We start from the raw sequence: 129294 nt of genomic DNA on the forward strand, positions 1-129294 counted from the left end.
GTGGTGAATAAAGTATTAATTTACTCAAGTAAATGTATTAATACCACATTGTAAAAGTAATCCACTACGAGTAAAAGTCCTGCCGTCCAAACCTTTTGTAAGTAAGTGAGAACATTAATGTCTATATGGCATTTTACTGCTGTAAATGTAAAGGTTGAGCTCATTTTTAATACTATATATTCTGTTGGGTAGTTTAATGCATCATATTCTATAAGATCATCATGTTTGTTGCATCACTATGAGAACCACATATTTCCAACAAGTCAACCTTTCATGAACTCAGTAAAAAAAAAGCCTTGTTTTTAACCTGTGACAATGCATTTTTTAGCTAATCCAAGAGGGTTTTTAAATAGCTTGTGATCATTTTCTCAACTCGTAAAGGAACACTTTACATGTAAAGTAAAGTGAGTGCAGCATTCCAAATAGCAAGCAGGAGCCATGGATAGTATATTGAATAGGCTGAATCCCTTTTTAATATGTGATCTATATATCTCCTCCCCAGACTCAAAGTGCAGGCAGGTTGCCTTCAGGTTGCAGGAAGAGAAGCTACAGAAGCGCAAGACAGGTGCAACATGATAACTGGTCAATAACAAGCAACAAGGAGTCCTACACAGTATGTATTGTACAACAATAATGCTTATAACTATAATAACAGTTGTCTGTAAATGTAAAGTTAAGCCCGCTATCCAGAAAACAAAGTCTGCACTGAAAGTACACACTCTGAGTTCAGTGTATTCAGTATTAACATATTGCTCTATTTAAACATTATAAACATATACACCTTCTGCAAGATTATTAATGATTTCTTATGACTCAAAACAGACACTTACTAATTTGGCGAACATTTGGCATTAATTTGATATCTAATAAATGTGAAATGGGCAGACAAAAACAGACATTCCAGACCAGAATGGAAATTTCAAAGGAGAGCATGCTGGCTGTACCAATGTCGTTGGTGAAGCCAGTATTTCAACTTTGCATGTTTTCTTAATCTCTGATGACACATCAAGGTCATTTTATGATTTAGGACATTAGATATATTACAGAATTCTCCTTTAATGCTTCAGTTTATCAGAAAAAGTCAAAATAAACATCTCCAAATATGAAGATACATGATGTTCACTGGACAGGTGAGGTATGAAAAACTGTTATCTGAAAAGTTATTTGTAACTAAAGCTGGCAGACAAATGTAGTGTGAGTAAAAAAGTACAATATCTGCCTCTGAGATGTAGTGAAATATAAGTATAACGTTGCATAAAATAGAAATTACTGAAAGTACTTGAGTAAATGTACTCAGTGGTGCTTACACATAAAACAATCAAAGTATACAGCATGTTTGTGTGGTGGAAACACAATGTCAGTGAGCGAGCCAACTTCTTCTGAAAGCTGAAAACTGAGGAGATAATAAAACTGACAAGATCCCTTTGTGTTGCTGTTGAGTAATACAAATCTGCATTATATTTGCTGTCTGTGGCTGTGTTTCTTGTATTATTCTCCACTCAATGCTATTCTGCTCTTTCAAATGAGTGTCGCGTTGAATCTAACTCAACACAGCATTTTTAAATTCACATTTTAAGTTGGCGTAAATAGGAATACAAGAGAAGTATATCTATTCAAATCTAATATAATAGGGAGTGTATGGGCAGTTTGCTGTGTGAGTAAACACAGCAGCTGGTGGAAGGTTTTGAGTTTATTCGCTGGGATAAGGGAAGTGTTTTAATTGGCTCCTGTGGAGAACAACAACATTTTGTGAAAGCAGAGTGAGCAGGTTGAGTCAGAATATACAAATGAGATGGAGCAGACCTCTGTTCTCCTGGTTTGTTTATTACCATCACATACAGTCTGAGATAAAAGAGACGAGGAGCTGTCCATGGTGCTGCTGAAAATGGAATATTTGTTGGTTACATCCTGGCACCTCCCATTCTGTGAAAGAAGAATCATTACTTGGAAAAAGTAAGGGATCACTAGATAAACAGCATGAATTTCATGAATGCTAATTTGATTTGTTCTTTCAGTGAGAAATTCCTCGTCTATTTTCTTTATCAATATTGTGCCAGCTGCTCATTATAGGTTTTTCTGTAATTCGTTTATTAGTCCCACCACAGGCTGTTTATGTGGGCTCCTTACGTTCCTTTCATGCTGAAGGCGATGAACCAACGCTGAGTCTCTAAACAGACAAAACGATCAGCTGAGCAGCTGAGGTACAGTAAAAGGCAGCATTTACACCACATGTTTGTGCTAAATTAAGGCTTCTTTTTGGCACATAAAGGTTTTATTAAGAGAATATATATATATATTGTAAGCAATCCATGTTTTAAAAAAAAGTCTGCAATTCCTTCAGATAAAAAAAACATTCAGACAGATGCCAAACTGCACTGAAAATAACAGATGGGCGTCTGGAAATAGATTCTAAGTCTTGGCCTGCGCGTCAGAACTGATGAAAAACCTTCAGACATCCTCTAAACTCCAAAAAGGGATGAACTCATTTCATACAACAAGTTGTGAATTTCTCATATTACCAACAGTTACAAAAATAAAAGATTAAAAATAAGAGAACAATAACACAGAGAATAATAAAATAGCAGAACATATAATAGACAAAAAGATCAGAGAAAGGGCCGATAACAAAGGCCACTTAATCATAGCACTGCCCAAACGAAAAATGTGCTTCTTCAGCCTCCCAATGCATTTCATTGTTCTGAACAAAGGCTTGACGACACATCAACAGTGAATAAACAGCACAAAATTGGAATGTTGACATGCCTGACACATCAGCCACAATGCAATTTTGCAAATAAATTATTGAGCTTCTAAAAAAAATGTGCTATGGCAAAAAGATGGAATCAACATGAAGTGAACATGACCTGGGGCTCCTTTTACGTAATAAAAAAATACTAAATTTCATCCATTTTCATGGATACACATAATATTGAGAAAAAAGAGGAGAAACTTGGTGGGTTTCACTGAGCTGAAACTGTACCACAGCCCTTTCAGGAGGTACATCAGCACTGCTGCAACAGCTGGCACCAAGCTTGATGAAGCAGATTAGTGATTTCAGAAAGATGATTGACCCGGAGCAGCAGCTAGCTGTATGTCTGAGGTAACATATGTATTATGATTAATAAACACTTCCAGCTGTGCGCGTTTGGCTCATTTCAGATTCTTCCACCGGGTGAGGCTCGCCTGTAGTTTAGCTGAACGTTTTCTGTTGAAGCTTGATGTAAACATCACTGTCATACTCATTTGCTATTCCTTTCCACACTTCGTCTTTGAAATCATCGACTCTGTAGTTCTTTTCCTTTATATCATACAAAACAGAGTTCTGTGGAACAAGCGATCCACCACGTCGAATGTTTTTGAATGTGACATTGTCAGATGTGTTCATGTTGGAAGCAAAGCTCTGAAAAGACAAAAAAAAAAGATATACAATATCACTCAGCGAAATTCTATCATTGATATGAAAGCTTTCATTTTCTGAATACAGGTTTGAAATATATTATTAAAGTGCAAATTAATCACAGGGGAAAAAAAGCTGTACACACCTGATTAGTTTTAAGCCAAGCTAGCAGGACTGTGAGGCACTTAGAGATGCTTTCAGCTAAATTCTAATGTAAGTATGCTAACATGCTGATGCTAAACATCAGGAACAGTGTTTACCATGGTCACCATCTTATCTTGTGTCAGCTAAATGATGCTTAAGGAGAGTAATGGCCTGAAATTTGGACCTGATGATGGCACTCGATCATTAGAGGCCATCAGAGTCCTGGGATCAGCAATGAGATTACAATTTATCCTGTGAGATATTTCAGCGTGGACCAAAATGGACTGACGAACAGACCATCCACAGAGCCATTCCACCATGGTTAAAACTGAGCATTAATTAATTAAGTAAAATTCATCTTAACCAGAGGTGCAAATGTCCATTCAAGCTGGTTTGACATGTGCCACAAAAGATTTTTGATATCTGTATTTTTAAAATACTTTTTATGTTTGTTTTATTACTAATATGCTATGCTCACTTTATATTATGAGTGAAAAGCATTCTATTAATTATGTCACAGATCATACCTCAAAAAATCAAACATACCCTTTCCCTGTGGTGGACCTGTGTTATGTTATGTTATGTTATGTTATGTTATGTTATGTTATATTGTGCTGTGTTGTGTTGTGCTATGCTACGCTATGCTATGCTTTGTTGTTTTATGCTATGGTATTTTGCTATGCAGTGCTGTTATGTTATGCTAGGTTACGTTATGCTATGCTATGTTATGTTATGTTGCTATGCTATGCTATGTCTTAGCATTAGTGTTATGTCTTGTTACGTTACGTTACGTTACGTTACGTTACGTTACGTTACGTTACGTTACATAACGTAATGTAGATTTGCTTCCTTGTTCCAAAATACAGCTGTTACCATATTGGCAGGTTCTTTTAACCTATAGCTTTATTCTTTGTTCTTTAAATTAATTTTCATTGTGGATATAGGGCTCATCTTTTTAAATGAATCTAAGGCCCTTAACATGCTTTGAGTGAAGCAGAGAAGATTTAGCCTTTTTCAATAAAAGTGGCAGCAGGGTAAAGGTAAAGCTGTACATGAATATCATCCCTCCAACGTCTTTAAATATATGTCAAATTGCAGGAAATTGCATCATAATTTTGGCTTGTATGACGGCCCTGATCTCAACTTTCTCACTATGTCATCCTAAGTCAGTAGAAGATCATCAAAGATAAGCAAAGACAGATAGAAACCAGTAATGTCAGAAATCAATGAAGAGGTTATAAAGAATATGTTGAGATGACATTTCACATTCGCAGTCTGTTTCCAGAAAGCAAAGCCCTCTGGGTACTGAGACGCCCAGATGTCCAAAGTGATTCAAGAGATTTCTCCCACAGATCCGTCCTGTGGCGACAGGAGACAAGCAGCTCATCCCCTCTCATGATCTGATCAGCCAAACCACCCTTCAGTTTTGAAATGAAGAATCCCTGGACTGATTCCCATGGGGCTGCCTCCAGAGCTTTTTGACTGAATGTACCAGCCGCTCATAGAAATGTCATTTCATGGTGGGACTCATTTGCTTTTTGTCTGCCTAGCAGTGTCAGGAAATGAAGTCTCATTTTCACTTGTGGTTAATGAACCAGATTTTCTAGCATTAGTCTGCACTAAGCATCCACATTTACAGTAATTATTACTGAATATGGGGCACACTTCAATATTGTGCAATGGCATGCTAGATGAGCTGTAACCACATACTGTCAAACAAAGCTAAGATGTCATTCAGAGAGATACATCAGCAACAGACTGACACCGGAAATATTCAAGTTTTAGTTTATTCTTATTGAAAGCCCTCCTTCCTCTGGGCTGCCATGACTCAATATACTATATATGTAATTTAACATACTATATTTCACATTCATAATGTATCACTCACAGTTTTCAAACATTTGAACAAAAAGCGCATTTTCCTTAAGTACCTGAGATATAAGCAGTGTGTCTTTTTGATTAAATATATATGTATGTATGTAAATGTATAAGTATTGATTAGAGATTGCTTTTTGTTTCTTCGGGCCACTTCTCTATTACTTTCTATTACTTCAAGAGATACTGAACACTTAAACATATTTTTTTGATTAAACCTCATGCAGACTCCCGCACTCATTTTCAAATAACTGCTGATCAATACTGATAGTTCACAGGAGTTTACGTTACTTTCTGCTAACCACCCACTAAGTATTTTTCAATTTTGAGGCAATGGTTCAGATTTTTGCTTTTGTCGGCTATAGAAGTACTGACTGACTCTGTTTTCTTTGATGATGTATTCATAATAAACAGCAGGGCTATGAACTGACGCTACCCCACAGACACACACACACCAGAGAGCCTCAGCCTCTCTGAGCAGCTTGCTTGGCCACGAAAAAGACCCCACACTGAATTTAATTAGGCTAATGAGAGTGGTGAGACTGAACGAAAATACTTAAGTTGTGGGTCACAAAACCAAAATAATGGTCTGCAGGATGCTAAAATGCTCGGCAGATCTGAGAGAGACTGTAGCATCGAGTGAGCTTTAACACCTACAGTATCAAACAGTTGGATAACTCTCTACATTCTTTGACATTTTTTTCAAACGGAAACCCCCAGACAGCCGTTAGCAAAATGGAGAGACATACACTGGAGCGCTGATGTCCTTCCCTCCCTCAGTCTAAGGGATTTATGGGTAGCAACGTCCTCATACAGACACGTATATAGGTCATGTGGTAAAATGTTTTTAGAGGGGCTTGAGGGAAAAGTAGACATACACTATGTACTTGATTGTTTGGACTTGACTAGATAAGGACCACTACTGAGAAGGTACAGAATGATTAAAAAACTCAAAAGAACATGGGATAATGGACCCTCCCTTTAATAAAGAAAGACCATGGTTGGAGAGCGGCAGAGAAAAATATAGTGAATAACAAGGCAGTGTTCATACTCTACATCTACAGCGTGATACCTTTTGAAGGCAGTACTTCTCTGAATACTTTTCCTGCCTTGAAAAATGTATGTTTCCCAGCTCTTTGATTTTCTAGTTGCCAGAAGCAGAATCCTGAGGCCCCAGAGAAACAGAATTTCTCCTCGCTATAAGAGGAACCAGCAGCTGACTGCTGCAGCACAATGACAAACATGTATCATCTGAAATATACTTCAGATAAATTCAGCAGACCTCATTTTGTGACACATGGCCAATATCAATCAATAAAGTTTGCACTTTCTTTCCTCTGCCTCGGTGTCCTTCTTCCTGGGAAGCGTTACCTGAATGATATGTTTGGGTTACAGCAGAATTCACTGTGCACTTCTGCTGCACCTCAGAGCTGATAAGCCTACGTCTCTCCTTCCCACCAAGCTATTGGAAGTGCTGTGAGACTGAGACACTTCTGTGACAGCTCCAAGAAGGCAAAATGAATCAAGTTAGGAGACAGACAACCTTGTGAAGTCTGTTTTTTGTAGTTTTATTTTCATTTTGCAAGGCTGTTACAAGCTGGAGGTAGAGAACTGCAATGCATTATTGTTACGCTTTTTTTTCATGTTTTTTTTTTTTTTTTTTTTTGGTGGGGGGGCACTTATGCAAGAGAGAGGCAGGCAGGGAGATGAACACAAACTCCCAGTGCTCCGTAAATAACATATCAGCAGCCAGATTTACAAATTGCTTGAGGCATCTTTGAATTAACAAGAGGAACAGGCTGGACTGCCAAGAGAAGATGCCTGTTGCCTTGTCTAGACTCAGTAGAATCATTGTTTACTGTCTTATACCTCAGTGTAAAACAGAGTTGTGACCATCAGTTGTGGATAAGGCAGACGAAACTGAGTGAAGTACAGAGCTGGAAATCTACTAAGGACCAACCTCAAGATAGAATTCTGCATTATAACCTTGAATGAAGGCAGGAATTATTGCAGGGCTGCTGTATTAGACTGCATTTGTCTAGCAGCTGAATGGACATCCCTCCATTATTCATTTCTTTGAAATATTAGTGCTGGTGAGCAGGACACATTAATGTATAGTTAATGAAAAAGTAGCTGCAGCAGTGAGGGATATTACCACACTGTTTCATCATTTTTACATACTGTAGCTGTTCAGAAAGCATGACCTGTGCTCCGCTCTGTTGATATTGTTAAAACCCCTAGTGTGTGAATCTCATTAGCTAATTTTAAGTGTAGTATTTTCAAGTTATCTTAATTCTTTTGAGGAACAAAGGCATATTCATCTAAGAAGTAACAATGACTAAAACCACTATTTAAAGAAGCAGTATAAATGTTTTTGTTTTTGTATTTATTGGTATCAGAGGGCAGAGGAACACAACATATTAGCATCCATAAAGTGAATGCATGCAGGCAATGCACCAATCCTTCACCCAAACTTGTGGAGAGCAGATCCATAGTCAGGGGACCTTTGTCATCGTGGTAACAAAAGTAAACGTGGTCGACATTGTTATATACTTGCAGTTTTGTTAGCTTTAGGCAACAATACTACTTGGTTAGGTTAAGAGTAAGGGTACAGATCACATCACATTACAATTTGGGAGGGGGGCACTGGTTAAATCCAGCTGTGGTCTTAACTGCTTGGACTGTGGGGCATTTATTTTCAATTACATAATTTATTTAAAAAAAAAGAAAAAAAAAAAAGGAGGGGACGACTTTTGGAATTTTGGGTGGCCTTGTCCCAGACCGGACATTGGCATATGCCCTGACTAACAACTCATGTTATTTGTATGCTGATAGAAGAGAATGAAGCGGCTAAATGCTACACTCTGCTCACCAGCTAGTAGCTAACTATGTCTGCTGTTCTTTGGTGCTGGGCAGATAGCGTGCAATCAGTATATCAACAGTTGGCTGCTGCTACAAATGAGGTTGATGAGTTGCTGGCCACCAAACCAAAACAATTGGCTGGAAAAAAAAAAAGTCTGAAACGTTCCTAAGAGCTGACCAAAGTCAGTATTATACTTTCCACATTGGCGAGGGTCCATGTGACGTAAATTTAGTCATTAGAGGGTGTATGCAGAGGTCCTGTGCAGACATCCGAGTATCCCGAATTTGTGGCGGCCACATAGACTTGTCCATGCAGCCGCTATAGATGGTGATCTACTGCGCATGTGTGTAACGCATCTTCCAAGTAAGGATGTTTCTGATATATTTTTTTTTTTCAAGTATTGGACACCACTGCATTAAAAACAACTGTATACTACTAACCCCTGTATGTTATAATATTATTGTCTGATCATTGTTGTGTGGTCTGGCTCAGGTTTTAACTTTGAACAAATACATAAAGAGAGTGCCACAAAATATGAATTCACCATCCTGGGTTAATAAATTATGTGGTGCTGGATCAGTGCAAAGATGATCTACGTAACCTTCAAGTGGACTCCAAAAAGTAAGATAAACAAAACTAATCAGTATGTGTGGTGTCTGCAGCTGTCCCTGTACACATCCATTTGGTAGTATAATCCAGCCCTGAGAGTAAGGTGATGGTTTCTTTGTTATTTCTTCACTATAAGCAACCCTTTTCACAAACAAATAGTCATTGAGCTACTGTTATTAATAATACCAAATTATATAATTTATTAGTGTAGATTTAAATAATAAATAATAATACATTTTAAATATAAAGAATGATTTATTTAGGCTGCTAATCCTAGAACTGCAGACTAAGTTTGACTTTACCTTCCTAGTTTAACTACACTGCTGCTAGGATGGAAGTGTCCTTGTCCTTATACTATTACATTAAGTCTTTAAATCCTCAAATACTTTGTGGTCACTGTGTTACGGAGAATATAAAAATCTTAGAAATAGCATTTTTTAAAAGACAGAGCATTATACAGTGTATGTTCCCCTAAGAATAAAGCCAGATGAGTCATGGATCAAGCACATGCATTTAGACAAATCCTCTACAATTACCATAAGAATAACCATGGGTAAACCTTCTAAATAGCTAACAACAGTTGTCGTCTTTGCTTAAATCTGGTACAAAAGAGAAAGCGGCTGAAACCTAGATTAGGAGGAATGATGGGGGGGGGGTTCTTAGGTGGTTGTGGCTGCCAAGAGCCCATCTCCTCATCCCTGTGATGACTGACAGGAGGGTTTGTCCGTGGGAGATAAGAGGTGAGACTGTGTGAAGCAGGTGGAGTCGTGTGAAGAAGGTGTCGGTGGAGCTGGAACATTAAGTCCAACAGAGGCGACAGAGGCGACGCTGCCAACACAGCACCCAAAGGAGATGCAGCTGGAGTGTCTGTCTGTCCTGCTGTGCAGTTAAATAGGTGATGTTCATCACCAATTAATGTGAAACCATCTGGTGTCATCTGTAGATTAAAGTCAACGCCAGCTGACGTACTGTAAGAAAGGTTTGGTCCATGTGCCGGACCCACACGCGGAAGAAGATGAATTTTGTACAAGACACAGGAAGTCCATTATATTTGTATGCTGACCCTTCTTTTGGATTCTCTATTGTGATTTATATATTTGGACATTTCACCTTCTCTCATCCTGCCTCCTCCAGTTTGGCTGCTCTTCATGAATTTCACCCAGAATGCCCTTTAAAAAACACAAATGAACAGATATAAGCTTGTTGTGTTATATTAGTAACATACAGTCATAGTAAATTGGGCTTTTTTAGTTGTTTAAAATTCCACATTTTCTAAAAAATGAAATCCTGGCCTTCTGAGTTTCTGGTGCCTGAACTGTACCTGCCTCTAAAACAATGATTCATCCACACCTAGAAAGCCTAGAAAGAAGGTCTCTGATTGTTTAAGACAGACATCTGAAATTCAGTGCTTATGTTTAAGGTGGCTTTTTTTCTGTTGTCAGACTTAAGTGTACCTCAGACAGCACATCATCTACATTTGGCCAACTGCATGGCATGGTGAAAAAAAAACAACACGAAGCAACTGGCTTGATAATCACTGTCACCACTCTCTTTTTGGGAGGGGCCATTGACATCATTTTCAGTTAGACAGAGGCTGCTGTAGGAGCTGCCAGAACCAGTTAACATTTTTCATTGATCAAAGCGTTTTTCTTAACATTTTGATTCGAGAAATGTGTCAATTTAATTGCACGGCATGTAAGTTCTGTGAGTCTCTCACATCAAAACAATAACAAAAGACACAGTTTGAGTCATTGAGTAGGGATCATTGGAGTTGTCATTTTTATTGTTAAACAACCACAATTGCAGATGAAAATCTATCTGACATGACAGGCAGAAATCACATTCATGGATGAGGTAATGTATTAAAATTTTAGTCACGTCCACATAAACAGGACTGAATCACTGACTAGTCCCATTCTCTTAATACGCTGTTGTTTTATAGGTTGTTTTATAGTATTATTTTATAGGTTGCATAAATAGAGCAAAACATTGTGCAAGCTGTTAGGTCGCAGGAAGTCCCCGTAAATTATATTATGTAAGTTGTTCCATTTAAAATTGTAATCAGTACTGCAATTAGTTGCACATTACTCCTTAGGTTTACGAATAAAAACCTCTGTCCCTGTTTTTTATTTTTTGTTCCAATATGCTGAGTTTCGCCATCAGAGACACATGACGTGGCTGAAAAGAAGAGGTCCCAGCTGCGCTCCCTAAGTGACCATCTAGAAGACAACCATGAGACTCACACCCAGATCTGATCAACCTGGGTTGGGCCTGCCTCGACTGAGGGTGTCTTGTGAAAAAAAGGCCAAACCGCCCAATAACATCGAGGTCCACAACTGATGTGGCATACTGGAAGTTTCATATAGTGGTCACCTCCAACAACAACCCCACTCAAGTAAGTATAGTGGTGAATCTTTGGGGAGTGTAACACCCAGTCCTATTAATGAAACTCATTCTCATGTCATATCCAGTGTTTTCCCATAACTTATACTGTATCAACAGGCGACCATGTCCCACTACTTTGAATAAAATTGTAGATTTCTCTGGATTGAACGTGGATGAAAACATTCAGGATGAGTGCACAACAAAATATATCTATAATTTTTAGATGTTTAAATGGAGAGAAAGTACATATTATGCCTTCAACAGTTGTCGTGGCTGCAAGTCAGCTTGTAGAGCTGTGTTGATCTCATCCACGTTTGTTGATGTTGAAAGCAACTAGCTAACTAGCCAGTGATGTAGAAGATGACATCCCCATATTTAATCCTGCCTACTAAGATGTAATTGGTCAACACAGAAACTGCCATTAATGGGCACAATATCAGATCTGAATTACTGAAATCTCAGACGTGGACAGCAATTCAGAGGTCCACAATCAGACTACCAAGTAAATGGAGGGGCTGTCTGAAGCCTGAGACAAAATAACCCTAACATTGTAATGAGTGTAATATCTCAGCTCGAGCAACTACAACTTTATACCAGAAAGCCTCTGTTCCAACTGAGTGTTAAAAACAGGGGTATTTACCAGATATGGAAATGCTGTAATCTATTGAACTCAAAACTCAAAAATTACCTCTCACTCGGAAAAGTGCAGTGAAATGGTCATTCAAGTCAGAATTCCTAGTTGGAAACTCAGGCAAGATCCATCTGGAGTTCCAACATAAACACACATGATGTTACACTTATATGTTGGCTCACACAGTAGACAGTAAACAGAATTAGCTTTGCATCCATTTTTACTCTATGTAATGTTTCTATTGTGAAACATGCTGCAGCAACTAGACCATTTTCACTTCCATTCAGTTGATTTGGGCTTGATGTCAGTCTCAGCCAACATGTGATACTCACCTCCTCCTCCTGTTTGTTTTTAAGTATGTTAATCTATTCGTTCTGCTGCTGGAGATGTTTGTGAAGTTCAGAGACTTTATACAAGCACTTTATACAAGGACGTCTATGTTTTCCCGAGCAGATGCAATGGGACACATTTAGATTGGAATGTGAAAATACCAACTGGGACTTATCAGCTATTGACCAACTTGCAATGGATTGCAGCATAATAATGATTTATTGATATCATGGGGAGTGTAGGATCCAGTATTTTTGGAGTTTGACCCATACTGGGGACTAAAGGCCAGGATATCTCGGCCTTTGTTGCATTGATTTTGAATGTCCCTATTCCCTCAACTTTAATTTAGAATCAAATCTCTGGAATAAACTCCATAGCAACATGGACATCCCTCCAGACATTTGTGGACAGCTATATTAATCAAGTAGCGAGACAAAATATGGAGGCCTGGGTCTATTCGGAAGAAGCCACAGCTATTTTTACTGTACGCTGAATTATACTTATTCAGCTGGCAGGGGTTTGTTTTGCTGTCCTCCTCCACTGTCTTTGCTATGTTGTAATTATTATGCAAATTGCCATCGCAGGGATTGAGGAGCTTCAGGTTTTCATTAGTTTTTGAGATGAGTGCAAATTTTTTAAAGGGGTGGAAACCTCGTAAATCTAACCTTGTGAATAGATGGATCACAAATGTCTTTGTTTTGTTACACAGATGTGGGCTGGCACTGTTTCCTCCAAAGAGTAGAAAGAGCATCCACAATGTGTGTTATGTTCCTTTCTTTAAGCTTTGATGATGCAGCTGGCTGTTGCTGTGAGGTCAAAGGTCAACGCACCATCATTGTGGAGGAACATAATGCATTTTTTAAAGATGTTTGGTCATTGGCAGCACATTGTTTGACATCTCTATAAAGCCCGAGACACAGAGGAAACACATACACAGCGGGTTCCTTTGATAGGTCATCATCTTTATGTGTCTTTATCAGGCTGTCTGTCTCCATCCATCAGCTGTTTCCATGACTCCCACTGTCATCTCTTGCTCCTGCTGCATTAGCTGGCACCTATGCTTGAAAGACATTCTCTTTAATTACACTCTGTGTTTTGTGACTGTCTTCTCTCCCAGCGGACTTGTTGGAAAACTGTCAGAGTGAACCAGCTCCAGGCTTAATGATTCAAAACAAGCCTCAGTGTGTCTAAGTATTTGTTGATTTATATAGTGCTATTTATCACGTTCATATATCATTTTATTAGCTCTCCTTAAAGTCCCCTACAGTCATCTTCTTAATGAAGGAGCAAAATGAGTAATGAGTAAAAATTATATTTTTCCTTCACAGGTTTATTGCTCTGGATATGAAATTAGTGTTCAGTTATAGTTAATAAATCTACACTCTGGTGGAGTCTTTTTTTAACTGCACGACTACATTGTTGTACTCTGGACTTCAAGATACAAAATGTGAGAATTACCCAGCTGTCAACTTCATACTCCATACAGATAGGGGACAGCAAATAACGAGAGTAAGAGCTAAGTCCTGCTAACTGCTGTTGCTGTTAACTGATTAGTTCACTTAGCTCAGTTAATCAGCAGTTCCATTACTTACTATAACTTGAATTCAGAAGTTTTACGGTTGTATTTTTCACATAAAATAGGTGTAAGAATATTTCTTTTCTTGACATTTTGTGAGTTTATTTTGTTCACTGATGAGGAGAGTTAGCTTGTTAGCATTCAGTTATTAAGCTGGGACCAGTCCAGACTCTGAGACCAACAGAGGTCAGTTTGACAGCAGGGAACAAGCTACATTACCAACGTAGTGTTCTTTCTTGTTTGAGCTCCCTTCAGCCCTGGTCTAAGTCACTGTTTTCCAGGCTAGCAGCAGTTAGCTGAGGAAACCGAGCTAAAGTAAATTAGCTGACCACCGATAGCTCAGTTAGCCCCGGGGCTCTGGGAGCAAAAACCAGAAAGGACACCAGTACGACCTCAGTGCAGGGGAAACCAGAAAATATTCTCTTCATAAAATACAATCCAGTTTCAACCAAATCAGTGAATAAAACTACAAAGTGGGGCTTTGGTTCAGTGTGGCCTGCTACCAGCAAAGATGTCACTCCACTCATTCTGGTGAACAGATGTATTTGTCTTTCATGGTCCACTGCTTTATTAGCGAGGAAGCGTCTTATTGGACAAAACTTATGTAACACCCCCGAATGCAGTGTGAGTTCTTGCAGGAAAAGACAAATTATTAAGTATCATAAAAAATACCTGAGAATATCTATGAGAATACTTTGGTCCAGGTACTGGTATACAGCTGGCAAAGAAATCAATAAAGATGTTTTTTAAAAAAAACAAAAAAAACAATTAAACATCGATTTTGACTTCATGGCAACTTTAACATAATATCCAAACTGTTAAACATCTAAACATCCAAACTGTTATTTCTTAATACTGTGTTGGCCATTTTAGTTGACATTTTGAGTTTATTTTGTTTATTGACAGGCTGGAGCTAGCTGCTTAGCATGCTAAATTCAGTAGATATCTCTTCAGCACAATACAGAAACAACTGACAAAACATCAAAACTGTAATTTCTTCACATTATATTTTAGTTAATTTCTGAATATTTAAAACTGAAATTCTTACAGATCGCACCTTTAAAGAAACGAGTAAGAACTAAGACTTATGAACTCTTTTAGATTGTGATCATTTTGACTTTGGCCTGGATGAAATAACTCTATAAAGATCTCATCATGACAAATCAGCAGTAGAGATAGAGTTTATCTTCAGAAGTGTCTGGTGCAGCTGTCACACAGCATCCTGAACTGTGTGTGTCAGATACTGTGGACCTTTCATCAAGAAGAAAGTCCTCCAGAGCCATCACTGCGGTGTTCCAGGAAACCACTTCTGCAGTTTGTATGGGAGCATTATCATCTGAAGAATAACACCATCACGAGGGAACAGTGTTTGCACCCCGGGGTGCTACTGGCTGTGCGAAAATGGCATAATATTCTTTGGCTGATGTACAACTATGCAGTGTAATTATCAGACGTAATGACTCGCTAGATGGCGCCCGATATCATTACAGATCCACCGCCATGTTTAACAGTTGGCAACAGACATTGTGGGTTGAGGAGATCACTTGAAGTGTATGGACATAGGAACACACATCCACACACACACAACTAGTTGACATTCAACTTAATGACTGTCCTGCAATGAAGCACGTTGTTCTACTTAGTACCAAAATAATTAGGGATTGGCTCATGATAACTGATGATGACATAACATTGCAGATACTTAAAGGAATACTACAGCGTTTTGGAAAAGTTGCTTGCTTGCTGTCTCACTGACAGTAACATGAGAATATTAATATCAGTTTCATGTGTTGAGCCCAGCTTAGAAGAAAGAAGGAAACAGTTAGGGCCCTAAGCAAAATTCTGCTAAGAGGCTCCCCGAACTGACCAAAGAGCGACGTAAACCATTTGCCACAGTCACACCCCAGTGTTTCCACTACATTCCCTCCTTCTTTCAAACAGTTTACTCCATCTGCCAGTCATATATTAAGTAGATCTGCAGTAGAGTGCAAGCAGCATTTTAGGGGGCCTTGCACCCCCGCGCCCATCAAGGCCTGCTGCAACCAGAAACGTGTCACCAGATGCCAGCTGGTCTATGAGGTACTGAATTTTCACATGCTTCAGACACTGCAGGAAGAAATTCTGTGTCACTGCCTCTTTCCACTAGGTGGCGCTATGACTATGTTCTGATTTTCATATGTTCAGGGTGGTACTCTTATAAAACGTGATGTTTGCTGCACACTGCATCATTTAATACAATGTTATAGCAATTTTGTGTTCATGGCGAGGCAACAAAACTTTACGCAACGTTGCAGCCACACTGTTCAAGACTGACCAAATCCTTTAATAAGTTTTGTTCACAAAGAAGTCTAGGTGGCACAAACTGATTTTGAAGTCAATCAGATTATTTCTGTGGGAGGAGATCGTTGAAATATGATGTGTAAAATTGACCACGGAATTCAAAATGGCTAACTTCCTCTTCGGTTTAGTCTGTTTGTCCAAGACACTTTATTGTGCGTCTAGTCATAATAAATGTGTGTACTGATTTTCATTTATGTTGGTGAAACGTGCAAGCAGGGCTGCACTTTAAAGGGTGTAACCAAGCCATTTGGCCACTCCCATCAACAAAATTAATATCATCATATTACCACCTCATATAATCATTCATACGTTCAGACCTGGACTATGATTGAACTTGTTACGTTTCAGGCAGATTTGACCAAGTACATGGAAGTTACTTTAGGTCGGGCTTCTGTCAGATGGCAGCCGGGCACAGGAGGTGCCGGCCAAGCAATCTCATGTTTCATGGCAAACCATCAAAATTCGACGCCATGGCATGGCCACGCCCCCCAGAAATACATCATAGCAAAGATCAGGCACCTGTCAGACGCCAGCAGGACACAGGAGGCACCGGCCTGTGTGTGTGTGTGTGTGTGTGTGTGTGTGTGTGTGTGTGTGTGTGTGTGTGTTGTGAGCATGGCTCTGTCATCAGGCACCTGGTGGACTTCCACAGCTGCATGCAATCGCCTCGTCAGTGCTCAGCTCAAGTAACCAGCTCCCCAGCCATGCAGTGCCAGATTGTCCTGCCAGTTTAGTGGTACACTTCAGGCCGCTCACTTCTTTATATTGTAGAAGAGAGTCTAGTGTTTTCCCTTGTGTGCCTTTTGGCTAACGTCTCCTCTCCTGTGCCTTGGGATCCAGCTGACATCTCAACCACCAGCCGTCTTCAGTCACCGCAGCAGCTCATTCCACCACTCGTCCACCCAGCTTGTCTGCCTGCCTGCCCCCCATCTGTCCCCTGCCTTCGCCATCACCCCTGCCCTTGTTTGTTCCAATAAATCCCCTAATTGTGTTCAACTGCCTTTGGTATCTGAGTCTGCATTTGGGTCCAAAACAACAGCCGTAACAGAACTCATTATATCCTTTTCCACTTTTCTTAAACTCGCGCCAATCTCATTGTGTAGTTTTGCACCGAATCAGGCAGCTGTTTATTGAGAAAAAACTCTAAAAACCAACTGTACACTACCTGCTCAGCACCAAACAACAAAAATAATTAGAGGAAGTGAAAGTTGGAGTTACTTTTGCCAGGATAGAAAAATGTTTGTTAATATGTTCACTGTGTCAACTTAAAAAAGAATCAGTTGTTGCTGGTTTAAGTAAATTTCCAAAAATGTCCCAATAGCCCTTCACATAACCCTGTTTGTAACTCTACCTTGAGTTTCAAATTATCATGCTCCTCCTACATGGAACTTTTTTTTCTGTTCTAATTGTGTCATAGACCACATAAAATACACAATTGTGAATTGTATCTCCTGACCAGTTTAGCACTTGGTTTAGATGAGTTATTATAAGTGCCAAAATGTACATGCAAAAACACCATATTACAAAAGGTCTGCTGTATGACAAGGAGAAGCAATTCAATATAAATTTTGAATCTAATCGATACAAAACAGACATCAACCAAAAAGGAAAAGAACAGTTTCCGTCGGAAGACTTGACAAAGAACAACAAAAGGTGTTAAAGACAATTTGTGACAGAAATTCAAATTATTTGAAGGACTTGTTAGCACAACGTGGGAAAGAGAGGGCCTGTTGTGAATGCCTTATGTAATCGTCACCCAGCACTGCCACTCCACAGATGGTCCAGGAGAGGTGGGCAGTTGTATCGGCACATCTATTTCCACATAGCAGCAGTAAGAGCTCTTATCCTTCTCTGCAAGCCCAAACTCTGACAGCAAGCTGAGGCACTTGACGAGCAGCGGTGAGGCCAGATACCATGATTAAAAATGGATGCTGATGCGAGAGAGAATGTCAGCATGATGCTGCCATAACGCACTCATATTGAAAAAAAAAGCAGTCATATTGCTGTCTCTGGATGTGGCGCTCATTGGTGGGTTATTGATTATGGTGAGTGCGCAGAGTGCTAAGAGACAGGCTGGTCCCCGGAGAGGATTTGCATGATTGATGCTTTCTTTACGAGGCTCGTATCCTGAGCTTGTCAACTAGTCAGCTCAGCAGAAAAACAGACACATACTGTACCTGATGATAAATGGAGCTTGTTGAGATGCGATCTCTAAAATATTGAATACCAGTAGACCTACATACAGTGTATGGCAGCATGAACAGGGAATAGTTCCTCATTATCAAATTTTTGTGAGGTTTTAGGAGAGGACAGCTTTAGCTTCCAAGCGTGAGAAATACAGGCGGTGCATCCTGGATGTTTGTAAAAGCACATCTCACTCTAACACTCTTCTGATTAGAGGGAAAAACCTGAAAATGTGCTGCAATGCTGACAAACATTATACAGATTTCTAGAGATATTTAAGATTTACAGAACTGGTCTCAAACACAAACAAGACTGTGCCACAAACAACAGACAGAGACACATCCAGTGTTGTGGTGAAGAATTATTCAGACCCTCTTTTAAGTAAAATAGGAGCAATAGGATGCATTATGTTATTAAAAAAAAAAAAAAAAAAAAAAAAGCTGCTGAAAACTTGTGAAAAAACTGAACTCACATGTTCTATGTTCAGGATTTTATCTGCGGACCTCAAATGTGGCTGGAGTCATGGTCCCCCAAAACTATACGAGCCCCACAAACCAACGTGCGAATGATACCACCTCGCTCTCAGTAACAAACATTCCAGTTCCAACAACAGAAGAAAAAAAATACCATCCTGTCACCGTCCTCTGGCTCTGGTGGCAGGTTGTAGTGGTGTTTGACACTGAGACAGCGGAGTGGACACACCCTTAGTATTTCAGAGCAGAGAAAACTGCTCATTTTTTCATGATTTTGAGACCTAATTTTATATAGTTTGCAATTTTTTCATCATTAAAATTTGGCTGGGTGGCAAATAACACGTTTCTGTGATGTGACAAACTCAGAACACATGTTTTGCTTTATAGAAACTTTTACCAAAAGTACTAAAACATTGAGTAAAGGTAATATGCTTAAAAGAGCTTTAATTAATATTACAATATAACAATGTATGACATGACTACTGTAGCATGAAAGGGTTTGCTCATATGAAGCTGCAGAGAATTATCCCCACAGCTCTACAGAGATTCATACAGTGTTTTAACTCATTGCTTTTATGGCCCACAACTCTGTCCGTCTGCGGATGAATGGCAGACTCAAACCCAGAAGTACAACACAGAAGCAATGTAACAACTAAATTTGGAGTTACTGAGTTCAAGGCAGACAAGGGTGAAAACCAGAAGATCAAACAAACAGGCAAACAAATCCAACCAGAGGCAGGCAGGGGAAGAATCAGGCAAAACAGGAGTAAAAGCACTGGAAGGCTGGACAGTGCACATCAGACAATCAAAGCAAGCAAAGAATAAATGAAACTGGACTGGTATAAGCATAGACATATAACACGTAGGCATTACACTGACCACTGTGGCCCGTTGCTGCAATATAGTAAAGACTGTCCTGTGAACAAATACATGTGAACAAAAGAGCTGCCTTTTATGGATAAAAAACACTATAATGTTAACATTTCTCAACAGAGTTTCAGTGCCTCATGTTACATTCAAGGGACTATAATATACATGGAGTAGGAAAAACTTTTTATGTAAATCATGATTTCTTGAACATAAAAAAAACCTAATTGAAATCCCCCATTGACTTGTATGTTGAAGGCGTTCACAGGATAGTCCTGACCAGACCAAAATGGCAGCTACATTGACATACAACCCAAAGACCAATGCAGCATCTACGTATACGTCTATGGGTATAAGCACTGAGGGACTAATGATCCCCCCATGTCTCATACAGGCGCACAAAGTGACCTTAAGCAGCTATATCTGATGCTGCCAGAAAGCCTCTCTTTACACATGGTTAACATTGTGAAACAGCTGTACTTTGGTTAGGTTTAGGGACAAAAATTAATTGATATTAATTACGACTTCCTCCAGATGCAAACTACCTCTTTAAACTACATCAGAAGCCTGGTTTACCTTAAACAGCAGCTGATGGGATTTTGCTGAAGATGCTTGAAAGCGCAGTATCTCTCTTTCAGCCGCTGAAGGCACCATGAGTATCTTTATGAATATCAGAGAGGCAGTGACAAAACTTCAGTATGACAAGTTGGGGAAAATCAGGTGGGAGGACTGAGGTGATTGCAGGGCGAGTGGGAGTGGCAGGATCTGAAATGACAGGAAAGTAGTGATTTGGCGTGAGGACATGATAGATGAAGAAGTAAACCGGGAGTTGGCTGGAGTCGTGACACTGTTTTAGTTCCCTTTCACTGCTCTTGTGCTGCAGGCAGCTGCTTTCAGTGAAAAGCCCTAAAAACCCACTGTACCACACCACCTACTATTACAGCAGACAGACTGCTTACCATAATGTAGCAATTAGCTGCAAACAAGTCCCTCAGGAGTTGGTAGAAATCAAAACAGAGCCAAAAGGAGAGTGAAGTGTGTACTTGCACTCAGGAGGTGGACACAAACATAATTCTGATGAATGTCAGTGTTGCACTGTTGGTAATTGTTTTCTAACAAGTTTGATGTATCAACAACAACAACAATCTGTGGATACCTTTAAAAGCAGCTCAAATGTTCTATTTGCTTCTATTTTTACTTTTACTTGTATTTTATACTGTTTTCATTCTTGCTAAGTTGAGCGATCTCTTACATTGTCACACTGTTTTCATAATGTCATTTCATAGTGCATTGTTATTATAAAAATATCGAATAGCTGTATAGTATTTGAGTAAATATAGTTACTCCTCACTGCTGAAGATATCCCATACAATCAATTCCACGGTCTATATTTTGATGTACTGTGTTTTGAGATAATTTTGTCTAGCATATTTTGGGCGCATTTATGATGAGAAAAAATATATCCCAATTTCTGAGCTCCATCCCATCATCTTAAATAAGCCATTACCAAGAGGCTGAATCCCATCCAATAAACCTAAACCAGCCTAATAGCTTTACACATGCACCCTGCTGCCACTGATTAACTGCTATGATAATATGATTACTGGAGAAAATTGGGCTCTCTATCACATCATCAGTTTCCCTATAAGATAAAGGATGCAGGGCATAAAGAAGTGAAAGGAAAATTCCATCAAAGTAAGTAAAGAGGCACAATAGCTGAGAACTTCCATTACCAAGTGTGACAATTACACAGATGAGCCAAATATGTGCTCCCTCGCCTCCTATTGTGTTCTAGTGTTATCACCCTGTACACCCCTAGGCACAAATTAGTGACACGGATGTCCAAAAAGATGGGCTTATCATTAATTTTGCTATGTACTGGAGAAATACAATGCAGGACTCAAGGAATAGGACTCACACAAAGCCTGCCATAATTGAGCTCTGCCTTCAGCTGCCGGTACCAGACTATTGTCCCGCTGGAGGCTATTCTTGGTGACTCATTCCTGTATTGATGGTCAAACAAAGCACCTCTTAGCTGTTTAGGTTAGGAGAAAAAATGGTAAGATGGTGAATGACTAAATGTTCATCACAGGGAATATATCTGTTCAGCCTGATACTCAGCTCTCATACTTGTTGTTGTACTTGCTTTGCTGCTACCAGCCATAAGGAAGCAAAGCTTTCATGAGAAGAATACGGATGGATGGATGGATGGATGGATGGATGGATGGATGGATGGATGGATTCTGAATATAGCACTGTATCACATTATGACTGAGTTGCACCAACAAAAATGAATTTAATCTAAGATTAGTTCCAGTCAGAGTTTAGCTAAATTAAATACGTACATTGAGATTTAAAATTGAATAATCAAAACTAGAAGTAGATTATTTACCCAGAATGGAGGTGCTTGCCTAGACAAATTGAAATAAATAAATAAATAAGTAAAAATATACAATTTGAGTGCTCTGTATTCCTTAACATTACATTGTTTTCTAGCTAGCTGAAAGTTAACAAAACATGAGGCTACATAGTTTTCTAGTTATCTTCAGAAGTTACACTGCTAACCTGCTGAAATGTTAAAGCTACTATAAGGAGCTTTCATATTTTGTTGAAGCCCCTGTGGACAAACGTGGTAGTGTTTCTAACCACAAAAAATAATGTCAAAAATACATTTTTCCAAATAAAAATCTCCTTCTGCTTCTTTTTAACCTGCTGAAGTAACTTTGCCTGGGAAAATGTAAAGACAGGACATTATATTGTTGCTGGCTGGCTAAAAAGCTAGTTAGCGTACTCATGTGGCTAATTCATGGCTCATGTGGTTAATTCTTTGAGAGAAACTTGTTGGCCAAACTAATGGAGCAATATGGCCACATCACAGAAAATTAAAAAACAGACAACACGACGACAACACAGTAAGGAAAAAAGAGACAGCCTGGCACCAACTGGCAGACTGCATGTTTTAACAGTTCAGCAGAGTGAAAGAAAGAAGAGACGCATCATAAAACTTAATTAAGTTGAGTTTGTCCCTGAACTTTACTTAAGGAACTTGCTGTTTTGTTCAATCCATCCAAAAAGCAGTCATGTTAAAAGTTAAACCTCCTCCAGTGTAAGTTTAAAGATAATACTGGATCACATTTTAAAGGTAGAGTTGGTAGAATTTGTCCAAGCTTTTTGTAAAGGCATCAGATTTTGGGTTGGTGTCTACCAAGCACAGCAAAACAATGAGATAAAAAGAGGAAATACAGGCAGAAAGCAGTCTATTTTTCTATTTTTAGGAAAATGTTGCAAATTGTACCTTTACATTTTAGTGCAACACAAATAAATATACTCTAGGTATAGAGTAAAAACTAAAATGAGGTCAAATCAAAGGTTTGACTTTAAAAGACAACATAATTTAAAGTCAAACCATGATTTAATCAGGTTTAAAAATGAATCCTTGTTCGTGCAACCCAGTGTATATGTACAGCTAGAACCAAAGGGCATAATGATTCAGCACAGCCTAACTGCTAATGAAAAGGATGTGTTTTAGCATGTGTGGAAAGGTTGAACTTTCCTTGACTCTGGAGATGGATGTAATGAGGTAAACACTGGCAGGCAGAGAATGTGGTGAATTAGAGGTATAAATTTTGTGTAAGATTTCATTACCATGCGGGCTTGTTTTGGTACTTTTTGCCTAGAATGATAAGTTGTTTATCACTGATAACCTTGGCTTTTTTCTGTTTCTGGATAATAATAAGATCCCTCCTTTTCCTGTTCTGCCTCCAGGATAACACATATATGTAGATAAGACATGGTTGAATGCACTTATTGTAAGTTGCTTAAAGCATCAGCTAAATAAATGTAACGTAATGACAGCCAAATGAGATGAAAGGATAAGCCTGCCCGAAACCAAAATCAAGGTGGTCCAAGTATTGTTGGAAACAGAACTCTCTAAACGTCCTCTGCTTTGGGCAAGGTATCATTAATTCAATATGTTGCTGAGGCCTGTGATGTATTATGTGAAACCTTTTCTCAATATTTATTTGCTCAGGGAAGATTTTACTGTAGATGTTGTCTTTTCAGTTTGTTCCCTTGTGGTTCACTCCTTCAGTTTTCACACACTGCATACACAGGAACTGCTACAACTCCCATCAGCTTTGGTCTGCTAGGATTTCCCACTGAGCCCCTGCACTACAGAAATGATGGCGATGATAACCTTCTGAAGGACTACTTATTCCAACCTGACAGAGATGTGAGAAGTAACAAATTCTCCATTACTGTACTGAAGTACATTTCTCAGGTATCTTTACTTTAGTGTTTATTTTTTGGACAACATTTTAGTTTACTCCCAACATTTGAACAAAAAAGTCTGTCATTTATACTGCTTATGTTTTCAAAACAGGCTCGTGACTTTAGTTTTGATGTATATGAGGGAATTATTTGTTTCATTTATTTTGCATCACAGCGCACCAACTTCAAGACCAATGTCAGCCTAAATGGACGGGACAAGACACATAGAAAAGATGATTTCTTGGTGCATCCATCAGAGCAGATCAAGCACAACAGTTGTAACACGACACCGCAAGAGGAAAAATAATGTAGCAAGATGAAAAAGACAAAAAAGATGCAACAAGATGGATAACAACATAAAATATGTCAAGGACAAAAACTAATTAAAAGATATAACAACGTAAAAAAAAAGATGTAACAACTACAAAATGTAGCGATTCCAGCGAGCTGGTTCAGACGGTCAACTTGAGCTGCACACCTCACTCTCTGTAGTGCAAAACAAACACACCCTTCTAATCTGGCGGTCTATTCAAACTCCTAAAACCTCTCATCTCTTCCTCCGCCCATCAGCGCCATTGCTGCCCTTCATCAGCATCACTGCCTGCTCATTCAGCCCCACCACCACCCCAGCATCCATCTGCAGGCTGCGACAGGGCGTCCAAGATATACGTCCATCGCTCCTCAATATCTCTACTGTATGTAAACATAATGTGTGAGGAGCGATGAGGACGGAGCCTGGACGCAAAACTATGTTCGGCTGCTGCAATAAATATTCTAAAACATAAGTAAGAAGTAAGAAGACATAAGACAATGTAATGTGACGAAATAGATGTAACGACTAAAAATTATGTAATGTGATGAAAAAGACGTAAATAGGAGAAAAACTACGTAAAAGACGCAACAAAGTACACATAAGAAGAAAAATGACATAATAGAAGTAACAAGAAAAAAACTAACAAGTAAAACTAACAACATGAAAAACAAATAACACTAAGATGAAAACGGTATCAAAACAAAAAATATGTAACATGAAACAGACAAGAGAGGGAGGATCAACTGCAGAAAAGATGAGGCTCAGTTAGCTTTGCACAGTAACATACTTTTATACTTTGAACACATTTCAGAGCCTGTACTTTTCAACTGTTTTGTTCAGTATCTGTGCTTCTACTGGAGTACAGCATGTGTGGACTTTTGCCACCTCTGCATCCTAGGACAAAAACATATGCTAATACGCTTTATCCCCCTTTGACTATAGTTCAGTGTTAATGCGCTGCACTGAGCTCCACTTTATTAGGTTCACCTTGGCTGTACTCAGAAGCTATTTTGCCTCCAGAAAAGCCTGAATTATTTAAAACCTGGATTCAACAAGGGGCTAGAAACCTACCACAGGGATTTTCAGCCCATTCAAACGTGGTGATCTCACTCCTACTCCCAAAAGGGCTCTACAAGGTTGAGATGGGGATGATGAGATCTTGTATCTGTGTATAAACGCACAAATCACAACCCTTCATGTTACATATTCCTAAAGGCAATGTTTTGTTTGAAGGACAGCTGTAATGCCTGTTTGAATATTACATGAAGCCCTTAATGTAGAGGACGAGACTCTAATCAAAATCACATTCAATAAATGTTTTGTTTGGGGCAAATCAATTATTCAAGTATTATGCAATTTCACAAAACCTCATGTGTCATGCTTTGCTTTTACTATTTGCTGAACATTTCTGTAGACAGTGGTTTGGGTGGTGAGTAGACAATCTTCTTACATCTTTAGGAAACATTTTTAGATGCAATATTGCAGCTTGATTTGGAACTGCAGTCCACCTAAAACAGAGGAAATGAGAGGTCGAGTGCAGGTAGAATGAGCTTTACTGCCACCCGTCAAAACATCTACTGACTTGTTTATTCATTTGTGTTCAAATTCACTTCATTCATCGTGAACATCCTTTAATCTTACTTGCTTTTGTTTGCCCGCTGTTTCTCTCGCCATAATCTCCATTGACGTCGGGCTGGCCTTCGCTCCTGCTACCGTCTGAAAACACACCAATATGCATGACGTATACCTATTACTTCCTCAACCACCTGGTCCTCCGTGTTGATGAGTTTGGTAGCTCCGCCTCTTACGCTACATAGACAAGATGGAGACCGTTGAGGCCGAGAAGTGTCCATCATTCCATGCTCAACTTTTTTGCCAGTTTGGAGTACAACATCTGGGTACACGCATTGCACTTCGTTTAGTTGGAAATGTCAGTGTGAATGCACTTATGCACTCAAAACAGCAAGTGTAAGTACAGAAGTATGCAAATTGAGACACAGCAAGAGAGAACCCACCCCATCATGCCATTTATGAGAACTTGGTGATCAGACTGGCTCAGAAAAATCACCTTACAGTAATCTCCATCCACGAGCTGCCAAAACATGCCAGGTCTGCAAGACAAACCATGTGTCAATGCATTAAATGTTGCAGGTAATATTTACAATAATTTATGGATCATCATTGATGATTTATTTATCTTCTTTTTCTCTTGTAAATCCACTAGTTTTGTCTTCACTGAATTATTAGCACAGAGCATCCATTAACCTAGTATTTGCACCATGTTTCATCAATAATAAATTAGCTGAATAAAAGACTACAAGATATGTAAATAGCTGCCAGCCCTCATGCACAGCTGGAGTTTCCCTCCATGTTGTTCGATCATCTTCTTATGCAGTTTTATCAAAGTATGCTAATACAGCATCTCATTTCAGGTGAAGGCATCCCACAGGAAACAAGATCATAATGTGAATCCTTAATTACTAGAATTATGTCCATTCAAATTACCGTTAGGGCAACAAATTATTGTGATGTTTTTACTGCCAAAAGGCCGCTGTTCTTGGATTGCCATGTAACCACACCTCACCTGACAAAGAGCAGACTGACAGTAAAGAGTCCACAAAACAGCAGTGATGATGGCTGTACTGCAGGCCTGCAGAGCATCACCAGGGAAGACACCCGTGCATATGAGTCACAGACTTTAGACTTTTAAGGTAAGAAAAAACACAAGAATTCTTATTTTCAGGTGATTATACACAAAAGAAAACACACATAAATATTATATTCCATTTCTGCCATATTTTATCAATGGAGCTACCTAAATCTTTTTACACTGGATCTTTAATTTGTCCTATTAGTTCTGGTCTAACAATACTAAAGAGTCTACAGTCATGACAGAGCGGCTGCATAACCGTGTTTTTAGCTAAGTGCTAATGTCAACATGCTGAAATCCTCATACTGATCATGTTGACATGCTGATGTTTAGATTTTAGATTTTTATTTTTAATATTTTGTTGTTAGATTCATTTCAAGTTGTTTGGAGCTAGGCATTTGTAAGAATTTAAATACACATTGTACTATGTTTGATTCGATTTTTATCTGGCAATGTTTGCCATGTTCACTGTGTAAGTTTACCTGGTAAGCATGCAAATATCTTGACACTAAAGTTGATGATGACAGTAATGTCATTATTTTATTTTTAAATTTTGACCGGATGATTGTGCTAGATGATAAATGAGGAGATCACCAAAGTCATAAAAGTTTATTCTGAAGAGAACATGAACGTTTTTACCAAATTTCAATGCAATGCATTGAGATACTTAAAACATGCTCATAAGGTGGCACAAGATGGAAAGTAAGGGGGATCATCAAAGTCATTGTGCCTCATCCTCTGGGACCCATGGATATCTGTTGGATAAAGTACTTCAGTCTGAACCAAAGTGGTTGACCCACCACAACAAACTGTGGACTGACATTTCCTGACCTCAGTTCCTAAACCTGAAATCTGAATGTCAGCATGTCAACCTCTTTGTCATTGTCTCATTTCAAATGATTGTTTCCCTTCACTAGCATGTTCTGACTGCTTTACATCCATATACACATAACTAAGAGTGGATTATTTCCTGTTCTTGGTGCAACCAAAGGGTCAAAGTAATGTATCCAGTACACATTTGTCAGTCATTTCTGTATTCCAGGAGGACCTCTGACCACTTAAATGCACCGTTCACACTTCAGTGATTTAATACACTCTGCACTCTAGCACAGAGGTGTGAATGGACCTGAACGACTCTTCTCTTTGCTCTCCTGTTTACAATTTACTACTATCCAGGGACAACTGAGAAGCCTGCCACAGCTTGATAAAGATTAATGGGGGCAGGAAATCATTAATCCGCTGCTCCATTTTCGATCAGGACATAGCTGCATGTCCCACAACAAGTGCCTAAGTGTTGAGAAGTAGGGAGCAATTCAATCTTCTTTTAATTATTTTGATCTGTATTGAGAAAGAGGAGATAAGTCAAAAACTGCTGAAGAAGCTTGGCACATTTTCCCAAAGTATGATGTACACTTAGAGGCACTTGTAAAATGAATTGATGACCACTAGGAAGAGATGATTTACTTTACAGCAGACTGAATTTGCTGGTGTTTACATTTTTCTGTATCACATTCTGGCAGAGGTGGATGAAGTTTCCCCGGAATTATGTGGAGATAGAAAAGCCTTTCACACTTTTCTCACTAGTTTCTCCCCTCACCTTTTTCAAATCTATGCAAAGTCTCAGCAGAATAAAAAAAAGCAGTATGTCTTCACCTTCTGCTCTACCTCATGGGTGAAATAAGTCAGGCATGATGCTGTAAAATCAATAGCTTTTAACATCACTATATTTCAAGCTCAGGTACTGGACCGATATAAGCTTGACAGAGCACATCTCCTTTCTGCTGTCAACATAGGCTAGGGAGAAAAAAAAGTTTGATTTTTCTTCTCTCTGTAAAAAAAAAAAAAAAAAGACAAGAAGATGTGTAAATTATTAATGTCTTGTATTACAGATGCAGGCCTCAACTCTCCAGGGAGTGAAGTTCCTCCTCCTGATACAGAACTGACATCGACCTAGCAACAGTTTGCATTTTTCTCATCTGCTGCAGCTTGTGGGGCTCAGAGGCCTATAGGCTGCTGACGGCTGGCTCATATGTACACGGTTAGATTATAGGCAACACAGGCAGCATCACTGTTATTTTTTCTGCTTTATTGCTGAGACACGCTATCACCTATGCCACACACTTGTAGGCTTTGGAAAAGGAAGTGTGGGGTTTGGATTAAAGAGCAGCAGACCTTGAGATGATCAAGGCATATTTTTCCCACCTGGCCAGATCAGCTGGATGCACCGCCGCGGACCACCCCAGGAGGAGTGGAGGACAGTAGACATAAGAGTCATGTTAACACAGCTTGGATTTAAGGCTGCTCCTGGCTAGGGCAGGGAGTTGTTTAAAACATCACAATACCAGTACCTTTAAAGTGATGCTCTTATCAATAGAGTACTTCGATACCTTTTTCCAAAGGTTCTTCATTATGACAAATGCTTTTGGTGATTGAATGTGAGCAATATCATGTAAATAGTCTTTTTTTCTGGATCTGGGTACAAAAAGGATTGGTTGCAGGTATCATTTAACCAGAGGAATTTCTACACTATTTGGTTCTGGGTTATTTCAATCAGGCTTAGGTATTGAGTACTTATACCAAGCCTTATTCCTGGCTAATGTCCGGTCAGAAAAATGCACCCTATGTTGTATAATGATAAATAAACTTAACTTAATAAACTCCTGGAAGTTGCTTGCAACAAGGCTGTTGTTGCACTGATTCAGAACAAACAGGTCAATACTAAAGGTCAAGTGGAGTTTAATGGCTAAGAGGTTTCAGGGACGGACAAAAGAGAATGATGCTTTACGTATGACTTGATGATGATAACACTCAGCTGTACATATGACTAGTCCCTGATGAACCCAACATTAACAAGTTTGCAACTATTTGAAACTGAAAGATGTCGAAACTGAAACTATAGTTGTTGGTGTTGCTTCTGAAAGACACAACGTTCTACAAAGACTTAAAAATGTGGCAAAACCTGAAGTACAAAAAATGTGGGTGCATCATGATGATTTAAAACTTAGTAAGCATACTAACTGTGTTAGGACTTTATTTTCCTTTTGAAAAAATGCAAATTGCAAAAGTTGGACCAAATCTTACTCTTCCCGATGCAATGAAACTGATTTTTGGTCCTTTTTCACTTGGAGAAATGGTCTTTTAACCAGATTACACCACATAGAATCAGTGAATAGACTTTGTTTTACAAAATTCAGTTTCCAGCATTTTAACAAAATCATGTAAAAGAGACTTCACCCTACCTATTTGAGCATCTTTGCACTGGCATCCTGTCACTTTTAGAATTGATTTTTTAAATTCATTACTAGGTTACAGGGCTCTAAACCATTTAGTGCCCACACCAACTGTCTCCCCCTCTATACTCCACTGCCTTTGGTCATCAAACACCACAGCATTAAATGCACCAGCAGTTAAGATACCTTTTTAATGTGCTTATTTATGTAAATGTTTTTCACACAATTTGGTGTGAAGAGCCTTGCGTTGCATTGTATATATGGAAGGTGCTATAAAAATGAAGTGGCAATCATAAGAGGTGATATGCAACAATTAAATTTGAAAATAGTGCTCTAAACTATAAATTTGCTGCAACTTTGAGGTCCACTTCCTGAGACATAACCTCATTTATTATAATTTATGGTGTGAAGTGAATGAACACAGGAAATCTTCTCAGCACACAGTAGTCTAAGTAATAAATTGAAATATAACAGTAAGTGCTCAGAGCAGGGAGAGCTGGACGCACCAATTATGGTTGAACATGGTACAAAAATATTTTCCTCTTCATGTAAGCTTCTAACAGCCACTACAAAACCATTAAGCTCCAAACACTGTGCAGGTTTATAATGCTGAATGATTTTGGTGCAGCTCTCTATATTCACTTAATCGCCACGGTTGTGTTGGGGCTGAAAGTGCAAGGTTGCAAAATTTAACAGATTGCAACTTCTTCAGGGTCATTTTGTGGTGTGTTTATGGACCAATTGAAAAGAGAGCAGTGCTGAAATGTTATTCCACTATCCTAAAATATCTTTTTCTCACCATCTTACTCGTAATGTTACAGTGTGACTTTCCTGCAGAGGGTGGATGGATTCAGGATGAATTGTTAAAGATAGAAAGTGACTCTGAAAGTATTCAGCGCAGGTGTCAAGGGTCCATGAGGGTAATACGACTACAGTGTATGCAATGTACGCCTCTCTGAATGCAAATACTGAATGTGTCCAAAAAGGGTGACCAGATGTCCCAGTTTTACAAATCACTTATCGTTTTTTCAAGAAAGACCGGGAAGCAGAGCCTATCAGTTAATATCTCAGACGTGCTGTGCTTGTTTTCAGGAACAAAGTGGCTACTATAGCAGCTTCTTATCAGTTTTCTTCCTCTACTAACTTCTCTCCAGTGGTGGACAAAGTACTCAACCCTATTACTTGAGTCCAAGTATAGATGCGCCTGGTCAAATATTACTCAACTACAAGTGAAAGTTGCTCAGTCAAAATTTTACTTGAGTTAAAGTACTAGAGTTCTTGCTTTTAAAAATACTTAAGTATTCAAAAGTACATGTTTTTAAAAATACTTAAGTATTCAAAAGTACAAATTACAAAGTACATTTTCTAATATCAATACACGCTGTATTGTTTTCATGATGCATTTACAGAAGCTTGTAACTCTGAAACCATCTAATGATGCACTGATGCTTGTAGAACCACTCTGCTACACAAAGCCTATAGAAACACCTATAAAAACTTCAACATAGAAATACAATGAAAACTAAAAGGGACAGTTATTGTCATTTTCTGATGTAACTGTATTAAAATCACTGCATAACATTAGATTGAAGATAACTGTGAGGAGTTTAACAAGTCTGTTAAATAACAGATTTCTTTCTGTCTTCAGAGGCAGTATATATACATGAATTATGTGGTATTTTTCACCCCGATAAAAACAATCCAACTTTAAAAGCTACCTGGAATAATTAATAATTATAATAACATCTTGAGATTTAATTTTGTCTTTCTCCTGCCGTCACCATTACCGCTTTTTGTTTGAATGAAAGAGGCAGAGCTTGCTTGTTCTTGTTACAGAGAGCGCCTGGATGATGTATTTCCACTTTTACATCAATCCCATTTGAGAGGAGCTACTGTGATTGGTTTCCTTTTGTGAGGAACACAGCATGTGACCAACTGCATTTTAGAAAAGAAAAAAACACCAACAGCTGACTTCAAAGCTCAGTCGAAAAGTAACAACAACCTTCCTACAAATGTAGTGGAGTCAAAAGTACAATACTTGTCTTTGAAATGTAGTGGAGTGAAAGTAATAAGTTTCCAAAAAAAATACTCAAGTAAAGTACAGATACTCAAAAAATGTACTTAAGTACAGTACTCAAGTAAATGTATTTCACTACTGTCCACCACTGAGTCTCTCTCATGCTAGTTTTAGAGAAAACTGCAGTGGAAAACTCAGCTGGAAGCTTATTCCAAACAATGTATTTGGGATGATAGACAAAAATCAAGCGAGTAATAGGAATCTGTGAATAAAAGTATTTCAGCTTGTCTGTCTTCTTTGTCTTGTCATACAAATAGATAATTAAAGGAGAAGTTTGCTATATGTTTACTGTAATAAATCAGAAAATAAGCATGATATGTCATCAAACATTAAACATGTTGAGTTGAAATACTCGCTTATCTTACATGAAAGCTACATTCATGGTGTCCTTTGAAATTTCTATTATGGGCTTGAATAACTGCTTTGTTTGCCCATTTCAAGTTAATTAGAGTCCAAATTAATGCTGAGTGTTCACTGAATGATTAAGTGTCTGTTTATGAGTCTTAAGAAGGCAGAGAGACAGGTAGCCACTCAGAGTCCAGAGTGTATTTTTTTGTAACAGTGGGGTTTTCTTTTCAGGATATCGGGCTTGACTTTACATTATCATACAACTGACAGTTATAAAGAGCTGATCAGCTTACAGTTGAGGACAGGTTGTTACTTGCTGCTGTCAATTTACAATGTTGTGGGTGTCCTGCACTCCTGCAGTGTTCTTGCAGCCATAAATTAAATAGGATTTAAACCTATTTAATATACTGTCAGTGGCTCCAACTGGCTATTTGGACTGCAGTAATCATTTTTACATGCAAAATTGTTGCTCCATTAACTACACTGTATTGAACCATTATTCTTTTATGATTTACAATTTATGTTTATGATTTATTTATGAATGTTTCATTTTCTGACACATTTTACAAAGTTACTTAGTACCCTATTTTTTCAGTCAGATTGCACCATAGTTTATTTACAACCACTGTCAAAATACATTAACACATGCCCCCCTTTTTATTTCATAGATGATAATATTGGATATTTTCATGATATATTGACCGCAGAACTGAAAATGTTCCCGGTTTTCATTTCAGAAATCTGGTCATCTTATCCAAAAGATCTCAACTTCTGGTCATTTTAGCCATTTCCTGCTGCGTGGTGGCACATATGATGAGACTCTTGTTCCAATGGTTCCATAGGGTTTTTCACACGACTTCTTTTATACTAGATTCTACTGGAAGAGAATCTAAGAGCTCCCAGTTTGGCTCCAGCACTTGTGAGGGTCTGCCATCAACACATAGCAACGGAAATAATTAGCCTACGGCTTTCACAAAGTCTTGCTCAGATGGCCAATCTCACAGATTGCTTTCCCTCTCTCCAAACTTGACACAGCACTTGAGCGCTGGCTATTCATGTTCCCTCTGATGAGGCTGCCATATAATACATAACAGTATACGGACATAAATCACAAATACTCTCTGCATCATGACCAGCCACTCTCAGAAAAGAAATAGGTCCTAAATGGTTCTTCAAAAGGGTCTCTGGTTCTACAAAGAGTCATTATTTGGTGGGAGGCATGTGAGGCATGTGTTAAAGGAAAAGTCCATATACGAAGGCTAAGAGTCCTCAGCAGCAGCCATGGCTTTGGTTCCAGCCTGAGACCCTTTGCTGCATGTCTTCCCCACCCAGTCTCTCCTATGTCTTGTCTGTCTAAAGCTGTCCCAAAGGCTAAAAGTCCAAACAATAATCTCTAAAAAAAAGGTCTTAAAATCTTTTAACTTGGAACCCTGCAGAAACCTGGTTGCTGTAAAGCTTTCATGTTTTACACAGAATGTATAACAATGTATGACTATGAGTCTAGCTTGCAAATGTCTTCAGTGTTTCTTGATTTTAAATTTATCTTAATTTATTTCAAGGATTTAGGGCTTTTGACCGGTGTTGTTGGTAATACAAATACAAGGTAATACAATACATGCACCGTAAATGTCATGCTGATATGTAATTGGTCATGTTTTACACTAAAGCACCTTGAAATCATCCAAGCACAAGATAGCAAATGCACCTGGCCACGCCTTTGTTTTCCCTTCATTTTTAGAACAGGCCGAACAGACCAGGAACAAGTTCATTTGCTATCTTGCAGATGTGGCGCGAATGACAACTGTGCCAGTGTAAGATAGCGAATCCACCTGCACCACCAAAACAACAACTTTGCGCTGGGTGGAAAACCAGGCCTACTAAGTTCTTCAAGGGATGTTGAAATACTTGAAGAACTTTCATCACGAGTTTGTAAAGGCTTCTTTGTACCATAACATAAAAGGGTTCCCCCTGGGTGGGTTCTAGACGAAACCCTAGGAATATAAAAGTGTTTTCTATAGAACCCCTCATAGGGGTTCTGGGTGAAACCTTTCACTAGAGCCTTGATGGTTTTAGTTAACACCTTTATTTCTCACAGTGTAGGTTCAATACCGAATCCAACAGTATAACTGTACTCTGTATGACTGTTTATGTCACAATAAAGTTGACTTAAACCTTTACAAAGGAATTTAAATTAATGATGAGTAACGTGTATGTCTTCCAACCTTCCCATAATAACTGCATTTAAATTTTCAAAGGACCATTTATTTTGAAATATTTCTATTTACTGAACCAGTTACGTTCCACAAATAACTTTCATAAAATAGCTCCTTAAATAAACCATTTTTGCGGAAATTCTTTGCACCATTTTTTGATGGTTCCAATTTAAAGAACCTCTAAGTTCTTTGTGGAACTAAAAATGGTTCTTCTATGGCAACACTCTGATGAACCATTTGTGGTTCCAGTTAGCACCTTTATTTTTCTGTGTGCAGCATCAACCATCTTAAGTCTCTGCATTTGGTTTGAAGTCCTCATAAACAATCCCAACAGCAGAAGGGAAGGATAAACATTAAAAGGCCTACGGTGGGGGACCTGATGGTGAACCCGGCTCAGGGGAAAAGCTATGAACCTTGAGATGGTCACACAGCTGACAGCAGCACTCATCAGAGGTTCTGCACTTTTTATAGCCCTGATAATACAACAGGGAGCAAGAGACTTGGAGAGGAAAGGAAGGAGAGAAAGGGAGGGGATCATGGCTGTCTTAAAATCTTCTCTACTGTGGATCCTGTGGGCTCTGCCCTGCAAAATGCGGCCACACACACATACACACACACACATTTTGACAACATAAGCTGGGCTCACTCTCTGTCTATATCAAAGGCCCCACCACACGGGGATTGACTTTTGTTCTTGGCAGCATGAAAAAAGAGAAAACTTTATGATGTTTATTTCCCTCTGGTTTTATTTGACTCGGGTTTTGTTGTGGGGGAAGTGTGCTCGGTGTGTGTGACGTCTGTTTACAGCAAGGGAGTTGCTACTGTATGTTGGTGAGACGTTTGTTTGCTTTCTTTGCGAGATTGACAGATTGTTTGTCTATCGCTGGCTGTTCCTTCAGCTCATTTAATTGAAAATGCAGTCATTTTCTCCTGCCAAATGTCTGAAGACAGAACTAATGAAAGAGGAAGAAAGGAAGAAGACATGCCTGCTTAGTGTGTCGTGCTGTTCTGTTCTGCTTTTAATATCTTATGGTGCACCTACAGGTCTTATTGGATGCTTTTCAGAGATAGGAGGTCATTCATGTTGCTATGCTGCAAAAATGATGCACATACCTATTAAAAATGCTGCACCCATGTTGCTGGGAACATCTCCAGGAGTAGATCAATGTGGCAATGAACAGAATTTCTAACAGACTGCTGCCCTCTAGTGGAGAACTGCAACAAAAGTCAATTTACATGGCAGCCAAAAGGTAAAATATTTGACTGTGTGACATAAATCAACCGCAAATGGCAGAGTTTGCATAAATCCTCATATTTACTTACAGTCAACATCATGAGAACAAATCTATAAACAAATAAATATTTTAATTTATTACACTATCTCAAAGACATTGTGTCAGAGGTATGATCCAAAATACACAGAACAATCACTACACCGCAAAAGAATTAAAAGCAAATGTGGGAATGTCATATACCTGAACATATTTACACATGGGCTCTGCTGCTGTAACAGTACATTATGTTGAAGGTAGTACATGAAAGCAAATGTGCCAGTGAAGTGCATGGATTGTACTTGTTTGAACCACAGCCAGTAGAACAATTGGACAGAGCCGCTGGGTCTGAAAAGTGAAGATGTGCCTTAAACCTGCATTCTTTATAATGGCAAGCAGGGGGCGAGCCTGCTGGTTGCAAAAGAAGTCAGATTGAATGGAGTCTTATGAGAAAATTGTCCTTCTCTCACTCAGTTTATCACCTCAGTAAACAGTTTACTAATGAGTTTATAGTCTCAATTGATAGTTTTAAGTTTCTTCAATTCTGAATGATCTTCATTTTGAACATTATGGTCCTATTGTCCTATAGTGATAAAATATACAACATACCAGGGTATGCTTTATGGCGGGGCTACCATGTTATTGACAGGTGAGTCTTACGCAAAGGTCTCACTAAACCTAGATCAAAATGCCAAATTAGACAGTATTGATCAGGATTCTGTTACTACATTCTCTATTTCTCACTTAAAATGTTTAGATTATAGGATTATATAATAGTCTAGTGTTCTATGTGACAAGGCAGCCATCACTGTCTTTCATGTGGAGCCTTGCAAAATTCAGATGAAACTGTAAAACTAGGTCGTGCTGATCAAATATGGATCAAGATTCTTTTGTTACTACACTCCATATTTCTTGCTTTTCTTGCAGAACCATACTTTAGTGTAGTATTTATTGTGACCAGGCAGACCGCCATTATTTTCTGTTGCACAGATGAGCCAAACCATGCACCGCCCAAGATGCTGGTCTGAGGTTCCTTTCTTCACAAGATTAGGAGGCTGCCATTCTGCCTGCCAAGACTTCAGATCAAACTGTAAAACTAGGCAGTGCTGCTCAAATATGAATCAGGATTTTGTTACTAAATTGTCTATTTCTCACTTGTGTACTGTTTAGTTGTAATCAGAGAAAAACCATGACCAGGCAGGCTGCCATTATTTCCTGCTGAAGGGACGAGCCAAATCCAAACATCACCCAAGTTGCAGGAAGTTACCCAGCAGTTTCACACTCTCAAAATGGTAGTCTACTAACCAGTGGGTGACATCATGGTGCCTTTGTCCACTAATTCTTCTGTCTATGGTTTGAATCTGCTTTGTGTGACTCCTTTCGTCAATACTGTGGCCAACACTGTTAGACTGGAATGGAAAGGAAGAACCAACTTTGCATTTATAACGTCTACATAAATACCAGCTGGGCATAAATTACCCATATACCTGAAGTGTGGGAACAGGTTGGGCCAGCAATGAGTAAGATTCGGTTACCTATTAGCCCCAGCCTATGCCGTTATATTGTGCAATACTTGGGTATTTGAAACCCTTTACTTCACTTAATCTGAACAAACTCTGTTTTGTTTACCATTGTCAGCTAGCTAGCTAACCTCACTGCTGATTTAGCTAAGCAATATAATGCTAATTAGCTTCTAATGGATACATAATAAGTGTTAAAAACAAGACTTGTTTCATTTGGCTAGCTAACATGCTACAAAACCAATTAGATGTATCAGTGACATTGTTAGCAGAGAAAAATACCTCAGAAACTCGTGTCTGCTTGATACTTTTAAGATGACCAAGTTTGGAAGCTCACACTTTACTCAGTGGACCTCCAATATGGCTGCCCAAGGGTGTGCTATGCCAGCTACAAGCACCTTACTACCATGTCTGAGCATACAAACAGTGGGCAGTGTATCTGTTTCAGAGGCACTGTAGAGACCTGCTGGCAGAGGTTCATTGTGCTCTTGCTGTTAGTTCCGATACAAGTTTAAAGCTTAAAGTGGATCAGGAGGAGGAGACTGAGCCTGAGTCTTCAACATCTGTAGAGTCGTATTCATCAGCAGACTCTGTGAGGGCGGGGTAGGGCCGCGGCTGGTCCAGGTTGACGTAGGTGACGTTCAGACTGATGTAGTGTTCTCCCTCCAGGCCTGACAGGATGGTGGAGACAGCCGACACCAACGTGGCAAAGCTGGGCCTCAACTCTGGATCAGGGTCCCAGCACTGAAGCATAATGCTATACCTGGACAAAACATGGACAGAGCCGGTGTCCGGCATTTAAATAATTACTTTCATATTTAGTTATTATTTTACAAATTCCTGAAATTTCAAACTTGAATGCTTTATAAACAAAGTATTTTGGTTTCCTTCCAGCAGTGATGAGCAGAGAGTCATAAGTTTTTGTGCTGTTGATCTGTGTGAAGGCTACTGGATCTCAAAGACCCTCCACAGACACAGTCAACCCAAAAACAAGTGTTTTTACTTATTGTGTCTGATTAGACTTCTTTCTGAGGACTGTGTGGGCATGTGCAGACTATTAATTAGCATCTGTCTGACCCACCTCTTAGTTTTCTTGCACCAGAATGAGTAAAAACAACTCTGTGGGTGTACACGACCTTTAAAGCTGGGGTAGGAAGTTTATTTTTGGCATCACTGGGCTAAATTCCATGATGAACTTTCAGCATAATGTCATTAAAGTGGCCTCAGAGAAAACAAGACTTCTGAACTGAATTTTCAGGCTTTATAATATCTAGCCTGTGATAGGAGACTTTGGTCAATCATAAGTTAAAAATCAGCTGTTTTTCACCAGAATTCAAGTAATGTTAAGGAGTGATAAAAAAAAAATAATAAAAAAAAAACAGTTCAACACTAGAAATTTTACTGTGGTCAGTTTAGTCTTACCCAAAATTAAATTGTCCTGAACATGAGCCAGTTATAGGAATAGTTTGACAATCTGGGAAATTATTTGCTTTCTTGCTGGGAGTCACATGAGTAGATGCCACTTATGTGTCTGTACGGTAAATATGTTTCTGGAGCCAGCAGCTAACTTAGCTTAGCATTAAAACTGGAAACGGGGAAAAACAGCTAGCCTGGCTCTGTGCAAAGGTGGCAAAATCTGCCTACCAACACCTCTAAAGCTTGCTAATTAACACCTTATATTTAGGTTGCTTCATTCGTACAAAAACAGAAGGCTAAAACCGACAATTTGCTGATTTACGAGGGGTTATGTGCCAAATTATTTCTTGGCTGGGGCTAGTTGCCAAGCAACTAGAAAATTGGTCCCAGCCAATAAATAGTCTGTCAAGAAAATAGCCATACCATCTGTTGTCTATAGTTTTACATTTAATGGACAGACATAAGAGTCATATCAACCTTCTCATCTAAATTTCATCAAAGAAGCAACAGGGGGTATTTCCCAAAATGTCTAACAGTCCCTTTAAAGGACCAGTGTGCAATATACAACCTCACCGGTAGATACAACTAAATCCTACAATCAATTGAATACCACTCACCTCACCTGCCCTGCTAAGTGTCCTGCTAAGGAGAAAACTCTTAACTCAAAATGCCCTGTCCTGAGCCATTTGTTTGGTGTGTCCACTATGGGCTACTGTAGAAACATGGTGGTGCAATATGGCAGATTCCATGGAAGAGGACCTGCAGCCTCTATAATGGTTCATTCTAAGTTCCTGAAAACACAACTCTTCTTATTTTCAGGTGATTAAACACTAATGAAAGCTTCTTCATTCCAATTCTTTCACATTCTGCCAATAGCTCCCCCTAAATCTTACATACTGGTCCTTTAATGTCCAGTGTTGGTCCAGTATTTTACATGAGTGACACTTCTTCATGAGCTCTAAACCACCTGGACAAGTGATGTGAATGGTTGATTTATTCTCCATCAATCTGTAAGTTGTTGAGCAAAACTTCACAGTCCAAAGGATTTAGCATTAAAACAGTACAAACATGCTGGCTTATTCCTTGTAAAATCCAATGTGTGTGTGGCTTTCTGTGTGTGTGTAAGAAGTAGTGTTTTTCAAGGTGTCTTGCAGATATAAACATTAACTCCCTTAACAATGTTGGGATACCAAGTAGTGGACAATTTACGAGTTTAACACTACTGAGTGACCAACATTGTTATTACTACCTGGACTTTGTCCAGGACCTTTTCTCTTTTGCCTTGTAGCTGTAAATCTATGTTAGTGTTATTGCAGTATTAGTATTCATACTACAGGAGCCCTTAATTCTGTGGAGTTGGGGGATGTAAGCAGCATGAGCAACAGCAACAAACTTCAACTATCACTCCTACTACTTACAAAGGGTCAGGGCAGTACTGAGGCTGGGGAAGTCTCCTGCCCTTCAGTAAATAATGTGTTATGTCATAAGGGTCCACCTCGGGGTAGGGGCTTGCTCCTCTGGTCAACATCTCCCACATCAGCACACCGAAGGACCACTGCGTCAAGAGAGGCAAAAGTTACAGCAAGTTACATATCTATTAAGTCTAAAAATCTATACAGAACTTTTAAGATGCTGGATGGAGCCCTTCTTAGTATCACCTTGTGAGATGAACAAGAAAAACTGCATCACCATGAACATGGACAATATGGCTCCTGAGGATGTAGATCAATGTTGAGTTGAAACTATGCAGCTAGGATGATGGGACTTAAATAAATTTGTCAAACAATAATGTTTTCTGTATTGAGCTGTACAGCAATCCAGAAGATTTTGTGCTAAATCCAGCCAAGTGGCAAAGAATGTTAAATGCTATCCATTGCTATCCTTAAAGTATAGTTTGTCAAATATTTTGTGTGGTCCCCGAATGTGACATGAAGTTCATGCAATATATTTCAATCATTCCATTTCAACACTTTCACTTTTAATAATGTACATTTCATACATCAGCTTCTGTGTCAAACAGAGCCCCTTTAACAAGTGTCTGTCAGGTCAGGTATGGCAATTTGTAGAAAGCTACTGGTTGCATGGCAACTGTGGGCACTTTCAGTGGTGGGCTCCCTCCCTGTCAAAATAAAATTCATATAGGTTTTCATAATTAGCTTAATATGTGTCTGAATATGTCTGAATTGAATTACTTTTTCAGTAAGCTACTATAATATTTCCAGAATGAATGCGGTTATTTTCTTCTGAGGCAGAACTGGGATTTCCTGGGATAGTTGAATGCCGTCTAAACGCATCACAGCTCCAGGGACCAGCACTAGTGGTATCACTAGCCTTGTGTTGAAGCTTGAAGCTGCCATTTGATTACAACTTTGACTGACCAATATATAGTGATATATAGTGACAGAACGCCCCAACGGTCCTGCAGTGTTTTCAGGTCGTTACTGAAGGCCCTGACTGAAACTCCACGATACGCTACTGACTTTGCCAGTGTCACAGGAATTATGTTCTGTCAACAATGCGAGTGTTGTCAGCTAAAGTTGTTGGTGGACATCTCAACAGTTTAATGTGGAAGTGAGATGGAAAAGCCACAGAAAGAAAACACTGTATGGTTGCAGGGAAAAGGAGATTACATGGATGAAGTCGAAAAAATTTAATGTTGTCTCTTTTTAACATTTTTATTTTATTCTTTAATTTGTACTTATTTATTTGACATACATGATATTTTATTATTTATATTGGCTCGGCGACATCATGTTTTGTCTCTGTGATCTCCTCCCTCTATATTTTAATTTATTATTATTGTCATGTTTTTCTTGTTTTACTGTTCTTATCTCTTTTACTGTTTTGTATTGTTTTACTATGTTTTAGTGTATTTTGCTTGTGTCTTAGTTCTATTTCGATTTTAGCTTAATTTTGTCTTTCTCCTGTTTGGTCTTTTGTTGTTATTTTGCCTTTGCAGTATCCTGCTCTTTTGCTTTGTCTGTCAAAACACTTTGTAAACAGAGTTTTTAAAGGTGCTATATAAATAAAATGATTCTTATTATTTATTATTCATTTTAAACACAATTGTGGGACCAATCACAAAACAGGTTTTCCTGTGAAAGCTTCAGTCAATTGCATCAAAACTTCAAGAACCATTTTAAGGTTTAAACCAAATCCATGTCTGCATCTTTACATATCTCTACTCTTTGCCACCGTTTCATATTCCTGCAGTTCACCTTGTAAGGGGCCGCTCATGTAGCAGACAGCAGATGATAGTATTGATTATTGCATATATATTAACATGGACTCTGTTTATATGCACATGGGTGTCCTGGTTTTAAATCTTATCCTGTTTTTGATTATATTCATGACATGGTGTTTATATGGAACATGAAAAATGTTCAAAAACTAGGTTTCTCAAAACTGAGACAAGGTCTTATCAAGGTTTCTGAAATCAGGATATGATGTTTACATGTGCAACAGATAACCAGGATACTCCAAATACTAGTCCACCTGTAAACACACTCACACAAGTATCCCTCAGTAATGAAACATTAACAACTATATTGCAGAGATTTTGATTATACTAAAGTAGATCTTCACTTGCTCACCACGTCTGACTTGGAGGTGAATTTCTGTGTTCGCAGACTCTCGATAGCCATCCACTTGACAGGGAGCTTAGCTTTCCTGTGATCCTGAACACTGTAATACTCCTTATCAAAAACATCTCTGGCCATGCCAAAGTCTGCAACCTTCACTGTGTACGATTCATCCAGCCTAAGGACAGAAAAAGTAAGATGATATTTTTGTAGCAAAACATTGTAAGTGAGCACTGTTATGTAACATCATCAGCCTCCCTAGATTAAATCGAAGAGAAATTCAGGCCTAATGGCAGTGAATAAATTGGTTATTTCTCTGCACATCTCAGTGACTCACATGCAGTTGCGTGCTGCAAGATCTCTGTGCACAAACTTCTTCTGAGCCAAGTACTCCATTCCCTGGGCAACCTGCAGCCCGAAGCCAATCAGATCCTTCACGGTGGGGTTCTAAACAAATCCCACAAACACACTGAGTTTTCACAGTTGGAAATGTGACATAGTTTGCTAGGTACGGCTGTACATAAATCAGATGTTTAATTTCCACTGTTTTAATTTAGATGTCACACCCTCTTCTCGCAGCGTATGAAGTGCCGCAGGTCTCCGTGTTTCATGTACGGCAGCACCACCAGAGGGAGCCCTTCCTGCGGCAGGAGGATGCCCAGCAGAGACAGCACATTACTGTGGTGGAAACCTTTCATTATGATCCCCTCCTTCAGAAACTGCTCCACCTCCTCCACATCTGTTATTCCTGATAACATAAACACAAGTACATAAACTTAAGGACTTAGATCTAAAGGAGGACAGACACTGAAATCTTGGTTTTAAGAGCCAGGGGAGACTGGGGATGGTTGCAACACTTTTTGCATTTCTTTCAGTCAACCAAGTCTTGCTATATTAAACTTAGGTCTGTCTGCTGATTACCCATACCGTTTAAAGATTATTATTGTTATATATGATATACATCACAATATTTACTCAAATGGAAGAAGGCAGATGTTGCAAATGATGGTTGCATCATATTAAAAATACATTACATTTCACTATTAACTTTTGCTTTAAATCTTAATAACTACAGCATTCTGAAAATATCTATTGTTTTACAATAATATTACAGTAGTATTTATATTATGTAAAAAATATTTAATAACAATTATTGGGTTTTGCTTATCTATGTGTAGAGCGGGTGGCGGGGTTAATGTCATTGTAGATATGCTATTCAATGTCCCTTTATTTCAAAATGGAACAATTTGCAGTGCAACAAACCTTTATTAAAGATGTATTTAATGCAGATTATTGTATGTTTTAAAAAATAAAATAAAAAAAATTTTTTTTTGCCACATTCCAGTGTGTAAACTATTTTTAGAAAACTTTATTTTCCTTGCAATGACTTGTGCATGTTAAAGAAAGCAATAAACATTTAGATTTGTTGAAACTATCATTTCATACCCGACAAATGCTTGTTTATGTTTGATTAATTTATAAAAAGGTCAGGAAAGTATAACAAGAAAGCAGCTCCAGAAAAATATTACTTTCATTCCTCCAAAATAAGTTTTTTTTTTTTTTCAATAAATACAGCAGCAAATTGTCTAACTAAACAAATGCAGTATGAGTATTATCACTCCAGCCTGTTTTTGATTAGAGAAATAAGACTTGATGCAACTGTCCCCTGTTGCAACCATCCCCAGTCTACCCTACTCAGAATACAAACTAAATCCTGTGGCAGTGTGTTCTTTAGGCATATTTATTTATATATATATATTACTCACTATTCAAAGACTTGACAGCACAGTGGATTTCTCTGTTGTTGTGGTCTGTTAAGTAGCCATGATATACGGTGCCAAAATGACCTGCAGAAAACAAAACAAAAACACTGACTCAGTACTGCTGCTGTTCCTTCAAAATATGATAGAGCTTACACAAGGCTTCACCACAAGTTTTTTGTTTCAGAGAGAGAGGCAGTGAGGTTCCTCACCCTTCCCTATGATCCGGTGGTGCTGCACAAGGAGCATCTCAGCGGGAATAAGAACATCCTTCACCTCCTCCAGCAGCTCTGGTGTAAAACTGGAGATGGAGATCTTCTCTGGAGGCATGAGGGGCGTGAGGGTAGGATCTATGCTGCCTGCAGCGTAGGCCAGGCTGGGGAACACCACCGGCCCCACCAGCGGGGTCGGAGGATTCAGGGATACTACTGATAGAAGTCCAGAAAGAGGGGTTAAGTAATAAGAGTAAAAAGTATGTGTGTCAGGAGCTACACAGCATTACTCTGTACACTCTTAAAGGTGCTAACTTGAACTATGTAGGATTCGTTGGCTTGTTCCAATAGGAGAACCCTTTTAGCTCCAGACAGAATCTTTAACAAAAGGTTTAACTTGGAACCTTTTTTTTCATCTGTGAAAAGTTCCACCCAGAGCCCCCTATGAGAGGCTCTAGAGAGAACCCTTTATTGGTGTAATGGTTCCACACAGAAGCCCCTTCTAGGGGTTCTACCTAGAACCTTCCACCCTTTAAGCGTGCTAACAAGATCCTCCCAGGGTGTTCTACCAAGAACTCTTTTATACTCCTGTGCTTTCACGAACCTTTTTATATTCCAAGGGTTATATCTAGAACCCACTCAATGTGTTCTACTGAGAAACCTTTTATAATAAATGTTTAAATCTAATACATTTTATTAGGGTTTCACCTATGACAATCTTGTCTTCTGAGGGTTCTACAAAGAACCATATTGTATTCTAGATGGATTTGTCATTTTAACAATCTGTGTTACAGTTACCATAGTTCACATCTGTTAACACTCATGCTCTCAACAATCCTTTAAGAACACTGTCTTCCAAAAAGGGTTCTTTGGATGAAAGGGTTCTTAATGGAAGCCAAGAACTCTTTCTACAGTAAGTGCTACTAAACCTCCTCACCTCTCCTGTAGTCCCCAACAGGCGACAGCTCAACATTATTCGTACCGGAGCGGTTAGCGCCGTGGGCCAAACGGGTCTCAACCATGGAGGCTGAAAAACATTTCACAACTCTTTTCAATCATCAACCCGAGGAGAAGAACACATGTACATCCTCTGCAACACAGAAGATGTTCTAGTTGAAAGATCTGCGTGTAATTCATCCTGAAGTCCCACCCACAGCCGGTTGCAGTTGTATAAACAGGTCTGACCAAGGTCCACATAACAGAGAGGAGCCCACCTTTCTTCTTCTTCCTCAAGTGTTTCATGACAACAAAGGCCAGCACGGCTCCTGCCACCAGAGCTGCCAGGATACCCAGAACGATGCCCACCATGTAGTGGTTGCTGACCCTGACCACCGTGCCAACATTATGGACCTGTCCATTGATGGAGATCTAAAGAACACAGGAAAAATATTATTGCTGTGTTATCAATATTTTTCTTGTAACTGCCCAAAGTTTTCACCCTATTTACACTGAGACTGTTTTTTCTGAAAGCATATGGCCCCTTAAAGAAGTTCAAATCTACCTCTGCGTTGGCTCAACTGTGCTATTTACGTGACAAGTAGGTTAAGGGTACAGATAAGGGATGGATGGATTATTTACATGTATATACTGTGTTTAAAGTACATTTATATTATACACATATACCAAGGGTTCTCAAAGTGCGGTCTGTGGGCCAATGTGGGCCATCAGAATCATTTTGTGCAGCCACAAGTGTCTGTCAGGTTGAGAATGAAAATTTTTAGAAAGCCACTGGTTACACAGCAACTCGTCAGTGTCGTGGGAATCACACTCTATCATCAATGTTAGTGCTGTAGTGTGTCGGTGGACAACTCAGCAGTTTAATGTGGGAGTGAGATGCAAAACCCACCACAGAAAAAAAGGTTTATTTGCTGAGCCAAAAAGGAGATTTCAGGGAAAATGGACCGATACTTGCTTTTTCCTTTGAGAGACAGAAAAAGTGATCTGCCTCATGTTTTATCACTCTACCACATTACTGTGGTATGCTCTATACCTATTTACTCAGGAATACATGGAAACTGCACTAATGGTTAAAATTTGTTTTTGGACAAATATTATACTAATGCACATAAAAACATTTATGTGCACTGATTTTAAGTGTTGCACTGTATGTAAAGATTTGTTCTTTACTCTCCTCTATTTATTGTATCTGCATGTATCTACATGTCATTTATAGCTCTTTATCACTTGTGCTGTGTCAGCTGTGCTTACATTCTACTCTACACTCTATACTATAGAAAAGTGACAAATTCTTCTTCTCTCCAACTTTATTCTCCTCTTTTCACATTTTACTTTGCAACCTCTGGAAAAAATATGCTAATATAATTAGGAAAGAGAAGAATATAGATAAAAAGCTATGTATAAATACTGCCAATTTAAACACCAAATGATTTATAAAATACAAAAGATCTTCTTCACAGCAGTCATATTGATAAGAAACAGTAGGATAAATACTGGTGCCACCAATCGTACTAATTAAGGCCCTGTTCCAGGAGTCTTACCAAAACTTTTTTCAAAATTAGTAAAATGAGTAGCTTGGTGAGTCTTGTAAGTAGCAACACGGATCCAGAAGAACTGATTTTTGCTTTTTGCATTACACTGCTGATCTGTTCAAGGACAGTCAGACATGTGCCAGATTGTTTATAACAGGTTTTTCAGGTGATTGTTTATCCTGTTGATGATGTAGAGGCATCAGAAATCTGTGTATAGTATATTGAGCTTTTTTTGGATTACTTGTCTATGCAACCTCATGGCTGTGTGACACAATGAACAATTGCACAATGAACAGGAATGGTTTGTGACAGGCACATGCATGACCTGAGGCCATGTTTTGAATGCTGGATCCAGGTAAAACAGCTGATGATCATCAAAATCTCCAGCCTGACTAACCTTCACTGGCAGTCCCTCGCTGGGGATGGTCATGTTTTTGGGGATCCTGCAGGTGATCTCATTATCCAGGACTTTAGCGTCACAGTTAACACCGTCCACCGTCATGATGATGGTCATACAGGAGCTCACCAGATTCAGCTTTTGATGCTGCGTACAGAGGGGACAAATTAACATATGAGACAAAATAAGTTATTTAGAATTCTGTAAGTATATACTTGAACAATGTAATGTGACATATATAATGTTACTTTTGCCTACAAATTTAGTGACTTTTCAGTGTTGTTGGTTATTTCACTTTCTACAGGTAGCTTCATATATAGTGTTTTTTTGAGCTTTTGAAGCTTTTGATCATTCAAACTCAACAGAAACTACATAAAACTTGCCAAAAAACATCTTGGTTCGTCTTTCCGCTGCTCCAACAATTACAAACTCTGGATTGGTCAAAATAAGCCCTTAATTTATGGTGTGAAAACATCAGGAGAAGAAAGAGAGGGAGGTTGGACACCACAGAAACAGCAGGGAGAAAGGCTTCATTTTGACCAGACAACCAGAGTTGGAGCCATGGAAAGACAAATCAAGGAATTTTTGGTGTTTTTTATTTAGTTAAGTTTCTGTCAAGCTGAAATAAGGAAGAAGACTGAAGTCAGTGAAATACGCTGGAACGTTGCATTAATGCTTATGGGCACTGTCAAAGTAATATTATATCCACTAAAAGTGCTTGTTTTGCCACTCAGACTAAGATTGTTTTCCATCTTCAGTCAAACTGGACAGAAATAAAATTAAACTTAACCTAAATTTAAACGTCTTTTCACTGCTCCAACAATCAGATTTGTTTGGTCGAGACATAGTAAGACGGTAAGGTGATTATCAAAAAATATCAAAAATAAAATTAATATATATTACACTACATTGTGCAAGTAGCAAATAAATATTACAAAATGTTGTCATCAATTCAAGAGCAAATCCCCTCAGAGCTATCTCTTACATGTAATGACACTTCGTCAAATCCAGGGTACAAACTCAACACATGGCCCTCTGTTTCAAAAGGTATGGGCTCGCCATAGGGGTGGTAGGAGAACTCTTTGTCCCACAGTCCCAACGCTCCGTCCATGTCAAAAGACAGCTCTCCTTCCTCGGTCTCATCCCTGGGGAACACAGGAGAGAGACACTCCATCCTCGTGGGCAAAGACTTGCCAATGCACTCCTGGAAACAAAACAGCATGATCATACTTTAATGCTTTGAAAGAATAATGCTTTTGAATTTATCTGCTGCACATTATGATGAATACTGACTGTACCCTTGTGACAGGTTTCAAGTGGCTCTCGTTGGGTTTAAAGCGGATGATGGTGCGGTAAACAGAATCTAGGTTTTCCCCCTCAATCACAATATTTGACCCCCTGCAATTCAGATAAATGTAAGAGATGGTTACATTTTGATAACATCAGAGGACATAAGAACACTTCCTCTTACAACTGAATTTATCATGTGAGGAAGATCAAATTACAGATGATGCAAAACAGCTGTTTGTCTCACTGGCCTACCTGTCAAAGCTGCAGCCTGGCAGGACAGCTGTAATCTTCGGGTTTTCTTTGTAGTAAAACACCTTTGTGGTGAGGACAGGAGACTTGTCGATGAAAACACTCAAAGGGACGTCCCTAACCTCTGAGATGCGCTGAGACAGACAAATAATGGAGGACACGTTGCCTTTGGGCTTTGTGACTCTGTAGAGAGACAGAGGTGTGTCAAGTAGATGTCACAGCAGATAAAACTGTAGTAGAACAAAGAGCCTTGTGTGTTTGAATATACAGTATGTTGCACGTTGAATAAGATAACATCTACAGCAGAAAATTAGTTCTCTACTGTAGATGACTCTGAGTCAGTCTTTGGATGCCAAGAGTCAGCCTGTAGTTTCCAAAACCATAATTATTCTGCCCACAAGTTGGAACATGTTTGCCTCATACGTCATGCAATAAAACTGTTCTGGGCAGCAACTCATCTTCTTAACCTCTAAGAAAGTAGGGCAACTATAAAAAAAAGGTAAGACAAACAGTTTAGGAATTTCCAGACCTTTGTATAGGACATGGCACGTCATTGAGAGTGACTTTCCTGGTCTTCCCAGCATCTAAATGAGGTCCAGTCACTGTGATCAGTGTGCCCCCAACACGAGGCCCGTAGTTGGGCTGGATTTCTGTGATGTTGGGAATCTGGAGGGACAGTTTATCACAGTATTATGGCAGACAAATATGTGAAAAGTGGTACCACTGAGTAAATACTAATCTAAAAATAGCAAAATCTAAAACTATTTATAGCTTGTATATTGTAATGATAATATGAGTGCAGAAGATTACCACAAATGTGAATCCTGGCATTTCTGCCTTCCCATCAATAGAGTAGCGTCCCTCCACCTTGCCCTCATGCACTTCCACTGTAATGTTGACTGGTTTGGACAGCTCAGTGGCCCCAGAGCGAATCTTACACACCAGACTGAAGAGCAGCATGACATAACACTTGTGTCAGTATGTCAGTGGTAAATACAGTTACTGGAACACCAGTGATAGTGGACCCTTCCCAACTCCTACCCACTTTTTTCTCTGTGCTCCAATAGCAGCTGAGCGAGCTCGATACCCAACTGAACATCTGTCAACTTTTTCTTTTACTATTTCCTGGACTTAGTCATGTGCTTGGCTAGTCAGTGTTTAAAAGGAAAACCAAATTGTTATGAAGATGGTTAAAAGATGTTGCTGTAGGACATTATTTTTTTTCTTCAGGATGGTAAAGTCAAAACCTGCCCTACTCTGCCTCACATTGGCTTAATCTGATATTCTTAGCCTAACATTATCCAGTCACACTCTCCATGCCTAAACCTACCCAGAATATATTCAACCCAAATGACCCAACCCAACGAAGGTAAAGAGTACGAGTCAGCCAGAGTCAGAAAGGGGCTGCTCATGACTTCATCTTCCTATATAGCAAGATAGCTATATAGTCACATCTTAAGTTAGCTAATGTTAGCAAAAATCTATCTAGCTAACTCATCCATATCAATCATGACCTAGCTAGTTACATCTGTTAACTATATGATGATGATAGTGTTTTGCTAAAACGCTGGCAAACCAGCCAGAGTGAAAAGACGTGGAACTTAGGAAGGGTCAATTAAATCTCAAGGTAGATCAAAATTGTTGAATTCTAAACAGTAGTCTGAACAGGTTAGCTTTGCTGCTAAAATACTGCTTTCAAGTTAATTCAGTAATGATACTGTCGGTATAGAATTTGTCTTAATTAGCAAATGATGGCATTGTAGTAATAAGCAAATGATAGCATGATAACATGCTAAACAATGGTGAACATGGTAAAAATTAAACATTGTGAGAATGTTAGCAAGCTGATGTTAGCCATAGAGCCATTATCATGGCTGTAAACTGTTTCCCAGGACCCAAACTTTCCACATTAGCTTCAAGAATTTCATCATAAAGTCAAAAGTCAATCATGGCAAGCAACATAACGTCAGCTATCCCAACTAACACTCACAAGTGATGTCAGCTAGCTCCCATAACAGCCCTACACACAGGATTTGAGCTGAACAGACCAGCACAGTGAAAAAGATAACTCTTCTTCTATTTAAATTACAAAAATGAATTGACATTGTCTTATCATGCATTTTACTCTGCCAGTTGGTGACCCAATAAAAACAGGTCTATGATCCACTTTGGGTTGCAACCCTAAGTTTGGACAACATTGATTTAGATTATTTGTTTTGATGTTTAATGGTAAGACATTGTAGAGTTTGAGATACCAATTTCTCAACAGAAAATAGCCTCAACAGACCAGATCACAGTGCAACAAAGATATGTTCTGTTGTCTCACTTTCTCAGAGGGCTTCTGGGAAAGAAATTACAATCTTTCAACTTAAAATCCAGACTTAGCTTTTTAATGCCCTTAGAAAATGAAATACAAACAAAATGACTACCATATGAACAGATTGTACTTGGATCCAAAACAAGATCTGCATGGTTACTCACTGTGTGTTGTTGCTTTTGGCTGCAATCACAGTGCAGGCAGTCTGTCCCAGTCGGACCTGGTGGGTTCTGGAACTGATGGGAGGTCTCAAGGGTGACTGGAACTCCCATCCACACACCGTAAGCTCTGTTTGACCATCAGGGGGAGCAGTCCGTGGAAAGAACTGCGTCAATAAAGCAGAATATATAGTACCACCTTGAAATGAAATGTTTTTGTTACTTGCACAAAGAGATGTTTGCATCCTGCCTTACAGAACAAACCTCACCCCATTGATCCCCGGTGGGCAGGACTCGTTCCTCCAGCGACTGTGACACTCACTCTCCCAGGAGCACACGCCAGAGCACCAGCCACAGCCCATGAACTTAGGGGCTGTCAGACACATGGCGCAGGTCAGGAAGTGTTGACAGCCTGGGCCTCTCTGGGGAACCTGGATCATCTGAAACAAAGAGATAACAATTTTTAAGGTCACATATTCAGTCTCAGGAAAAAGATGTCCTGTGCTATTTCATTATTAATGTGGCTATTAACACATCGGCTAAATGAAATGACCTTGATATATTCTTAAATAATTTATTCCTTCCATGCAAATAGAGGTATGTAATCTGATACTAGGCCTCATTCAGCACCGTGCTGGTTAACAGGTCACATGGACAGCTACTGGTGCTGGAATGAAGTCTGAAACTTATCAGATTAATGACAGATGAATTTAAAAAAAGTTTCATTTAAATTAAAACATGATCTATCTCTTAATTAAACACTACCTAGTGAGACATCTTCCAAACGTCTCACGCACCACAACACCCATGTGATTACTGATCTAGCTTCTAATATCCACCCTGTCCCAAATTACTAAGCCATATCAATTTTATCGATTTTCTTTGGCCACTTATTCATTCTCTGGGTCACAGGGGTCACACCATATCCCAGCATGCACTGGGAAAAAGGCAGGAGAACGCCCTGGTGAGGTCTCCAGAGTATCATAGGGCCATGGACAGACAATCAGTCACACTCCCTACTCATTTATAATTATAATGTAATCTGACCTGCATCTCTTTGAACTGTGGGAGGAAAGTTGAGCCTCCTGCAATCAGATGACAGTAATATCCACTGAGGCACTGGTTCCCAATATGGGGGTCCGGGTACCCCTTAGGGGGGTGCCAGAGATCACAAGGTGTCCCTATGACTTTGTCTGCTGTGAGTTCCTCAAAATCAGTTTCATTGTACATGTTTATAAAAATCTGTCCAGAATTCTGGGTTTGCTCTAAGTTTAAAGACATCAGATTGAGACTGTACCTTGTCTCCAACCACAAAGAGAAGATACTCTGATGAGTAAACAGCAGCAATGGATGAAACCCTCTGGTTCTCTACCAACGAGTAATTGGCAAAGATAATCGGGCTGGATCTTGTCAATACAAGCTGCCAACACAGACACAACATATGATTATTGGTAGTGGATTATATGTAATGGTCAAATGAAGACAAATACCAAAAACAGCTGTTAAAAAAATCAGTAATTTTATAAATCATACTGTATACCTGTAGTAGGCGTCCAGTTGAGGTGCCAATATGGGCTACGGTCTTGTTCTCTATGGTTGTGACCAGCAAGGATGTGAGCAGGACGTCTGTCATCTGCCTGTTGAAGAGGTCCACTCTGTAGTACGGCTTTGAGACCATAGTAGGATGGTCTCTACATGTGGCATTGTTCTCCATGCTCTAGTACCAAGGCCGCAGTCAGCGGAGGACATGAAAAGGAGACAATGAGGAAAAAGTGAGTCTGAAAATACACTCAACATTATCTAAACTGTCATTATTAGACATGTTTAGGTTAGGTAGACAGTCGGGTCTACTACAGGTAGCAAAGCCTTGGAAACAGAACTAAAACAAAACAATCCAAAGTCAATGTCAAGTCATAGAAAAAGAATCCAAAGACAATGTAAAGTCATGGAAAAAACACAATCCAAACCCAGGATCAAGTCATAAACAAAACAATCAAAACCCAAGATCAAATCATAGACTAAACAATCCAAAGCCAAGAGGGGCTGTACTATGGCAGAGGTTCAACACAGCCAGGTTTTATTTGCATGAGCTGGCTTGACAAAACCTAAAACCCCAGTCAGAGACAATGGGCATCACAATAGTCTTTATCAACTTTATTTGTTAACTCAGGCTTTCTTCTTCAGACTCAATTTTATCCATTCTTTGTAGTAAAACACAGGTTTGTTTAGTTTTCATGGAGATGGATCTGTAAAAAAAGAATGAACTTCATGCTTATCTTATGAGACACAGAAGAAGTCCTAAAACTGCTGCACATGACAACATAACACCTACAAAGCTCACATATCAACACCAAATTTCATCTGCTGCTGGAGAGTGAGTGAAATGGTCAAAAGCTCCAGAAAAAGTAAGTGTACCTTGAGTTGGGATTGCTTTGTGAAATCAGTTACATTCACTGCTGGATGCGTAGCAGGCAATGTAAAAAAAAAAATCTCACACTTATAAACCATCATTCATATATATAATATACGTATAGTACATAGTACCCCATTTTCCTTTATGCTACTTTAAAGTCAACCAGTAGGAGCTTCTATTTTGTCCCACATCCAATCTGACTTCTACAGTGTGTGTATTCAAGTGCTCTAAAGATTTCCATATTGTTAGACAATAATGTTTCATCTTTACAGATGTAGTAAGACAGGCCCAGCTTTTCACTTGTAAGGACGTGTTATGAGCCGCTCTGGTGACCAGGCTAATCATGATAAATGACATGCCTGGAACACCAGAATCACAAGGTGAATCTGTCATGATAATATGATAATTTCATAATTGAAGAGTCCATGATAAATGATTATGTGTTGCATTACTGGCAGAAGGATTGCCTTGTAGCTATAGACACGGAACAGGGTGGATCACTGTTTAATTAAAGGGAGCCTTCATGTAAACACTGACTAATATCTCTATGGCCAATATATAAAAACAAAGACATCGCATGTTATAATTGTTTTCTTGGCATAGAAAAGTAGACACAGGAAACAGGGAATTTAATCAAATGGATGCAAAAGAAATATTGGAAGACAAGGAGACTCCACCGTCCTTGTCTGTGAGCCTTGAGCTCAAGGAGAAATACACAAACAGCATTGCTATTGACTTCAGTCATCTACCTCCAAACTCCAGAGGGGTACAAAATCAAATCTGAAATTCCACTGAGCTCAAAGCTATAACTTCACACATACTACATTTCATCAACCTAGTCAAAGAAATTAAAGTCTGTTTGATACCTGCAAGGACTAACACCAGGGGTGTTTCTAGAGTGGGGCCTAGGCCACCTTTAAAATCTGATTGGCCACCCTATTATCATCAAGTATGATTAGCTATGTCTTCAATGAGTGACTGGATCTTGGTTTGAGTGTGCATTGTTTGCTTTTAATTTTTACAAGGCTAATTTAATTTATTATTGTGCAACACAGGGTTGTATAATGAGATGTTTGTTGCAGTTCCCCCCACTCACAAAAACAAAAAAACATGCACACAAAACTATCTACAGCAAAGGGGTGAATACAAACAAAAAACATGAAAATAAAATTATATAGAAAATGGAAAATTACTGTAATGCTAATAATCGAAGTAGATATGAGAAATGCTAAACTAATGCTTTTCTGAAGCACACACATATATTCACTTCATGCCCCCCCTGCATAAGTTGGTGCTTGACTTGGGCCACCCCAATTTAAAAAAATCTAGACACGCCCCTGACTAAGATGTCTAAGATGACATTGAGAAAACGTGTGAGCAAGAAAATTATTTAGTGAAAAAAAAAGTTTTCCTCCTTTAATATCTAAATAATTTGATAATGTATACTTGAAAGCAGCAAAGCATAGTATTTCTGAGGCACAGACGACATTGTTGGCACAAAATGTGTTTTGATCTGCTGAGAAATGGAAGAACCAGGATTTCAGAGTGTTGGACAATCCCACCGGCCGGTTACTCAACACTTCAGACCAGCAGCCAAAAGTAACAAAGCAGGAGCCTCAGGAGAAAAGTTAACTAGTTCAAGTCTTAAGTGTCTCTCTGAGGACAAGTGGAGGAAAGAACATCCAAAAGAGAACATTAAAACTCCAGAAAACAGTTCATCCACTTCCAGGTTTTCCTAAGACGTGAATTCAACAGCTGTTAATTTCTCAGCTTTCACCTCACAGTGAATGTTGAGTCACAACATCTGTTTTGTTACACATCAAAGAATCAAAATCCAAACTATGAAACCAAAGCTGCAACTAAAAACGACTCAGTTCTGGGAATTTTACTTAATTCTCAAACTGGCCAGAGTTTACTTTTACTAAATAGGGAATATTAAGTCTTACCACAACACCCCAGTCCTCAGCAGCCACTGAATATCTTAACATAATAAACGACATTATGGGAAATACGCTTGGGATCTGAAAATAACTAACAATTTTCCCAAGAGGTAACACAAGAGACCAATGCATAACCTCTAATATCTAAGGCATTTAAAAATATATATCCAGATGCACACTGTGGCCTTAAAAGGATACTGAAAGTGCTCACACCATGCCAGTTATACAGGGACTGATATGATAAGAAGGAATGAGACCAATGTTTACTGATTGACATGCGATAATTGAGATTTTCTTTTACTGTCTTTCTCTTACTTCCTGTCTGACCTGCACTCAACTGATGCAGAAAACAAGTCAGAACTCCAGCCTCCCTCATTCCCACCTGGCCTCCATCCAGTTTTCATTCCACTGGTTGCTTCTGAATAATGACAAGTGAGTAGTAGGCTGACTTTTTTTTTCTATATTTATATTTGTTCTTCCATCCAAAAAGCTATTTGTATCCCTTGGATTTTTGGATTTAACAGTAAGTGCTCACTGGATGTTGATGCAAGTGGTTCTGCTTGCATTCCTCTGTCAGTGGGGATGCAGATTATCTTAATGGAGCAATAGGTTTATGTAAGAATTTTAGTTTAAGACATTAAAATTCAACTAAAATTGTCAACAGAATGCGGAAAAAATTCTGTTGTTACATCAAAGTCATCTATGAATTGTGTTGCAGAGATATCTACTGAAGTTAGCTAGCAAGCTAAGCTAGCCCAGGCACATCCTGTCTTGTAACACTACTTTGTACCTCAAGACACAATAGTGAGTCACTGCAGCGTCCAGACTGGCGTCAGTCCAACATGAGAGGATGAAGAAGTAGAGGAAGAGTTAACATTGGCGTTGGCCACTGCTTGAGACAGCTCTTGGTGAATAAAGAGATGAAGTGTGATGCTGAACACGCAAAGTTTCTTCTAGCCTGGTAAGTTAACAGCTGTTGCTGCTAATGTTGGCTATTTACCAATAGCTTTTAAAAGAAGCTCTCTCATTCTTGAGAACTGGGACAAAACTGTATTTTGAGAAGCTTTTAATTTTTATCCTTCAATTATGCTGGGAAAATACATGTTAAAAGATCAAACTTATGGCTATTAAACCTTGTAATGGGCCAACCTCCTTGTAACTTACTAATACATGTTTTTAAATGATAATTCTTATTTAGCTTTGATTAGGAAGAGCTACAGAGTTGACATGTTATGGTTGCAACTCATCTGATAGCAATTTTATTTATTGAATTTGTCCAAAAATAGAAAGCTTACAAGAGGAAAAATAAATTAAGTAATAGTTAAACTTTTGGTGAAAAACACCTCCCTATACACTCTTTTTCTTGCCAAAAGTTGGATAAGAAGATTGATACCAGACTCATGTTTCTATGCTAAATATGAAGCTAACAGGCACCTAATTTAGCTTAGCATAAAGACTGGGAGGCAGGGGAAACAGCTAGCCTGGCTCTGACCAAAAGTGAAAAATCCACATACCAGCACCTCTAAGGCTGACTTATTAACACACTGTATTTTGATTTTTTTAAATCTGTCTCCACAGGTTGTGGAAACCCTGGCAAAGCCTCTAATCTTCTCATCTAACTCTCAGCAAGAAAAGCAGATTTCCCATAATGTCAACCTATTCCTTTTAGAAAAAAAATAATGCTTTCATCCAGGAAGTGCACAGTTACAAGGTATGAGTAAGCTCTCAAGGGCAAGTTTAATTCACATTTCTGGCAACAGTGCTTTCACTTTCACATTTGGCAGACACATTTATCATGGAAAACTGAATTACACAATAAGACAGCTGGAGCTAATTCTTGCTATGATAAAAACCTTTTTAGAGTTTATCTGCATTTCATTTCATTCATCATGTTTGGCTTTGTCTACAGCTGCACAGTAATGCGGCTTCTGTCAGGACTGTGAGTGAAATACTGCTTTGTTTAGGAGTTCACATGATTGCATAAACTGATAATTCTCAATAATAATCATAAGAAAACACACGATGAAGATATAGTACTTGTCATCATATTGTTTAACCAAAATTAGAACATTCAAGGTCAAGGAACTCCTATAAGTACTTCTTCATTTTACTTACTTGGATATTACCTTCCCCTGCTCATGTACAAACAAACAAATTATGATTTTGCATGATTTTACTTAGCCACGAGGCCTCAGCGATCCTCTTTGTTTACTATCTTTTCAGTGTTTACACACGTGGAAAGAGAATAGACAGATGTACTTTATTGCTCCACACCCACATAGTAAAAGTTTTAATAGGCCCAATCAAGATACCAGCACCATGAGTCAGAAAATTGTTATTCATATGAATATGAACAGGCCCTTCGATGTTTTCTATGTTTAGTGCGTTCTCAATCTAAAAGTTAGTGATGTTAGTGATGTTTATACTTTACATTTTTTTGTGTCCTACCAGCCCCCGTTGAGTCAGTTACACACAATTGAATTTACCTTTGTTTTTCACCTATATGTCTCTTTCAAACAGTATCTTGAAGAAAATCAAACTAGGGCTCATGGAATCACATCAATCACCTGGAACTAACCATTCCTACGTCCCACCCCATTTTGCTCTGTGCTCCAATAACAGTTGAGCAAGGTTGGTACCTGTCAGAACTACAATCAAATTTCTCATTTCCTGTTTCCTGCACTTAGATATGCTATGTGCCCATCTCTTCAATGTTAAAAAGAAAACCACATTTTTGAGATAGTTACAAAATGTTGCTGGGAAACTTGTAAACGTGATATATATTTAAATCTCAAGTTTGCTAATGTAAGAAAAGCCAACTGGCTAGCTAATGATATATGTAGATTAGCCTGCTAGTTAGCTAGCATTTTGCTAACATTAGCTATCAAATGTAACTAGCCAGCTAAATAATTATGTCCATTAGCTAGCTAGTTAAGTAGTGTTTTGCGACACAGCAAAACACAAACTAATTAGCTAGCTAACGACTGATGTACAGTAGCTAGCTATTAACATTAGCTAATAGGGTTGGGCGATGAACAAAACATCATGATGGACCATGATTTCCTTTATACTTTTTTAGAACTTCATATTCTGAATATTAATTACAAACTAGGCAATACTTTATGCTGTTTTTCCTTCAGTAAATCAGGCAAGGTGCTATTTTAATACGCAGATCCTTAATTTTTGCATTTTAAAATAACAATTTTACAACAATAGAGGACTCGGCAGAAGATAACTGTCAGGTTTCATGATGGACAACAGAAAACCATCAGACCTCTTGGCTCAACCTCATTAGCTAACTTAAGATATGACTATATATGTAGCTTTTACAGGTCCCCCAGAAACATCTTCAAAATGTAGTTTTCTTTCCGCCATAGATGAGCCGAGCACAGAGCATATCTAAGTACAGGAAACAGGAAAGGAGAAAGTTGATCGAGGTTCCAAAAGAGCAGGACTGAGGAAGGGTCAGCTGCTGTGTGTTAGCTGACTGATGGGCTCACCTCATGTGGACAGCTCTCACAGGGCTGGAAATGGCAGAGCCCTCTGGAGAGCTGCTCTGGTCCAGACTCGCAGCAGTCATCCACCCCATCTACAATCGCTTTGTTCACATTGTCCATGGGGAAAGCGCACAGGGCTGAGTCATGCTCCGTGACGCCATTGTCATCAGTAACAGCAAAAACCCCGTAGAGAATGTCATCCTCCTCCTCTGCCCCTAACTCCTCTGCCAGCTCCCTTCCTGCCTTGCCAAAATGGGCTGCCTGTACCACATTGTACACAACATCCTTATAGGGTTCACTGGCTACGTTCCTCCTCCTGCGGCGTTTCGGCTCAAACCGACACTCGAGGATCACCTCACGATACCTCTTCATCTCCCATTCATTCCGCGGGAGGCGGCCCAAGCGAGTCTGAAACGGAGAGGTGTCCTGATCGGGGCTCTCTCTCTGAACTGAGAGGAAGTAGACAAACTCCTGAGTGAAAAAGCTGTAGACATATTCAATATGGTATGTCTTCCGTAAGCCTGGAAGGACAGTCAGGCCACGCACATCATTGTAGAAACCGTCTTCTGTGGCCAGTGGTCGACGCACTGATATGGACTTCCTTCCATAACGTTGGGTCACACTGTCATTGACAGTGTTGGCAACAAAGAAGTAGACTGTCTGACCCTCTTCAACCATAGTGACTTTGGTACCGAGAGGGCTTGCCACACAGTCAGGACAGTAGGCTGCAGAGTTTGAGTCCTTCCTGTATAAACACTTAGAAAGAGATGGTGGCTCTCCGTTTGAGTTAAGTTGGTGGAAATAGCATACACCATACTGAGAACTTCCACAAGAGTATAAATACATAAAGAGAGTATCCAACAGCAAGACCTGATTGTTTGTGTCCTCCAAGAAGTTGGGATCCTTGTCAACATTGCACAAATCACATATCTGACACTCCGGGCTTCCCACCGGTCCAGTGCTGAGCTCCCACACCTTCTCCAAGCTCCTGTTGACAGCCTCAATCACATTCTGCGAGGCAACATACACCTCCTGGTAAAAGGAGTTGTTGACTATGTTCTGGATGGGGCCCTGGGCCTGGAAGAAGGGCATGGTGTAAACCACGGAGAAGTTGACGGGGCTGGGGGCAAGTGAGGAGCAGTTGGCCGAGGCAAAGGCCAGCAGAGTCTGGAGCCAGACACATGTCCCCCACTGTGTGGTCCAGTGGACCATCTCCACTCCGAGGTGCACGGGGGGCAACAGCACAGACAACGTGGGGTTACCTCCAGGTCTGTTGTCGGGACAAAAGCATCCTTAAGACCAGCCACTGACACCTGAATGAAGAGAAATGACAGAGTAAATCATTAAATCATTAATAAATCATCCTCCTCAACAAAAATATGACAGCTAAAAATTCACTCTTGACCCTGTACATAGTTTAGCTTTTTGGTAATTGCATTTACACCTCATAAATCAAAGTTTGGGAAAATACATATAAGAATCCTAGACTTTTGTTTGCCACAGCACAAATACTTTCTGCACAAATCCAAAATCCAGTGGAAAATCACATTTATTTTCTGTCATGGGAACCAGCATGATGCTAACTTCCCTTCTGGCCTACAAAAATATGTTCTCCCTGCAGCGCTGTCTTTGCTTTCTTGTCTAGAGTTAGATAAGTGTATTAATACCACTTTCATATCTGTGCATTCAATATGAAGACGAAGCCATGAGACAGTTAGCTCAGTTTAGCGTACTTTAGCTTAGCATAAATACTGTAAGCAGGGAAACAGCTAGCCTGGCTCTGTCCAAAGGTGCCAAAATCTGCTTACCAGCACCTCATAAGCTGTTAAGAGCAGTGATTTTCTGAAGTTTTGTCTTTTCCAGGGGGCTGCCAGTGGAGACTCCAGAAAGTCAGTGCTCCCAGCAAAAAAATATTCCAGTTCAAGAACCCCTGTAAAAGTACAAGTATATATTGTCATTTTTATACTAATTTTTTGCATGGATTAAACAAATAAGTTACTTGTATAGCAATATATTAGTTATTCTATATTAGTTGATTAATGACATTGAGAGGTGCTGGTGTGCAAATTTTGTCTCCTTTAAACAAGGCTGGGCTAACTGTTTCCCCGTTTTCAGTCTTTATGCTAAGCTGACTATCTCCTGGCTCAACAGCTTCATATTAAATAGACAAATGAAAAATGTATCAAGCTTTTCATCTAACTCTCTGCAAGAAAGCAAACAAGCATATTTGTGAAAATGTTTGAATGTTTTTTTCAGGACTGCAATGGTTGCGATGGTGTGAGACTTCCACAGTATGATAACAGAGTAACATAATGTTCACAATATTATATTATGTTGTTATCAGTTGCAATGACCCTTAACAGAATGAGAACAGATGATTTTTTTGGCTGACCAAATGTTTTAGTAGAATTTTACAAAATATTATGATATATTTTAAATGTCACTATTAGAGCAGACATCATTTTGTACAGGTCAACACTCAACAACTGTCAGTTTTCATACCATTGCCACCCTACTTTGGAGGGTGCATTATTTATACCATTGGAAACTTCAAATCAATATTGGTCTCCTTAATTATGTTCTGCACTGAATCCTAATAGATCCGAGGTGACGAATATCATCATCTTGGTTGAGCAAGATGATGATAAAAGCACATGTGGTCATAAAGATAAAAGCTTCTCCTAACTCACCACAAACACTGAGAGGAAATGTTTATGTAATCAAACTGAACTGTGTTTTTGGTGCATAGTAATAGACAGAAGATAAAGCTATTTATTGTGACTTCCTGCACAAGTCATTCATATGTGGCTGGTCATGTTTATTCTGGTTAATCCAACTTCCCATCATTTTTTGTATCCCTTTATGAGTCACATTTTTATGCAAGAGAACAGGGAGTAAAAAAACAACAAGTTAATGGCGCCAATGTATCAAATTAATCTCAGCATTTTCCTTTGGCTCTTCTTCATCAGTTTCTAAACAACAACCAACCAAATGGAACCATGTTTCAAACGCCGAGCCTTGTCCTCATCCTGAACAGACGTTGTTGGGTGGATTATTAACTAGACGCGTCACGGTGAGTCTGTATTCAAGTACCCCGGCCTCTCTACTTTACATTCCTGTCACAACCACTACGTGCCTTCCAGGGGAAAAGATGTGCACGGACTGATGGTCAAACGACGACATGAGCCTCTTTAAGTCGCAGGTGAAGAAGAAACAGCTCCACTGCTCGTGCCAAAGAATTTCATCAATTCTGATTATTTTATTCAGCAGCAGAGAAACTTTGACCAAAATTCTTACAAGAAAACATAACTTATTCTTGCAATATGCAGTCAGTCAAGTGGAAAAGTTTGAACTGAAGTGTCTTTAAATCAATAATTCATAGAATCCCTCTAACGTCACGTTACATTTTAACATTTGCAGCTCCACGTGAAGCCGAGGTTAAGGTTACGGGACATGGGTATACATAGTAATGGCACTGATTGACTTTCTTCATGTTCATGGTTAATAAAGCAAATGGTTGAAATTGAGTTTCCATTCATTGTACTATGGTGCTATTTACAGGCCGATCAGCATGCAGATTGTTTAGCTTAACTTCACATAACCCTAACAGCCATAGTGAGAACTCCAGCTTTCCTTAACCTGTTCGGACAACATGAAACCGGGGCTGGGCAATATACTGATATTATATTGATATTGTGCTATGAGACTTATCCTAGATTTTGGACATTGTTATATTGTCATATAGTATAAGTGATCTCTTTTCCTTGTTTTTAAGGCTACATTACAGTAAAGTGATATAATTTTCTGAACTTACCAGGCTGTTCAAGCTGATCTTACTGATTTAGTCATTATATCAACACTACTAATGTTTTTTTTTTTAGCAGAAATCTCATTGTGTTATTCTGTGAAGGCACCAATAGTCATTACTACAATATTGTCACAATATTAATAAATATTGATATTAAGGTTGGAGCCAGAGCGATTTATCATTCGACCCATATTATTGGCCCAATATTGGGCAATCACAGCTACATTGGTCTATATTTTATATTATCAGTCTATTATTTTTTGTTTGTTTGTTTCATAGGCAGCATTTGGACACTAAAAATTATTGTGAAACTGTAAAATATCCTACCTTCATCTTTGTCACAAGTGTTTGATAACATATATATTCAGATTTCAAGTAAAATTATGTAATATTCTGATTTACTGTCAATGTGTTAATTTATACAATCATCTGTTTTCTGCCTCATGTATTTTTTTATCTGTGCACCAGTATAAACTATGCCCAAATATACAACTACAAATTTCTTTATTGTCATTCATTTACAACAAAGACCTGCCTGACAACAGCAAAAGGGATGCACACATTGCATCGCCTAAAATGTGCAACAGCTTTATTGGATCAGTGCTGCGCTCAGAGGAACCTCGACGGTAGTTAATTAGAGTAAGAAAGAACACCTCTCTTTCATTAATCACTGCAGATTCCCACTGGGATCTGAAGAGGCAATCTTTGTGTCCAAACAATCGACAGTCAAAACATATTGTACCCAAAGGACACACGTATTGATTCAGTGGCAGGAAATGCATCACAAACCAGTACAGAACCATGAGGATCTACCAGTGTGGAGAGACAGCAGCTCTGCAGTCTATGTGCTTTATTTTGAAATGTCTATTCATGTAAGAAACTAGTTTGTTTACTTTGAGTTTATTTGTAAAAAGCAATCAATCAATTAACAATCAATTCTGAAACTTGCACAGGGGCAGCATCATTTTTACCCTGTGCTTTTTTACCTTTTGGTAGGCTTGTGTGTTTTTAATCTCGCCTCCATGTGCATGCTTCTTTTTCTTTCTCTAACAAAAATCGTTCCAGTTCATTCTGGCTCTAGTCCTCATGCAACATTTGATTCCACCAGCTGCACAGGACAGGTTAGACAGGGAAATACCTTGCACCTGTGTGAGCTTTAGGAATGGAAATAGCCAGGTAATGTGATCTATTGCATATACTGTACTGAGAACTAATCCAATTATTTTGGCAGCAGCTAACGATTATTTTAATCTGCCCTTTATTTTTATGATTAATCAAGTAATCGTTTTGTATATAAAATGTCAAAAAAAAAGAAAATTGCTCATCATAATTTACCACAGCCTAAAGCCTTAAACAATCTGAAACCCAAACACTCTTCTTTTACTATCATAAATGACAAACAAAAGTAGTAAATCCCTACATTTAAGAAGCTGGAACCAGCAAACGCTTCACATTTTACTTCAAAAAAGATTGAAACGATTACTTGTTTATCGAAATGGGCACACATTTTTCTTTGATTGGCTAATCGATTAATTGACTAATCATTACAGTGATAATCTGAAATTATAAATTATAAATCTGAATTGTAACACTATTTTATCAGTCTCACATTATAAATGGTAAAGTAAATGAAACAATTCCCCAATTATATTATCAGTGTTCAGCACACATAGCTACACAACATGCACACAGAATTACCTACAGGTTCAACAAGCTTTTAAGTTTCTATTACAATTAAAACTCTCATTAAAAACACTAAGACTGATTTTAAATTATGTAGGTGTTGCACAGAAACACGTTTTATTTACCTGTTACAGTAGCCTACTGTATGATTTTTCTACGGAGTTGTTCACCTAGCGTTTATTATACCTGAACAAGCAACTGACAACTTTTTAACAGTGTCTGTCTGTTTCTTTTCTGTTCTTTTCATAAATAAGTGTGTTACATGGAGCTGTAAGAGTTTTGAAAAGCTTACCTGTACAGGTTAGTTACTGTCCTCTTCAGGGAAGCAAACACTGCCAGGTTTGGTCCTTGTCTGACTTTACAGCAGTCTCTCCTCAGGCAGATTCAAGATTAATTTCTGCTTAAAGTTAAAGTCTGTCCGTCTTCACAAACCGCCGAAAGACGTAAACTGTGCTGGTTTCGGATTTGACTTCAAGTCCCAGTCATGAGTGCGTGTTTGGTGTTTGAGTAGCGCTCGTGCTCCTCACTGAGCTGAGCTCCTCCCCTCAGCCTCAGACTGACACACAGCAGAGACCCAATTAACCCTCACACTGCAGCCTATTGGTTAACGTGTCTGTCATGGTGACGCACACGATGCCATCAATTGAATGGCACTTTCAGACGTGTCTGTCAGCGGCTTCCTGTTATCTGTCTAACAACCAACTCAATATTAACTTCTGTCCATTTCCCCCATGTTCCACTGCAGTGTTCCTCACTAGAACACAGCATCAAAGCCACCAGTGGACAGTTTCCTTACTGTTTAGGCAACAGATCAGCATGTGTACTGCTTTATCTTATGGTGGTCTCCTGAAATATGATGGTACACGGAAAAAAAACTCACTCCTAGATTGTATTCCACGAAAAAGAAAGAAAGGTGAAGAAAATAATAATAATAATAACTGTATTGTTATACCCGGTTTAATACAGATAATATACCATTATGCTAACAAATAGACCTTTTTACAGCCATTTTGGCATGAAATATAAGCGTAAACACAGGTGTTACAAGTGATAATAATTAAAATTTCTTTTTGAGGACTTAGAGAATAAAGTGTGGAACCTTTTTATCATATTTGCATGGTGTGACTTAATGTGCTGTGATTAGTTTGACTATTTAGTTTTGAAATACAAGTTTGAAACAGGAATAACAAACTATAACATACTGTCATGTTAGTAATTAAAGTAGATATGAGAGATGGTACATTAATGTATGCATGTGTGCATAAGTCAGTGCCCCACTTGGGTTACACCTGCCAAAAAAAGCCTAGACATGCCCCTGATAATTACTTATGACCCACCAGAAGTGTGAGATGGTGTTTGGATCTGCAGACTCTGCTTTCTGCCTGCATTTCTGTATTTTCCCATGTTTTGCTTTACTCAGGACACTTGTTTGGCAGTGGTGTGTAGCCCCCAGCTAACACAGCGTGCAGGTTGTGAGGTCAGAACTCCACGGCGACCAGTGGTTACTTTGCATTCTGTCTCTCCTCTGCTGAGAGCTGCAGAAAGAGTTTTACACACAGACAGAGCAGACTGAGGATCGCTTCAGCACAAACTCTGGCACTGTGCAGAGGTAATGGGATGTTTATTAGTGCTTAAGAGCCTAATCACTGTAAAAGAAGGAGAAAATAATGTTTCATTTCTTTGATTCACTGCTTTGTTCTCACACCCGGCACTCCCTCTCCTAATTAGTCTATGTTCTTTGCCCTCTGTCGTGGAGCTGGGGAGGAATGGCTAACTTTGCACAATATGTTTTTTGCTTTTTTTAAAAAATATATAATAATAACAATAACAGAGACAACATCTTAAGAAAAAAGAAAAAGAAAAAAACTGTCAAAAACCGACAACAAATAAATTCAGTCAAGTAAGTCAGGAAAAGTAAAATTATTGTTTGCGAAGTACATTAATTATTTCTAACTCTTGAGAGATACATTGTCATGACCTTCATTTTAGCATGGAGACATGTTTTTAAATTAAGTTTTGCAATTATTGATTACATGTAACACACCCTTATAACCTTCTTTCTCCACTGATTTAATGGAGGTGGTTGTATTTGCAGCCATAGAGTTGTAATACCCTTGTTTTGCAAGAAGTAGAAATATTTCTGATTTTGATTAAAATACTTTGGGATTATGCCCAAAAGGTGTCCAATATTTTTTGGGCATTCCCAGAAGATGTGAGTATGACTTCCCTGTGATGTGTGTCCCCATAACTTTCACAAAACAGCAGGAGTACTGAAGAAACTAATTTTAATGTCTCCCATTTGTCATGTGGAATAATAACAGTCTTTCCATTTTCCATTTATTTTTGACCTCCAGGGTGCTGCCTGTGAGGAGCCAACTTCGCACTGGTGCTGTTACAGTGTTTCTACCTTTAAGGCTCAGTTGCATTCAGGTCAAACACAGTCAGGGTGCTGCTTTTGTGCATTTTGGCTCACTGGAAAGGCTCCACTACACTAAATGAAACAAGACCTCAATTAGTATCATTGGTAACATAAGTGTTTAAACTACTACTTCATATTTATATGGCTGACATAAAAAATGTCTATTAATAAAAGTAAAGACCAGAAAAAATAAACACCACACAGTCAATCAAGACAGAGAACCTGACTGGGAGTCTGTTTTCTTTATAGCCATTTATTCATATATATAATAACTGTGTAATTGTGCAGCAGCCATAAATCTGCAGTGTTGCAACCTTATATTGGCTTTGCACAATGACTATTAGTTAAGGCATGATTAGTGGAGGCAGATGTGGCAACATTGGATTCCTTAAGCAAAGCTGGATCCCATGAAATACAGTTAATCTTTGTGATTAGATACAAGCAGCTAAAATGACACAATACTTTTCTTAATCAATGTGCACATTACGGTAAATGAAATGTCTAAAGGAAAATTCTAATGGACACCAAAAGATTAATGGACTTACAGTTAGATTCCTTCACACTGACATCAACAATACATGTTAACACAATCAAGTGACAGCAGTAAACAGGTATGAACACATTGCTCTTGGAGTGCCTTTTGCATAAAGAAAGTGCATAGAGGTAAAATGACAATGGTTCTTACAGTTGTTGGTCATCATGTAAAGAGAAAACACAACAGGAATGTGGCTAACAAATATTTTGACAGTAAGAGAATACATTCTACTGCAGGTCGTCAGAAAAATTCCAGTTTTTGAATTCAAATTTTATTCTTGATCTTTAAGAATTGAGCTGAGAGCATTTTAAAAAACAAAGACAGCATATTTTCATATTCTGAGAGGCATAATAGGTGTGTTACAGTAAAATAATCAACTTGGACAGCATACAAACACCACCGTTAATGTTATTATTGTGTCATCGATGATGCTGTCACTGCTTCACTCTGTTTATCCAAATTTAAAATGTATAAAAAATCTAGGCAGATAAAATACAGCTTAAATCTATTTCATCACAACCCTGTGAATCAGATCAGAGGAACCCAGAAGCAGGAAAAAAAACAACGCTTTAACAATTATTCTTAACACTGAACTGACTGCTGTCTGATCCGCAGCTTTTGTTAGCACCAGGCCGTCAGAGTTCAGGGTGACGCATTTTGTTCCAGGAGGTCGGCGGGCAGCGAGGGCTCAGTATGTGAGAGGGCTCAGGATGAAGAGGCGATCCTCCTCCCTCCTGATCCACTTCAGCAGTTTGTTGACAGCGGAGACGGCCGAGGACTTGGTCCCCAGCGGACTGAAGCAGAGGTAGAGCTCGAAGCCACTCGTCACCTGCAGAGAAGGAGGTAGAACGAGACCAGGTGTGACAAAGCTGTTTAAATGAGTATTACAGTATTGCTTTGGCGTAGTTTTCACTACAGAGTTTTGATATGTAAAAGCTCTTAATGCAAAGACACATTTACTGAATTCTTACCTTTAAACACTCAGCAGTTTTCCTGATTTTAACAACCTTGTAAGCAGTATTACAAGGTAATTGCTAATAAACTCAGCACGACTGTCATACTTTCAGAAGTATAGCAGAGGTGGAAATGGAGATTGCAATTTAAGAAGGTAAATGCTGCAGTAGTATTAATTGTGCTTTAATATCATATTTAATTGTGGCTTAATGTCATGTGCTCTCCAGCACACCTGTAGCTTGCTTACTTTATTTTAAACCATTAAACACACCCGTGATTGAACTCCTAATGTTTGATGTTTGGAATGAAAACCTATACAATACAATTTCATCATTTTGTCTTTAGGAAAGTTGGATTTTCTGTAAAGTCAGACTCTAGAATCTATTATCTACATTTACAGGACAGTAATACAGTTTTCAGTAACACTGTCTATCATGCATAATGGGGCCATTCATAGTGAATTTTAATGCATTCATAATGATTTATGACTACACTAAACATCCATAATGCATATAAATGTGACTTACATTAAATTATAAGTTCAAGGTTCTTATGGATATTAGAAATGGGTGTAATTATTACAGTGGCTGTTGTTGATGGTTTGTTAGAACACCCAAACTCAACTGCTTTCATCCTGTGATGAAAATAAAGCCTGACAAAATATATTTAGCATTTTTCTTACTTTGAATATATCATATAGCTTTTACATTAACGTTCCATTCCTAAAATGGACAAATCTTACTTGTAATTCTCTGTATTTGGTCATCTTGTGTAATTATCACTCATGATGCATCAGAAATTCTTCTAAATGCATGAAAATGCAACATTATCTTATTTGACTACATTTCAAATTATAATATAACTGCAAATATACATACAAAGCCTCTCATCATTCATTCAGGTGTATTGTCCATATAGCTACACATGCAGGTTTATGAGTCTCTGTCCAGGAGAACATCCTCACTTATTCTGTCCTCTGTCTCTGTGATGAAAACTTCCCCTTAACCCTCTCCTCCTGCTGCAGTTATTGATCGCCCCTTACTGTGGTGAGTTGTCTCTTTCTCTTAAATAATCCCCATATTGAGACATTTCTTCTTAATTTCACAGAGAAAGTCCAACCCTCCGGTAACATGGCATTAACAGCACTCACTTTTCCCATTTCTTCGCTTTAGCAGGTCTTTTAATTCCACTGGTGACACTGCTAAAATGACAGATTTTCCTTCATGGATCTCTGAAAGCAGGACTTTAAACTCCAAACTTGTAAAGTTTTTTTCTCTTTGATGCCATTTTCATGAATGAACACTTCCTGACATATGGAACAGGAAGCACAGATGTATATGATATTATTGGGGTGTTAACTATGCTAATTTACGAGTCTCATACATGTGCAGTCAAATACACACAGGTGGATAATTTACACGGTTTTCTGAAGTTCCGAGCGTGTCAAATCTGACATGGCGTGTTCTTATGAGCCCTTCGTGTGAAAAAAAGAGGAAGAAATTTATGTTCTTGCATGAGGCTCATTATGTTGACGCATGCATTAGTATTGATGCATCAATATGTGCTATTATAGCATACTATGAGTCCTTACTACAGTTGATTGTTGAAGTGTGTATAGGTGAGTAGACGTAGTCATAATGTATTATAAGTCCCATCAGTCAACCTGTAGTTTATAACCAGTCAAGAGCATTCAATACACTTATAACATAAAAACATCTTAGATGCAATGTGAGTTATAATTCATTATAAGTCACATCAGATCTATTATGTTTTATGATTGCTAGCATAGTGTATTAGAAAGCACATGTACAGTATGTTAATGAATGTAGTCAAAAAGCATTATGAATGCATTATAATTCACTATGAATGCCCTCATGATGCACTATTGATCTTGTCTTTATATGAGTTTTCAAAAACCTTTAAAAAAACAAGCATAAGTAGTTGTTTTTTTTTATCATAGTCGGTAGTGTACAGATGAGAAGTGGTTACTGTATGACAACACAGCAACCTTGTTTTTTAATGTAATAATGATTAAAATTCAGTAACAAACATGATCAATGTACATGAGATGTTTGGTGAACTTGTGAAAGTGCTTGATGTACTTCCTAATTTCATGTTGTGTAAAAATGAAACTGTGTTGTGAAAACTGAGCCAGAGTAAAATGTAAAATATTATAAAAGACTGATAACATCTCATGTCACAACAGAAGACATACCCATGCCAGCAGGTTTTCAGTTTCACTGCAGCGGTAGAAGGAGCGGAGAGGTCTGGTTGGATGATGCAAGCGGCTGTGAAGGTCCTGGTACAATCCCATAAGCCTCTCCTGCTCTTCATCAGACTGGTACACGACAGGAAACTCTGGACTGGAGGAAAAGAAATAAAGAGCATCTTTTCAAGTGCAACACCTTAAGATCTACACAAAAGAGGTTTTGCAGGAAGGAAAAGCAGTGAGGGGCACCAGCACGGAAGCTACACTGATGTGGACAGGGTCAAAAACAAAATGTATTTTATTCACTAAAATATGACTCACCTAAAAAAAAAAAACATAACAGTTTACATGTACGCTGTATTTAGAACAGTTTCACAACTTTACTTTGCATCACACAGCCTTTTTCCACCAATATGTGAGCCAAATATCTCTCTCCAAACTAAACAAACTCCAAAGGCCAAATTTGTAATTTTACCTCACTGAACACAAGAGTTGCTGCTCTAATGCTGCCTTGATCTGTTTCTTTATGTTATTATGTGACTTCAGTAAGTCCAACTATCCTTTTAAAACACCAAAGTCACACAATAACACAAACAAACTAACAAATCAGGGCTGCCGTAGAGCAGCAACTCCAGTGTTCTACGAGGTAAAATGACTGAGTTCACCTATGGAGTTTGGTAGGTTTGGAGAGTGTGATATCTAATTTATGTAACTGTGGTTTCCTGTTGGGTAAGACTGTCTGACGGCAAAGTAAAGGGTACACTCACACTGATAACTAAAAAAGCTGTCCAGAGCAGTACATTGCTTAGGTTCTGTGCTGGTGCTCCTCTCTCCTTCCACAAACCGAGGACCTGCTGACCAGCATCTACTGTTGTAAATATACTGATTATGGATAAATACTTCATACAGCCTCTCTTCAAATAATCCAAACTAATACCAAATGAATACAAAAACTACAGACATGAATTCTGAAAATGTTTCAGCAGATGTCATGCCCACCTGGTGTACAGCCCTGAACTCTTTGATTTGTACAGGAAGTGCCTGAGCTCCGGGATGCCGACCTGCTCCACAGAGTAACTGGGATATTTCAGCGCCTCCTTCAGGGCCTGGTAGGCGCTGCGCTTGCTTAGCCTCTCCAGGAAACGCTGCTTGCAGTCGGACATGTTAAAAAAGTCCTCTCGGTCGGTGGAGACCAGGATGAGGCAGAGCTCGGACGCGGGCTCCAGGTAGGAAATGTGAGCGTGGAAGAATCCCGCAGTGTTGAACTTTGGCAGACAGATCGGCGTCCAGCCTTCACCCTCTCTGAAGGACGAGGAGGAGCCGACGAGGTTGAAGACCAGGTGCAAGTCTATGTGGTGCAGGAACTGGTCCTTTTTCCTCACCAGAGTGACCAGGCGGTCACCCGCCAGCAGGATGGAGAACACCAGGTTTTTGGCTTTGGCGGCCTGCAGGCTGGAGGAGACCACGTCCCTGGCGGAGCTGGCCAGAGGCAGGCAGATGACGGCGCTGAGCAGCAGGCCGGGGTCTCGGTCCAGCCGGTGCAGTAGGTTGTCAGTGAGATACTCGGAGCCGGCCAGCAAGCGGCGCAGGTCGTAGTTCTGCTTGTGCTGGAAGATGTGGTTAAGCTGGGTGAGGGTCAGGAGGCTGACGATCTGGTAGTAGATGTACTGCAGCTCTCGCAGCAGCTCCCTGTCTGACTGACACGTCCGAGACACGCCCACCAGGACCAGAGGGCTCTTGGCGAGGAAAACCACTTTACAGCCATCTGATACACAAAATGTTGACAGAGTTGAAATGGATCCAACATATTTCATGGAATATTTTTAGCTATGAACCACATCATGTAAATAAAAACAGAATGCAATCAGTAAGTGTTTGAGAACCGAGGACACTATTTTTTGAAGTTTTGAAAGTGAATTTTTTTTCTCATTCATGCTTGATATATGACTTCGGGTGCTCAACACTCCGGGGTCTCTGTTGTCGTATTTTGTGCTTCATAATGTACCAGACACTTTCAATGGGAGGCAGGTCTGGACTGCTGGCAGTTCAGTCTGGTACCTGAATTCTTTTACTACAAAGCCACACTGTTATAACTCATGCAGAATGTGTCTTGGAATTTGCAAATCATTGCATTCATTCTGTTTTTACTTTACACAACGTCCTAATCATTTTGGAACCGGACTTAGTGTATTCTGACCTGCATGTATGGAGCGGATGATGTTCTTCTCGGCTTCAACGAAGGATACCAGTGCCATCATCACCCCCATGGTGCTGGACAGAGCCTCCTCCGTGCCGTAGCGGCTGTAAATCGGCTTTCCGGCCTCGCTCAGGACAAACACATGTTTTTTGTGGCTCCTCCACGCCTCGCTGCACACGTCTTCGTCCTTAGTCCTGCTCTCTGATGAAATGTCGTTGCTGTGCTGCTCCTCCAGCGCCTTGAGCTCCTCTTCACGCTCTTCTGATTCGTCCAGGTCAGCCTCCCTGCTAACCTCTGCCTCGGCGTCAGCAGTCAGATCCTCGAAAGACTGGGCATGGACGAACATAGCACTCTTCTGACCGGCACCTGAAATTAATGCAGGAAAAAACGATTGTCACATGTTTGTCAGTATAATGCACACATGTGTGAGGAATAAATAATTCGGCTTATGAAAACTATAAAGACCCGTTGGGCCTGTTATTGTCGTGTTTTTTGAATCTGTTGGTCTCACCCAAGTTCAGGACGGACTCGTCCACTGGAGCAATGGTTCCTTATAGATGCATGACATGAGTTTTTTCCTTCCAGTGCCAATTACCAATAATTACCTGAGTCTCATGGCTGATAAGAAAACTGATATTTTAAAAAAGTTCTGACATCACAATAAAAACAAAGAACAGTTCTGATTTTACGATTTTTTTCATATCAGCTGATGCATCGATATCAAAACTTTTTTTTTTTTTTTACAAATTTTTAGCCTTTTTACTAACATTGATATCAGCCCCAAAAATGCAGTATCAGTCAGGCCCTACTAAGAATTCAAATGAAATGCTTTGACTCTATCTGTCAAATCAGGTTTTATTATAGCTGATATTTATCGGATTAAATTTTATTGCCAAAATAATAAATAATAATGTAAATTTCCAATCATCAGCCCTGATATATATCGTGCATCACTAATGGTTCTCATAGTAAAACTGAGAGATGCGGCCGTGTGCTGCTCTTTCACGGAGGTAGTGCAGTTAACCAGATGTACATTTGCCAAACCAACCACTTAGTCATCAGCTTTAAAGATGCTTCAAACATTTCCAATAAGGCAGAAATATCCATTATATATACTATTTTTTAGTGCAGCGTCTTCTTCAGATTGTCCAAAAACAAAATTTGACACAAAGCTGTGATATTTTTTCAAACAACATTTTCATTTTTAAAAGAGGAAACACTTCAGCGATGAAAACTGTCGGTTAATGGTTAACTTCCCTACCTCTGCAGAGCAGCACACACGCACTTCCCTGAGCTTTTCGATGGGAACCATTCAGGACTGGGGCCAGTGTTGGCCAATAAAGTTGTCAGGCAGTCCAGAATAAACCTCAGTGACAGAAATTAACGGACTGGTCACAGTTTATCTAATTCAGAAAAAGATATAGTACGAGAATAATAGGACAAGTCGGATAATGAGTCAGCAAGACAACACTGCAAAAATGTCATGTTTATCAGTAGACTGAGTACAGCAAATCCAGGAAAAGATAGATCACTTCTCCTGTCAGTGTGGGATCTGTTCAAGCTGGATGTGACAGACCTGTGCTGCTGCAGACATACTTTCACCATGACTAAATCACAGTTTCAGCCAGGAGGGTCTGTATTATTACAGTTCTCGTTTACTTGTTACACTGACGGTATGTCAAGGTCACATAAATTTAGAGAGATCATTACAATTATTCTACAGAGCCCCAATCTGATGATGCATTCAGGTGCTCCTTGTCAATTACCTCGTTAATCGTTAAAACATTTCCATTAAACAGCCAACAAAGTGGCATACAGATTACAAAAGACACATTATTATGATCATATGTTCAACTTGTCTTTGCACAACAGGATGTGCACACTCATACCATGTAAGCCCCCTCTCTCTCTCAAGTACTTCCCATAAATTTGCATGGTTATAACAATGTCAAATAGAGAACTTTCTCATTTAAAAATGATTTATTGACAAGAACAAGTCATTCTGTTTTTTGTGCCCAAATGTTGCTTAGTAACAGCTGGTCAGTAGGAACTCTTGTCATGGAACACTTTTCACCCATGAGGGAAATTACAGGAAAGTATTAGTCTCGTGCTTTAAGCATGTTTTTGTCATGGTACAATTATGTATGCATTGAAAATTGCTGTCATTGCTGGCTTAGCTTCCTTACTTACTGCAAAGACAGTCCTTTTCTATCATCATAGAACCTAAATTGTGAATGGAAGCCAAATGAGGAAATAATAATGGTTAAATTATGCATCAATTACGTTTTACACATAAGAGTTATTACTTATCTCTAGTTATCTATGGACTGATGTATGACCAGCCCAACTAGAAGCTGTTTCTTTGAACAAGGGATGCTGGTGTACTGTAAACGTTATACCCGTGTACTGTAAACATTTGTAATATAATCCCATGGGGGGTGGGCCACAGGATGGCATAACACCTAAATAAAATTTAATTTATTCGTTTAATTCATCCACTTATCCAAGCCTGAAGATGTCCAGCTAGACCTTCAGTCTTTGAAATAAGCAAGAGAGAACAAATGGTGGTTAAAAAAAAATCCCATTGATGGTGGCTAATTGCTGGGATGTACTTGATGCAACAAAAGACAAACAGCCTGTTTACACCTGTTATTAACATGCGGCCTTGTTGATCCAATTACAAGTGGACAGCTCTAAGTGCAGGTGTGAGGACATATTTGAGATCTGATCACTCAGAACAGATTCAGAGGTGGTCCTGGCTGCATGTGACCACATTCTTTTAGCAGTGTGTATGCAAGTGTATGCACTGAAGGACAACCTACTCAACTGATGTCCTGTAAGTATGTTGTGTGGTTCACTGTATTGCAAAGTATATGTTTGGGTTCTCTTACCTGCCAAGAAAAGCAGCAAATGTTTGTGAACATAATACGAACCCCAGACTGCCTTTAAAAATTGCGCAATTTTGACAGTTACTGAGTGAGGTGAAACTTATAAACTTTGCGCAAGGCTGTCTATGACTAATTCTTAATTACATTGAGCATCTTGTTAATTCAGCAAATGTTAAACAATATGGTTTTTTTTTTTTATTTGTGGGAAAAGCTTGTGTCCGTTTGTCCCAGTGTGTTGGCAACAACCTTTTGGGCCGCCAGTAAGAAAGCAACAACACAGTTTGCACCCCTGTTGATTTGCATGTAGAGCGGTGGTGTGAAACAGCTAGGGCAAATTCTAAATCAGTTGTGCCTTCTTGTAAGCCTCAGAGTGAAGAGTCCACACACGAAACAAATTCTGTATTTATGAGCTTTCCAATCTCAACCATTCAGATGATCAAGAATTATATGAGATTTAAGTCATGCTGTAGGTCTGTCTGACTGTCTATGGTCTAGGGCTGGGCAATATGGCATAAAAATAATATCTTGATATTTTTAGGATATGCCACGATAAACTATTTATATCTCAAAATGCAAATTTTCTGGAAAATAACATCCAGTCAGGGCTGAGCATAATGGACAAAATCAAATGTCACTATATTTTTAATCAAATACCTCAATATATAACAATTTTATGTCATTACTATAGGGATGACTGTTGATTACACAAAATATTAACAGTGAGATTTTTTTTATTACATCCATCAGTAATGTGGATGTAGTGTTTAACAGATTAACAGAACAGCTGGTAAGTTCAGAAAAATGTGTGAATTTGCTGTAATGCAGCCTTTAAAACCAGGAAAAGAATGTTATGCCATATCACAACATAACAATATCTAAAATGTAAAACAATATTTATTCTCATATCACAATATCAATATATTGCCCAGTCTGCAAAAGGTGCTGAATATGGAGCATCCTCACCTGGTTCAGTTCCCTCCACCAGACCTGGTGTGGGGCTGTCTGCCCTCTCTGAGCGAAGGCGGTCCACAGGAGCCAGAGTGCCATTCTCCCAGGACACAGTCCCCCTCTGGGCCTCCATCACTGCTACTTGCGGCAGGGACACACACCTGGCAGGACAGACAGAGAGAAAGCTATGGGACCAAAGGTCAACAGCTTCATGACTGAGTCTATAACTGTAGATCAAGCTGGTTATGATACACTGTTACTATGACATGGCAACCAGTGTGCAAGTCATTAACATTTTATGGTGTGACTTTAACCCTTTTAATTTTCTGAGAAACTTCAGTCTCACTCTTTTTGCTACAAGCAAGGGCTGCTATTCATACTGAACTGGAAGACAAAATAAGAGACTCTTGTTTCAGTATAACATTCCTCCTTCGTGTTTACACCCTCCCTTTTATATGAGTCATGACTCTTTTCTTGTTTCACACCCTTCAGTCTCATATACTGATGTTGAACTTCAAAGGCTACTTTGATAGCTAACTTTAGCAGATATCTATCTAATGCTAGCTGAGTTCGGCTTCATTCTGATAAAGAGCTCTCGTGACATTTAAAATTCATTTTAAATTATTACCTTTCATTTCAGAAACTGTCTGCATTTGATCGTTGGGCTCCACAACTCGCTTGTCACATTTACTGCAACTATCGTTAGCTAACGTGCAGAGACAAGACAGAAGTACTTCTTTTTGCTAGTGGATGCGGAAATGGGAATTGTGGGACTTGGAGTTCTCTACCAGAGAATGGCTCTGGGAGAGTAAACAGGCCGATTTGGCTCCAGTAAAATAAAAGATAAATTGGAGGTTAACTTATAAATTTTTGTGAATCAGCGTGATGGCTTTACGTTAATTACTGAATTACTTAATTTGTGATGTTATTTAGCTCAGCTCCTCAATTGATCTTGATGGTGCATTCATAGCACTTCGGAAATTGGGACAACTAAACTCGTTAAGCAGACACACAACTTAACAGCTCCATGATTGCTGTTCTAATGTATTAAGTATATGTAAGTAATGATACATATGCGTATATAAGTACATACGAGTGTCCTGTAGGAATGTCTTACCTCTGAGAAACAACAGAAAACCATGAACATCAATTCTCTTTGGGCTGAAAATGGATGAATTAACCACAAAAATACTTATTTGGTGTAAAAAATGTAAATATCAGTCAAACTGATTTCTTTTCTTTCAGATATCCCTTTACAGTGTGTGTGTGTGTGTGTGTGTGTGTGTGTGTGTGTGTGTGTGTGTGTGTGTGTGTGTGAGAAATAAGGATAACAAAAAATGAATTTCTAGAAAAAAGACTAATGATATATTTGTTTGGCTCTGATGCATTTTAGCTTATGGGTTGAAAATACTAATACTTTTAAATAAAGGCCAACTTTTCAACATAACTCCATTAAATACAACATAAGGTAATTTTCAAACGTGGCCTTGAATAGTTCCCACATATACGAGCAGCACCTGAATGCAGCGTGAGGGGTGGGACTTGCGTTTGAACGTACAGCGGGGAAACGGAGCAGTTATGGAGCATTGTGTTTGTGTTAGCTAACGACGAGTTTGTCTGTTAAAGTCAGTTTTACTTGGTAAAAATGTCATATTCTACACATCATTAGGGATGCTTGATTCCATTACAACGACCTGCGCAGTAACTTAAAGTCTTCGCTTTGTAAGTATGATGACTTATAGGACAGCTAACGTAACTAAAGCTAACTAGCGTTAGCGCCGTGCTGTGTTTGATTACTCTGACGTTACAGCGTTAGTCAAGCAGTTGTATATAGTGTAAAGTTACATACAAGAAAACGGTTAATTATACTGAGAGAAATACACTGTTTAAATGTCAAACAATGTGTTTTTATATACTCTTCATAACAGGGCGATCCTTGTGATAGTAAGATGCCTATCCGAGCATATTGCACAATTTGCTCCGACTTCTTCGATCACTCCAGAGATGTTGCTGCTATCCACTGCGGACACACTTTCCACTATGAATGGTGACATGTTAAAGAAAACCAGCTCTTAAACAGCACTCACATTTCTGACGTTTTAAGCTGCTAATTGTTTTTCTTCCTCCTCTCATCAGTCTTCTGCAGTGGTTTCAGACAGCCCCAACAAAGACCTGTCCACAGTGTAGAAAACAGGTACAGTTACTTCACCAAACTGATGGTAACCCGGACTGAACCAACCTGCAAATGCAAGAAAAACTTAAATACTGTTATGTTCTGTTTGTAGGTCAGCACCAGACACATTATCAGCAAGCTGTTCTTTGACATTGGTGGAGAGGAGGAGAGCTCAGTGGACCCAGAAAGCTTACAGGTACCAAATATAAAGCATCTGATCAATATGTCAGTGTTGGTTTGGGGGTTTCTACAGAGAGTTTGTTTGAGCAGAGGCAAGTCAGTCTTAATATGTGTAAACTCAAATTCAAAGAGGCTTTATTGGCATTATCACAACTAAATATAGTGTTGCTAAAGCACATTCACTGTCACTCACTGTTCCTCACAGTGTGGCCGTTGAAAACATTCTGCTGCTAGACTGCAGCTCTCTCTATCTTCTCCCAGCATGATTGGCAATTTGGTTATATTGTTTCTGTGGTTGAATTCAGGGTGTTTTTGTTTAAGTTTGGGGAAATATTTAGTTCAGACGGCCTGGAGTTTTGTGCATTCTGTTGGAAAATGCAGATCTGTTTCTACTTTTTCTTATTTGCACAATTGGCAGAAGTGCTTCTCTTTGGGGAGCAATGATTTTTTTTTTTTGTTTCTGCCTGTCTTGATGGCCAGGCTTTGCTCACTGACTCTATACTTTGTAAACCTAGTTCTTTGTTTATGGTCAGTCACTGTGGTCATGTAATGTACTGTCTGTTTAGGGCCAGATGGCACTGCATTTTGTTCTACGCTTTTGTCTGTATTCCATTCGGTGATATAGTTTTGTTTCTGTTGTGCTAAAATTTGGTTGACTCTAAATGATTTGTTCTCAGACTTGTCTTGAACCAGAACAAGGTTAGAACGTAAACTAAGTATCAGAACCAGCTGAGTGAGGGGACTCCTTTCTTTGCTTAGCTCTTGGCATTGCAGGGCTTTGTAGTGATAGGAGTGGGGGTCTCTTTTCCTGAGATAAAGCCAATATTTGATTGCTGTTTTTAGAATTTTGATTTATAGTGGGTATTGGCCTAAAAATCTCAGAGTGTTTCAAAATGCATTGCTAATTCTACAGACTTAGATTTCTTGATAAAATTCTATTGTTCCCAGACTTGGTTTGTGTTTATGGACTCCTCAATTATTGTCAGTTGTTTGTGTGTATTGTGCCTTTTTGATTCTGAGCATACATTTGTAGGGTTTCAGTGTGTTTGAGTAAAGACGGTGCAAGTCTCTATTTACTGGATCTCTGTGTTTTTGATTTGATAATCATAAACTTTTGTCTAATTTTTACATTCTTCATCAAATCAATTGTCATCTTTGGCATTCTTGGGTTTAGTTTTGGATTTTTTTCAATTGTGATTTTTTTTTTTTTTTATGGTCTGATTGATGATGTGATTGACATGTCAAACTGCATCATTTATACCTTCTTTAATATGAACGCAAGAAAGTTATCTACTAGTGTTTGAGTTTCGGGGTTGTGATTGCTTTCTTGAACTTTCAGCCCATCTGTATGATCTTCTGATATTAAAGAGCTTATTGGGCTGTGGAGGTGTGGTGGTGTGGTGGTGTTCGTTTCTGTCCTTTTGAGAAACACAGTAATTTGGCTGTGATCACACAGAGGGGTCAGTGGTTTAAGTGTAAATGCACTGAGGGAGAAAGGATCTAAAACTGTTACCATGTAATCAACTGTGCTGTTGCCAAGTGGTGAGTAAATAGCATGTCTACCTAAAGAGTCTCCTCATAACTTACTATTGACAACTAACACTTAAGACTCCAGACAGATGCTACAGGTAGTGCTTCTTTACATCCTCAAGATTTGATTTAGAGTCTCGTTATTTTTGCCCTCATTGTATGTTTCATCTTCCCTAGAATGAGTTGGATCGAATGAAGGCGCTCTTAACCTCTAAAGGTAAAAAACATCTATGTTGTGATACAGTGATGCTTGATTATTTAAAAGTAGGCAGCAGCACCGGTTCATCATCTCTTTGACTGATTTGTAGAGAGAGACTGGCGGGACAAACAGAAGATGGTGGACGGTTTGAAGGACACTGTGGACAAGCAGAAGAGAGATCTGGACAGTGTACGGAAAGAGATTATGGAAAAGGAGATGCTCTGTTCTGCCCTCAGAGTAAGTTGTCTGTTCTCTATTGTTTATGCTCATTTTCTCATATTGTCTCTGTAATGCCTTTTTATTTATTTGTAAATATTAATTCTGATAGAAACAGATGACATACTTGGAGACGCAGCAGAATGAAGTTCAGGCTGCCAAGGAGGAGGCCCGGAGACTCAGGACCAAAATGAAAACCTTTGAAAGGTATCTGCAGTCACATATGTACTGTCATATTTACGCTTCTAAGCAAGGCCATGCTACTGATCACAATACTGACGATTCTGCAACTGTGAAAAAGGTCTAATGTCCAGATGAAAACCAGAAATGGCAGATGCGCAGATGTTTGATTACAGGTAAACACCAAGTCAAAAGGGTACAGCAGCTTATAGCCTTACAGGTTCATAGTTACATTACTAGTTAGTACATAGTTACTTTTTTTAACAATTCAATTGCAATGATAAAATTGATTTGAAGTACATGAAAGTAAATAGAAACTGAGGGTATCTGACAGGTGGCACTTGTGCAGCCTTTTGGCAACTAATAATCTGACAGTGAACTGGGCAGAGGAGTATTAAACAGCTGCCTCATACAACTAATGAACCAGTTAACAAGGTTAATGCTTCATCCTACATACAAATTATAGAAGTGCATAGTTATTAAAATAGTAATTTTAGTGCACAAGCAAGGATTCATTGTTAATTTCAGCTTAAAGAGTCAGATGAGACAGTTTAATGCTATGCAACACCAATAATAACATGATCAGAATTTCTAATACTAAGTCCTGTATTACAGTATTGATGAATTATCAAAATATGTGCCATGCATGGTACTGTGTCTCTTCTTTCTTTCGTTCTTAAATAAAGTCATGCTCTTGCTGTGCACTAACACTGCTGGTTTGGCCCCAGCCTCGACGTATTGTTGCAGGGCCAGAGAGCAGAGGTGGAGTCCATGATCACAGATATGGGTATCAGCCAGTCGGCAGTGGAGCAGCTCTCCATCTACTGCATCTCGCTCAAGAAGTAAGGAGCCTAAAACCTGTTGAACCTTTCACAGTTTTTTTTTTTGACACTGCATTGTTTAGAGCTTCAGTCCTAATGAATGCAGCTTCCCTGTCATCATTAACTGCACATTTATCTTATCCCCTCCTTTTTCAGAGAGTATGATAATCTAAAGGGAAGCCTGAAGTCTTCAAATGACATGTGTGAGAAGCTGAAGAGAGAAGTGCTCACCTCAAACAACAAGGTAACTTTATGTTAGTAAGTCTATACACCCACAAGAATCAGTTCTTGAATGTTTGATCTCTAAATCAAGTTTTTTTTCTCATTTTAGTTACACAAAGCCTCAGTAGAGGTGACTCAGACCAAAGAGGAGATGAAGTCTCTGCAGAATGATCTGGCCAGTGCTGATAAAGAGATCTCTGTAAGGCAAATCCACCAAATGTGCTTTTATTTTTGATATCAGATAAATCATGATCGTGATTCCTGCATGTATATCTGTCCACAGAGTCTGAAGAAGAAAGTGGAGTTTCTACAGAGGAGTCTGAGCACCCCAACACGGACAAATGAAGCCCTCAGTCGGCTCGTCTTTGAGAGGTGTCTACATGCTTTGACTTGTCTTTAATGAAAGTATAAACCATGAGCAGTTCACTCATGAAGTTTCTCTGCCCAACATCCAGCCCGGCCCCAATGGAGCTGAAGCAGCCTCGACTCCACCACCCTGCTGGTAGCGAGGACATCGACCTCAACATGACTTATGACATCACTACACCAGATGATGTGTCCAAGAGACCTACACAGGTCCCATCCAAGAAGATGCGGCTTGAGCATCCGGTGTAAGTTTAAAGTGACTCACCTTGTGAATGCACGTTTTCTTTTTCTTTTTGGACGCTAAAGAATTCAGTAGAAATGCCTTTAAATGTTACTGTTTTATTTTTCAGGTTGTCGTTGTCTAAACGCAACGAGAAAAGCTCAGGTCCAAGTAAGGTAGGTGTTACTCGACGTGGTCTGCTTTTTTTTTTTTTTTTTTTTTTTTTGCTTGAGGTGTAAAAGTCGCTCGCTTTGTCTTACCTCAGGCTCGAGATGAGGACGGATCCGTGGATCCTTTTTTGAGGAACTCCCTCCTCTTCAGAAAGAAGACTTTTGGTGGCATGTTGGACCCTCAGAGGAAGCTCGGAGCCGTATGTACAACACAACCATCTGCTACACTTTAATAATTTAATACGTCACTTGTCCCTTTAGTGGTTTGATGACAGAAAATGTTTCTTGTTTCAGGTGAAAACTGGTTATGATGGTTTAGGAGGACGCACGAAATTCATCCAACCTGTATCCTTTTTTCTTTCATGTGGATTTTGTGTCAAACAGGTGTTTCTTGATTTGAACTATGTAATGATTAATCTGATCATTGAGAGCTGCTCATCGTTTTGGTGTTGACTTCTCATCTAGGCCATGTCGGGATTTATTTTTAGTTGAATATCATCAAATAATTTTTCTATTTATGGTGCTTTCTGATATTCATCTAAATATAAAGCTGCTCTAATTTATATTGTTATGTAAGCTTTTTTTTTTTTAAAGATTGGCTCTGATAAATCTACTGGCCCCAAATGGCAGACAGACAGTGGGGCATTTAGCAGCTTAAGATATTTTTTAAAGAATTTTTCTCAGGGGTTTGCAGAGGTCAACTTGAATTTAAACGTTGGATAGAGCTGCAACATTTAGTCAATCGATTAGTCCATCTAGAGAAAATTAATTGGCATCTATTTTGATAATGGATTCTTGATTTTCCAAGCAAATGTAAAAACAATTTCCTCTTTCCATCTTCTTAAATTTGAGCTTTTCTTTATAATTTATGATGACAGTTGCATACATCTGTCAGGTGACTAGAAACATGACTGATGCTGTTGTTGCTCTGGATGTGCAAATATTTGCTAACAAACATTTGCAAACAACTTAATGAAGTGATGATATGTCAGTGTTGTGCTTTTACCTTCTTCCACTGAAAAAATAATGGAGTTTTAAATTAAAAAGTTTTTTGATTTATATTAGTTTTAGACAGTTTTAGGTGTCAGGAAAGAAACATGAACAAAGTAAAAATTCATCAGCAAGCATTCATGTCAGAAAATGATTAGGACAGAAAAAAATCAGTGTGTAAGCTGCATCCTTCCTTAACTAACTCCTCCATTCCAGTCTCCTCTATCAGAGATTCGCCCACTGATGAAAGCTAAAAGGAAAAAGGTGACCAGGCCTCCAACCAAGATCACACCTTGCCTGACTCTGGACAACTTCCTCGAGTAAACACTGACCTCTCAGAGGTCAGGATGCTGCGTGTGACGTAGCATGTTGGTGCTGCTCTGGCAGAGAGAACCAGCCTGGCAGTAATTCTGCTGTTGGCACCAAACAGGACAAAAGCAGTGACTGACCAAGATGCTTAGTTTCTGGTGACTTCCACAAACCTGCTGTACTTTTTTTTTTAAGTGATGGCTTGAACATTTATGTGGATATTGTGTGCTGAGCAACATTCTCTAGTTGTTGTTTGTGGGTGTCTGTATGTGTGTGCGAGACAAACCGACTTATCTGTGGACCATTCAGATGCCACTGATGATCGGTGCTGCATCTGTTCTCTATGCTCTGAAAATACATCGTGTTTTTTACACTAATTTAAAACCCGTCGCCTGAAACACCTACATGTGGATATACTGTAGGTAGTTTTATTTTTTAATGGTCTTGTCAGATGTAAACCAACTCGAATAATAAACAATATTTTTTTTTATTAAGGTTTGTGTGGGGTCTACAAACAATTCCCTCTTGACTGTGCTTTTATTCACATTAACATTTCACTGAGGTGTGCTCTCCAGCAGAGGGCAGTACAAACAGTGTTTTCTTACATGAGGATATGACTCTCACAGCCCCCCTGACCTGTGAGGGGGAAATGCACTGCACGTGGTGACTGCTGAATCCATTGGTACTGAAAAGGCTGCGCCAGTACAGAAGGAAATCCTCAAGAAAAAAAAAAAAAACATCTTTTAAAACGCCTTCAGTAAAACCTGAGTTGTACATCATGATCAAGTAACAAAAAGCACACTGCAAATCATATACTGGCAGATAAGGGAGTGTTGTTAAAAGGATAGTTTGGATTTTTTGAAGTGGGGCTGTATGAGGTGTATTACCTACAAATCGCCAGATATTGCTTGCTGCAAACCAACCAAACTGGTGGCTAAAATAAATCATTTTAACTCACTGGTCTGCTGCTGCCTCAGTCTGTCGGCATGTTTATATTATTGTGTGACTTTGGTGTTTTAAAAGATTTGTTCGGATTCACCAAAGTCAAACAACAACACATCCAAACTAACCAGTTGAGGCAGTAGTAGACCACCTACTCCCATGTCCTGCAAGGTAAAGTTACCAATTTCATTCATGGAGTTTGGTTGGTGAGGACAGAGTGATATTTGGCTTATGTATAACAGTGGTTTCCTGTTGAGAAAAGGCTGTCTGATGGTAATCTGGTGAAAATATTCTAAATGTAGTGTACATTCAAAAGCAAAATATGTAAATTCTGCTGCTTATGGGGGTCTCTTACATTAAAGCAATAACAACCACCACAGCTGATGAAAATATATCTGACATGACTTAGGCAGGTATCGTGTTCATGGATGACATTATAATAAAATTGTATTAATGTTACATGTAGTCACATTCGCCAGGTTGCTTCCTCACTCTGATGTATCCCATATTTTCCTGGAACTTTGAGCAAGTACCACCTTACAGGAAACGCACTGTTACCTTGAATAAATGATGTATTTGTTTACGTTTGACCCGAGTTGGAAACGTTTGGGATGATGTAAGTACACAACTCAACAAAATATATAATGTGTAGTGTTGTTAGACATTTTAATGTGGAAACGTTACATATTATAGCTTCAAAATGATATTTGTTCTGTTTAGGTGGCTAAAATATGCTTTTCTGCTGACCGTGTCCACAGGTTTACATTGCTTGGTTACCTACACTGGTACCCCTCTCTGCTTCTCCAGACTGGGGACATGCTGACCTTTTATCTACTGTAGGTAATAAACTGAATGTGGATAAGTACATCATACCGCTCCGCTTTAAAATAATCTGAACTATCTGTTTAAATGACTTACAATGTTTGCAGAAATGAGAGCTCGTAGTAACCGAGGACCTTCATCATGGCACAAAATATCAAATACAACTGATGACGTGAAGCGTTCTGACAAGTTCCCATGCATGAACGTAACAGCAGCTTGTCCATGATTTTGGCGTGTTGCTCTACAGGCCGTTCCGTCATGGAGATCACTTGATGTGACAAACAATATGGGGAAATGCCAAACATTGTTTTTCACTGTGGAGTAAAAGTACCTAGTAGAACATAAATATCCTGCTCACAATCATTTGTATCCTGTTTGCACTCATGGATTTCCGTTTCTACAATGAAAACCAGCTTGTACCATCATGATTTCATACATAACACTTGATTTAAATAAAATGCTTTGTTGCATTAGTGACTGGACATTAAATGATTCTGCTGTGTGATTTATAGTAAGTGATTAATTATTACTTTCCCAGGGGGTTTGATCAGAAATAGTAACAGGACATGTTGGTGCATTTTTAAAAGCTAGTTCCTTCCAGTGCAATCAGAAGAAAACGTCACAATACCCCTTACAAACATATTTTAAAACATTCATGGACACATACAACACACAATCCATGCAGTGCTTTTGGAGCCAGTACACAATGCTTCATTGGCCCCAAGGGATTCCACATACATGTACATCTTCCTGTAGGGCAAAGGTCGCCATTTAACTTAATTTTTTTCCTAAACAGCATTTCCCAGGGAAAGTTAAAACTAACAATACCTCTTTGTCAAGTATGTCGAGGTGTATATGTGGATGTTGTTACAAAAAGAAGAAAATCTCCTCCATGTTGCAGTCCATTGCAGTTCTAAGTAGTTCATTGGATGTTTCCTTTTGTGCTTCATTCCAGGTTTAGTAGATTTGAGTTTTCTAAATAAGATGTGAAGAGAAACAACATCCAGGAGCGTCTTTGCTGGTGTTTCAATCCATAGTTAAAGGGGAGAAAAGAAGAATCCAGCCAAAACTAAAGTAAAATGCTGATCTTTCACTCATCATCAGCCGTCTCAGTGTGGGCTTGTGGCAGTAGATGATGAAAACATTTCATTTGTTTCACTGTGATCTGTCCGGCTCAATCTTGGACTCTCCGTTCTGTTTGTCATTGGACTTCTGGGACAGGTGCGTGGACACGGTGGCCGCCTGCACCACGGCTTTGAAGCTGCGCTTTCTCTTCTGGACGTTCTGCTCCGGGTGGAAGATGATGACGTAGACCTTGGGGATGTAGAGCATGCCCAGGGACACGGTGGCGCTCAGGCTCATGGACACTGTCAGGGTGGTGGTCTGGATGAACATCTGCAACAGAAATGAGGTTGGTCAGAAAAATACCCACAGGTGGATGGTGGTGATAAAGAGCCCGCTAGGGGGCCCTTCCAGTGGAGAAACCATGATAAAGTGCTCTTCAGTGGACACAATTTTGAAAAGTGCTCCTTGGAGCCCCCCTACATGTATCTTAGAAAAGCTGAGTCCCCCCTACCATAAGAATAATAATGATTCATTATCACAGAACATGAGAAGCCACAGAGGTGTTCTTCTAAGTCACCAACTATTTATGAGGGCCCAGATACTATTGCAAAACATGGTTAAAAACCCAAATATCAATACTAAAAACTGTCAAGAATCCAGTGATCAACACTTAAAATTGTTAAAAAAAAAAAAACGCCAGATATCATCACTAAAAATGGTTAAAAACCCAGATATCAAAGCTAAAAATGTTTCAGAACCTGCAATACAATTGTCTTTTCATACAGAATATACACAGACTTCTGTATGAATTGTGTTTTTTGTTAATGTGCAAATCTAATCTCAGAGCAGGCAAAGTCTTGGGGACCCCCTATGATTTTTGCCGCCTCCCTTAGGGGGGTCCAGACCCCAAGTTGAGAATCAGTGCTCTAGAGTGCATTTCCAGTGAATGAATTATGATAGCATTTTAGGGTTCCCTACTAGTGGACACAAAAGTGGCCGCTAGGGTGGTCTTTTAGTAGACAAATTATGATAAAATCCTTTCTATGTTGCCCTTCCAGTGGACAAAACATGATGAGTTACCCTCTAGGGTGCACTTCAAGTGGACAAAATCTTGAAAAGTGACCTCTAGAGTGTCCTTCCAGTGGACAAATTATGATAACATGCCCTCCATGGTATCATTCCAGCAGTGAAAACACGATGCAGTGCCATAGAAAATGATTTGCTCTCTGTGCATCTATAAATTGTTAAATACTGTAGTTCCCAGTGTACTTTTATCACAGAGGTGCAGTAGTTGTTGTACTTTAAATCTTAAAATATTTAAGTCAAATTATAAATCAGTTTTAATTTAAACCAGGAGTTGGATCTGTTTCACCATAAATGCGTCTTTCACTGCTCCAATGCTCAACCACGCACAGATGGTGTTTGTAGACAGACACCCTGAGTCTGCCACTGAAAATCCCCACACATACACAGTTATTGAGCAAATTATTGATTCATCCCTCAGAATTCTATGAGCTATCCATCAGTGTGCAGTTAATAATTGATTACATCATCCTGCATAGGTTCAAGAAAATACTCAATATGTCATCTCATAGGTTGTCACAATGCAAAGTCTTTACAATTTTCATCTCAAAGCACAGCAGGCAGTGTTTTTCCCTCTGATGAATGATTTATGACCTGGTATATGTAGTCAGGAAAGAAGAGTCTATTTATGGGCTTTGACCACATCTACACCTCACTGTTCTTCCTCCTGTTGTTGCAAATCCGACGGTAATAATGAGAAGTGACTCCTCCTGAGATCTGCCTCCAATGAATTATGAACTCATTATTCAGGCAAACTGTACAGGTCATAAATAAATCAAGACATATGTGCCATAAATAAGATATATTTGTGCCATAAATAAGTCATAAATTGTACACTATCCTCAGCAGCAGGACACCGTGGTATCTCACAGGCTGATGTCCACACAGTATAGTTTCTTTTTTATCGGTTCCTCTCAGTGACCTCTCCATCTCTAAAAGGAGCTGTGGTGATTTATGAGAGCAGAGTGGATTGTATTCATGCAACCTGGCCCGAGGCGAGCAGAAAGGCTGGCTCAGGCGCGGTGCGTGGTTCTTCCATATGTAAATACAGACATCAAGCAGGTAAATCACCGTCCTCCTACACACAGTCACACGCATGATGGGAGGATAACAGCTACTGTCTCAATGAGCCAGACAAAAGTTACCTTCTATATTTAGCTCTTTCTCTAAGTGATGATTAATTGTATGGGATGGCTGAATTTGTCGTCGAGGGGTCCCTACCGTCCCTCAGCTCATCTGACCTCTTTTTCCCTCCCTACCTCCCTCCCTTTTCTTAATTCACTTCATTTCCATTCGGAGGAGGTGAAAAGACTTTGAAAGCACCTCGGGCTTTAATTGTTTCAGCCTGACTGATTCATAATGCAGCTCTCTATTAGTCAAAGCATATCTCTGTTATTCAAATATTGCCCCAACAGTCTCGTACTTTTATGACGGCAGAAATAGCCCACAAGCTAAATTAAACCCTGAGTACAGTGGAGGCAGGATGTCCTGTGAGTACAGCAGGAAGTAAATACGATATGACAGGCAACAAATTTCAGATCAGATTTCTCTTTGAACATCCAAGGGACTCATTTTACTCTCTTACTATGAGTTTTTGTTACTGTGTGTTGCATAATTTTCATTTCCAGGATTACTTAAAATACTCCCATTGATTAATTAGGCCTAATTATCTACAGTAAAGAGACTCACACATGACTGCACTGAAATTAATGTACTGATATTAATTTAATATTTAATTGTACACCAAACTAAACTAAAATTAATCGATCTATATATACATATGTGTGTGTCTATGTGTATACACACATATATACACATATGAATATATTCTACTTATATCTAAGTAGAATATGAAGGATTTATCAGTTGCTGTATGTAAATACACCGTTCAAAGTTTACTCTTCTTCCCCAGCTCAACAAACGAGAGATAGCGAGACAACAGCACGTATATTTATAGCACGAGAGCTATAGAGTGAATTAAGTGAGAGAGATGTGTCAACGAGGACCAAGCAGTGAATTCACAGCAGCTGCATTCAAAAGCACAAATTAGCACCTCTGTACAACACTGGATTTTGTGTGAATACAGCCTGTCACCATGTCGTCAGTCTGCTCTACCTGTGTGTGTGTGTGTGTGTGTGTGTGTGTGTGTGTGTGTGTGTGTGTGTGTGTGTGTGTGTGTGTGTGTGCGTATCTCTCTCTGCAGCTCTCTCAGACTGAGAGCAGGAGAAAGAGATGGAGAATGCGATGAAACCATTGACCTCACAACTTGGATGTTGTATTAGCTGGAGGCTAAACACCACTGCTCAAAGGCTTATGCACAGAAACGTCCCAAACACGGCAAATAAGAATAAAGAAAGACAATAAGAAAATACAGGCAGTCAGTCAGACACCATAAGTCAAGATGGGGGAGAATTATTTTTATATGAACCTATATATTGTTTTATAGACATCTTGCACAGTATGTCTTAAATTTTCTTTTTAGTAGCTGTGTTTCACTTTTCATGAAAAGTGTGTCTAGATGATACTCTTTATAGTATTATTTGCAGAGACCATCAGTTCCTACCAAGGGCAAGCACTAAGGAGAAACTTAATTTTAAGAAGCAGAAACCTTGAGCAGAACCAGGCTCTCAGGTGGCACAGTACCCCCTGCAAGAGTGTTTTATTATATTACTTGATAATTGTTTCTATTGCAATAAACAATATTCAATACATCTTTTGATACTGTGCCAAAAAGAAAAAAAAATATCCTAGGAACACAAATTGAGATCCTTTTTTTTAAGTTTTGAAAAAAGAACCTGCAAAAAGAGTATTGAAGTATCAATACTTTTGACAGCTTTGTTAGGGAGTTCAGTCTGTGGACTTTAAAGCAACATAAAACTTAAGTATTCAAGTAACGTGCAAGTACCTCCAATCCTAGGAGAGGTGACCAGTAATACCTATGAAAATGTTAAACTTCCCACCTTCTCCGTGGACTGCGCTGTGCCAAAGAAGATGGGGACAAAGGCCAGCCAGATGATGCAGGTGGTGTACATGGTGAAGCCGATGGGTTTGGCCTCGTTGAATGTCTCAGGGACTCCTCTGCTCTTGATGGCGTACACAGTGCAGGTGATCATCAGTACGATACTGTAGCTCAGACACAGGATGAGGGACAGGTCGGACATGTCACACTTGAGGACTCCACGGGCAAACTCAGGGTTCGGGGGCTTCTGCTCCTCGTAGTCGATGATGGTGTGGGGTGGCATCACTCCGAACCAGATGAACACCCCGAGTAGCTGCAGAGAAAGGAGCGTTGGTTAGAGCGCTACAAAGGATCAAGGTGAGGTGTGTGAAAGAAGCTTCTACATGTGTACCTGCACTGAGATGAGTATAAAGGTGATGATCAGCTGAGAGGTGGGACTGATGAATTTTGGGGGTGTGACCGACTTCTTGCCCTGTTCGAAGATGCGGTAAATCCGGTTGGTCTTGGTGAGCATGGCGGAGTAGCTGATGCACATGCCGAGACCCAGCAGCAGCCTGCGAAAGGCGCACACGGCAACGCTCGGCTCGGCTATCATGAGGAAGGTGATGAGGTAGATGAGGAAGATGCCCGTCAGCAACACATAGCTCAGCTCTCTGCCGGAGGCCCGAACGATTGGTGTGTCATTGAAGCGGATGAAGGTGACGATGACTCCGGTGGTTGCCAGGATGCCCAGGATGGCCAAGAAGACGGGGATGATGGCCCAGGGTGAGCTCCACTCCAGCTTGATGATGGGCGTGGGCCGGCAGCCCGTGCGGTTCTTCAAGGGCCTCATGTCGAAAGGGCACATGTCGCAGGAGAACTCATCCAGCAGGTACTGGTAGCCATCGCAGAGCTCGCAGTGCCAGCAGCAGGGAACACCCTTCACCATCTTTTTCCTTTCTCCAGGCTCGCAGGGGAAACTGCACACAGACTCAGGGATCTTACGGTCACCACCTGACCACTGCATCTCCTCCGACTAGGGTGGAAGTACAAACATAAAAATACTGTCTTACTACACTAGACATATAGTAAGCACCAGCCATAGGAAGCCAGATTTTAGCCACAAATTGGTCGCCCAAGACTAACTGTAGAATCAGGCCAAATTTCTGCAAGATTGTTTGTCATTTCATCGAGTCACAACACCAGATTAATTGCCAGAATGACCAACAATCTGTCATTTGTACATTCAGGATATACTGCAGTTCAAGTATCAGCTTCTATCAAAAGATCACCATAAACATAGTGAGCTTTGCTTTTCATGGCAGAACAAACAGACCAAAGTCTGCATCTCTCAGCCATCTGTGTTTCTGCTTTGCACTTTATAGTAAAATGAATGGCACCTTTCTGTCTTTTTGTCAACATTGTTGAGGATGTGGTCATCATAGTTGAATAAACTTTATTGCATTTGTCAATGGATAAAACCAACAGGTGGCTCCATGTTTACATTTAGTGTGAGCACCATGTCATGGCCAGTCACTTGACCCATACAGAGTGAGCATCAAAATTGCAGGTTCTAGCTGTGCAGAGAGGCCTTTAAAATATACAGTATAAGTTGACACAATGTAAAACATTAATACAAACACACAGTGTCTGCCTGGCTATGGAGGAACCACAACCTAAGGGAAGAGGAAGCTCATAAATAGGAATTTATTGGCAATAGTTCAACATTTTGGGAAAATTTTTGCTTGCCGCAAGCAGGCTGAGAAGATCAATATAATTGCCATGTGTGTAAGCTAACTATGTAGCTAGAGCTAGCATCTGGTTATCTTAGCTTAGCATAAAGACTGGAAACAAAGAAACTGGGCTATGGTTGTAGCCATCTTCCAGGGCAAAAAGCATGTTAACACCACCTAATTAGTACACAAATATCACAATGATTGATTCTATACACGGTAGATTTGTTTTTCCATTTTCCGTGGTAATAGCGAGATATTTAAGAATGGTGGAAAAGAGAAAGAATTTGTTTTTTTTGTAAAAAATAATTTTGCTTCACATGGGAAATGAAAGTCCTGTGTTTGACCAATGCATGCCCATAATCCTCCTGACATGGACTTTGTCGCCATTTGTACTATATTTGTCCTTCACATAATATTTTTCTAAACCAACTGAAGCATTTTTGGTGCCTAAACTTAACCAAGTCGTTTTGGTCCCTAATCCTACCAAAACTGAACCTAACCAAGTAGTTTTTGTGCCTAAACCTTACCAAACTGCAACTGTTTCATAGAGCAATACACAGCTGGAAATGGTGCGAGCCCCATTCTTATTGTATTCTCAGACGCATGTTTTGACAACAGACATACCTCAGCAAACCACTAGCTGGCTCTTGTTAATTTCTAGTAAGTTATTGCACCAGGCCAGGAAATAGTCTGGCACATAACCCTAAGAAAAACCACGTTGTGATGTTTTTATACTTTGGTTTTTCTATGGATTGAACAAACAAGACACAACAGAGCCTTAGAGGTGTTGACGCTAAACTAACTGGCTGAAGCTACATAACTGGCCTACAAACATTAGAGTGGTATCAGTCTTCTCAAAATGTCCAGCTTGAAGAAACAGTAACAGAAGCTCAAGTAGTACCTCAAATGGACCAAAAAATATTTACATTGAGTCGGAGGTGGTTTGTCCACTGGCCGATGACCTTGTACCCAGGGTTGCTGACATTAGACAGCTGGTACTGGAAGATGTCGTAGCGCCCAGGAGCGTCTCCATTCTCGTTGAACATCACTCCAGTTCCTGCGCTGCCTGTTTGACAGAGACAGAGTTTTAATGGCCTGCACGCTATCAAAAAAGCAAAGATGTTAGTCAGAGGGGATGAAGAATTCAAGGCGTCGAAGCTGGAGACATGCACTCCCCATCTTTAGTGGTGGAGAAAACACCCACATGCTGGTGAATACAGTTTGTGTTTGCTTTCTTCAATCTTGTGCAATCATGTGAAAGCTGAGTGCAGGATGCTCTTTAGTGAAGGCTCTCCTCCACGCGTACAGTCTTTCAGTGCACTTTGCTCTGTTGCCCTAACGTGATTGAATGTTCCTCTCGGGTCCCTGCAGGCGCTCAATCAGAAAATCCCCCATACAAGCCAAGGTCATCCAGCAAGACGAGAGCAGTAAATAGGATGCTTTCATAGAACCCTTTTTTTTTCTTTTTCCAAACTGTGAGTTTTTTATGAAAGACGAGGATGAAAAGCGGGAGCGTTGTATATAAGGAAGAGCGAGGAGGCAGCCCTAGGGAGGGGACGTGCTTTGAAGAAATGTGCTGTGTTCTGTAGCTAGGTACATTAGCAGAAACATCTCAAGGCTTCCCGACGTCAAGCTGACCTCCCATCTACTGTTTTCTTTTTAAAATTTGCTTCTTTTCAAACCTTCTGCAGTGATGGGGAGCATCAGAGGGAATGCAAAGGTTTTGCCAGCATAAATCTTCCATCACTTAAGGTTTCATAGCCAGTTTGATCAAAGAAATGAAGCTTTTTTTTTAAATGTAAATCAACACACATTGCACAAGAAAGGGGGAAAATGCAGATTGAAAGTCAAAAGCTCACCATTGAAGTTGACTGAGCGTATGTATTGCAGGAGCATCCGTCCTTCCACAGGGTCCATCTTCTCACAGACACCCATGGAGCCAGGACACAGGTCCAGGTGCATGCTGTGCAAGGCGTGAGCCATGGCATACACAGCATCAATCACAAACTGTACTTTGCCCTCCTGTTCGTACTGAGAGTCTCGACTGATTCTTTCGTCACCTGGCAGGGTCAAAAGCATCAAAGATGAAAAGATGAAACTGCTCACGAACACAGAACTAGGGGAAATCAAAATGTCATCCCTGTACATTTAACTGTAGCCTGTTTACCTGTGCATTTCCTTCTTCCAGCTTCATACTTTATACCAGGGCGGGTTAGTTTGCACTTGAAGTCGTCCTCCCAGAATTCAGCAAACCAGATGTTTCTCCTGTTGTTTTCTAGAGATCTTGAAGTGAAGTACTGATCAAACCCTGAATTGTTTAACAAAGCAGACTTAATTTAATTTCATGAAAATGTCACGCATAATTTGAATCCACAGCACCCAGATCGATATCAGCATATTAATAATGATACTGTGGTAAAATCAGCAAAAAAATCAAATTTTTGCACAATGAAATATGGCTCAATTTACCAAAGGAAATATTGCTAGCAAGCTTATCAAACATCATTAATTTCCTTTATTTGTTGCACTGGTATTAGACTCATCTATCAACGTCATGTCACACACCGTTTGAATATTTGATTAAATAAATGTTACCGACCATCAATAGAGGCTCTTTTGGGCAGGATGGTGACAGCACCCTCAGCCACATCCTCCTGGTCTTGGATGGGGGAGTTTTTAGCCCCCCAGCTGTCAGAGCCAACAAACAGGAAGTGGCCTGTCAGGTTGGCCTTTTTGGCAGCCTCCAATACCCGTCTGAAAGAAAACAGGTTATAAATACTTTATCAAACTTTATTTCCTCTGCTAGTGGCCATATTCTTGTCCACATTTTATCATCTTGCTGATTTCTTTCTCTGATGTGATGTGCAACAGAGCTTGACTCACTTTATGTCGTCCTCGTTGGCAAAAATGATGACCCCACGAGCATTAGAGGTCTCCATCAGTCTCTTGATGACCTTATCAAACTCCCCTGGTCTGGGCTCTCTGGGAATCTTTATGGACTGTGCGATACATAGCCCCCCTGTGACAGAGACAGTGAAAATATGTTGGCATTGTTGTGCTTCCCTGTTTTCACCCCTCACTGTACAGTGAAATAATTCTGCATATATTACTTCTAGTAATCAATATAACTGAAACCTTAAAAATTTGACCTTTGTGTATAGATTACAAAAAGGTCAATATGGCATGTAAATATAATTACATTATCATAGATATTCATGTTTCCCTTTAGGGTAAATGGTAGTCTTGCATAGCCAGCATAATCTATACCAAATTTTATTGTATGCTGGTGATCAAGGAGAAACATGTTGGACTTCCCAAACAAAATGTTGACCAAGGAGTAGCATTACTTTTAAATGAAAGTTTTAGGTTTGTTAATAATAGGCTTAGTTATGTGGCGCTAGTGATACTAACTGAAGTTGCTAGTTAGCCATCTAGGTAGTTGGAGCATCCACACCTATCCTGCCTTCAGTAAACCAATCACAATCATCTTGACGATAAACCCAAGATACAGTGATAGTGCTCCTGCAAAATAGTCTTGGAGGCGGGGGGCTTGTTTTGGTGGAACATTTCTATGTGGGGTTAGGGTTAGTTCTGACAGTAAGCTAACATTAGATAGCTAGATTGCTAGCTTGGAGAATGTTGTTGTTTCCCATTTGAAAAAGACCTGAAACAGGCTTCCAATGGCAGGCTTATACCCACAGTCTACATCCGCTGAGTCAGACTACATAAATGGTCAAACTCTTTTCATTTTCATGAATTTTTATCTAGCACATCTATGGGGTCAAAACAGCAATTTGTAAAATTGTTTAGTTTATGACTAAATATGTTAAAAGTAAATGACATTCTTAGCACACTAACAGGCTAAATCAATGGTTAACATGATAAACATTATACCTGCTTATTGTCAGCTTTGTCATTGTGAGCATGTTAGCCTGCAGATATTAGCATTTAGATCAAACCAGCCCTGCACCTAAATACAGCCTCACTGAGCTGCTAACACATCTGTAGAATCTTGTTTGTATCTAGATGAAGCCACTAGCCAGTACTGAAACTAGCAAACATGTCAAATGACTGAATAATTCTCTTACCCAAGTATAAGACAAAACATTACATTGAGTCTTTATAAGAAATAATAGAAAATTAAGTTTCTACAACCAAGCAAGCAACTTTGAGATATGTACATTAGTGTTAACATGCTCATAATGACAGTGCTAATATAGAGATGTTAAACAGGTATAATTTTCAATTTTCAAAGTTCACAGCCCAGTTTTTAATGGATGGGGAGAGATTTGAGCAGGATATACCAGTACTTAGGTATTGATTTTGATTCTCAGTTACAGTGGGCTCACTAAGTAGACTATGTCTGTTCATGAATCAGCCATTTTTTATTGAGAAGGCTCAGGGTCCATGGAGTAAATAAAAGCATTATGGTACTGTCCAACAGGGCAGTCACTTTATCTATTATTTGTTATGGCATCACAACATGGTTTGGAAACCTGTCCGTCAAACTCAGATCTCAACTCCAAAATCTGATCAGAAGGGCTAGAAAAATAATTGGCACGCTGAGCCCATCTTCTCTCCAGGAGATATTTGAGGTGACAGTGAGGAAGCAGGGCCTTACGAATACCCATGATCCAACCCACATCCTTCATAAAGAGAAGAGGCACAGTAAGAAGTAGAGGCAGAAGGTACAGGTTACCAATCATATCAATCAAACTACCGAACAGTAAGAAATAAAGTTAGACATCACGCAAAATTCTTGGTGTCCATGTTTCAGTGTGTGGATGCGGGTGTGACATGTAGGGGATAATGCCCACTGAGGTGTTTATCAGGAGCTGCAGTGTGGAGGCCAGAATAGTTGCCTAACAAGATATTAACTTGTTTACGTGTTGCACTAAATTGTAAGCAGAGGTTTTGACTGTATCCCTGTTGCTATGGTTACTCATTTGATTTAGAAACAGACCGTTGAAACTAGTTAGTAGGGGTCCATTATCAGGAATTCATGGAAACTCTGCCAGCTGATCAGAAGATCAGAATCGGTATGATGTATGTTAATTGTATTTTCACTGTATAAGCGCATGGCTACGTCTAATCTCACCATGTTCGTCTTAATTTAGCATGTTGGCATGCTAGCATTTAGTACTAAGTAGTACTAAACACAAATACAGCTGGAGGTGATGAGCATGTTATAAACCAAAATATTAGGGATGTCCTGATCACATTTTTTTGCCCCCGATTCCGATTCCGAGTCCGAGTCATTTGATTTTGAGTATCTGCCGATACTGAGTCCCGATCCGATACTTCAGCAATGCATTAATAAGAAGAAAAAAAGAGAACATATCCACATTCCCACCACATGAAATGCCCAGTTTGCACACATTACAAGTGGCTGTTGCACTGCCTTCGCTGTCCAGTTTAAAATACCTCCAAACTGCAGACATTTTCGCTGTCCCAAGGTGACATGTTTGCCCTGCGTTAGCCTACTAACTACCAGCTCACTACTCTTATGCTGTCTGAATTCCCTGCCTGCCATAAATTGTGACGTTTACGGTGTTGTTTCTGTCTGTGCAACAATGAATATTGATGTTGTGGAACTTATTAAAATTAAAACTAAGCCATTGTCATTCCATTTGACAATCTCTTTGTACCTCAGGATGAATTTAAAACTTGAACATGGCCATGCTTGTTGTTTTGTAAGGTTAAATCCGATAATGTCCACCCGATTCCGATCATTTGAAAATCACATGATCGGCCCAGATTTCCGATCACGTGAAGGGATCGGGACATCCCTACGAAATATTGTATAAAATCAGAGTTTTGAGTTAAGAGACCAGTGTGTAGGATTTAGTGGCATCCGGGGAGCTTGCAGATTGCAAACACCTCTCACCCTCCCCTACCAAGCATGAAGGAGAACCTAAGGGGGCTGCAAAAAACATGAACGATCCTCTCTAGAATGAGTGTTTGGTTTGTCCATTCTTGGCTACTGTAGAGACATAACGGACTCATAGATGTATTATAATAAACTAGATACAGAAGGCAAAGATGGTGCCCATTCAGTCAAATGAGAATTGCCCTTCTGGAGCAAATGCTAGCTTTCCACAGTATGTGGCCCACTGAGAATGTGCAGTGGTGTTTCTCCAGCTGCCACCTCCTGCGAGTTCCCACTGGCCCCATAGACTTTACATTGCAGTGATGTCACAGATTTTTAAATAACTTTTCTCAACTCTCTGAAAGTTTTACAAATAAAACTGCATGGATCAAAAATTCATAATGCAAATAGTTATAACAGACCTTGTTTGCAGTTCGAGTTACCATCAGTCTTACAGAGCTCTTGTTTGTAATGATAGCTTATGGGTAAAATGCTTTTTGGGCTGCAGGAACACCACAAGTGACCACAGTGAAAAATTAGGAAGCAAGACTGAGCAGCAATACTCTATCTAGATTTATATACTCCATCATTGGTGTGTGGAAGAGAATCCTCGCCCTCTTCTGAGGTACAAAATCACAAACATTTAAATTTTTTAGGTGATTATACGCTAATGAAAACATATTTCTGCCAATTGATCCTTGTAAATCTAACACACTAGGCCTTTAACTAAAGTTGGTAGGCTACCAAATTAATTGGTAGTTCCTCAAGTACTTATCGAGGTATTTCACTCCCAGCTATACATGTCAACTTCATGCTGGCACTAGGGTGTAAGTCAAGGGCTCACTAAAGCCATTAATGTACATCATTAATGTACACAAGATTTAATGGAAATCCATTCAACAGTGTGTGTCACTAGTGTGCCTAAAAATGACATGCAGGTATAGAAGTCAACTGTGCAGCATTGGCAATGATTAGGGCTGAGTATCACTACTCAATACCTTTAAAATATCAATTGAAATAACCCAGTACCAAGTAGTATAGAAACTTCTCCAGCCAAACTATACCTGCATTCAATCCTTTTGGTGCCTAGATCTAGAAAGAAATGAAGTACTCCATTGGTACTGGTGTCACTTTAAGGGTACTGGTCTTGGTACTGGTATCTTAATTTGTAGAAGAGTTTTAATGACATGAAATCTGAACTCTAGTAACATCATTTGAGCTTTTAAACCTGCATGAAGTGCTGACTTCTGTTTGCCCTGTTTCTTCTTGTATTAAAGGATTTTTGTTTCCTATTTTAGTCTTTTAATGAGTCAGAACAACACAGCTTGATAATGAGTAATCCCCTTTTTGTCACAGCAGTGAGTTCTCAATCGTACAGCCACAGACACACAACCTGCTTCTCTGGATATCTGGAGGAAGGCGTCCACGCCGCTCTCTCCGTAGTTGCCCTCAGAGGCCAGCGTGGAGACGTAGTTCCAGCCCATGGCTTTGACTATGTCCACCATGGCCTGAGCCTGGTAGGAGTCGGGAGGCACCACACGGGAGAAGAACTCGTAGCGGCTGTTGTCGCTCAGCTCTGGGGCAGTGGAGGCGTAGCTGATCTGCGGGATCTGAGACACAGGGATGGGTCAGCGGTTACGAAAGGGTTGGGTCAAGTGGAAAACATGAGCAGTACTGATTATTAGGCCAATATACCAAAGGTAAAAAAGAATGACGAGGAGAGGCAGTGAAGCATATTAGAGGATGATGCACCACTTACTCACAGACAAAACCTTAACAGGCTCTAAATGGAGGCCTCCCACATTAAAACTGACATGATGTAGTGCATTAAAATCCCAAAATTGGACTATCAGAGTGAGCATTCATCTCTTGAACAGCCTGTGTTCTCGGTAATTCTCAGAACTGAGGTGACTTCACAGCGCGATCTGCCCGGAGCTGGTCTGTGCCGAGGCTCCAACGTCACAGTGAGATGCAGATGGTAGGAAACACAGCTGTAAAAGCATTTGTTTGGGGAAAAAATGGATGAGAAGATTAATTTACTGGTGTGCTACTTCTTTAATGACACAGTTTATGTCGACAGTCTCAACTCTGACCCTGTTAATGCCGGTCCCACAGCGTGGCTTAGCGCCGGGCCCTCTGGGCGAGGCGAGGAGAGAAAGGTAGACACAAGGGGTAGAGAAGGAGAGAGGAGCGAGAGAACCATTTCACAGATTATCTGGAAGGATTATAGGGGTTTTAGTCAAATTACGTTAAGCACAGAGGGAGAGACAGAGATCAAGAGACTAGAAAAAGGCTAGCATTTCTCAGCTGTAAGCCATACAATATATTTAATTCTGATGGCCACATGTAGCCGTGCATGTGGCCACTGCTGTGTGTCGGCCCCCATCGAGCTCCAGTTTACTGGTCAGCCTCCATGTTATAGACCACATCCTCAACCAGGGTTCAACTTTCTCCAAAAAAAAGTTTCTCCATCGCTGCTTGACAAGTTTCTTGAGTGACACAGGACAACAGTGTCTGTAGAAGTCTGTGTCAGTGCCAGTGAGGTGATTCAGTTGTTCGCATACAAATTTGTAACAAGGAAGAAAACACGTAATCCTCTCCAAATTAATCCCATGGAAGCATCTGCACCAATTGATGATGTAAAATCAATGAGCCATATCAATAACACAAGTATCCACTTACAGTTGAGTGTAGGCAATATGAGGGGGGGGATGCCATTACTGTTGTTAGCAAAGTGACCAAAATACATCCTCCTTGTTAACCTGCCATCCCCCACCTCCACCCTCGGCGTAGCAGAGACACTGTGGGGGCAGATGGGTTGTTTAATTGAATATGTTAGTCTAGTCTGCCTGACTTATTGATCTTCTTTTTTTTAGATATGTTTTTATCTTTCTTGTTACACTGCTATGTGCTACAGTTTTATATAGGACATGAAATAAATAATAAACTAATTTTTTTTATGTTTTTCTGACAAAAGTGTGTATAAGTTAGAATCTAGATGACCCCCACCCATGGCTCTGAAATATCAGTAACTGTGTATGTACTTTATTTAGAAAATACAGAACCAAAAGAGTCATTATATGTCAGTTTGCTAGTTGTGGCTGAAAGAAATTAAGAGTGTCTATTTGCACCTGGGTGGGAATAGTCACATGGCAGCTAAATGGCTATTAACCTTACTTTCCCTCTAGAATAGCTAGACAAATAACAAAGAGCAGAAAAATCTCAACAAAATAATTTGGTTAGTTTTTTGGAAAAGATTATAGTCAGCCAATCTGGTGATTTACACCTCAGGTGCAAATAGCTTTGATAGATACAGACACCTGGGTGTTTCTCCCTGTCATGCTAGGCTATATACACCCAGGTGAAAATAGGCACGTTGGCTATTCCACCCCGGGTGCAAATAGCATTTTTGGCCACTGAAACCTGGATACTGGTTACTAACAGCATTTAATAAACAATTAACAAATAGCTGTACAACTGAAATCTTCCCCCTTAATGATTGAAACTGTCCAAGATACTCCAGGATCCAAGCTGGGCAAATATGATTGTGGTTTAGTTCTCACTTAAAGGTCTGATTAAACTAAATGTGTGTATATGTGTTTTTATAATGCATTTATTTTTATGATCGTCAAGGTCAATGGCTATCAATGGTATTAAAGATTTATTAAAGGTTCATTAAAAGTATAAAATGTGCACTGAAAGAAAATTGATCAGAGATGTTTAAAGATCTCCTCCAGACATGTATTACGATATATATATATAGTCTGCTTAGAACAACAATATGTGTCTAATGTGTTTTTGCTGGAAAAAATAGTATAATTTCCACATTAAAATATTTTAAAAAGGCATCAACACCTTCTACCCCATTAAAACGTTAAGAATCTCTCGTGTCTGTTTTCTACTCTTCTCTGTGTATGTACACTGGCAGCTTCAAGTTTCTACATCACACTTGTGTAAGCTGCACATTGAACCAGGATTGACTGATGAAATCATGACTGTAAGTCTGCCCCCTTAAATTAAATGTTCAGTGAGCACAAACTTTCCACTCTGAGCAGATGAATGTGAAAACTTGTCTCAAACTCTGCACATAAATCATTCTGCACAGTGAAAGTCAAATATTCAACTGTAGGAACACGAAGGGAAAACACATATTTTTGAATGGAGGAGGACTTTAATGTATTTAATGGACTGATTTCAATTATTATCACAACAGAACTGAGGGTCACTGCACTGTCTACAGTTGCTATGACTCAGATGCTATGTGTAGTATATTGAAATAATGGATGATACTAAAAAAAAGTATGCCCTACAATAACTAATACTAGCACTCATAATATGTCCATTTTGAATAATTGTTTTGTTTTTTAGCACATTGACATTGATGACACACATGATTTTAAAAAACAAAGAAGAAATATTGATATTGTGTTAATTATACACATAATTTTGTGTAAATAATCCAGCACCTCTTAAGCATACTGTATGCTCTTAAATTAACTACAGTTACAGACGTTGTCTCCACCTCTCTGTTCTGTATTTTAAATGTAAATCATTTGCCAACAAAGAGACAAAATGCACAACAAACAAAGCTGAAGATTCATTTTCTATACATATTGTGATAATATCGTTACTGTGAATTATTTGTCCATTCTAACTGTTTCATGAAAATCTGATAGCATGACAACCTTAATTCACAACCCAGATGTGTTCACTTTGCAGCCATATAAAAGATGATCAATTATTGATTTCTTCATCAACTAACTGAATCAACTGAACATTTCAGCACTGGATGGTCATTTTTTAAAGCTAAAGGATCCTATTATTTAACAAGTGAAAATGTTGCATACAAACTGATATAATACCCTTCATAAATTGCAATAGAGACAGACTACTGATTATATGAAATGATGTACATGTAAATACTGTGATGTGGAGTCAATATGATATCTGCATGTGTGATAGATGGATCCGCTGCTCCGGCTGAGAGCAGATGGTCAGTGTATAGTGAACATCAGTCTAGAAGCATCCGCGGTCCGGAGAGCAGCACATATGGACAGTGGGAGGAAACACACCATTTAGCTAAATCTACTCCACACCGTCCAGCCTACAAGTTGCTGTTATCCTAGAACCAATGTCATCCCGCTGCCCTGACGCTCTATTTTCAGCCCAGGGTCCTGAGCTGCTGAGAGGGGCTTAGTGGAGGTTGGGATCTATAATTCTGTAGTTAACATCTGCCCTGTGTGCAAGCTAGCCCCTACTTGGATCTCAACTCAGCATCCTTACTATAAAAGATGCACCAGCGTGTAGCATTATGTAGAATCTTTTTTTTTTTTTTAAATGTAAAACTAATTTGGCCAATTTGAGTCAGGCTAGTGCTTATTTTTAGGTATTTCTAGGTTCCTGGCAGGCTGTCAGTAAGTCGATGAGAACATGGCATAATGTGGGATTTACACAGACTCAGTGTCCCATCATTGTTATAAGCAGTGTAATCAATCATCAGAGGTCAATCATCTGTTAAAAAAACAACACGGATTAGCCTGCAGAGGCCTCCTATGACAATGGATTCAAAATCCTGTTATATGTGTACCTACAGTATCATCAGCACAGAAACTCATTCACATTATTCATCGTTTTAAATGACTTGTTCCAAATCATATCGGGTTTAAAATGTGCTGAATATGTGCCTGAACTATAGACTGAATGATAAATAGGTCTACACAGCAGCAATAAAGTCATACGTGCAATATTATCAATCTAAGTATCCAGTTAAATTATGTTATGTCAGGAGTACTTTTAATTAGATTTATAAAATCTATGACTGAACTGAACCATGTTCATGCTCCAGAACTAACAGTGAAAATTTAATGATGGCCCTATTCATCATCTGAGAGTGGACTTCAAATGAACCTTTGTGTGCAGCAGCAGTGAGCTCATTTACAGTACAAACATGAACATGTTCAATGAAAGAGAAGATAAAAAATTCAGCTAGTTTGTGTGCATTCAGACACACTCTCTGAGCACAGCGGGTCACTGATATCACTTAATGATTTTCAAATCTAATCATACAAAATGATAGTGGCACAGTCACAGTTCAGTTTTGAAGCTGTTAACTAACTCTGTAACTGTTTTAACCAACTTAAAATGACAATATACTGGTAACCCAGTACTAGTAGAGCATGTGTCCCATATACTGAAGCTGTGTGTCATCAAGGGATGATAATACTATAATGACTTGTTCTTTATCAAAGTCCAAAAATTAACATGAATGTTTGAATTATAAATGTATAATTGAAAAACAAAAATAACGCAGCAGTCACTAGCAGTCCTTTTATAAAAGAAAATAAAAATTACTTTTCAAGGTACTACAAGGTTCCCTCCAGTCCATTGTTGTCTGTGTTTTCACCACAGTCTAAAGAACTGGGAAGACTGGGCAAATTAGTCTGCTAATGTATAAAAAACACAAAAGCTGTCTTAACACATAATTTTTGCAATTTTGTGACTATACAACAATGACAATGCCATATAAAGGGACAGACTGGCATCATTTTTTGTTTCTAGTTCCCACTGGATTTTATTCTCATTGAGGGGATTAAGATTTTTTAAAAATGGTGGCTGAAATAAAATGCTGCATGACCAATCAGAAATGTTCAGCACTGCAAAGCCCACCACTCAAAATTCCTCTACTTTTAGAAGGTACAGTATGTCCCCACCAGCAGGGATTTTTCGGGGGCTAAAATGATGTCCCAGTAACGCGCCCCTGGTGCCTGATCTCTGCTCCCTGTTGTGGAAATGCACTGAGTTCTTCCAAAGGTTTCTATTTCCTGGGGAAAGTTACTGCGGTGGAAATGCAGCATTTGTCACAATCAAATACAGTATGAAAACTTTTGTTTTGTTTTTTCACAGTATCTTGATATAATGTTACATCCCTAAAAAATGTTAAGATTTATGTCATTTCTGCTTTTATTTTGATAGTATGACAGACTGGAGAAACAGGAAACACAAGGAGAAGGAGGAGGTGATGACATTCCTGTTTACTGGGCATAATCAAACTGGTTAATGTTGCCATTACATTATACACGTCTTAGCCACTCAACCACCAGAACACTCCAAGTATTCAGTAATATAAGAGAGATTTTTTTTGTGTAATTTTTACTATCCGTTCAATCGTCATTGGACCCCTCAGACTTATCTTAGAAACAATTCTCAGGTTGGGAACCACTGTTTCGACTCATGTGCCTCTATGTCTTCCTTTGTGAATGGATTAAAAAAAGAGAAATCAGTACAGGATAATGGCTTTCACCTAGATTCCACTCATCAGCTTACTTACTGAAAAGAGGAACTGTCCCAAATATTTTGCCCTCTGTGTTTAAAGGTGGGGTAAGTGATTCTGCAAAAGGAACATTAATTATAGAGTCTCATTCTCTGGTCGTCAAATACTGACGCTTTGGGTTGGTGGCTCAGACTGAACCACTGTCCTAAAAAGTTAGTAAGCAAATTTCATGAGCTTTTGCTTATTTTCTGCACTAATCTGAAGTCCAATAGAAAAATCCCAGTGGCTTTTTGGTAAGGGGACCAGAGCGATTCAGACTTCCAGGTTGGCCCACAAAAATAAGTCATCCAGCAGCTCTGTGAGACTCAATAATCAACCCAACCCAAAACATCAGTATTTGACAACCTGGGATTGAATCTCAACAGTCAGCTGTCTTCCTCCAGACTCACTTGCTGCACCTTTAATGAGGACAGGAAGTGAAAGAAAACTCACCGCAAACAGTCGGAGCACATTGGCTACCATGATGGACACCGAGCTGCCAGACGCCCCGATCACCCCAACCACTCTCTCTGGTTTGGGGATGATGGGAGGCTCTCCGTTTGAGCAGCGCACATCCGAGGTGTCCTTCTGGATGAGGGCCTGGACGAAGGTGAGCGACTGCTCCAGGGCGTAGGTGTCTCTGGAGCAGGTGTCCAGAATCCGGGCCCCCAGGGTGATGTTAGGCAGCAGGTCCGGGTCGCTGTTGATCTGGTCCAAAGCGTACAGCATGGCCTCCAGTCGGTGGATCCCCTTTTCTCTCTTGACCTCCCCGCATGGCACCCCAGCAGGTCCCCGAGAGTGCACGGGGAACAGGCCGCCCAAGGTGATGTCACCCTCGATTTTGATGGACTGGGGTTGGGTTCCCTGCTGTGCCCAGGAGCCCGGGACCATACCCACCAGCAGCACCCACATCAGCTGAAGCCATATTTGGTATCTAGAAGGTGTACAGGGCCAGGAGCACTGAGGGGATGAGCAGGCCTCTGTTGTCATGGTGATGACCATAGAGGTACTGACAGCACCAGGCCACTCCCACTACCTTTGACACCTGAGGGCAGTCAGACAGAGAGGGGCCTTTAAGGTCTAATTATCATCATGCACTGTAAAAAATGATACCGGAATATAGTGGAGTCAACTAACCTTTTCTCATTAACTTAACGTAAATATACAAGATTTATTTATTCAAGTTAATTAAACTTTTTTTTTTAATTTTCAGAACACTTCAGAATGTATAAACACAAGTTCTTCTAACTTGAAGTCATTTAACTTGAAGTGATGAGCTGAGTGAATGTACTGTACAGAGTTCAATCAACTCATTAAATTTAATTTTAAGAAACATGATCAGCATTTGCAGACTTCCCAGCATGCATTATATTAGACTTTCCCGGGACCCTTTTTTTAAAATAGAAATTTAGAAGACAACATATGTATTGAAAACTAGCTGTGTGTCATTAATACACTTTAAGATAAGCTGTGGTTGCTTGTTTTAATGAAAACATTGTGAACTGTGACAAAGGATAGTGATTTCAGTCGATACACCCTTTCACTTAAAATTAATTTCATAAACTCATTGGCTCCAACAGGAGCAGCTGCAGCTTTAAGTTCTTTGAACTGACTTCTCAAGCAGAGAAAATGTAAAATCAAATCAAATTTCTTTGTAATTCATCTATGTGACTGAGGAAGTTAGTTAAATTGAACATTTTATGTTCATTTAACACATTTGCTCAAGTACAACTGAATTAATATAGAGTTTATTTGTTTTGAATCATTACAAAATTACTTCAACTTGTCTTTTCAAATTCAGTCAACTCAAAAATTTAAGGCAGTCCAGACCTTAGCTTTGTTTATTTTTACAGGGCAATACTTGGATCTCTTTGTCTCCAATGTTCTTCTTGAGCTCAGTTTTAAAGCTGAATATATCAGTTTTTTCCCCACAGTGCTGAACCACATCACTTTATATTCTGTTTTTCATTTGATCTGTCACAGTGATGCTCTGTTATTGTAAAATATTTAAATACAACATGCAAATTTAAATGGTGACAAGACAAAATGAAGAATTATGAATGTGTATTTGACACTTTTATTCGCTGTGATTTTGCATGACAGGTTTGGTATGCTTTGGATCAAGTCTTTGTTGTCTTTCAGTTCTTTGGGTTCTTTGGTTGTTGCCTGTATGCACAACATGACATTGTAACTGTAAACCCGCCAATGAATGACGTAAATGCTAAAATAATACCCTCGTGTATCAGGTAACAGAATGAATACAAGCACAGAGCCAGCTAGAAGCTTTTTTAACATTTCTGATATTTTTGAGAAATTTTCTGACTTAAAATTTTTTTGACTTGAATCTTCTGTCTGTTTTGCTACATTACATCCCAACTGAGAAAATACTTTTTATAAAAAGACCAAATATAATCAATATATGTACGTATACACCTTCAGAAAGCTGTAGCTGAGAAGATTTTAGTCAGTATGCAGGACGACACAGGGTGAATATTGGAAGCTTTTATCATGCAGAGCTGAGAGCCCATGATGGAAAACACCATAAATTTTGCAAAACAGAAAACATCAACTGAGGCTTCACAGCATTTCATGCTCCAAAAGTTGGAGCAGGTTAATTTTATCTGCATGAGGATCACGGATAAAATCACAGTAAACAAAAGATCCCACAGACACTAAAATAAATAAATAAATGGTCAAGAGTGTAAATATGTTTAATTTTTCCAGGCTAAACTTAGACAATAGAATAATATGGTGTAACTTGTGTTAAAATCATGTTTATTAAATCCAAATATCTAATATGACTTTGGGCAGAGCGATGTGAGCAAAATAAAATGATATGATATTTCTGATGTAATAAATTTATTTTGATTTTGCAACAATATCGCAGGGATGACTATTGGTACTTTCACAAAATACAAACACAATGAGATTTTTGATAAATAACCATCAGTAATGTGGATATAATGACAGAGTGGGTAAAGACAAACAATAGAACAGCAGGAACAGACTGATAAATTCAGAAAATGACATGACTTTACCATAATGCAGCTGTTAAAACCAGGAGAAGACAACACTTATGTAATATCATGTTATAACAGTATCCCAAATCTAAAACATATCTGATATCAGCGTAATATCTATATGTTGCCCAGACCTAATTGTATTATTATGAATAGGTTCACACTACTTTTTTATGATCTTAATATCTATATTATTTCTTGATTTATTCTTTAGCTGTTTTATACAATGTCAAAAAAAAAAAGAAAAATGTCTATTGCAGCTGTTAAAGTGATGTTTTCAAATTATGCATTCTCTCTGAATAGTAGTTCAACCCCAGTTTGCAGTGATGTAAAGCAGAGAAAGTGCTTGAATAATGATCAGTTAATAAGCTCTTGGTCTGCTAATCAATTAATCAACTGAACATTTCAGCACTGAACAGTAATTGCTTAAATGTTTGTGTGAATCTGCTGTTGAATCTGCTGTTTGTCCTGTTATTTAACAAGCTGAATTTGGGGATTTATATCATATCACGATATAACGATATCCAAAAGACAATATGGTGACTCATATCACAAGCTAATTTAAATTGTAATTACTATAAATATTCTTGCACCACTAACTATTTCATCATGTTAATATATAGATTTTTTATTAATTGTTTAGTCAGAAGTCATAAAAATATAAGTTGCAAAGTATTTTCAGATTGTGCATCTTGTCTAAACACTGGTTCAAACTCAAAGACAGTTCAGTTGCAGCGATGTAAAACAGAGAAAATACTAAAATAATGAGGATTATTAAACATTTCAGCACTTAATGGTGATTTCGTAAAGGTTTGTGTGAATCTACTGTTGAATTTGCTGTTTGTCCTGTTAGTTAACAAGCTGAACTGGAAAAAAAACACTTACACCGTATCATGATGTCACGATATCCACAGCAATATCCAGTCTCATGTCACAATACTGATAAAATATCAATAGATTGCCCAGACTTGATATGGATTTAGGCAGGTTACATGCTTACAGCTTTGCTTTCTTTTAAATCGCAATAGGCTTAAACGCATTCTTAAACCCACATTATGATGCTGAATCTTTACATTTTTCTGTACTGCCCTTGCAAAGTTTGATTTCATGGAAACTAGTTAAAAGTTCAATAAAAAAAAATCAATAAGAGCATAATGTGAATCTGCAGAAATCAAAGCTGCATAAATCACACAACTGTTGCAGACACAATTTTCCCTTTTGAAAACACCATCACATGCAGCTTGTGAGTAGAGAAACATCTCCATGTAAAGTCTCCTCTTACCTTCCCATTCTTCATTGACCAGTCTTGATTTTCTCCGTCACATGAGCTCTTCCAAACAGGCCTCCATCCATGGTCCGAAATGTGATTATTGTGTATCTAGAGGCAAGGCTCTCCTCTCCTCACCAAAAGTAAATCCTCTATCATCTCAGACGGCCGGCAGCAGTGCACTCTCAAAAATAAGCACAACACACTGGAAAACAATGGTCTCAAATAAAAAAAAATAAAAAGAAATAGTTGTGATTTACAAAGAGAAAATGAAAAGAGTGACTTTTGAGGCGTCAGGGTGTGGTATCATGGCAGAATGAGGGAAAAAGTGGAGGAAAAGAGCAACATCACAGCAGTGAGATTCTACAAATCACTGCCAAATCCCTTAAAAGCTCTCCCTGCCTCTCTCTCGTTCTTTTTCCTCTGCGTGCATCTCTGTCCAGGCACTCCCCCCTCCTCACTCCCCTCCCTCCCTCTCTGTTGAACCCTCTCCTTACCCGTTCTCTCAGTGCACTAATGGCCACAGATTGGGATTATCATGCAGGCGTCTGTGAAGAAAGCACTAGGTGGACTAGCCCATTTCTTTTTTTTTTTTTTTTTCCAACACACAGCTGGACCAAATGCCCAACCCTCCCCCCCTTCCTCCCTCCTCCTCCTCCTCCTCCCCCCCTGCAGTATGATGGAACTCTGTCACTTTGAGAGATTAGATGAGCAGCGATTTGATTCATACTCTCACTAACATGCCACACACACACACATACACACACACACACACACACACACACACACACACTCTCCTCACACACCTGTCAACACTGGCACAATGGTGGAATATCAGAGCGCAAACTAGGTTTCTGCACCACAGAATGCAGCTGGATTAGATTTATTATTGATTGGAGTCGATGCTCTGGGAGAAGCAGCCCGGCGGATCAGTTTGCAGCTCTTCATCGGTCAATTAGAAGCTTGAACGGCATCACTGCTGCCGCCTGCTGTAGCAATACAGACATCTCAAAGAGTGCATCAAGTATGAGACTTCCATCATGTGGTGTCAGAAAAATAGAAACACACAACGCAAACTGTTTGGTTTCCCTTCACATGACATGTCACTTTTAATTTCAAGTCAACACACTGTTTTATTATATTAGTATTAGAAAAAACGATTTAAATGATTTTAAAGAGAAAGTTCACCCCTGAAGCAAAAGCTTACCTGTACTGCTATTTATCCATCTAGACAGCTTTAGTGTCAGCTGCAGATTTTTGGAGATATCAGACATAGTGATGTCTGCATTCTCTCAAATATAAGTGAGCTAAAAAAAAAAAAAAAAAGCATTAAGAAAAACTCAAAAGTAATTTCTCTTTCCAGAAGTTATGATCTGGTTACAGGTTACAGTTTCAGGTGATCAGTTTCATGTAGGAACTATTTTCTTTCTACTGGTTAACACCCGCCAACCAAATCACTCTAGCTCATTGGTGCTAAAGTTACAGTTCAGTGAGGTCCACCTAAAAAAAAAAAAAAAAATGTATTTTTTTTTTATTTTTAAGTTTTAGGGTATGTTTACTTGATTTCAGACAGACTTTTCCATTGGGAAACTGCTGTTTAACCAGCCAAATATTATTCTCTCCAAACCAACCAAACTCCATGGACAGAATCAGAATCTTTACCTAACAGCACACAAGGGTTGCTGGTTTACTTCTGCCTTGATTTTTTTTTTTTTTTATTTGATTGTGTTATTGTGTGACTGTAATGAATCTGAACTACACTTTTGAAACACAAAAGCTGCACAATTCCACAAACAAACTTAGCGATCGAAGCAGCGGTAGACCAGCAACTCCCATGTTCTGTGAGGTAAAATTACTGCTTTAGCCTATAAGGTCTGGTTGGTTTGGAAAGAGTGATGTTTGTCTTATATAACAGCAGTTTCCCACCAGAAAAGGATGTCTGACAGCAATGTAATGTGGAACTTTTTTCCTTTTATTGCTGACTCTGTACCAAAGCAGTGCATTGCTTAGCTTCTGTGCCAGGACTCCTCTCTGTTTCTCCAGCGTGATGGGGGCGTGATGATCAGTACCTACCCTAAGTATCACACTTTTAATGTTTACATCCAGAGCACGAGCCTTTCCTCTAAAGTAGATGCACGGTTCCTTCTGCACGATGATTGGTTGGCAGGTGTAGATCAGTAAAAAGAAAGTAGTTCCTACATGAAACCCATCATAACAAGGTCTGTGGGATTACCTTGAGTAAACAGGTCATGATTTCTGGAAAGAGACAATGCTGTTGAGTTTTAGTATTTTTTTGGTCCTTTGAGCACCACAAGCCGAGTCCCATCTAGTCCCATTGTAGTGGAGAGAAGACAGATATCTCGACAACTGTTATCTTCAAATCTCTGTAACTCACACCAAAACAACCTAGATGGACAAATTACACTACAGATAAGAGGAAAAATACATATTTTTGATTTTGGGATGAACTGTCCCTTTAAGTCTGCCAGTGAACCTAAACCAACAGAGGTCTGAGGTTTACTAGCACCTGTGTAAAACATGACTTTCTTTTTTGTTAAAAACTACCCTAAGAAGACAGACTTCTCCAAGCCGTCCTCCACTTTGGTGTACTCCAGGTGAGATTTGAAGTACTGGCTTTCATATCGGGGGCTGCTGCGGACGTATTCCAGGTAGTCAGGAGTTCCGGGACAGATGACATTGTCTGCCAGCAGGACGCTGCCTTTCCTGAGGAGGCCACACTCCTGATGAAAAAGCAAAGAGGGTGTCATTAGGGATACATGATATTGTATTTTTGCTGATATCCAATTTGCTGATACTTTCTAACTCATTTTGGCCAGTTGCAACTGAGCGTATTTTTTTCCACCCAACTGCAGGGAACATCGAGTCTCTCCTGTAGTGGAATTAACATAATTACACTTACTCGTATCATGATGGCCCGCTGGCAGATTCAGATATAAAGTACAGTGCAGTTTTCAAAATGTGCATTTTCACTGGGCAAAATAATAGTCATCATAGTGATCAGGATGATGATGAGGATTAAAGGACCAGTGTGTAAGAATTAGTGGCATCTAGCAGTGACCTTGCAGAATACCTCATCTCATGCGTCCAAGAATTTAGGAGAACATACAGTGCCACAAAACTTCAGCAAAATGTGAAAGACCATATCTAAAGCCAGTGTTTAGTTTGTCCTATCTGGGCTACTGTAGAATAGAACAAGCTGCATCTGTAGATAGAAACAGCTCATTTTAAGGTAACCAAAACAACACAACTCTTAATTTCATATGATTATACAATAATAAAATCATACTTTCTAATAAATCTCCATGAGTCTTTAACACTGGACCTTTAAAATGGGCAATTTAATTTGTAGTGTTGAAGGAATATGATTTTAAATTTCGATTCCTGCCTGTAATGTGTGTTATTGTTTGCCTGTTGCCCCACATTTGTTAGAGCTCAAAGTAATGCTGAATGTTTGCTGAATGAGTTAGTGTCTGTTTATGAGTTGTAAATCATTAATATTGTATTAGAAGGAGTAGATGTGTCTAATGAGTAAATTGAGCAATTTGTTAATGTTGTCTGGCAGACAGTAAGACAGGCAGTCACTAACCAGAGTGTGTTATTTCAGAGCAGCGGGCTTTTATTTTCAGGATAAAAGTCTTTACATTGACAGATAACTGACAGTTACAAATGGCTGATCAACTTACAGTGTAGGACTCTCATCGCTTGTTATTGTCAGTTTATAATGTTGTGTGTTACACTCCTGCTGTGTTTCTGCAGTCAGTCAACCATAGAGTTGTTATTAACTAGGATTTCAACTTATTTAATATACCTCTAGGAATCCCACTCAGTACTGCAGTACTTATTTTTGGACACACAACTGTTAAATTTTGCTTCTTTAGAGACAGTGTCGTACACTGTATAGATTGTAAAGGAAAATTGTGATATTGCACTATATAAATAAATTATGACATGACTTGAAGTAGTTATTGGCTAATACCGATGACCTGCCAATATTACTGTGTCTCTCTGGGTATAATGTTGCAAAAATCCAGAGTTTGATCACTAGAAAATGAGCGTAACAGACTTGCCTCCATCAGTTTTGTGTCAGGAAGGTAGCGATCCTTCCAGTGATCCAAGAAAACCAAATCAAATGTTTTCAGCCCGAACTGCTCCTTCATTTTGGGGATCCAGTCACCAGATGCTCCTTCAACTAACTGGACCTAGAAAGAAGAAACAGAACTTCAGTTTAAGGTAACTGCTACATATGACCCCGGTTAGACCCAATAAAATGAATCTAGATATGTTGAAGTTGTGTAGTAAGTGCAAGAGTAAAGAAGGCACATATTTTCACTATTTATTAGAATGTATATACAGTATATCTACAAGATCTGGAAAGCTGCTCTTGAAGAAATAAGTGATAAACTTGGTCAAACAGTAAACATGTCTCCTTTATCATGCATTCTTGGTATGCATAATTCCCCAAATATTCCATAAAATCCACTAAAACTCCTGAAAATCCTTTGTTTCTGTGCTAAAAGATGCATTTTATTCAAGTGGGTGTGTTGAGGAACCCCCAGCATCATACAGTGGGTAAGCAGTGTGTTTGTGCCTCTAGAAACACTCAGCTTTTAATTAAGAGAAGAACCTTTTCAGTTTTTTCATAAAGTCTGGAGACCTTTCATGACCTACTTGGGACCTGATTGTTTGCAAATGATAACTGCAAGGCTCTGTGGTCTGTCGTGGGGTCATTAGATGTATTATTTTCAATGCACTGTCTGTACATTCCTGTTTTTTTTGCTGTTGTTGTTATTGGCTTACTCATCTGTCAAGGTTCTCTGATGTCTCCTGATCTGTACACACTATCAATAAATCACTGTTTTCCAGTTTGTGTGGAGACACGTGTCTTTACCTTCTCCTCTACTCCTGCCCAAGCAATGACTTGACGAGCAATCACGGCATATTCTGGGTTAAATTCAAGGGTGATGAGTTTTGCGTGAGGGGGGAGCAGGTTGGCGATCCGAACCGTGGAGTAGCCACAGTAGGTTCCCAGCTCCAACACAGTGGCTGGGTTCACCTCAGACACCACTGAGTCCAGAATGCAGCCTGTGGGGAAACAAAGCAGACACTAAACCATACAGCGGGGTCGAGTAAGGAAATGATTTTACACATGAAAGCACAAAGTAATTTATTATAATGAGAAATCAGGACCTTTCTCATCCCCCACATTCATGGCCCACTCCTTGTGTCTGCAGAACTGATCGATGGCTTTGACCACGCTGCGTGGGTCCCCTCTGGTGGCATTCTTCTGTACTGCACTCAGGAGCCTCTGAAGAGGGTGTAAAGACAGTACCACTTTGTAATAGAGGAAACCTTCATTAATTACTCACTCATCATGCTCATGCTTTCATAGTTGATTAAAAACATGCATAAAAGAACTTGTGTTCATTTAAGTGACAGTTCTCATTTGTTGGTGTCTGTCCTCATTCTTCAAATTATTTTTATTAGGATTTTCTTAAAGATTCAACAGAATAGGAGAATTAAAGAGCAGTAATACCGTGTATAATAATAATAATAATAATAAACTATTTATATAGCACTTTTCTTAACAAGGTTACAAAGTGCTGTACAGAAAAAATAAAAATAATATGAACAGCCGAGACAAAGAAAGAAACAGCAAGTAAAGCAACACACCATAAAAGCACAATGAGGTAAAAATGCATAAGGTAAAATCACATCACAAGTACAGAGATAAAAATTGGTTTAAAAAAATAAATAAAAAATTTAACCAAGCCAGAGCAGTGAGGGAAAAACCAAATGACTTGGATTAGCAGTTTGCAAAAGCTTTTCCTATAAAGGAAGCTTTTCAGCAAAGATTTAAAAGAAGCTAATGAAGTAGCCTGTCTAATTTCGATGGGGAGACTGTTCCAAAGCTGTGGGGCTCTGACAGCAAATGCCCGGTCACCTTTGGACACGAGCCAGGATCTGGGGACAACCAGGAGAGCTGCATCCATAGACCTCAGTGACCGCTGAGGCACATAAGGGATCAGAAGGTCAAAATTTGGAGCAAGACCGTTTAAAGCTTTAAAAGTTAGCAGAAGAATTGTAAAATCAATAGGAAATAAAACTGGGAGCCAGTGTAGGTTGGCTAGCACCAGAGAAATGTGTCCAAAATTTTTTGTGCCTGTTAAAATTCGAGCAGCAGCATTTTGAACTAGTTGGAGACGATGGATGGAGCTCAGGTTGATCCCAGCATACAGTGCATTGCAGTAATCTAATCTAGAAAAAATAAAAGTGTGAATAATTTTGTGCAAATCAGTAGAGGACAAGAAAGACCTTATCTTTGAGCAGATAAAAGCAAGACTGGACCACACTTTTAACATGAGCCTCAAAACCAAGGTCCGGATCAAAAATTATGCAAAAGTACACATATTCTCACTTCTGCTGACCAAAGTAACAGTCAGCATTTGACAGCTGGTTCCAGACCTGGGGGTCCTGACCCCGATTAGGAGTCACCAAAGCTTCACAGGGGGTTGTGACTCATGAGACCTTCTTGATTTTAAGAGGTGTTACCACCCTCTCAATGTCAACAGTCCCTCCCCACCAATGATACGCCCACATAGATGTTTTCACCTGCCCGACCTCCTCTCAGGACTTTGTGTGCATGTACAGACCAGACACGACTGGCTCCCTCATTTTCCTGTTAGTTTTGATCCACCAGTTATCATGGACAATTTGCATCTGATTCTTCTATTTACAGAGTTTCACCTCAGTATACTGCCAAACTTCAGCCTGCCAATCAGAATAAATGCAAATATCAGTGTGAATGTGCTGTAATTGACAATGATATTGATGAATATTTATTGTAAATTTAGTTCCTTATGAAGTGTTAAAATGCCTGGGTGTTGGCTGGAAGAAACTTTGCCTACAATGTTAATGTTATGTATCTTATTACATTTTTTTGTCTTGTTAGGTCTTTTCCATCCTGTAATTCTTTTTTGTGTGATTACATCTTTTTTGTCTTGTTCTACCTTTTTCATCTTGCTAGGTCTTTTTTGCCTTATGAGGTCTTTACTGTCTTGTCCTTTTTGTCTTGTTACATCTGTCATGCATGATATGCAGTAATGGGCGTACCAAGAAATCGTCGTTTCTATGTGTTATTGTTCAATTTATTTAGCCTGAAGTCAGTCTTGATGTTGGGAAGGTGGCATGCAATGACGCAAATATAGTATAAAGTACAGATATTTGAGTTCAAATGCACGGAATAGAAGTAATAAGTTGTCAGAGAAATACTCAAGTAAAGTACAGATCCCTAAAAAGAAATCTACTTAAGTATGAAGAACTAACAAAGTAGTTGTACTAAGTTACTTCATACCTCTGACACCTGGGCATATAAAGGGCTAGTATGGCAAAGACAAGCACACATAAGCTGGTAGCCAACAATGTTATTTGCACAGGGCAGAGACAACACTGATATTTTCCTAAACTTAATCAAGCAGTTTTGTTGTCTAAACCTAACCAAACTGTGACTGAAAAAGGAAAAGTATAACAAAACACCAGCAACTGACTAGAAGTCAATAATGCAGCTTCATGCAGGACTCAAACCCCAGTCTCACGGGTCAGAACCTGCGGGAGTGACCTGGGAGCAACTTTAAGAGACTTTGATGGCCCTTATAGTTACATTTGGACGTGAGCTGTAAATAGCCAAATAGCTGCCATGTGACTATTCTCACTGTATTTGTTCTCTCACTTTCCTTTTTATAGTGTATACTTCATACATGTAATACTGTGTGGATGACAGTGTACATCTACCCATGAAACTATGAAATCCATGATCTTGGTCCTTTCACAGACAAATATAATATGATAAATTTAATTTCTTTTGTTTATTTTTGACCGGCTACTTCAGCAGTCAGTGTTAAACAAACACAGCTCAGGTGTAAACTAATAGCCATGGCTCTGTTACATTACAGTGACCCAGTGAATCAGCATGCACAAGAGTGGGGCAGTGGGACACCTGAACAGAATGCAGCTTTAATGCATGACGGAAGTTGTGCTTGTGAAAGGTCTATTGTTTCATGTTAAATCCATCCCTGACCTGCAGCTGACCTGTGTTCTTAGAGGAAAGCTTAGTGAACCCGGATAAAAAACAAAGATGTGATTACATCATTGAAGCGGGAATGAAGTTCAACAGCGTTCTCAATGTGGTTCAAGAGGTCATGAAAAATGTGATGTGATGTGCAGTTTTTTAACGGCACAGTATTATATTCATGTCTTGACAAAAAAAAGGTGTTGAGCATAGTAAATATTATATCCTGTGTTGTTTCAGTATAAATCATTAAGTGGGGCTGTAGACAGTGTTTTAAGGCTTAGTTTCAACTCAATGAAGTAACACAATAAAACAAATAAACTAACTCCTTCAGACAGTAGTAGATCAGCAGCTCATGTGTTCTGCAGGGAAAAATGACTGTTTCAATGACAGGGTCCATACAGATCCATAGCAGATCCCTGCTGGTTCTCAGTCTGGTTCTTGGCTAAAATGATATCCCCCCCGGTGATGTAGAGATTGTGTCCTCACCTTTAAAGGCTGCTATAATGGTGGTTTCTCATCAGAAAGGGCCGTCTGATGGCAAGATAAGATTGTGAAAATGTTCTAAATATAGTGCACAGTTACACAGATGATGAAATTAGATTTTTGATATTTTATGGTGCTTCCTAAACTGGTATTCCCGCTACTTCTACAAAATATGGGAGTGCCAACTGCCATCTACTGTAGGTAATACACCAACTATGGACTAAATACCCCCCAAAAAAATCTGAACTATCCCTTTTAAGACCAGTTTAAAGAGATAGTTCACCCAAAAATTCAGTCATACTCGTGTTTATTTTGTTAGTCTGCAAAACACTGCTGGAGTTTCACAGGAAAACAGTGTTGCAGAATCTCCAAAATAATAGAAGTGAATGGTGACCAGTTTTCAAACAGGAAAAAAAAACTAAAAAGCCTCCATACTGCTCATCTGATGTAATCCAAGTCTCCTAAAGCTCTGACATGCCATCTGCACACTGTCAAACCACACACCCCCAGTCCAGACGGTGTACATGTGCATGTGGCTCAAAACTAAGATTGAGGCTAAAAATGTGGTGTAAATTACATCTTTCAAGTCAACTTGGCATGCTCGGGCTCTAGGAGAATTGAATTACTCCAGTATGGAGGTATTTTATGTCTTTATTCTGTTGTTTTTTTACGTTTGAAAACTGGGTCACCATTCTGCAACATTGTTTTCCTGTGAAACTCCAGCAGTGTTTTATAGACTAAAAAACTAAATCTGACCTTTAATTGGCATGAGGATGAATAGATAATGACTAAATTTTCATTTTTGTGTGATCTATCCATTTAATTGTATTAGAGCAATTAAACATGGTAAGTTTATTTCAACTAGTTTTATTTTTTTAATTTACAAAGGCCTTCTTTCTGTTAAGATAAATCTCATCATCACTCTGTCTCCTCTACTTGCAAACCACATCACAGCAAACTGGCCATTAGTGTGTCAGTGCTGCTCTTGTAAGAGGTGAAAACTGTACATTAAAGGCCCACCTGAGGACGTGTGGACTGAGTCAGTGTGTCCAGCATCCGCTCCACAATGACATCGTGCCACATTAGTGCCATTCCTCCGTGATACTGCACAACAGCGGGAATCACCCATCTGTACAGAGCATACAGCAGAGCTGCTCCACCCGTGCAACTGTAAAGAAGAGTCAGCCACATCCTGCAACCAAGACAGAGAGCATGACCATCAATTCAGCATGGTTATATGGTGCCGCTGCATTATGGGAAGAGAAATGAACCAGACGGACAGCGCAATAACAACACATCTGCATGAGATAAATGAAAACTCTCATATCTCCCCCCTACTCCACCTCTCCTTTTGTGTGGAGCTAATGAGATGGGTGTTTACTATTCAGTGTACAATACTGTTACTGCTCCTGGTTTCATTATCAGCTGCTGCTGCCAGGTCCAAGCTGTACACCCACCCACACACACACACGTACATCAATATGATGCTATCACTGCAGGATATCATTTAATATCAGCTGCAATAAGCAACTGGTAAACACACAACAAAGCGCTTTGTGTGCAGCTTTCTCACTCTCAGAGGAGATTAGTCTGTTGAGATATCTGATACACTGGGAAAAACAGAGCAAAAAAGGAGGAGAAAAGCACAGCCAGAATCCTAAACAAGGGCTCCTTCTGTGGGAAAGCAGTGGAAGAAACAGCATTACCTTGCACTTATAATGCAACTGTGAAAGACCAGTGGTGGTTGAGGTAATTCCTTTTGATTTGGAGTTTGAGTTGCATGGCAACTGGCTGGGGGTTAAGAGCCGTGTCACAAAAGGCAGAGAACTGGGGCTTTAACCTTTACTTGTGCTCCATCCTAACGTACGCACAACCAGGAGATTCAGAAGCAGGAATGCAGAACAGTAGCTTGATAAACACTTATTTTATCATTGTGTAGGTAAAGACATTTTACTATATTACCAGAATTATACTTCTTTACAAATCATACCATAAAAAGTTTTAATATATAAAAGAAAAACCAGGGGAAAAAAAAAGAATATAAATGTGACCAAAATATCCAACACTTGCTCATAAATGAAGATATAACACATTATTTGCTGTGGACATGGTCTGACTGAGGAGTATCACCATCACCACGGTCCCCTAGAGCATCACAGGAACTAACACTTGTTGTTAGGCATTTAAAAAAAAAAAAAAACACCACATGCGATCTGTAAGGAGTCTCTCTCGTTAAAATCTAACAGTAAAATGAGACTTACATGTGTGGGCAGGCGGTGCTCCCTGTGCTCTTCCCACCTCCTCTCGCTGCTGCTGCTGCTGGAGGCAAACCTGTGAGTTTTCTAACTGCCGATCATATGTGCCTGCATCTACATGAGACTAACTCCTCCCTCCCCCGACCCCCACCCCCCTTGAAGCTCAGCTGATTGTGCAAAGAATGCACTAAAGTCAATGCATCATATGCACACACACGCACACACACAGAATGGAGTCATTCCTGTTTGGCATTTAATGATTTCTTCAGGTTAACTGTGAGTGCTGCTGCAACCAGGAGTACACTCTGAGAAATAAAGGGGTATCTAGAGCCATAAAGGGTTCTTTGGCTTGTTCCCATAGGAGAGCCCTTTTTGGATCCTGGCAGAACCTTTTATAGAGGTTCCACTTCGAATCCCTTTCAGTGGGTTCGCCCTAGAAATCATACCCAGAACCACCTGTGTGAGGTTTCATCCAGAACTCCATATGGACCAGAGGAAAAGAAGAAGAACCCTTCTATGGTGTAATGGCTCCACCCAGAACCTCTCTGGGGGTCCTATCCAGAATCGTTCCACCCCTGAGGGTATAAACAAAAACCTTCCCAGGAGTTCTACCAAGAACCTTTGCATATATTCCAGTGGTTTCATCTAGAACACATCCTGGGGGAGAACCTTTTTTTATTCCAAGGGTTTTATCTAGAAGGCCCCCAGGGGCGTCTGCCAAAACCCCTTTAATATTATGGTGCAAAGAACCCATAATGAAAAAGTTGTCACAAATTTCAACAACCTTTCTTTCACAAATGGTTCTTTGTATGAAAAGGATTCTTAATGGAACCCTTGGTCTTACAAAGATCCAGTTACAAACCATTTTTCCAAAAAAGAGTTCTTCATAAGCAAACAGTTCTGCAGAACCTCAGCCCTTCAGGAAGAACCTTTTGTTAACCTTTATTTCTAAGAGTATAGTAGTAGTGAGTATGGCTGTATGAGACCAGTGTGTGTTGCTGAGATTCATCAAGTGAAATGCTGCACACATAACCAGCAGCTTGAATCACAGGGTTATTTAAGTGTGTTGCAGATTCACAGCAGAGACAGAGCACTCAGGACCTGCGCAAGAAAGAGAGCTTGAGAATATGAACAGAAGTGTTGATGTGATTTAAACTTTATTTGATCATAAACCCTGATGTTACTCTACAATTCTGTGGTTTACACTGCAGACTGGAGTCTATGTTAACAGTGACAAACAGCTAGATTTGCGTTATATACGCTTGTCTCCTCCAATGCACTGTCTCTCTCTATAGAAGACCATTATCACCAATGTGATGAAAAAAGATTCTGTATTTATGTATCTTATTGTCTCAAAATATTGAGGGACTTTCTCATTATTATTCAATTACTACTTAGAGAAAGTTTCTCATTATTTTAAAATACTAACTCCATATATGTTGCACACTATTTGGTATGACACAACTATATAGACTGACCTCTGACTGACATCCAGTGCTGCAGTACTTAACGTTAACAAATTAGGAAAAAGAAAAAGAAAACCATAGTTTTTGATGGCCTTGCTGCCCTGGCAGTTGGCCTTTGTGCCCTCAAAAAATTGACAACACCAAGCCAAGTGGCCTTGCCCCTGAAATAAGTGTAGCCCAATCTGTATCTGCATCTGTGCACAAATACTGGATTTAAACAGAATGAACAGACATGCAAAATTAAACAAAAAAAAACAACAACAACTGTGCAGCACTCACATGTCAACATTATGAATCAAGCTTTGAAGACTCAAACTATTTGATACAGCCCTAGAGGTGAGTATCTAATTTCCATTTTGATTACATTTTCACCTTTTTTCTGCAAAAGTTCCTATAATGAAGTTACTATCTCAGTTTGTTGTGTTTAAATATACGGTGCCTTTTCCAGCGGTGAACCATCAGATCAGGGTGATCCTTCATGTTGACATTTCTGAGACTCAGTGCTGTGTGAATAAATCCATCTTATCAGTCTGGTTTACCACTATCCTTTCAGTGCTTAAAGAAGCATTTATTCAAGGTTGAATTCTTGATTCACCTTCCTTAGAAACAAAAATAAAACCAATCTATGTCAGTTTATTGAAATGGAAGAACTTTGTGATCATGCCACAAGGCCACGTTTCTGTAAAACAAAACGTCTCTTTTGTCATTTTTGTGCCTGAATTGAATGTGACTGCCATTAAAATACTAAAAGACCAAGCAAACCAACCGGGAAAAGGCTGATAAATATTTATGAAAGCTGTGCTCATGATACCAGCATCAGTCAACCAGTGTATATCCCACAGCTGTCCGAGTCCCATGTCACGTTCCATGTGTCCAAGCCTGCTCCTGAACAGACAGCTAGTCCACTGGGCTCTGAACAAGACAGAGCTGGTGTGTCTACGAGGCGATCCAGGGGTGTTTAAGGCACTGGGCAGCTGTGGCTCTTTTGTCTGGCAGCAGCTCCAACATGGTCAGGAGGAACGAGCTGAACTGGGCGGCTTCCTCCCGCGGCCACTCATACTTATCCAGCAAGATTTCAAACAAGCTCCACGGCTTCAACTTCGTGATGTGTCGCAGTTGTCCTGTAAAGGCGAAGAATTCAACAGATAAACCACTTGTCTTTACTTTTATAAATACTGTTTTGCAAAGAAATCGTTTAAGGGATAGTTAAGTAATTTACTGCTGTGGACACGATCAGCTACAACATGTATTTTAGACACCTAACGAAATCATAATCAGGTCAAGTGTACACTATATTTATAATATTTTTGCAGCTTTACCTTGTTGTCAGACAGCTTTTTCCAACAGTGACTGAGATCGATTTGATATGAATCTCGATACATGTTCAACGATGCCATGTGTTTTTGAAAATTTTAAATGGCCAAATATTCAGTTTGATACGATTCAGCTCTGTCATGATACAATACAATATGATGCAATATAAGACACTGCAATGTGTGAATCTTTACATTTTGATTCAACTGATGCTACATTTGTAGAGTGCTATTAGTTGCAAAAAGAAATCCTGATATTTTTACTAAATATAGTAACAGTAGAGACAGAGAGAAGGTTACAGTGGTGTTAACATCTTATTATGAGTCTCATGTGTAAATGAGAAACTGTAAAAACAAAAAAAAAGAATCTGTGAACAAATTTTAAAACTATTTAAAATAGTATTTTTGCAGTAAGATGATCTGGTGCTCTGTTTCATATGAAGAGTGCTGTGGTTTTGATTAGTGTGGAGGAACAGTGAAGTGTTACTTGCTCTCACAGTGACATGACGTCTCTGTGGGTCAGACTCGTGTCTCTGTTCTCTGCTGTCCGACATGTTTTGCATAAATGATTTGCAGCAGCGTTTCTCATCTTTCTTATAAAACCAGAACTTATTCCGCACTTGCGCATTATGAAGGTTTGGTGGTGCGACACGGTACAATGTCACTGTCACAATGAAGAGGAGACACAGGAGAGGGAGGGGGAGCGTACCAAATGCAATCTACAGTAATTAATACACTGACTATGAATAAATACCTCACAAAAACCCCACTTCAAAAAATCTGAACTATCCCCTTGATATAACTTCATGAAGGTAATGCAGATAATTTGGCTGCATGATGAGTAAGAGGACATTTCTAAAGTATCACTGTATTTGTAATCATTACCTTTACGATTGAAGTATCGTTTGGAATTTCTCCCAGAGAGGGCAAACTGGGATGGAACGGGTCCCAGCAGCTCAATGATGTGGGCAATGTGATCTGAGAGAACATGGGTAGATATTCTATTATAAGCACGTTTCGTTGAATCAAGGACAAAAGGGATGTACAGTAGTGAAAAACACAAACCTTCCTCGCGGGAGAATGCGGCTCCTGACTGGGGGTCGAACAGATAATCCCCTGTGGCCAGCTCAAAAGCCTAAGGTACACATAAAGGGACAAAAAAATATGCTTGTGACACACCCAGAAATAGCAATGCTGGGATGAAACACTTTCAGAAAGGAGACATGAAGAACATGTTAAAAAAAAAAATAAAACACACACATCTACACAGGTGCTTGACTCACCATGCAGGCGGTACTCCAGATATCAGCCGGTGTGTCATAGTCGGCGCCGATCAGAACCTCCACAGAGCGATACTGACACGTCTGGATGTCCTCAGTGAAGTGTTTGTGCTAAAGTCAAGAGAGATGAGATTTGAATGTTCCACAATTAAATGTCCTGCATCTATGACTATTAACAAAACTGTACATAAAGTGTCTTTGTGCTCAATCAGCTCAGTGCAAATCTGACTACATCCTTTTTAACTTTGTACAACCGACTGACTTTTTCATTTTAATTTTGTGCATGTGATTATCATAACCAAAATTATAGCATATTATCTCAACATTATATGTAATGTGTAATTTAGTATGTTACTAAAACATACAGAAGCTGAGAATGGACTTACTTGCAATTTTTTTTTTTATCTATTATCTTGAGGAAAAAAGTTTTGTTATCTTGAGATAAAGAGATTGTCAACCCATTGTCACACAAAACATGGTTGCCTCTCCTTCACTTTACTCAGTTACTTACTTACTTAGACCACACGTTTACGTCTTGACTTACTGTTCCATTATGTTCCCTTACAGTCAAGACAGTGATCTTCAAGGCTGAAATCAGCTGTGATCACATGAACCAAACTCATTTTTGAAATCTCCATAATTATCCCACACTCATAAATAGAAAACAAAAGTTGCTGTCTCCTGATAAATTTTCTCATTCTCTCGAGAAATCAGTCTTTTCTCAAGATAATGAGATAAATTATTGTGAGAAAAGAAACTTCATAATCTCAAAATAACAAAGTAACTAATGAGGGATCTCCAGGTAATGGCATTTAAAAAATAAGTGCAAGCAGGGCTGTTCTTGGCTTCTATGAAAACATGCCTTTAAAGACTTTAAAAACTAAACTATTGAAAACATATTTGTGTTGTAACGTAACAAGACTAAGGGTCTCCAGCCATGGTGATGTCACACTTGGGCACAGTAGTACTTTGAGCTAAATGCTAACATTGGCATACAGTTCTCCTGTAATTGGAGCCAAATTTTCACAGGTGTGATACACATTAGGGTTGGGCGATTGGACAAATATATTGTCTATCGGTGTCCGACTGAATCCATTGCCTATTGCTTTTCGGGCGATATTTGTCATTTTATTTTGCTAATGTAATCGTCTGCAGAGTGACAGCCTCTGCTCTGCACCGCGCTCTCATCCAGTGGCGCAGGACACACCCACTCAGCTGACCATGTGTGAGCTAAGCGGCGTGACGAGTGAGAGGAAAACAGCCTGCAGAGTCCGACTCTTTACACTCATTTCATGTGGTGAATTAAAGATTTATTTTGACCAAACAAGAGTTGGTGATTGTTGGAAGAGTGGACAGACTAACATAGACAGTTTCTGTGAGTTATATTTGTTTTTCTGTCAAGTTTGAATTAAATGTGTTTTCTGAGGAGATAACAAGCCAATTAAGCTCGTCTTAGTTCTGCAAAAGAGAGAAACTTGAATTGAGAAGCTGTACGGTTGTATTTCTGTTTAAAATGGAAAATAAGCGTGAGAAGGTAATTTGTTGACACTTTGTGAGTTTATTTTGTCTGTTGAACGTACTGAATGTATGCAGCATAACAGAGAGAATACGCCGCTTGCACACATTATTTACAATTGACCTTTTTTATTAAATTAGTTTGTTTTATTTGTGTTTTTTTTAAATATATTGTTATTTTTAATTCAAATGGCAGTGAAGGTTTACTGCCTCAGTACCCTGATGCCTATATATCAATATCTGATTTTTTTTTTACCCTTTAATATTGATATTGACCTAAAAATCAAGTCTGGCTCTATTTTATAGATTTTCAGGTGTTTTTTTCTTGTTAAATAAGCACTCACCACCCAGCAGGCGTTGCCCAAGTCAGCAATCTTGATTAGGATTTCATCAGCATTCTGGGGTTTCAGCAAATCCAGAAGAACATCTGATTCGTTAATATCTGAACAATAACATAATATAAAAGAATGTGACATTTAAGAAGATAAGACAGAGTGCACTGATGATACCAGCTTATCAGTACTGTAACATACTATGTAAAGTAAGTAAGTAAAGTAAGTAGACACACTAACAAAGCTACAGATTTTTGCAAAACTATAAACATTAAAGGGATAGTTTGAATGTTTGTGGTGTTGTTTGAGGTAGGTAGTCATAATCAGTGTATCACCTACAGTAGATGGTACTCCCAGTTTCAAGAAGCAGTAGGAATAATGTGTAGGAAGCTCAGCACTGAACTGCTGTAGACAGGATCAGCACTGCCTGATCAAGGCAGCAGCAGACCAGCAACTCCTGTGTTCTGTGAGATAAAATGACTTTTTTCACCAGTGCAGTCTAGCTGGTTTGGAGAGAGAGATATTTGGCTTGGTTTCCCATCCGAAAAGGCTGAAAGCAAGGTAAAGTGGTGAAAATATTCTAAACATAGTGTACACTTCAATTGATATTGATTTTTTACCCTGTCCACAGCAGTACAGTGCTTCATTTCTCTGCTGGTACTCCTCTCTGCTTCTCAAAACTGGGGACATGCCAATTGGCATATCCTGGTAGTAATACACTGACTATGCATAAGCACCTCATTCAACCCAACCTCCAAAAAATCAGCTTTCCACTGGAAGAGGAACAATCTGCTGACATTGTAGTTCAGAAAAAACACAAATGTCATGAGACTGACCGTGGGGAGAGGATGGTGTAGGTGGAGGCGGCTCTTTGTCTGCAGTCTGATGTGATGGCGCTGATCTAGAGCCAGAGACAAGAGCGTCTGTGCTGAGGTCCGGCCACGAGCAGAAGGAGTCTCTTTGGCTGACGGGAGCCGAGTCCAGTCTGTCATCAAACAGCAGGGTGTGCCTCCTGAACTTGATGTTAGGAGCTGTGATCTTAGACAGACAGGTGGCGCTGCGGGTGGTGAGGGGAGCAGTGGCATCAGAGAACGACACATGAAGTTTGTCTTTTTGTCTGTGGTCGGATGTATTCTCCTGTCCTCGTCGACTCCTGTCTTTTCTCGTCAGTCGCTTAATGGGGCTCTTGGAGATCTTGCTGGACTGTAGGGGTGCAATCAGATGTGGGAAATAATCAGAGGTGAGAAAACAATTGATCTGCAAAGTGCTTGATGAACATGAAAGTCAAACAAATCATTCAAATTAAAGCTACTATGTATTGAAACTGAAAATGACTTTGGTGCCCCCTAATGGTAACAGAAACATTCATTACATAGTCTGAAATCCTACAGTCTTGTATTTTCTTTGTATATACTGTCTGTAACATAAAGTTTACATAAAATCCATGTATTAACCTTGTATGGTACACATGATGATTTTTCTACTATAAAAAAGACCAAGTATACATAATTTTAAAAAATGTTCAAGAATTATTTATTAGGGAACACTTTAGAGTGCATTACCTTAAAACAACACAGAGTCATGATGGTAAGGAATGAAAAAAAGAGTTATTAAAAAAATCTAAAAAAAAAAAAAAAAAAAAAAAGTAGCACAATACAAATGAAAAATAATAAACTGCCTCACAAGTTTCAAAATTTCTGCCATTTAAATCTAAAAAAATTCCAAATGAACTCTATTCACAAGTCCCTAAGACAACACTGTACTGCTGTGGACCAGTCTGTAATTAATGTGTTAGAGTTTCAGCACATTTTAGCAAACTTAAGATCAACAATCTATCAAACCAACTATCATAAGTCTCTTCAAAACAACACATTTCAGTGTTTGGTCATTTGTGTTACTTGCTTGTTTTCAGTTTTTGTTGTGTTGCTGCAGTCTCTGGCTCACTGTTTGTGAATTAAAATAAAATTGTAGCATTTTACACCCTGCCTTACATTGGTTGAACAGTACAT

At 39.2% G+C, this 129294-nt stretch overlaps 6 protein-coding genes across 7 annotated transcripts in view; 1 reads left to right on the top strand and 5 right to left on the bottom strand.

Annotated features, from left to right (window-relative positions):
* Positions 1–38017: 38017 nt before the first annotated feature.
* Positions 38018–65191, bottom strand: mst1rb (macrophage stimulating 1 receptor b). Of its 2 annotated transcripts, none has more exons than XM_084728040.1 (21): positions 65068–65191; positions 59288–60597; positions 52975–53151; positions 52732–52854; positions 51704–51874; positions 51441–51601; positions 49770–49905; positions 49489–49625; positions 48963–49142; positions 48719–48818; positions 48406–48624; positions 47421–47567; positions 45749–45902; positions 45472–45561; positions 44535–44747; positions 44329–44409; positions 43129–43310; positions 42900–43009; positions 42575–42740; positions 40400–40536; positions 38018–38328 (listed from the first exon to the last, which is right to left on the bottom strand). In XM_084728040.1, exons 2-21 carry the CDS (start codon positions 60494–60496, stop codon positions 38094–38096), a joined length of 4128 nt encoding a protein of 1375 aa, XP_084584166.1. In that variant the 5' UTR covers positions 60497–60597; positions 65068–65191; the 3' UTR covers positions 38018–38093. The 2 variants fall into 2 exon arrangements, with proteins under 2 accessions (XP_084584166.1, XP_084584158.1); XM_084728032.1 differs by having other exon boundaries at positions 44535–44750.
* Positions 65192–67427: 2236 nt separating this feature from the next.
* mon1a (MON1 secretory trafficking family member A) lies at positions 67428–77696 on the bottom strand. Its single transcript, XM_084728053.1, has 6 exons — positions 77554–77696; positions 76941–77086; positions 73090–73455; positions 71892–72657; positions 70899–71046; positions 67428–68558 (listed from the first exon to the last, which is right to left on the bottom strand). The coding sequence occupies exons 2-6, from the start codon at positions 77056–77058 to the stop codon at positions 68418–68420; spliced, it is 1539 nt and encodes a 512-aa protein (XP_084584179.1). The 5' UTR covers positions 77059–77086; positions 77554–77696; the 3' UTR covers positions 67428–68417.
* A 757-nt stretch (positions 77697–78453) lies between these two features.
* Positions 78454–84995, top strand: traip (TRAF-interacting protein). The gene is made up of 16 exons (XM_084728067.1): positions 78454–78647; positions 78854–78972; positions 79062–79119; positions 79211–79294; positions 80986–81025; positions 81117–81244; positions 81336–81430; positions 82132–82245; positions 82381–82468; positions 82556–82645; positions 82730–82818; positions 82902–83057; positions 83163–83208; positions 83298–83402; positions 83497–83547; positions 84409–84995. The coding sequence occupies exons 2-16, from the start codon at positions 78875–78877 to the stop codon at positions 84514–84516; spliced, it is 1350 nt and encodes a 449-aa protein (XP_084584193.1). The 5' UTR covers positions 78454–78647; positions 78854–78874; the 3' UTR covers positions 84517–84995.
* Positions 84996–86019: 1024 nt separating this feature from the next.
* On the bottom strand, positions 86020–111000 carry grm6b (glutamate receptor, metabotropic 6b). Its single transcript, XM_084728081.1, has 11 exons — positions 110568–111000; positions 106719–107310; positions 100350–100566; positions 95971–96106; positions 95687–95841; positions 95255–95395; positions 94947–95147; positions 94014–94153; positions 91764–92387; positions 91374–91685; positions 86020–87660 (listed from the first exon to the last, which is right to left on the bottom strand). The coding sequence occupies exons 2-11, from the start codon at positions 107265–107267 to the stop codon at positions 87421–87423; spliced, it is 2715 nt and encodes a 904-aa protein (XP_084584207.1). The 5' UTR covers positions 107268–107310; positions 110568–111000; the 3' UTR covers positions 86020–87420.
* A 1525-nt stretch (positions 111001–112525) lies between these two features.
* comtb (catechol-O-methyltransferase b) lies at positions 112526–121505 on the bottom strand. The gene is made up of 6 exons (XM_084744139.1): positions 121386–121505; positions 120145–120316; positions 115761–115878; positions 115462–115655; positions 114641–114772; positions 112526–113293 (listed from the first exon to the last, which is right to left on the bottom strand). Coding segments are annotated over exons 1-6 (798 nt in total). The 5' UTR covers positions 121388–121505; the 3' UTR covers positions 112526–113113.
* A 1953-nt stretch (positions 121506–123458) lies between these two features.
* LOC146331194 (SRSF protein kinase 3-like) overlaps positions 123459–129294 on the bottom strand; it is an 11916-nt gene continuing 6080 nt past the window's right edge. The window contains exons 9-14 of the mRNA XM_084728091.1: positions 128122–128488; positions 127298–127395; positions 125442–125549; positions 125224–125293; positions 125044–125136; positions 123459–123966 (exon numbers count right to left, since the gene is read on the bottom strand). Of these exons, the coding sequence (XP_084584217.1) occupies positions 123782–123966; positions 125044–125136; positions 125224–125293; positions 125442–125549; positions 127298–127395; positions 128122–128488 (921 nt within the window). The 3' untranslated portion in view covers positions 123459–123781. The remainder of the gene's footprint in view (positions 123967–125043; positions 125137–125223; positions 125294–125441; positions 125550–127297; positions 127396–128121; positions 128489–129294) is intronic.

This window comes from Lutjanus erythropterus, chromosome 2, assembly GCF_056507025.1.
Source record: "Lutjanus erythropterus isolate fLutEry1 chromosome 2, fLutEry1.hap2, whole genome shotgun sequence".
NCBI lineage: Eukaryota > Metazoa > Chordata > Actinopteri > Lutjaniformes > Lutjanidae > Lutjanus > Lutjanus erythropterus.

What these genes read in the sequence shown, in the direction of transcription:
- mst1rb (XM_084728032.1), bottom strand. Translation starts at nt 60,496, where the DNA reads ATGGTCCACTGGACCACACAGTGGGGGACATGTGTCTGGCTCCAGACT. An exon ending in TGCCAGGATTCACATTTGTG is followed by an intron (nt 49,626 to 49,769) that starts GTAATCTTCTGC and finishes CTGTCCCTCCAG; the next exon opens with ATTCCCAACATCACAGAAAT. An exon ending in CTTGAGGAAGAAGAAGAAAG is followed by an intron (nt 45,562 to 45,748) that starts GTGGGCTCCTCT and finishes AATGTTTTTCAG; the next exon opens with CCTCCATGGTTGAGACCCGT.
- traip (XM_084728067.1), top strand. Translation starts at nt 78,875, where the DNA reads ATGCCTATCCGAGCATATTGCACAATTTGCTCCGACTTCTTCGATCAC. An exon ending in TGGACCCAGAAAGCTTACAG is followed by an intron (nt 79,295 to 80,985) that starts GTACCAAATATA and finishes CATCTTCCCTAG; the next exon opens with AATGAGTTGGATCGAATGAA. An exon ending in ATGCGGCTTGAGCATCCGGT is followed by an intron (nt 83,058 to 83,162) that starts GTAAGTTTAAAG and finishes TTTATTTTTCAG; the next exon opens with GTTGTCGTTGTCTAAACGCA.
- mon1a (XM_084728053.1), bottom strand. Translation starts at nt 77,058, where the DNA reads ATGGAGGCCCAGAGGGGGACTGTGTCCTGGGAGAATGGCACTCTGGCT. An exon ending in GGTGGAGGGAACTGAACCAG is followed by an intron (nt 73,456 to 76,940) that starts GTGAGGATGCTC and finishes CATTAATTTCAG; the next exon opens with GTGCCGGTCAGAAGAGTGCT. An exon ending in CTGAAAACCTGCTGGCATGG is followed by an intron (nt 68,559 to 70,898) that starts GTATGTCTTCTG and finishes CCTTCTCTGCAG; the next exon opens with GTGACGAGTGGCTTCGAGCT.
- grm6b (XM_084728081.1), bottom strand. Translation starts at nt 107,267, where the DNA reads ATGGTCATCACCATGACAACAGAGGCCTGCTCATCCCCTCAGTGCTCC. An exon ending in CAAACCACCTCCGACTCAAT is followed by an intron (nt 92,388 to 94,013) that starts GTAAATATTTTT and finishes CTTCCACCCTAG; the next exon opens with TCGGAGGAGATGCAGTGGTC. An exon ending in CAGCGCAGTCCACGGAGAAG is followed by an intron (nt 87,661 to 91,373) that starts GTGGGAAGTTTA and finishes TTTCTGTTGCAG; the next exon opens with ATGTTCATCCAGACCACCAC.
- comtb (XM_084744139.1), bottom strand. An exon ending in GGGCAGGAGTAGAGGAGAAG is followed by an intron (nt 114,773 to 115,461) that starts GTAAAGACACGT and finishes TCTTCTTTCTAG; the next exon opens with GTCCAGTTAGTTGAAGGAGC. An exon ending in CTGACACAAAACTGATGGAG is followed by an intron (nt 113,294 to 114,640) that starts GCAAGTCTGTTA and finishes CTTTTTCATCAG; the next exon opens with GAGTGTGGCCTCCTCAGGAA.